Here is a 139,510-nt window from a genome sequence, read left to right on the forward strand (position 1 = left end):
GAGCGAAGGGGCTTTGCAGAGATGCCTCTCTTCCTGCGGTGTTAGACCAACAAAACAAATTCAATAGAAGTTCATTTTTCTGCTTAAATTGCCTGTTCAAGTGTGAGGACATGCCCCAGATCGTGAGTACTTGAGTACCTGCAAGTCTGCGCCTTCATGCATAACTGATGGCGGTGCTGAGGAACAAATTGATCTTTCAGTTTTGATGTGACCTTTTTTTAAGTGCCGGTTAAGAAACTTTCAGCATCCATTTCCTTCACCCCAGACAGCTGCGTGCTTGGGAGGGAGGAAGGGGCTCACCGCCCGAAAAGGCGGCTGTGCCGGGAAAAGGCGGCTGCCTGCTCCGGGGGCTGCAGCACCTACCGCGAGCTGGGGGGGCCGGTAGCTCTGCTCACCCCAGACCCACCTTTCCCCGGGGGGACGTGGAGCGACTTCGCTGCCCGTTTTCTTCCCTGCGAGCAGCCTCAGCAGCAGAAGCTGTGGCTCTGCTGTGAAATGCTGGTCTGTCACCCTGCGTTGGCACGGGGCGTATATAGGACGTAACGACTCCATCCATCGTACGGACGGTAGCCAGCGTGGGCGAGGAGGCTAGCTCAGAGCCCGTCTTCAATCTCCCTCCCCATAGCACCTGCTAAGGAAACACAACCTGCAGCTCGTGCAAACCATGTAGTTCAGAGCTAATTTCTTTTACTGCTGGTGCCGTGACTTGTCAAACTCCTTTAATGCACCCCCCAAAACTGCAACAGCAAACCCAGCCCGGTGCTGCCGACTTACAGGCTGGGTTTGCACGCAGACGTGCAGTTTATCAAGCATTGCCGTTTCTTCTCTAGTCAACGAGTGCTCTCGAGTGACGGGCAGTTGTTATGTGAGTCAAGGCCAAATCCAGCTCTGAGGTTACAAACCTGCTGACTCAGGGAAGCGCTGAGCTAAGGACGACGGCGGTCAGTGCGGCAGGTATTGAGCTCTGAACTTGTCTCCTCCCCTCGGAGGGCCAAGAGAGTTTGTAAATTCATGCCAAGCCTGAGCGAGACCTGTAGGGCTGTCGTTACTCAGATCATTCTTTTTTAAAGTACAAATAAAGAGAGCAACATTTCATCTGAACACCTGAATGCTGTATTACGTTTTTTATAGCCAGCCCCAGGTGCCAGGAGCTGTGGGCTGCTCTGCAAGGCTTTGTAGGCTCTCAGGCAAGAAGAAATAACCATCCTCGTGGAGAAGCACAAATGAGTTTTGGCTCAGGATGGAGCAGGGACTGGGAGGGAATGGAGGGGGGTGTTGGTTGAGCATTGCTTTCCTCCGCTCTAACATGTCAGCGCTGAATGACGGCTGTCTGCAACGGCAACAGCAAACTGCCAGACCCCGATGAGGTTCGACCCTGTCGAAGCCAAGGGGAACCGAACCAGAAAAAACGCCGGGCACAGGCGATGTTTGCCGAAAGCCTCGCCGCCAGCCTTGCTGGGACCCGGCTCGGGGGCTTGCTCAAGAGGAGCTCGCCACGGGTCAGCAAACAGCGCTGAACGGGTATTTTGCAAGCATGTCTCTGCCTCTGCTTTTGGACTTCTTCCAGGGTTTGCAGCACTTAATGGCAGGAGACGATATTGCAGCGGGAGACCGGAGCAGTGATGCAGCATTAGCAAATGGCTTTTGTCAAAGTTTCCATTGCAGGGAGCTGCGGAGCCACATGCCAACGTGGCCGCCCTCGGTCTGCACCAACAACGAGGGGCGCAGTGTTATTCTGCCAAATCCCTTCTGTGTGTGAAAGTATCTCCTCCTGAAAAAGCAGTGATTTCGGTGCCAAAAATCCATAAACTTGTCAAAAAGTTAACTTTTTTACACCCCCCCTTCAGAGGAAATCCTGCTGACCATCTGCTCCAGCTTTCCCTGCAACCTGGGGCCTCGATTCATCAAGTCGGTGGTAACTTGGGTTTGGCGGTGCCCGTGTTGTGCCTTTGCTCTGCTGCAAAATAAAATCTCCTGGAGCAGCTCCTTCTGCGGAGGCAGCACAAGCCCCGTCGGACACCTGGAGCCGAGCAAGATGCAACGTGGGCTTGGGAGGACCCAGAAGCTTTCCCCGTCCGCAGCACGGAGGGTACACAGGAGCACACACCAGCGGCCGCAGGGCCAGAAGCTGATGAAATTACCCGGTACAAATGAGACACGAGCGAACGTGGCCTCTGCTGCCAGCCCTCGGCTCGGAAGTCCTCTTAGCGGCAAGCCGGCATCTGACTGCGAGCAATTTATCAGGAACGAGTGGATACTGCTTATGACAGAGGGAGTCTTAATATTGCATTACTTCATTTATTTAGCACCTCTCTTCTAATGCCCAGGGGAAGGATAATGGGAAACAGTGCTGTGGGTTGCTGGGGGCTGGTTGTTATTTTTCTTCCCTGCTAAAAGCAAACATCTCCAGCTCATTCTTGGCTCAGAGAAAAAATATTGGCTTTACAAAAAGAAGGGATGTCAAGTCATTAAAAGCTGCAGGAAGAGGAAGTCTTCTGAGCTGGGGGTGGAAATGGGGCCAGAGAGCTGGAGCCAGAAAGCAGATGTAGGAAGCGCAGGAAGATCGGAGGCAATTGTGCAGTGAATGTGCAGGTAGAAGGTAATTAGTGACCAAGTACTGGCTAATTCACCGCCACCGGCCTCTCATGCTGGACACACACTTAGTCCCTTTTCCGCTGGGCTCTGATCTTCATCAGTAGCGACTGCTTCTCGCTCCCGGCTCTGGAGCAGCTCCCGGCGCAGCGAGGCGGCTCTCTGGGCCAGCAGAGCCAAAGGGACCCTCTGCTCTGCCCGGAAAGCAGATTAGCACTCTGCTATCGGGGCCACGTGCCCCCGTCAGCCGGCAGTGGCCCGCAGCCAGGCGCCTCGGAGCAGGGAGCCGGAGCCCGGGGCTCTCCATCCTGCCCAGCACCCGGCTGGCACCGCTCACCTTTGGCAGCGTCGAGCATCTCCCAGGGCATTAACCTGCCGGAAAGCTGTCGGCCTCGGCTGTCAGCAGAGATGTGCCTTTGCAATCGAGTGCTCGTTCCTTATTCCCCGCGGCGCGGTCGGGGGGGCTCTTTGGAAGCCGTCGGGAGTCACAGGAGCGGGGTCGTGCCAGCAAAGCCAGCGTGGGAGCGCTGAGGAAAGCGGTGCCGGCTGCGCTCGCAGGCAGGAACTGTGCCACCCTCCAGCCCCCCTCTTCGCCTTTCCTTCCAGGAGCCAGGCATGATTGTCACCAACGTCACTGCTCCCACGTCAGGGCTGCGGGGTCGCTCCTTTCCCTGCAAAAGAAAATATCGGGAGAGGCAGGTTGTGAAACACCAACCTCGTCAAGTTTTGGCTCTAAAATCCCTGCTGCCTCCTGTGATTTATCACTCACCCAGCTGCTACTTGCAGCTTGGAAAAGATAAGCGAGGGGGGGAAAACCCATGGATTTCAAAAGCTTGGCTTTAAAGCCCACAGACTCAGGCCAAGACTCCTGTCCTGGCCGAGGTAACGGGGTAGGAACAACGTTACCGGTTGTGGCTGAAATAAAACAGCCATCCACTTCAGGCTGCGGTACGAGAGGGTAATGCTGCTGCCTTCTCTTCCCTGACACCCATCTTCTGAATGATGGTGCGAGAAAACCAGTATTTAGATACCAAAACCCCTGCCGCCTTCCTTGTCTTTCAATTAATTCCCCAGGCACCTCGTTTGTCCCAAGCTTTTGCCATCGCACTTTCTGTTTCGGGCAAGCAGAAGCAAACGCGCCGGGACATCACCAAGCCGTCATCTCTCCAGGCAGATGGGGTGATGCCCAGGGGATTCTTCTTCCCCTCCTTTCAAACCAGTCGCTCTGCAAACTCGGGTCCAGATCACTCACTTTCTGCCTCCAAGAGTTGGGGGTTCTTTTTCACCTTTCCAGCCACGACCGTCAGCGATTTCGTCCCCAGCAAAAACCACCTCCAGCCTCCACGGAAGAGGAAAACAGTCCCAGGGCTGAGTTTTCCCAACGCTCTCGCTGCAAACCACAGCGGCAGTTTCTGTCTCGGCTCTTAATAATCCCATGGACGGTAACACCACTCCAGGCAAAGTTTTTGCTTAAAAGCCTCAATGATGATACTTTGCAGGGAGTTATTTGGCTTGTACCTTTGTGTTTCCATCTCCCTACTCCAATCTTGCCGTAACAGCCCCCAAACTTGCTTCTTGTCAGGTCTTGTTTTAGCTACAACCCTCCTCCCTTCCCTTGCTTGGTGGCATGAATTTTAATGTGACATCCCAGCACCAGGCCTGTCACTTGGCTATTGCCTGTATCACATGCTTGTACGGATGAGCCCCAGGTCTAATTAATGTAATAAAATGTGTAAAAGTACTAAATCTCCTCAGACGTGGCAATTTTATCACTTCTATATACTGTCACAGCACAAGTAAAACTGACAGTAAAGAATAAAACAGTTATGTCTCTGGCATTTTTTATTACTTTTAATATGCTACCTTTTCTTGTTACTGGAAATTTAAATTATAATGGTATGCTTCACTTAAAAAAAAGAAAGTATCCATAGCAACAGGAACATCTAAATTATTACAGGCTGATCACTTCTCTCCTAGAGTCACATCACACGCCTTTCAAAGACAGTCCCAGAGGTGCAGGATTTTAATAGAATTTTTTTTTTTTTTTACCTTTTTTGCAAATAAACAACTGTATACACAGCACTTTCTCCATCAATATGCTGCCTACGGAAAGATCTAAACCTAATAACTGCCAGCATGCTTCATTACCCAGGGAGGGAGGGTTTCAGGCTTGCTCTTGCAATCCTTACTTCACACGAGGCTTTCTCATCAGAGTCGGTGCCTCCTGGTTATCCCATGTGAAACTGGAGAATTTCCGTCGAGTTCAGCTGATGTAAATTCTGTCTTGAACCAGGGGAAAGTAGGAGGGGAAGGGGAAGGGGAAAGGGAAGACCACTGACCCTGCAGCATCAGGAACCTGCTTGTTAGATTACAAGCTGGAGTCAGTCTTATTTGTATTCCATTCCTTCCAAATTCCTAGTTGCCACCCCCAGAAAACAACTTCAGCAGCTGCTCGACATTTAAAAGGCGATTGGTGGGGAAATACCCAGCTATTTTTCAGCCCCCATCCCTACATCGGAGCCTCCTCGGTGACTTTTGGGCTGAAGCAGTTACAGCTTTCCACTCCTGAAAAATTCCTTCACCTTAATCATGAAAAAAGCCCTACCGATACACACGCAGAGCTGTCAAATGTAAGAAATAAACATGCTGGAAGAAATAGAAAGACATGTTTTTTCCTCCGATCTCAATTATAGGAATCACATGCGTCATCTGGATCAATAGTAGGTCGAAATTGCTCAGCCAGAAAGATTTTATATATAAAAAAAGCAGCAGCTGATAGCCTTCCTCTAAGCTTATGTATTATTATGTTATAACTGAAATTATGGTAGTAAACCATGTTTACAGGCTCTCTTGGAAAGCTCAGGTTAAGAACAAAGGCGTAATAGATGTACTTGTACATAGTAACACAATCTTAAACCAAGCCTGTATGTATCTGAGATCTTATCATGTTCAGTAATAGCAGAAATTTGCTTTTTATATGTCCTTTGTTTCCCACTGCTGTGTGGTACGTTCCTGGGTCATCATTTCCTGCCTTTTCCCCCAGAGGTGGCTGCAATTCACGGAGGATATATTTACAGAACAGCACATGCAAATTGCAGTGGAATGAGGCAGTCTTTAAAAATATAAAACATTACTTATCACTGAACCTTTGCAGTATAAGAGCTGATGTGCAGACAGGTGGTTGTGGTCCACCGAGGCCAGCCCAAAGCAAAAATGTTAAAAACCAGCAAAATGCGTCGGAGTTCTTTGGCCGGTTTGGTTTGTTTGTAAGGAAGGGTCGGGGAAGTTCCGCATCTGCAGAAAAAGAGGGGGCTCCAAGGAGCGAGCTTGCAGGTTTTGGATATGGTTGTCATCGGGGTGATGCCAGGCAAACGCTATTACAGGAACTGGGTGTATCGTCTGTCAGCAACTTTCAGATCAACTTGGTTTCATATGCGAGTTAAAAAAAAAGTCAGAGTGAGAGAAGGTGGGCGGTTAAAGAGGTCTGAGAATGATGCAAAAAAATCTGTCAGACCTGCAGATCCGGCTCACATTTGAAAATCACCCTCTTACGGCTCCCGTGAAATCACCTTTTAATAAAAGAGTCTATAACTGGAACCTATAATTTTGTGGTTGATGCATGAGCCAGAAGACAATCCTGTTCACTCTCGCATGACTTTATTAAAGCCACGGGTCCAGCTGGAGTCAGAAATATTTGCTTTATGTTTAGCACACAAGATCATGGAGAAATACTGGGCACTGACCTTTGATACCGGGCAGCAAGTTAAAGCTGTCATTCCCTGGCCTCGCCTCCCTCCCAGCTGTACGGCATCAGGTCTCGCAGGAAGGTTTCCCTAATCCACAGATGGAGCTCTTTGACTCACAGCTTCCCCGAACCCACCTTCTCGCCTCTCGGAGTCATTAAATAAATCCCAGAAGCCACAGCCCCAGGTACTTGGGAGTATTTGTCATCCAGTGGTATGTCTGTGGGCAGTGAGATGGGTTGGTGCTGCTCTACCTGGGATTTGCTTCTTAAATCGGGCCAGATTTGATCCTCAATGTTTATGTTTGAGGCTTTGATGCACTGATAAGCGTTTTGGGGCTGGGCAGCAGGTCAGAGCTAATCAGCAAAATGTGTGTGTGTCTGACAACAGTCGGTGCTGGGAGGGCGAGACCTTTGGTCTTAAGGGTGACGAGAGGGTGGACCTTGTTTTTTCATGTTGGTTAAAACACTGTGATCCAGCGGATGGCTGGTGTTGTATGAGTCAAGACTAAATTCTGGGGGAAGACTGTCAGAATCTGGGTTACTTGCTCCTTGGTGGCTTTCCATTTATATATCGAGCTGACCTGACTCAAGTCTGTGGAATGCAATGGGAGAATGGGAAAAGCTTCTGGTGAAGTTATTTAAGAACTTCAGACAGGTACGAGCATACACGTAATTTTACAACCACGACAGGAGAAACTTGGCTAGCTCCGGTTGTATTTCATAGGTGCTTCCCCCTGCCCTTGATGCTATGTGCCTTTCCAGTTCTGCTTTTTATGTCCTCAAAATGACAGCGCAGTCTCTCAAGGCTGGGGTAAGACAAAGCCAGCACAAGCTGGAGCAGATTTTTCCAGTTACAAGTGTTCCCTTGTCTCGTTAACCAGATTGCATAAGGAGGTGCAATACTGCTGAGCTCAAAATTACATCTCTTTATTTCCTACCTGACACAGCAGCAGCAGATGAGAGAGACAGCTGCAAACAAGTTTAAAAGTATTGCTTCCTCAGAGCAAAATTCAGGAGATGAGATGTTTGGGTTTCATCTGGCTAACCGAAAGCCCGTGGGGAGCTCCGGATGCTACTGCCTGATGCCCGTGACTGCCACGGCCACGTGACATTAGCTCCGGGCTGGCCCAGAGCGCCACAGAGCCTTTGAGAGCGCCCACCCGTGCGTTTTGCAACAAGCTGTGATTTACAGGATGCCTGTGGAGCGGCTGGTCTCTTTGTGATAACGAAGGAGAGTCTGTGCTGTGACTCCTCCGAGAGCAGGGAAGGGACTCTTCAACCCTGGAGGTCCTTTGTATGTCCCCAGGCCACCTCTGCATCCCAGCTGTCAACATGATCCCACTTGTCATCCCCTTTCTGGTCCGTGATCAGCAGATCTGTTCCAATGGCTGCAAGCTGATCTCCTCATTTTACTTGGAGGGAGCGCAGGTGTGGTCCTGCCCTTGTATTGTCAACACTTCTCCCCTTATGCCGCTCCTGCCAGCTTTAGTTAAATGTCATTGAATCAGTCTCTTCCGAGTGATTAACTCGCGCTCAAACCCTTGGTATGAACCACACGCTGAGCCAGGAGTGATGGAGCTGGGAGATGAGATTTGTGGGCAAAATCTGGGAAATGTTCAGTCTGGAGCAGGGTGAGCCTAATCCTAACCTGCCTCGCGTCTCTTGCTGTGGCTGCAAAGTTCAAAGCAGGGACTGATAAATCCTCCTCTAAACGCTGGCCACCCTGATGAGCTCGGGTTTTATCTGGTTTCGGACCTACTAAGGCCATTTCAGGAAAGTGCTGAAGTGATAACGTAATGTCACACCTGGAAAGGTGGTTTCTGGCTGTGTGGTGCAATAGATTGTAAAGCCAGGAAAAACCATTATCCGCATCTAGTCTGGTTTTATACAGAAACATGCGGTTCAAAGATGTCACTTGGTAACATCTGTGCTGAACTCCAAACTCCCAGCTGACTTACCAGATCTCTTTAAAACCACACACAGTCTTCAAACCTGTAAAATAAATAAATAGAGACAAGAATTTCCTGTATCTGAAAGACCTTTCCAGCCCTGATACAATACTGTATTCCCTCTCCTCAAAAGTTTGATCCACCAGGTGCAAAAGTGCTTTCAAAGAGCAAGAAGGTGGACAACTATCTCAAGAGGTGAGCCCCTTGCATGTAAAGCGGCATTCTGCAATCAACCATTCGATCATCTGTGCCTGGATTTTTCCTCTTGTCTCCAGGACGGCTCTCAGCAACAGCTATTTGAGGGCTGAAGTTCCTCCTCTTTTATCTCTCGGAGCTTCTGACGCCAGTGCCAGGAGGATTTTCTAGGCTGAAATGGAAAGAGCCCTGAGCAAGTTGGGGGAAAGGCTTTGGAAGCTGGCCATTAACAAAGCATTCAAGGCTGAGGTGAATTTGCCTTTGGCAAGTACACGCAGGCTTCCCTGGTTTCCGCAGGCTTCTTCCCGGCCCTGATTTGAGATGCTACTGGATGATGCTGCTCCTCCGATCCCGCAGGTACGGGCTGTCGGGAGCAAGGAGTCCCAGTCCACGTCCCAGTATACGTCTGCTCTCCTCCGCACTGCGCAGCCCCCGGGCTGCCCTTCAGGGCCATCATGGACTCTGTGGCTTGTGTCAGAACGATGGCTGGAAAAACCACCTGACAAATTGAAGCAGACACAAAGCAACAACCTTCCAAGATCAGCGTAGGTGACATTGCTTTTCCCCTACCAACCAGCTAGAAAATGAGCAATTACAACCTCCCTACAGTGCCAGCTAACTCCTACAAAGGTACTTGAAAGTACGTGGCCTCAGCACTGGCTATGCCGATTAACTCCATATCCCGTACGGCATTTACAGTCCGTGGGCTTGTGCTCCAAGGAAGCTCAGCCTGTCCTGAGTGTCTCTGGCTTCAAAGAGCCACAAAACCTGGGAGAATATCATCAGCAGGAAGACCGCTGGTATTGCAGCTCCCCACCAGAAACCCATCAGCCAGGCTAGAGGACACTCTGTCCCCACAGGTCATGCGTTTCACATCTCGACCGAGAAATCTTTGGGGTTTATTTCCTTTCTGAAGCTGGGACAGGAGGACGCTGCCCTGAAACATTAATTTCCTTACATTCCCTTCCCCCATAACTACTTGATTTCCCCCCTCCCCTGCACTTCTGATACCTGGCAGGTATTTTTATAACCCAGTATTTGTTATTTATTCCAGTTCTCATTTTCTATTTTACAGCCTGGCCACCTGGTCAGAGCCTTTTTAATCTGTATGCAGCGCACATGGCTGGTGCAGCCCATAGGAGACCTGTATTTAAAAATGCGTGCTAATATACAACAGCTTGAGGCACAGAAATACAAATGCTTTCTTCCCCCTCTTTTGGGCACCGCTGCCGGCTGCGGTGTGAGCACACTTGCTCACGCAGACATGTGTATTGGGAGAGGGAGAAAGCACCAACCTATACAAGGTCTGTTAGGGTCCTTGAAGAGGATCTGTTTAGCCTGGACGAGGATCCAAGGAAGATTTTTCTTGTTCTTTTGTGAGGATTAGGCATTGCCCTATGTGTAAGCTTAAGGTAGGAAAAGGAAAGACAAATGTCTCCTGAAATGTCTTTGGATCTATGGGTCCGAGTAGGAGATTTGTCATTCCGTGGGACCTCTTAGATAACAGATGGAGAATGATGGGACAGTGAGTCTGGGCTGGTGCCACCCAGAGACATTAGGTAAGGAAAAGCATTTTGCTGTTTCAAGGGGCTTCAGCACCATAAAACTGTTTTATTTTGTACTGACCCAGGAAAAATTGAAAGGCAACTGAGGAGGACATTTCTGAAGTCAGAACCACCCGGAGGATCAAACCCCACTCTCTCCCACCAGTACACAGCAGGGTCCTTCCTACGGCACAGGCTTTGCTGGCACACTTCCACCAGTACAGCCCTGTGGTCAGGAAGAGGCTGATACTGGAAAAGGGAGCTCCTCTGTCAGTGGAGTGCAATTGCCTCTCCACTGCCGATGCCGGGATGATGAGGCATCTACAAGCTGTGTCTGGGTCAGGGGATGTGTTTAGCCTGCATACGCCACGAGTTAGATGGGACAACTCTATTCCCCAGACTTATACTGGCAAAATGTCAACAGCTTAGTGTAGACCTCCCCAGGCTCCTGAATAAATATAGCGTAGACAGTGATTCATCTGAGCGATGTTAGGAGTGACCTGTTTCTCAGGTTGGGAGAGATGAACTTCACCCTGAAGGTGACTTAAAAGTTATGCCAGGCTACACTGAGCACTCTCCATATTTCAGCATTTACCAGGAAGCACGGTGCAGTGTACAGCAGAAAGGAGGCAACCACCTGAGGTGGATTTGGCCTTACAGGGGATATTGGCACTCAGGGGAAAAGTTAATTTTTAAAGAAGAGTGACAACCCTACTTTTCAGGGGGAAAAAAAAATAACCTGCAAAATAGGACTATGACACCAGCCTGTCTGCAAAGTGCAGATTCTTCTTCTTTTATGGCTTTAGCTTATGACTTCTCACGATCATTTAAAATCTTAACTCATATTTCTTGTCTGGATGCTAACAATCTGACACAGGAACTCCCACTCTGGAAACGTGAACTCCACTATGCCTCTATTTTCCTGTATTGGTTAATGTCTGGAGAGGGAAAAGGGTAATTCTATAATTTGGCAAAGCAATGCATAGCAAAGCACTTCAACAACTTTTACTCCTCTCTACAGGGAATAGAAATATATTTAGCTGCTGGAACATCTGCCCCATTAACCTTATCTTTTCATTTCTTTTTTCCTACGCGCTATTGACCTCTTTGAAAGAGGTTTAAATTCTGCTTACCTTGAAAGGCCCTGGGGAGGGACTTCACCTGCCAGGCACCAGGATCCACGCAAAACATGCGAGGCATTTATCCCAATCAATACCCTGGCACCTTCCGATCACTACAGAAAGAGGCTGGTAACATCTGAGTAGTGCCAATAAAATACTCTGGAACCTGTGTATTAATCTTAATATAATTGCCCAAAGGGCATCTGCTGACCTACTTTACCCTCCAGTGTAAGTTACTGTACAGTTGACAAATGATTTTAACAGAGCCTTAGTGATCACCTGAGGATGGCCAATATATAGTGCTATAAGCTGGAATTTTCATTGCAGCACATAGATTAAATGACTTTTAACTCTTTGGAAGTGCTTCTTTTTCCCTATAATGGAAATATTTATGTTATCCCATTCAAATGCTCTAAGGTGTCTTTATTTCTCTTGGCCTGGCTCATAACGGCCTGGTTCAAAAGCATTAAAGTTTAATGGAAATGAGCTTGGCACCAAGGGAAGTAGGAAAACATTTTTTCCTCTGTAAGATGGATCTGTTTGCCTTAGGAAGGTGCTTGTTCTGTAATGGCGCAGGCCCCTCATTTACCGTGTGCAGGGGAGTGTCTCTGCAGCAGATTCAGGGTCTCCCTACATCACTTTAGTAGCACAGGAAAATAATCGAGAGGGGTTGAAGGTTTGATTCAATGAGTTTATCAAGGATTTCCTAAACAGTGTCAGACAGAATCCAATCTAAAGACAGCAATGTTGGACAGTAACTTATCCTATCTGTAGACAAATGGCCAGAGGACCTCCGTGGCTCACGGAGTTATCACTTACCATTAAGTCTAATAACTCTAGTTAATAACCTGACCCAAAGGTTTCTTATACTGTTATCGCTTGCTGAAAAAAACAAGACTGCTTGTCCTGTAACAGCTATCTTGACAAGTTTCTTTGCAACCTCCATAAACCGGTGGGTTTTAGTCTTCGACTTGTGGTGTCCTAAAAACAAATGTCCTCTGTGGAGATTTTCATATGGTTTATATGAACTTGGGTTTTTTCAGTATTTTTTTATAGATTGCTACAGAACAGTGTATTAACCCCAAAGGTCTGCTAACCACAAGTTGGGGATCACTGTCGTAAATTATTGGAGCGCTTATTTATTAGCCCAGAAGAATTCACATGCTAATCCTCATCTAAAACTATCCCCTTTGGGCATGATCCTCTTCAGACTCAGCACCAGAGTCGAAAACTGCTGAAGCCCTGCTGAAATCACTAACCCCATGGCATAATTATTAACAGAAGTGACAGTTCAGGCAGCGGGTCCGAAGCAGACTGTTCCTCATGGGGCCGACATAAACCATAAGAGCTCTGAGGCAGGTAATGAAAATGTATGACTGTGTTTCATCTTTGGCCAAAACACGGAGCAAAACGAAAAGAATTTTTTTTTTTCATTCTAGTCTGTGGACAATGAATAGCATGAACAGAAAGGCTTTTCCTCCCTTGCTCCCACATGATGATTAATCTTCCCAGCATTTGAAGATGTTGGTCGTTATTTCCTGGCTTGCCTTGAAATCCACTCTTAAAAAGCAGCAGCAGCAGGATATATTTATATGATGAAAGAAGATCTTTGTGAAATATGCATTTGTTTCAACATTCTCAGACCAAACCTAGGCCAACCCTTCAAGGAGAGAAGAGATTATCACATCTGGGGGAAAGCAGAGACCGCTGCTGCAGACATATGAGGATGTCTCTGGATTCGAGACTGAGAATGGGCTACACAGATGGTTGTCAAATGAATGGCAATTCACCCTTTGGGAGGTTATTTTCCTTTAACGACTAAACCAGTCTTTAGTGACTACCCAGAAGCCTGGCAGTTTCCGAAGGCGTCACTCTGGCTGGCTCCTCCTATGGCTGCAAAATTCCCGTGTTTTGTCAAATAGGGGCCCTTGTCACACTTTTGAGCTGTGCTCGGTCCCCACCAAGGCAAGATGAGACCGTCACCTCCTGGCTTCTTTCCAAATAAGTCAGATGACTGCAGACTTGTCAGGAAACGGAATAGCCAGATTTTACCTGAAAAGCAGGGAGACCTTCCTGCTCCAAACAGCTTAAGATGAAAAACTGCTATAGACAGAGGATAATTCATTCCCCAGGATGCTGTCGGGACCACCGCATCTTATACAAACTGCTTTTTGGATTGACTCCAGATACTTTTTTGACCCAAACCAAATATTTAAGTTTGGTTTAAGACTGTTGGGTTTTCTTAATGCTTCTGTTTGTTTGTCAAAAACTGGTTTTGTTTCAGTTTTCTTAGACAAAACTACTCACCAAGTTCATCACCGATTTGTTTGCAGTTCTGGTTAGCCTGAACTGCATTTTCTGACAAGTCAACTCTTTTTCTGAAAATTATTCTTAGACATTTTCCACTTGGGATCTTATTTCTGAAGCCATCTAAAATAGGATGTTGCTCCACATTCACAACAGCAAATTCATGCATTCTTGTGGCCCTTATCTCACTTAAGTAGGGGAAAATGGAATACAGTCATCCTGATGATGCCGATTTTAATGAAAAAAAGCTTGTGCAGCCTCCTACATTAGTCACCTGGTGTTACAAGAAAGTAATAAACTAGAACTGTTTCCGCTCTTTCCTCCAGGCGCCTTATGCTATGTTTATGCTTTTGCACTATTTTTCATCTTGTTTTAGATTTTCCCTGGCACAGAAGATGTAAGATTGTTGAGACATAGACCTCTACCATAATTAAGCAAGATTCCTCCTCTTGTGAAAGCTCATTCCTACTCAATTCTGGTTTAAGAGACATAGAACAGATTGTTATCTCAGATGTGAATGGCTTTTTCCCTTTTTCTTAGAAAACTGGTAAGTCTGGCTGAAGTGGTGGTGGGTTTTATATTGCGCAAATGTGTCTCTCTCCTGCTAGCAGAGAACTGCCATTTGGATTCTCAGCGAGACTTCCGTGCATCTCTGAATGTGAGTCTTAATTCAGATAATTAATATTTTGTATGTATGAATGTGGAGTTGAAAGAAAAGCAGCCAAACCTGCAGATCAGTGCATGATGATACTTCTCAATTCAGAGGTTTGGGGGCTAAATATGCTATTTTCTGTGGTTTGAATTTGGCTGTAGCTGCTACTAGCGTTTCAATAGCTTCATAGGCAGGGTGAGGTAGCTGCCTTCTCCGCATCAGCCATTCACTCTTGATTGGTAAAGAAACGAGGGTGCTTAATAGACCCTCACTTTGCAGGTTTAGCACATGAAAATTATCACATGAGAAGTGTATGCCTGCACAGCATAAACTAAATGAAATCAGGGCAAAATCTACCACTAGTTTATCCATCCGTTCTTGTTACTTACAGCCTGCAAACCTCCTTGGCAGCACAAGATGGTCAATAGATGCTGACAGGATCATCTGGAGGAGGAGGAAGGCTGCTCCAAAGAGCCATGCCTTAAGCATGTCTTTCTACACCTTTATCACCTACTTAATATACTAATTTTCTCGCACCGTAGGTAGGTTGGTACTCCAGGCTGTGGCTGGAGGGAACTTACTCTGTTAGCTGAAGTCATCTGGGCTATATATCCACCCCGTCTAGGTGACATTGCCATGGTTACATTATTATTACAATTTAGCCTTTCAGGTGTCTTATTAGAATACCTCCTACCAAAACGATCCCAGCAATCCATCAGCACATGGTCTAATCTAACAAGCAGTCATGCTTTTCACTCTTTGTTCCTTAAGTAACGCAAGGCAACAGCACGCTCTCCTAGGTTAAAAGCAAGCCACTACACACACTGGGAAACTGCAATCCACGTTCATATAGCAGATAACGAAGTTCCTAATTATCTAGGCTTCTCAGGAGCCTCGTGTCCTCTGCTTGTATTTCTAAAACCTTAAAATAATCAATATCAAACAGATTCCTTCTGTCCTGAGTCATTACAGGCCATCAGGGATTGTTTCGCTCTTTCTCAGTGTGTGTAGATGAGCCCTGCCTCGATAAAGTTTAGGGCTGTTTGCATAATGTATCAGTCAGTTTAAACGTATAGATTTCCCCTTATCTGATCACAACCAGATAAAATGAGGGTAGCTGCAGTGGGCCTGACAGCCTACACACATCTAAGCCTTTAAATAGACCTTGCTGCTTGCAGGTGAGGAAAAGCAGCCTTGGGGCTGCACGGAGAGGGAAGATGCCTTAGAAGCTTTGTCCTCCCCAAAACGTTCCTCGCTGGGCCACGCGTGAGTAAGAGCCCGGGGTGGGAAGAGCCCGCAGCCATCCCATGCAGCGTCAGCCCTCCACTCCCAGCGGGGGACTTGGCAGCTCCTAAGATCAGGCTTCAGAAAGCTGAGCAACAAATTAGGCTCCACACCACGGTAAAGTGTCAGAAATCTTTTAACTACGCGCCAAAAGATGGCACCTTGTTCTGTCAACTACCGTGCTTGTTCTTTTAGAGGTAAAGGATTCCTTCCTTTTTAAAGCTGGCAATTTCACCAGGTTTTGTTGTCACTACCTATACTTTGTAGTAGCTATCAACAAAGTTTAGGCGTCTGGTTTACATGCTAAGGCTGCCCTGTTTTAAGGTTGCATTTAAATGTGCTACCCCCTTCCGCTTCAATGAAACAAGGCTGGGTTGTTAGGTTGGTTTTCTTTTCTTTTCTTTTTTCTTTTTCCCCAAACTAACTATGTTAACTCTGGAACTGTCTGGCAGTAATACAGACCCTTTCTTCCATCTGCCTGCCCTAGCCTTTCATTGCTGTGATGCCTAAGAATCACAGGTTTGAGTGGTTCTGAGAATCAGAGAGGGCTTTCTGGCTAAGAACTGGAGTGCTATTCCAGCACAAGTGAGACATCCCGGCCACTCCTGCAGCCAGAATGGGAGCATTTTCTACAGTGAGAGGGGAAAAAACATCAAGCCTACTTTAAAAGATAGGCTGGAGGCTTGAGCATAATTATCTTGCCAAACTCTTTTGCCTCGAGTATTATCTATCACTCTGTAGTTTTCTTCCTCATAGAAAGGTAGATATTAAATTCTGTTTTTCTTATGGCCATAAAAAAGTAATTTTCTCAAAATTATTTCTTCCAGTCCTGCTAAAAACAAGAATCATAATGCAGCAGGACCCCCATCTTTCCAGCAATTATACTCTGCCTCCTAACTCCTTCAACACCAATTTCTCAGTTTATTTGGCTTATGTCTGGAACTGCAGTCATATGCAGAGACTGGGCTCTCTGTCTTATTATTACACAGACTAAATTGTTTTAAAAATGTAATTAAACATTTACCTTGAAGACAACGCTTTGTCTTCTTTAAGAAGAATGATATCTTAATTTAACCTAATTTAGAAAACCTTTAATTTCTAAGCATTTACCTTCAAGACAGTGTTATGCTAAACACAAAGCAAACCAAAAAGATTTCTTAATTTAACCTAATTAAAAGATAAGCCTTCAACTTTTCTATCACTGGTGTATAAAATGAAGAGCTAGGCATAGCCTTTCGCTTTGTTCAGAACTGTCTATTTTATTATCCCTCTGGCTTCTTCTCAGCTGTTGATTTTATTATCTTCCTTGATGCCCCCAAATCCTCTTAGAAAGCAGAGCTATCTAACCTTTTCGGTCCTGGGGCCATCTATAAGAAGATCAAGGGACCACCACTACAATAGCGGAGGTTTTTGGTTTGGTGGGGGTTTTTTTGTTTGGTTTGGGGTTTTGGTGTGGTTTTTTTATAAGGCTGAAACAAAAAGCAGCCTGCTGCTTGAGGTCTCCACAGGGAAGAGGAGAACTGAGGGGGGTGACGGATTTTTTTCCCTTCAGTGTGAGGCTGAGGGAGGGTGTTAGGTGTTGGGAGAAGGGATGATGGGGTGATGGTCTGGTGCTGGTGCTGGTCCCTGGGGGACCACTGATAAATGCACGAGGCAGGGCAGCAGTAAAAGCCCTCCCAGGTGCATCGATGCTCCAAATAATGAAGCCAGCAGCTGGCTTTTAGGTTTCTCCCCCTTCTGAGCTGCCCTGCGAAGGCGTGCAAAGAAGCAAACCCAAATCCTTTGCAAGGAGCTCCCCTGGGCTCCAAGGAGCCTGTGGAGCATCTGCCGCGCTCAGCGAGGCTCCGGTGCGACCTGCCAAAACAGAGCAGCCAAATCCACTCCCTTCTCCCTTGTGGTGCAGCTGCAGGGCAGGGAAGGGGGAGCAGCTGTGCAGAGCGCTCCTCGAGCAGCTGCGCCGGGGGAAACCGTATGTGGAGGCTGAGAGATGGTGCCCGCATCTCGCTCTTGCTCAGGCTGAACTGGTCCTGCCTGCAAACCACAGGGGATGGTTCAAAGGACGTGTTTCAAAACCAAATAATCAAGATGCAAATTTGCCTCTGAGGGTGGTTGCGTTCAAGGTCCACCGGGCAGCCACCAGACAGCTAAAAGCATAAGGCTTACTTTTTAGTTTTATTTTGACTAGATGAAAACCTGCAGCAGTTGTGGAGGTGTAAGGAAGGGTAAGGCAGGATGATCACTGGCCTTGGGCATAGCTGGGTCGATAGCGGCTCCTGAGTCCTGCTCTGAGAGCCGCTCTGCCGCCTGCTTTATATCGCTTATTGCACTTTTCGTAGGAAAATGACAGCACAACCGGTTCTCAGCTGAACAGCTCCAAATGTGGGGCCCTGCAATGTGCTCCCGCTAGACCCAGCAATCAGATCAGGTATTTCGTTCCTGTGGTGTTAGTTATTTATGAAGAAGGAGCACACTGAGCTGCAAACAGCAGATGATTTCTTTCCTCGCAGCGCCAGCTCCTTTCCAGCCTACAAAATGTTCTCTTTTAGCTCTTCCAAGTTTAGTCACATCAATACTTGGGTGGCTGCAGTTTACCCTTTCCTGTAAGCCTCCTCCTGCTGCAGCTCCTCTGTCTGATGCTCACAGCACCTGAAAAACACCTCTGGTGACCTCCACCCAGCCAGCTCCATTCCTGAGTGGTTTCAGGTGCCTCCGGTTTTGGGTGGTGGCCTTCTTTTTCTCTTTCGTTGATAATTCTGCAAAAGATTTTTGGGGTTTTTTTTAACAATTATGAGCAGAAACAGTTCGTTTCACCATCTGCACTTCCACTGTAGCATTACCTCACAGGGTGACGGAGCTTTGGTTAGTTCTCGTATGGTACCTCTTGAAGGTTAAGGCGTGTGATGAGGATTTCAGTATTTGGGATTCAGATGTGCTTCACAGCGGTTGACTCTGAGCTCATAAAAACCAGGAAGGGCAGTTTTATGTGCAGAAAAGTGGTTCCCAAACCAACCCAAGCCCCTCTCTGAAGCCCCTGCTCCCAGTCAGGGATGAGCTGCCGTGCCAGGCCCTTGGGACAAGGGCCCTCCTGGGGGCCCTGACCCTCTAGCACACGCCAGACCTAAGGCAACAGGCTACGGGGGCTGCGCGGGTAAATCCGCCCCTCAAGAGCCCTCACAAAGGCCGAGGGGAGGGGAAGCCGCCACCGGCCCCAGCCCACACCGACCGAGCCCTCACAGCTCCCTCAGCCCGCCCCGCGCCCTCAGCCCCTATTTAAAGTAGCTGCCCCCCTCCGCCAATCGCAGCGGGGATGGGGCATTCCTCGCAGCCAATGGAAGACCGGCTGGAGGAAAGGGGCGGGGTGAGGAGCTCCCCCAGCTCGAGCCGGGCAGCTGTGGTAAACAAGCGGGCGGGTCTCCTGGCTTTCCTGGCGTTTGGAAGAGCCAACGGGCGAGGCAAGGCTCCACCATCCAGCCAATAGCGAGCGAGGGCGGAGCGCGGCCCGGGGGGCGAGCATTACGGCGGGCAGGAGCTGGTCTGCTGATTGGCTCGCGACGCCCCCGCCTCCTCCCCCGAGTGACCGTTGGCAGGAGGAGGGGCGGGGCGAGGGGCGGGGCGAGGGGCGGGGTTGCCGGCGCTGTCGCAGTGAGCGGCGGTGGAGGCGGGAGGTGCAGGCGTGCTGCGTGTGCGGGCACCGGGCAGCGCAGCCCGGCGGGTCCCCTTCGGCGGGGAGGAAGGCGGGGCGGGGAGGAGGTGGTGAAAAACAGAGGCCTTTAAGTAGCTTGATGCAGTTAGGTACTTCCCTCCTGGATGCTTGGATGGGCAGGAGAGAGGAGCTGCCCCCGGAGAGCGCGGCAGGCAGCCAGCCTCTTCCTCCTCTTAATTGAACGGGCACTTGTGAGCGCTGACAGCAGCGAGAGGTTCTCGCTTTTGAGATGCGCAGGTAGGACTGAGAAGATTTTGCTCACTGTAGGACCCAGAGTGGCTTGGATTTGTCAGAGGGGTGAGTAAACAGGGCTGGGGGTAGGAGAGCGTTTGCCAAGCGGGTTTGACGGCGTGCTTGGGGTGCAGCGCCCGTAGGAGGAAGGGTGATGTGGGGCTTGTAGGTAGGTCTTTAAAACGTGCCCTGCTTTTTGAAAGTGGTCCTGCTTGCTTTCGTGGTCTGAAAGTTGAGCTCTGTCTCTTCCAGCGCACATAAGGAGGGAATTGATGGGGGGGATGAATAACGCTAACAGCGAGGCAGAGATTTGGGAGAAAGGGGGAATTCGCCGGGATCCATTTAGCAAAAGCAGAATCCGTAGATTTTTTTTTTTTTCCCCTCGAGAAACTCAGCCCGAGCCGAGCTTTCCGCATGGCTTGTTTGCAGCCCCATCGTCTCCACAGCTCTGCGGGCGAAGGCAGCTCCTGGCAGCCTGGTGAGGAGCCGAGCAGCCTCGTCCCTCTCCGTCTTCTCTCTGTGCCTGGGCACCCTGCCCCTCCCGGGCTTTTCCTCGCCCCTGGTCTGGGCGCGGATCCTCCTCTTGGCCCCGGGGCTGCCCCGCCAGAAGAGCCCGGCAGCCCGGAGCTGTAGGGGATGGTGCGGAGCTGGGAGCTGCTCGCAGACTAGAGAGTTGATGGCAAGTCCGGAGAGAGCGAAAACGAACTAGTGTGGCTGGAGGGTGGGGGGAACGGCTGGGGAGGCGGCAGACCCTCCGGGACAAAGGCTTATAACGCCGGCTGCATCCTTCTTGGTGTTGACTGAACGCGCTCTTATCTCCCCCCCTCGCAGAAATGCTGCAGCATGAACCCACCGCCTAGAGAGAAGGGATCGCAGCTCCTCGGCAGCGCTCCCTGAGCCAGCCCGACAGCGGCCGTCCGGCGGGGAGCCTGCACGGGGGACTGACGCCGTTTGCAGCCCAGCCTCGCCGCTCCGCCGCCCGGCTCCGGCGGGATGCGCTCGCCGCCGCCTTCATGCCGGAAGGGGGGACTCTGAATCGCCGCTCTGCGAGCCTCTCGGGCAAGGACCGCGGGCAGCGGCGGGGCCCCGCGGCTTAGCCCGGTCCGCAGCCATCCACGTGTCACCCGCCGGCGGTCCCCGGTGAAGGCGCCCGCTCCCGCCGCTGGTGCGGGGGGGCACCCCTGAGCCTTCCGCCGCAGAAGCCGGCGGCGCCCCCCGGGGTGGCGGCGGAGCCCGCCCGGCGGCCGCGATCCGGTGCCCCATGGTGCTGCTGCGGAAGCTGCCGGGCATGCCGGGCTGGCCGGCGGCGCTGGGGCTGCGGCTGCCGCAGAAGTTCCTGTTCCTGCTCTTCCTCTCGGGCCTGCTCACGCTGTGCTTCGGGGCCCTCTTCCTCCTGCCCGATTCCTCCCGCTTCAAGCGCCTCTTCCTGCCCCGCCGGGCCACCGCCTCCGCCTCCTCCTCCTCCTCCTCTTCTTCCTCCGCCTCCGCCGCCGCCTCCTCCTCCACCCGCGACACCGACCTGCCCCGCAGCCCCCCCGCCGCCGCCGAGCCCCGCCACGCCAGCCCCGCCGCCCCCCGCCGCCTCCGGGAGAAGCTCCGCACCGCCGCCCGCATGGCCGGCCCGCCGGCCCACACCGCGCCGGGCTCCCGGCAGCAGGTGCAGGGCGGCGAGCGGCGAGCCGAGCCCGCCACCGGGGCTCCCCCCGCCCGGGAGACGCGAGCTCCGTTCCGCTTCGACTACGAGCGGTTCCGCCGGAGCCTCCGCCACCCGGTGCGGGGCAGGCGGCCCGGCGAGGACTCCGAGACCCGCGCCCGCAGGATGAAGATTAAAGAGGTGAGGAGCTCCCGCGCCGCCCTCGCCCGCCCTCAGGGCCGTGTCCCCCCCTCAGTCAGCCCTCGCCCGCCCTCAGGGCCGTGTCCCCCCCTCAGTCAGCCCTCGCCCGCCCTCAGGGCCATGTTCCCCCCTCAGTCAGCCCTCGCCCGCCCTCAGGGCCATGTTCCCCCCTCAGTCAGCCCTCTCCCGCCCTCAGGGCCATGTTCCCCCCCCTCAGTCAGCCCTCGCCCTCCCTCAGGGCCGTGTCCCCCCCCCCCTCAGTCAGCCCTCGCCCGCCCTCAGGGCCATGCCCCCCCCCCTCAGTCAGCCCTCTCCCGCCCTCAGGGCCATGTTCCCCCCCCTCAGTCAGCCCTCGCCCGCCCTCAGGGCCATGTCCCCCCCCCTCAGTCAGCCCTCTCCCGCCCTCAGGGCCATGTCCCCCCCCCTCAGTCAGCCCTCGCCCGCCCTCAGGGCCATGTTCCCCCCTCAGTCAGCCCTCGCCCGCCCTCAGGGCCATGTTCCCCCCTCAGTCAGCCCTCGCCCTCCCTCAGGGCCATGTCCCCCCCCCCTCAGTCAGCCCTCACCTCCCCTCAGGGCCATGTTCCCCCCTCAGTCAGCCCTCGCCCTCCCTCAGGGCCATGTCCCCCCCCCTCAGTCAGCCCTCACCTCCCCTCACTCACCCCTCACTTCCCCAGCCTCGCCCCCATTTCCCACACAGGCCCTTCGTGCCCCTTTCCCTTTTTCCCGAGGAAGGTGACAGGAATTGGGGGGGGTCTCTTGCCGCGGGGGGTGTCCTGCAGCATGGCCCGGTGTCTGCGAAGTCTCAGCGGGCGCACATGCCTGTCAGTGTCCGCACACAGCTCCTCTCACCAGAGAGGAGGCGTTAGGGCAGCCTGCTGGGGTGTGACTGGAAATGAAAGAGCTGAAATTAGGCAAAGGGAAATTTCAGCTCAGTTATTAGGAAAAAAACCTTGCATGGCGGGAGGTGTCAGCGGTTGTGCCAGAGGCTCCCTCCCCAGGGTATCGGCGTAAACCTGTCGGCTTTTACGCAAAAGCTGGTAGATGACAAAACTCGCGCCGGTCCGTGGGGATGGACGGCCGGACGAGACGTGCCCTCGACGAAGTCGGGGAGGAGGCGCGAGGCTGGCTGTCCCTGTAAATCGTTTTGTCACTTACTCTGGGCGGAACTGGCTCAGGACTTGTCACCCGCTAACAACGAGCTGAAGGCTGCCCTCGCTTAGACCCCGATGAGCCTGTGTAACCTCATCGGTGGGGTTACAGGGGTGTAACGGAGGGGGGAATTTGGCCTGGTGCCTCCAGTTTGTGCATAAAAGCCTGGCAGCCTCACCAATGTCGCAGAGCACTCTGTGACCTAGTTAACCAGGAGCTATAGATTCTGTGTACTATTCAGTTGTGTTTGTCGTAGCTTTTGCTGTGATGGATAACCAACTTGGAGTGAATTTTGGTCTAGTAAGAGGTGCCAGTAAGTAAAATGCACAGATTTAATCAAGCGGAGTATAAATTTCCTGGGTTTGCTCTCTCATAGAGGTGGAGGCATTCAGCAAAGATGCTGCCCCAGGTTGAACAGAGAAGGAAGTTGAAGAATAACCCACCGGGGGCTTTCATCTGCTGTAACCTGTGTTTTAAAAACAGTTTTTTAAAGCTCCCCTCCTGATATCTCTGTCAGTTATTAAAATAAAGGCTGCACCGCTGGTGAAATTCCAACTTCTCTGCCAGGCAAGCAGACAGAACACACTCAGGGGTGCTGGGTTTCTTTACGATCCCAGGCGTGATTGAGCCATCCTTTCGTTCGCATCTCAGCTGCAGGGTATTCAGAATATTCCGGTACCCGGCCCTCTCCTGTGCCTGGAGTGGCGGAGCGCGTGCTTGAATACACTGCAGGCTCCTGCTTTCAAGGTATGCTAGGGTAGCATGACATACCCATGAATAACCCAGCTTCTACTCTACAAACAAATGAAACTGGCAATCAAATTTATGAAAGCTAGTGGAACTCAGTCCTTTCTTTGTAGTTAATTATTTTTTAAAAATAGGATTATTGCAAGTTGCATGGATCAGTCCCATCTGTTTATAACAGCCATAATCAGTGCCGGGTAGCAGAGTTAGATTTTTCAAGGATGAGGATCCATAAATACTAGTTTTATGCTGACAGCTAATTACTCTTCAAACAGAGCCCTTATTCCTTAAAAGTGCCTGCACTTCTATTTATTCAGAGAGAGGGAAACAAATCTGGTGCTGATATACGAGACTGAATGTGCAAAACAAGGGGTGGTGGTGCAGCTTGTGGAAGAGAGAAGGTGTGTCCTCCTTTTGCGAATCAAAAAAGCAGGAGAAAAACAAACCAAGAGAGGTTGGAAGACAAATGCTGTATAAAAAGAAACAGATGGGTAAAAAAAAAAAACAATTGCAAGGAAGAAATAAGTCAAGTCACGATACAGCATTCGGGTTAGCAGATACTCACATGATGTGAGAGACGCCAGCGGGCGCAGGTAGCAGGTTTGCTGGACGTTTTAAAGTGTTGTGTGCAGTAGCAGCAAGTAGCTTTTCTCTCCTTCTTCCAGAGCTTTAAGCCTTGTAATTTGCTAAAATATGTTCCAAACTGCCCTGGTAATTAAAGTTTTGTTAGGTTTTTTTTTTCCCCTTCTTTAGGCCGTTCTTACAGGTCAGCACCGGTATAACAGGGAGGATGGATATGGATAGGATTTGTTGGTATTTTGTTTCCCCCATCTGTCTGCCAGAGCCTAGATGAAAGCCAGGAGAAAGAACTGGTGCGTGATCAAAGACTAGGGCTGATGCCCAGCCTAGAGACTTGGAACTTCCTATTTTCTCATAGGACCCTTCAATCTGAGCAGGAGTCTGAGCAGGCATCTGCTCTTTCCCACCCAACCTCTAAGCTGCTTGATGCTTCAGCCAAAGAAGAGGGTGTGTCATTAGTTTCTCGGCTGTTATGTGTGGAAAGTGTCAAGTAAAGTACTCCTGCTAGACTTCTTCCGCTTAAAAGATAGCGTTGTCCAGAGTGTGAAACCCACCACTGTGGTATCTCCCACTTTACTGCTGTTTGGGAAAGCTCTGAGCAGCGCAAGATGCACCAGAGCTGTTTGCAGATTAAGGAGTCTGGCCAGCGGTATATCTGCCTCGCGCACTTGTGTGCTTTGAACGCTGTGTTTCCTCGTAGTGCAGAAAAGAGAAGAGGGGGATTAGCACGTTGAAATGGCACGTAGAAGTCTGTTAAAAGAAGTGCGTGCTGCAGTGAGCTGAGCTGATGCGCATATGCAGGTATGCTGCTTTGCACTGGTGGGTAACTTAGCAGAGTGCAGACTTTTTAGGTTCGACTTACCTTTTTAAAGAGAAGCCCAGAGTCAATAAGCAGTTGTTTTCCTGAGAAGGAAAAAAAGAGACCACCTGTATTGCACAGACTGCTTACTGCAAAAGGTCATCGGTCACCTGGAGAATTGCCTAGGATATACTGCTGTGTGTTACTGTGGGCAGCTGAGTACTGTGGGCACTCTGACCTTTTGAAGAGAACTGCAATAAAACCAAGTAACAATCTCCCTATGCTACAGGTTGGGAAATTTAAAAGGGCCTGGGATTATTCATCTCTTAAACTGACCTCTGAAAAACGTATTAGTTCTGTAATTGATCAGTCATGCATGGCTTCAGGGAATAGCTAATTTTTTTACATGTGCCAAATACTAATCACTGGTGTTTTTTAAAAAAAAAAAAAAGAAGTGATTGTAGTCGGAAAGTGACTGCAGAAATGCCACAGTGGGATTCCATATTTATTCACTCTCAACAATTTCCAGATCAAATTGGCTCAGTGAAAAGTCAAAATGATTTCCCCTCCGACTGCCGCTACTGCAAACTCAGCCTCAGATCTGGGAAAATCAGACCGTGTGGTTTCTGCCTTTTGCATCATAACCAGTAATAAAGATTTTGCTGTTGGAGCTGAGCTGACAGTTTTGCTGATGATGGATGAAGCAAAACAGACTGCTTCTTGCTGTGCTGTTGCTATGTTGGCTTCATGGGTCTCATAGGTAGGGAAGCAGTGGGGAGAGAGAACAGCATTTCTCTAAAGTATTTTTATACTGACTCTACTAATGCCGTCTAGTGCCTAAGGACAACCACTGTAACCAGCTAGACCAGAAAGTGTCCATCAATGGAATTAAACTAGCTAGCTTACCTCCAGTAATGAGAGGTGAGGAAAAATGTGAACAGTGAAAGATTTACTGTTTTTTCTTTTCCTCTTTGGGTACAAAAGGCAAAGTTTCCTTGCCTGATGTTTTAGAATACCTAATACCTTAACCTGACAGTGTCCTTTGTCCCTTTCAAATAAGGGAATTTGTCAAATTCAGGCAGGTTTTTAGTCCTCTGCTGGGATTGTACCCTTGGGTTTGACACATGCATTCATTTCCTCCGGATTAGTAAGACTGAAGCCTATTTATTTTACAGTGCAGTTCTCTTCATCCTGGCTTTTCTTCCTGTCTCCACCTTCATTTGCCTCACCTTGCTGTCTGCTGTCCTCTTTTAACACAGCTCTAAAGATGTATTTGCTTTTGAAAATCAGACCCCAGGGGGAAGAAGGCCATCAGAGCCCATGTACACAATTATCCTGCATCACTCTGCGGATTAGCAGGCAACTATTAAGGTAGATCAGTCTTTTAAACACAAATATCTTGACAGTTTATCACTAAAAGATAATTGGCAAGAAACAGGAATGCTATCAGGAGCTCAACTTCTGTCGAAAGTTACTTGGTGTCGGTTGCTGAGTTCCCTTTGTGTGATTTTGACAGTCCTCACTGGTGATCCCTTCCGTGAAGAAAAAGCGGGTGTTGTTGGGGCAGAGCTGGGGAAGTGCTGCTTGTTCTCCTTCTAAATTTGTGCCTCAGCCCTGGCCCCTGGTGGGAGCAGTGTCTGGTCAGACCCTCGTTCCATCTTGCACACCTTCGTGGAGGCAAACTGTGGGTGTTCTCGGGGGATTTTACATGGGTGCATAAGCACCGGGAACTGGATTGTGATCACCAATTTATTGAAAGCAGGGCTGAAACCAGTTCTCGATTTGAGTTACAGTTGGCCTGTTCGTACAATGTCGTGAATCGCATTATCGGTCGTCCTGAGCCATCTCATTTCTGAAGCCAGCAGTAAAAAAGGTTTTAGACGTCTCCCTTTCCCTACACTGTGCAACTTCTATTCTTCCATTTGGAGAAAATGCCTTTTCTTTCTGTAATCGGGGGATGAACAGTACTACAAGCAAATAACGTAATCCGTCAGCAGCTTCAGTATGTGAGTTGCACCATGCACAGTTCTGGATGGAAGTGCATCTCCCCATGCACATCTTTCTCAGAGACCCGTGGAAAATGTCTAATCCTTTGTGCTGGTCAGATATAAATCCAGTGAATTCCAACAGACTTACTTTGGATGCTGGGGGTAATGAAAACTGTTCTCAGTAAAATACTTATTAAAATGAACTAGAATGATGATCGATCAGTCAGGTATATACCAGTCAGGTATACCACCATCAGATCATAAATCTTTCTCTGGGGTAGAAATACTGTTGCAGTGAGAGTATTTCTCTCTAGTTCGAAGCACTGACTGGCTCCAGGCTTGCTGGAATTTTCCTTTGCTCTATGCTCCTTCTCATGCATTTATTTACGGAACCTGTGAAAAGGATACTATACTGTAAATCCCACAAATGGTGCACACAGTGTATTTTTGCTTCACTAGCCTCCGGTGGATTCATGCAAACAAAATTTAACCTGTCTCAGCCTCTTTTGGCTGTAGGGTATACCGTTAATTGACTAAAAATATATTTGTTCTGTTGGCATAATGCATGAGTATAGAAAATACTTCACATGCTGTGATCCGTGTTACAGTGTTGCTTGCCTTAGAGATGCCAGTGATACCTTAGTGCACACCATTACTGATATTACTCGAGCTGAGGGCATTTTGGAATTTGGGAGCAGTGTGCAATTTGAAGACGTTTGTTCTTATCTACAAAATCTAGCACTGAAAGCACTTGTTCCACAACAACTAAATTTGGTGCGAGACTAGTTTATAAACTGCCACTTAAAGACAATGCACTATTAGCACAACAGCAGAATTGTTGGAGTCTGTACCTCTCCAGGCAGATTACAGATAATGACTGATTGCAAGTGCTGGACTTGGTGAAATGAGTTTCCAGGACACACACAAGCGTGTTGTGCAGAAGGACCTACACCATGCTGAATTACTTCGGTAAGTACACATAAGCCCTTTGAAAGGTCTCAAATATAAAGACAAGGGGTTTAGGGCAGCAGGGCTGGAGCCTGGCTACGGCCTGTCAGTAACATCCTGCCGTAACCGCATACCCTTGGGGAGCAGGACCGAATGTGGCCGTGGTCTAAGCGGGGCGTCGCATAGCTGGGGGGGGCTGCACTGGGTGGGGTGGCCTACTGTGCCTCACTACGTGCTACCAGTGGTGGGCCAAGCTCCTGTCACCCCCCCATTCTGCCATCAAGCTGGGGACTGTGCGTATGCAGTTGTGCAAAGATTTACTAAAAAGCAGTCACCTGGGTTAAGATTCCATCTTTCCAGCCAAAATATTTATAGACTCCTGATTAACTTTTTAATCAATGATTAAATCTGCCCCTTAATGGGAGAAAGATTTTTGTGTCTAGTGTTCTTTCCTTTGGATCTGTATGCAGGGCTTTACCAGATGATGTTAATCAATCGTGTTTGTTTTACTCTATTAGTCTATTATTGTTTAGATTATTTATGATTTTGTTTTGATGTTTTTCAATATGTTTTTCAATATTTAAAACAATTCAGGTTTTAGATGGGAGACTGAGGGGGGAAAGGAGACTCCATCTTAGATCAGTCTGTCATTTAGTTCTGAATATAAAAGTGACATGAAGCTGTCAAAAGCAGAAAGCAGGAAAGAGTATTCACTTCATTGGTGGGAAGAGGAAATCTTGTGCTTGGAGCATTTTAATTTTTGTACTTGGGAAAGAGACTAAATTTACATTCCCCAAAAAAGTGCTTTTCACTGAACGCCGTGAATGGATTTAGCATGAGGAGCGAACACACTCCCATGATTGCTGTCTTTACTGCGAATCCCCTTGGCGCTTCGGTTCATCATATGACACAATATTTTGGATGGGCTCCAGAGAAGCTGTCATGGACAGTGGTGTCAGTGATCCGTGCATAATGCGAGTGTATTGTGCATGATGGACCCAAACCATTGTAGGAAAGAGAGCACAGTGGGAACGCTGAAGGACTGGATAATAAACATCCTCTATTTATGGGACGGGGATGTTACTCATTTGTACTCTTACTAAAGGGGGCAGAGCATCTACTGTTAATTAGAACAGGACACTTGGTCCTGGGTTCTGTTCCTGACGGCAGATTCATCATGTCATTGGATGGATCCAGTATGCACCTCTGTAAAATGGGCATAATTTTTTTTTTTATCCCTAATCCAGCAAGCTAATATGAGACAAAACTGTTTCCTCTTGGGCACTTCAGCGTTCCCTGGGAGGAGACTGGAGTGTGAGTAATGGCTAGAGGTTGTGCTAAACCGAAGTGACTTTAGTGCTTCCCTTTTGCATCCGCTTATCTTGACAGCGGAGATGCAGAGTCCCTTGTGTGTCTATCTGCTGCGTACTAGAATCAAAGGAGAGACCTCGGCGGTGTTTAAAAAGGGAAAGTGTGCTCTTAATGCTTCCTTCTTCCCTTAGCAGAAAGGTAATGGAGCCTGGCTTTCTAGGAATAGGAGTCCTGTGTGCTGAAACCCCTTCATGTCCCTAGAACCCCTCATGCAGTTTGTGACTTTCATCATCCCTCTGTTTGTGGTTCCTTCTGTGTCACCCACCCCTGTCTGGCGGTGCCTGTTGCTTGTCCCAGTGTCCCCCCTCGTCTGTCTCCCCCAGAGGCAATGATCCAGCTCCAGGTGCTTGGTACCCATAGCTGCCCGCTGCTCAGCGGGCTGTGGCTGAACAGAGCAGGAGCTTGTTCTGGTCTCCTGCCTTTAGTGGGGCATTCTGTGGGTCTCTCCTCCAGTCTGCTGGGAGTTTGCACTGGACATCAATTTCTTTGTGACCTTTACCCTCTGTCAAACCCGATTGAAGTTTTCCAGCTCAGAAGTTACCAGGGAGGATGGGCAGATGACAGCTGAGCAGAAAACAGTTCTCGGGCTTATTTGAGCTAATTGTTCTGATGGCTGTGATTGAGGGGGAGCCAGGAACTCATTAGTTCTAATCTGGCCTCCAACACTTTTCTTGCATGGCCACAGAGCTGCTGTTATATTTCTCTCTCTCTTAGTTTATTAGTGGGTAGAACGATATCCTGAGAGTAAGGCTGCAAAGAATAATAAATGCAAGAGATTTAGAAATTCTACAGCATCTCATCGTGCCAACAGCACTTGCACAGGATGATGATAAACAGTGAAGCTATATGTTCAGTGCATCCTAGAGAATGTCTCTTCTCTAAGAGCTGGTACTTGCTTCAGAGGAAGTCAGTGACAGAACTCCCACTGATTTATGGAGCAAGATGGCTGTGAAGACTGTCTGTACTGAGAATTGGAACCATGTTAGTAACGTCCAAGCAAACCGTGTTTAAAACAGGGTTCTTGCTCTAATTGTGTTAACATGATTTCCCCGGGCAGTAAAGAAAGTGCATAACCATGTACTTTGCAAAGTAACAAAAGATAATTATCATGTAATCACATTTCATCCATCCTGAAACCCTCCTGCTGTCTGGGTTAGCCAGCCCAGCTCACAAGTAAAATGCTTCCAGTGGAAATGTGGATGTTTCTGGCTTTTCTTCTGTCTGAGCTTCTATTTTCCTCTGGAGTTATCTAGGAAGGACACATATTAATGTTGGTAGTTCAGCATTGTGCTAGATGAACCCAAACAAATCTTTGGCTGATTTCTGGTGCTGTTTTGGCTTTTTTGAAGGCCTTCCTCCAATACTGATACTGTGTTAGGATTCCTCAGGCCTGAAACATGATAGTTGTGTTTGATTATCTTATCCATCAGACATTTGTTCTGTGTGTTAGCGAGCACTCCAACAACCAGAACATTGTCGCTGCTGGGTGTGGATCTGCCCACTCTCATCAGTGGCTGCACAGCAGAATAATTCAAAAGACTGATTTCTGAAAGGCAACTCCTTGACTGGTGTAGGATAAAGCAGTAGACAGCTGTCATCTCTTCCGGTTCCTTCGTTTCTGGATTTCAAAGACTTAAATAAAATTTTCAGTTGAATATTAGGGTGAAATTTGGTAAGTGGAACAGAGCCGCACCTCAAATCCTGTGTTCAGTGTTGGGCCCCTCACTACAAGAAGGACATTGAGGTGCTGGAGCGTGTCCAGAGAAGGGCGATGAAGCTCGTAAGGGGTCTGGAGCACAAGTCTGATGAGGAGCGGCTGAGGGAACTGGGGTTGTTTAGTCTGGAGAAGAGGAGGCTGAGGGGAGACCTTATCACTCTTTACAACTACCTGAAAGGGGGTTGTGGTGAGGTGGATGTTGGTCTCTTCTCCCAGGTGACAAGTGACAGGACAAGAGGAAAGGGCCTCAAGTTGCTCCAGGGGAGGTTTAGGCTGGATATTAGGAAAAATTTCTTTCCTGAGAGAGTGGTGAAGCATTGGAAGAGGCTGCCCAGGGAAGTGGTGGAGTCACCATCACTGGAGGTGTTAAAGGAACGTGTGGACGTGGCACTGCGGGACATGGTGTAGTTGGCATGGTGGGGTTGGGTTAATGGTTGGACTTGATGATCTTACAGGTCTTTGCCAACCTTAATGATTCTGTGATTCTGAGTGGAAGCTTGTTGCTTAGGTCTTGAAAGGAAGCACGGCCAGAGCAGTACTGTGGGAGCCACTTCTACACTGGCAGGGACATGGAGTCTGTGACCTAGGAGGTGCCTTCTGTCTCTTAATTTTGATGGATCTTTATGGTTCTTTTCTTTAGTTTATTACTCGGATCCCCTAACTTGCCATTTCTTGCTTTATTCTTTCAGCAGTTCATTAATCATTGTCGTATGATGACTGTCTAGTGCAGTGCTGGAATGATGCCAGGGCCAAACCCTGGTCCCTCTCGTGATGGGAGGTCAGGCTAAATGAAAGCGAATCCCCTTCATCCTGCCAGCTGAATTCTAACGTTGTTCTAACATCCACTCCACCAACTTCATTTTTTTTAAAGATCCAGTATTTGCAACCTGATTTGTATGATTTATTGTTGACTGAGGGACTCTTGGAAGAGTTTATCAGCCTCTGGCTAATAAATTTGCTACTGTGGTCCAAGAATTTCTTATAACACTTTCATAAGGTGACAACTCTGACATGAGGCTCTAGGAAGGCTGTGAGCAAGTTTCTTGTGTCTGTTATTAGCTATTACCTTTGATAAATTATTGGACTAATCTCTGCTGACTACATAATGCTTGAGACTTGCTCTGTTCCTCTCTTCAGAAGTTCAAATCACAACTCCTGAAAGGGAAGAGGAGGGAGAGGACAGCAATGCTCCAATCTGTCCCTCCGAGCAAGGACTACAAAGACAGATGGGCAGCAGGTGAACCAGCAAGAAATCATTAAACTAAACTCATCCTCCCAGATCTCTCCTGTTAAGCCATCCAAGTCTTGAGATAAAGCACGAGGTGTGCTGGCAGTTCTCGACTTCCCTCTTTTCTTCTGCTCCTGTATTTGGACGAAGACAATTTCCAAACATGTTTCTTCTGCTCCCTAAGTCCATTCTCACTGTGCAAAACAGGAGCAATGCAAGGTAACTCTTGGCCTGTATTTACTTTTTTTTCTTTCTTTTTCTTTCTTTCTTTCTTTCTTCCCTTCAGTTATCCCATCTGCTTATGACTGCATTTTGGGCCCTTGAGCCATCCATGTGTCAAAAACAATTCACGCTTTGCCGGTGCTGGGAGGAAAGAAGCAGAGCAGATGTGTGGTCCTGAAATGGAAAGAGTGAGACGTGTATATTCAGCTGCTGAGTGAACCTGTGACCATGCTAAGTTTTTCTTCCAATGTGAAGGGACTCCTTTCGTATCTTACAGTGTGGGTCGTATTCAGAGCTGTGATTCCCTTTTCCATATTTAAGGGTCTAACGGAGGCCTGTTCAATCTGTTTAAGTTGTCATTAGCCAAGATTGTACCTCGAGCCATGATGGGAATCAGTTCAGTTTTTCCACCTGGCTCCCTACATTGACTTAGCAGCTCTCTCCGAGTCACTCATGTTCCAAAGCATCTTGCTGTGTCCCAGGCTGAGAAATCCCTTCTTCCCAAAAGAGGATGTGGCTGATTCTGAGGTGGTCTTCACTTTATATATCTGAAAATGCTTTGGAAATGTTTCTTTGGCTGAACTAGAGCTCTTCAGCTGTCCAACTTGGGCTGCTGGATTCAGAGCCTTACACAGAACCCCGGCCTTCTGGTGCATCGTAATTTCCATAACCATGCTTCATGGTGACTGTCAGGATATTTCTGCTCTGGGCGAGGAAGGCTTTATTTACTTGCCTCAGGACGGCTCCGTGGCAGATTTACGCACAGAGACTCTGATCCCTGTTTAGTCTTCCACTTTCATACCCGCAGAGTATTCCTGCCATGGTCCCACATCCAAGGCTCAGTACTACAAAGCCTCATATCTTCTCTGTTTTGTTTCTTTTCATAACCGATCTGTTTGACGTCTGTCCCACAGGCTTTCAAACAGGTAGGCCTAATAGGTTCTAGAGACATTTTTTGCTTTTCCTTTTATTATTTTCCTTGAAAAAGAAAATAAAAATGTCCCCACACTTTTTTTTTTTCTTTTCTTTCCTTGCCCATTTTTGGTTAGTTATTGCTACAGCTTCTTTCAGAGCATCCCCTTGGGCTCCGGCTCTCCAGAAATGAGAATCCTGTGCAGATGGTATCTTTAGGGAAAGAGAAAATGACTTACCTTGTCATAATGCAGGTCTGGAAAAACAATCTTGCTCAGTGTTTGTGTTTCCATCCACCTTCCCTTATAGCATGGGGGTATTATGGTGAGGAGCTGATGGATTCTGGTCTGGGTGTTTAACTGGTCGTTGTACATCATTCACTTGGAATGTTGGTCACTTTTAAGGAGAATTTGTAGTCTGTGTGTAATTAGGGATTTATGAAGACCGTGTGCTGTACATGTTTGAAGGGACATAGTTGAAATGTAAGAGCCTTCAAGGCAGCCTATGGGTACATCGCAGTGCCCAAAATCTTAAGAGCGAGGGGAATTTCCTGCATGATTTATGCTGCAGGCACAAAACTCGGGAGGGGGACTCTGAGGTGACATTTGAAGAAGCACAGTTACTAGGTAAGTATTTTTTTCCACTTTCTTTCCTCAAAGCATGCTGGAATGAAAGAGTAGTCACTAAGTAAAGCCATTACTACCAGACTATCCAACCTAGAGTTAAAAGGACTTGAAAAATCCAAATAATAGTGTCACACAAAGTGTATCGCTTGCTTTCTGGGTCTGCCTGCCGTCCTTTGTGCATGCAACCCCTGGCAGTAGCTGTAGAAAGAGTTGTTGCGTGTTTGACAGACATCTCCTAATATGCAACTTTGTTAGCAAAAGTGTTCTTGTGAAGTGAACCGTTACATTAGAATGTAAAGGTAATGATTTGTGACATCGCAGTAGTGTTGGGGAAAATATTTGCTTGATATGCCTCTTTGTGCGTGAAAGTCTATATATATATATATGTATTTGGATATATGGTACCTTTTCACTTCCAAAGTGCAGCACATATAATAATTCCTGAAACTAGCATCATGGTAAATTATAGCACAGTGTGATGTAGTTTGTAGGTATATCTTAATACTTTAAGTATCTAATATTAGAATATTTATTATCTAGTATTGTAATATTTTACAAAGAGATTTATTTCCTATCTTCCATTGTTACTTGAACACATCCTGATACCTTCTACTTTGAAAGCACTTTTAAGTGCTACAGATATGTACTCACAACTTAAATTTCCATTTAAGAAATCTGTTTTGGGTGGGAGATCTGAATGCATGGAAGCAGTAAACCAGAGCTAAGGTCAAATTCTGCACACTGTCAAAAAACCCCCCGATGTTTTATAAGGACCTTAAATTTCTTTTCTGATTTCCTCATGCTTACAGATGTTGCTCAAAGAGCTACATCTGCCTTCATTCTGTGGTAATAACAAGGGAGATCATAATTATTCCTGTGGTTTTAAGCTCATCCTTCTTGAAGTGTCCTCTCTTCAATTTCTCATCTTTCCTGTATCTTGCTATTTGCTTTCTGTATGTTTGCTGGCATAACATCTTCACTGTCATCTGCATCACACAAGCTATAGCTAGATTTGCTCTTTGACACTGACCCCTGGTTTTTTGCAGCATACCAAATTACCTTTTGAGTATCCATCTGTGGAAGAAATCGTCCCTCAAATTTAATAGGACCAGTTCCTCTGGCTGAGACTGCCGGGTACAAACTGGACATCATGGATTGCCTTTTTGTGCAAGTTCTGTAAACCTCATGACAGCAAGTGCTTGAATAGCAGTTAGAGGTAACAAGCTTAGGACCAGAAGAATCTTCATCGTTTTTATTGCTGGCCTTGTTGTACAGCGGCAGCTTCAGTTGTGCTCTGCAATATCGTATGTTTGATCAGTTATAGAGGCTCAGAGGAAATAACGAAGCTGACAGCATTAGGGTGGCTGAGAACACAAATACCTTTTATTTCTATTAGAATGTTCTGTGAGCTTTCATTCTGGGAAGTGAAGGAGATGAGACTACAGCTTTTTTCGTCTCTCTACTAAATCACCCTGTGCTTTGGTCTAGACTTGTAAATTTGTTCTCAAAACCATTGTCGTCCTATTACAGTCTAGCATCTCATTAAGAAACTAACTGCAAAATCAACTGCTCTCACTGACATGTTTCCTGATTTAGATGCAGCTGGATCCAGCTGGGTCTTAATGCCTGAGATAGTCCTATCGAAGGATTTTTTTTTTTCCCCTCTTGACACGGTTAAATCTAGTTGCATTAGAATTTAATTAGGAGTTAGTTTAATTGTGTTTTGAGCTGTTCTTTCTCCCATTCAGCTTTCCTAGCAGGGGCTGTGAGTCAGGAAGACTCTTGAGTTCTATTTCTGTCCTTGTCACTAACACTAATGACCTTGGACTACTCTGTGCTGCTTTTTTTTTTCTTTTCCCCCAGTGCAAGTCAGGCTTCTAGTCCTGCTTTGTTCCTGATTGTGGTGGGGAGAGAGTGCTTACCTCTGCAAATCTGAGCTGAATAGCTCTCCTTTACTCAGCTGGACCGTCTGTCTGAAAACACCAAGCAGAAGTTGAAACTTTTTTTTTATTGCAACTTGCTGGAAGGTGCCTTGTGGCTGTGTGATGGAAGGTGATTTCTTCTGACTTCATAAAGAATTCCTCCATTGCTTCCAGTGATGGAGATCAGTTTTCTGAGCAATAGTCTGCTGTGTCTTTGGCTATTGTGCAAGACAGAGTGAGCTGTAACAGTAACTGATGTCATAAAAAACATCCATGCAAGTTTGATAACAAGCTGCCAAAACTTTGCCAGAAAAATCAGAAGCAAAGCCCCACTCCCCCCTTGCTTGAATTACTGTTATGTTCACTTCTAGATGAAGCGACATGAAGCAAGTAATTCACAGTATCTATCTACCATCTAATGCTAAACAACCAGCTGATGTATTTACAGTCTGTAGGCTGACGAGGTTTCAGATTTTGTTTTAGAATCCGTTATAAAGAGCTGAAGCACATGGGAGGAGCTGTATATTCGGGCTGGTGCTTTGAGCATGGAAACATGAGCCTTTATCTTGTGTTTAAGGAAAAATTGAGTAGAACAGTGGCAAAGGCAGCTGTCAAAGAGCTGAGGCTTTCCTGAGATTTGGACGTTGTTCCAAAGGGTGTATTTACAGAAATTTGCTTTTGAGGAAGTGGGTTTGCGACAGGAATCAGTCTTGCGTTATCTGGGAGGCTAATCAACCTCCTGCCCCGTTACGGTTGTGCGTATAATCCCAGTGTTCGCTCCCACAGATCACCTCTTTGACTAAGAGGTATGTTACTGTGTTGATGCAGCTGCGGCATAATAATTTATACTCTACTGAGTCGGGGTCCTTGCCCAGGTACACGCACTTCTTGCTGCCATATTAAGTCATCACTGACGTCAGGTGCATGTGGACAGGCTTTGAGTTTTGACCCTGAATCTGCCACTGCCATCTCCTGCAAAATGATTCTGGGTCTGCAAGACCATTGGGTGAAAGAATATTGAGCACGAATTCACCAAGTGAACTCAGTCCCACACTGTTTAATACACTTTGGTTATTTCTCTTTATTATGCCTAGTGCTCTTAGAAGCAAAGGATGAGGTCCGTGTTGTAGATGGATAAGCTGAGGCACGCAGTAGTGGAAGCTGCCCAGTGGGTGTGTGAGAAGGGTCAGGAATGGAAAGCGGAGAGGAAATGGCTGTTCTGTTGGAGTCGATGAGATTGTGTTCACTTGGCTTTGCCAGGGCTTTCCTTTGGTGGTAACAGACTTGGGTTTTACGTGCAGTCACCCCTTTACTATCAGCTAAAAGAAGAATGATACTTTATTTAAAGTTAGAGAAATGAGGTGACGTTAGGTTAACACTTACCAAGGTGAGACTCTGCAATGGTTGTCAGTTGTTTGAAGGCCTATTAAATGAAAATCTCTGCAATTCACGTAATGTTTTATTCACAGACAGAAGCTAACGTGGATGCTATAAACCAGGCAGGTTAGCTAGCGTGTCTCTAAATTGCTGAAGTTCCTGTTGGGATCTATTGGATTTACTGTAATCTTTAATTATAAAACGTAATTACTTTAGAATGGATTATCAATGTTGGTGTCCATTTCTGTGGGTTGCTTGGTAACGTCTTTCATGTGCTGAAGCCCTGTCTGTTTTAGAGTTACAGGCTTTTAAACCCATGAAGTAAAAGCCTGTGGATATTAGCGTCTGCCTAAACGGAACCTTTCAATCAACTGGAGTTAAACACGCAGCTTTTTTGTAATTATTTTGCTATTTTGTAAAAACATTTCTAAGGACAATGTCCCAGAGAAGTAGCCTGAGAAGTTGCTCAGCTTTATAGTAAAGATTTTCAAATAAATTCTAGCCTTTTTATAACATTCTGCCATGGTGTTTGTATGGATATTTATATCTCTGTGCAATAATATTAAAAATGGCAACAGATAATAAACATGGTACTGTTTCATTACCTTTCCCGCAGTCAATCCTGAATTACACAAGTGTATGCAAGTCTGATTAGAAAAAAATACCATCCGTTATTCCAAATATAAATGGCTTATCCTGATGTGTTCAGGCAGACTTTTTCTTCTGTCTGCAAGACTGACAGTCGGTTCTTTTTCTCTGCCTCTTGTCATCTGGCAAATTATTTTTTACACAACTGGGAGAAAATATATGACACTATATTGCAGATTAAAAATCCAAACTAGAACAGGGCTATTTTGAGGTAGCAGGAAGGTTAGACACGGGAACAGGTCTTAGTTTTGAAACTGATAGGACAACTAATCTTCTTCCAACTGCAGAGAAAGGAAGAGAAACCTATCTGGTAATTTGAGGTGGGAAAAACCAAGTAAGAAATACAATAGGGAAAGAAATATTTAAAATTACCTCCACCACCCCGCTTTTTTTGGTTTTGTTTGGTTGGTTTTTTTGAAAACCCAAACTGGGAGTTTCTTAGCTTAATAGTTAAATATTTGAAGGGAAGTTGAAGAAAGGAGGCTAAAGAGCCACAAAAGTGGTTATCTTGTGAAGATAATGGCTTTGTGTAATGTTCCTTGGAAGTTCTTGAAAGGGGCTGATTGGTTGGTATATTTAGATTTCATCTTTTAAGCATTTACTAATTATCCCAGCCTAGATGGATAAAACTAATCAAATAGCTGTTTGGGAATGCTCTGCATTTTGAAATTTTCCCTGGTAACAAAAGGAGGGCAAGTGATAGTGTGGAGGATTTTTTTTTCTTTTTTTTTCTCTCATCTCTCTGCTTTTTGCAAGTACGTAAACCCAGGGATTTTCAGTGGTTTAGTTATTACATATATTAAAGAACATTAGATTTGCACATCTCTTCAGAGTAAAAACATTTCCTTGGTCAAGTTTTTATCCTGAGCCCTGTTCCTTCATTATTTGGATCACGGAACTTGCTAAATGCCTTTTTGTTCTGAATTCTTCCTGACTGCCTTTCCACCGGAGTCTGATTTTTCCATAACCTCAGGTTCCCTGAAGGTCATTAAAATGGTGGCACCCTGAAAATCAAGACCGTAGCACACATGGGCAGAAATTGTAAATCCCAAGTGTTCAACATCTCCCATGTTACAGCCTGGGTGGCATCGTAAGAGCACTTCCGGACCGAGGAGCAGCGGTGCCCTCCTGTAGCATGTCATGTAACGTGTGCGGAGAGGGTTTGTTATCAGCTCTGTTGATGCTTTTATTTACTGAGTATGGAGGGGTGATTTTTTGGTGTATTTGATCTCGGAAAAACATAAGAATTCTTGCTGAGTTAAGACGTGTCAAGAGCAAACAGAAATGAGAGAATGGGCAAAAAACTGTGGTAGCGGTGTAGGTGCTGTGGTGTGCTTGTTAGGCTTAGATGGAGAATTTTGGGGTATTAGTGAAAAGATTAAATACTTGTATGATTTCCTGCTGCAGTATTTGAAGGGACACAAGCGCTAAGTGTTTGGCCCATTGCTTTAAACGGGAGTATTTATAAAGCTGACTTCTAAATAAAAATAAGTCCATACATTAAAAAAAAGGCGCTGAAAGCAATTTTAACCCAGCTTTCTTCTGGGTTTCTGTGCGATCCAAATACTGCAGTGTTGTGAACCTGCAAAGTTGTAGACAAAGACCCTGAACCAGCAAACAGCTTGGTGCAGAACTTTGCGCCCTGCTCTGGGCAAGGCTTGAGAGCAAGATCTTTTTTGGGTTTGGATGGAGCAAAGCACAAGAAAAGGTAATGGCCTAAATGATGAAAGTGATAGTGCGAGTTTTCAGAATTCAGTTTAGTTACTTGTACTTGATTTTAATGTATAATTGTCTAACTGGGGAGCTGAAACTCTTGAAAGTAAAAAGTAACTTACAGATTATAGAAAAGAAAGAGCAATCTGACAAACTCGATTATAAATTTGGAAGTCTCTGCTATAAATCAGCTGAAAGCCAGGCTGATTAGAATTTCAGGGCCAAATAGATAATTGTCTGTTAGATGGCAAATGGCATACTGGTGAGAACAAAATCTAAAATTATGGATCTATTTCCATAATTTTTATGGTTCTGGTGCCATTTTTCAAATCTAAAATGGCATAATGTTAATGCTGATGTATTGTGAATTGTCATGACTAGAATGGCATAAAATATTCACTTCTAACCTTGGCGTCTCATCAGAAAGCAGACTTAAACACCTCACTGTGCAAATTTCGATTTTGCACCTCTCGGCTCCATCCCCTTCCGTTTCAGCCTGGCATTTGGAACCTCTGTCAGAGCAAGCTTTTGAAAGCTCCATTGCAGTCCTCCGTACAGTATATAAATGTGGAGTCCCCACTTTTAGAAACTTGATGAATGTCTTTAGTGGTTTGGAAGTTTACTGCTAAATTTGGGTTGGAAAAACAGCTGCAGAAAGCCGGAATGGGCAGAATGGCACAGATGCTTTTGGCTTTTAAACTTTTCCAGTTGCTGCTTTTGGACCCATCGTTAGAGAGGGGAAAGCTTGATCTTGGAAAATGAAAGGGTACCACATTATGCATCTTGCCTCTCAAATATACAGGGTTTAAAAGCAGTGAGCACAATTTTGTTCATGTAAAGGAAAACTGATAACCCTTTAGTATGACGAGGCAGCATATCCAATCTCATCCATCCTCTGTCTGCCTGATTATCAGCTCAGGACAGAACAGAGAACGAGAGTTTAAGACACTGCAGCCAGTACAGCCCAAGAAATCATTTTGTAGTGGAACTTTTTGCAACACCGTGACAAATGCAGCTTAAATGGTTGAATAGGCAAATTACGAATAAATGTATTTATTCAAATAGCACTTGGGAGTCCTGTATGAAGCGAGTTACTTCAGGGTGTCTGAGCAGGCCTCATGCAGTCCCTTCTTGTGTGAGAAGACAGAAGGAGAGGAAGAGATTTCTCTTGCTAGGATATAAGCCGCTGTTGAAGGGAAACCCGAGATAGTTTTCTTGCCTGTGATGGAGGCATTAGTGAACTCTGGATCCCAGGGAGCCATCTGCACCAGCATGGCAGAGATGCCTAGGTTTCTTGCATGCTTTGAAAAACAAACTTCTCACCTTCTGGAACGGAGAGGTTAAAAAAGTTGAGGGAAGCAAATTACTTTAAATTTCACACTCAGCTTAAAACGAGGCTGATTCAGAATTACAACGTTAGGAGTTTTATGCAACGTCCTCTCCGTGTCCAGGCTCTCTGTGTGCCAGAAGGGTGGGTCCTCCTTCCTCAGCTCTGATTTAGAAGAGAAATGAACGGAATAGATTGCCTGGCTGTTTCCTTTCTGGTGCACGAGCACTATCGCTCACTGGGGGAAAGCTGTCTTTGTGGAAACACCATCTTCCCTGCAGTAAACTTCAGGATCAAGCTCTGAGACATAAAAGCATTCGCTTAGTACTGTCAGCGAGAGGCCAGAGTTCCTCAAAGGTTTTCCCTGTTACGTTAATGAAGAATGAGAACTTCCCACTCAGAATAATGCTGCCACTGAAAAAAATACCAGATACCTAGCGAAAATAAAATGAACACCCCAAGTCATATGATAGAGGCATGTTTGAGTAAATTCTGTGGAGGGTTTCTTTCCCCCCCTTGCCAGTCATTTAATTTCCTCGGAGCAGAGCACTCCAGTGACTAATTCATCCCACACTGAGTTTTTAAAACCCAAGTTGACTTTATTTGTTTGTCCAACATTCCTTCTCCTGGTGGTGTTGGAGTCTGAATGTTATCAATCAGTTCAGCAAATGTTTATCCTCGTCCATATGACCAACTCTGTGAAACTTTACTTTGGAAGCTTGACGTTTAAAAAGTAGAGGGGGGAAATCTGGTGATGTGGCTTTTTGTGTGTGTGTGTATGTGCTAATTAAGGAGGATACTGCCAGAAGCTTGCAATGTTGGGTTTGTGAAACACACAGCTGGAAGGTAGGACAAAAGTAAGAACTGAAATGACAGTAGAAATTTCAGACCAAAGTAACCTGCATATTCTGATCCTGAAATAGAACAGCAAATGCTGTTGCAGACGCTAAACAGGGGCACTCTGTGGAGGAATGACTTGTTTTAAACTGTCATTTTCTCTCAAATGTCTTGTTTGAGTGAATCATTTTAGAAGACTCTTATCTTCATTGAGCGGCGGTGGAGAATATTGTTGATTCTCTGAAGCCGCCTTCTTCCCTTTTGTTATCTGACTTTTTTCCAAGGATTGAATCAAAGAATGTACAGGTCACCGCGATGCTGGGGCTGAAACTGCTCAGAGCCAGGCTGTGTGGATTATAAAAGGGAGCTTTATTTAAGGCACTCCTTAGAAGCTGACAAGTCCTAGTCTGTCCTAGCTGAAGAGAGGATACTCGTAGGTTTAATTTTTCCTACCAGCTGGAGCCAAAGGGGCAGGAGGACAGAAAAAGCTGTGCTGGGTGTGCGTGTGTGTGTTGGAACTCATGCAAACCTGCTGCCTTGCAGTCCTCAGGGAAAGGTTAGTGTGCTGAGCCCGGGCAGGACAGTTCAAATGTCCCAAAAGGAATTGTTTTAGTTGGAAGGGGTTTCTCCAAAATCACCCAGCTCATCTGCAGGACTCTTTTAAGAAAGCACTTTCAAGTTTTGATAGGAAGATATCAAAATGTCATGGATCTCCCCTTTCTCGCTTATGAAAGGTATTCTGTTAATTAATAGAAGGACAACTTCTGTGCAGCCCTTAAACAAAGACCAATTTATTCCTTTGCTCACCACAGTACTAAGTACATTGTGTACCTCAGTGGTGCTGCCTTGCCAAAGTTGTACGTGTTACTGCTGCGAGGTGGGCAGATGCTGGGTGGTTTTGCAGTTTGATCAAGTTTCATTATCGCTATCATAAAGAAATGTGAAAACTCAGAAGGTAACATCCCTATACTTAGGGATATATCAGCTTTGGCCTTACATTTTTAGCCCATTTTAGTTACCATTCTGAAATACTGATACTCCTCAAAAAGAGTGAGGAATTCAGAGATGAAGGCATCTTTCTAAAATTCCCACTTGGTTTGCACAGCCCAGGAGAAAAGTGGACTCTCAGTGTGTTGGGTGCTGTGGTACTTCTGAAATGTCCCAGTCCCAAGTTCTGCACCAGGAGCAATGAGTTTGAGACTTCAGCGAAGTGCTGAATGCAGTCCCATTCATCAGTGTTCAGTGTGAATTAAGATTTTATAATTAATGGCCCATTGGTTGCCAGGTTTAGCAGTGAATGGGAAACTCCCATTCGTTCCCAGACCTGAAGTTCAGAAAACTTTCAGTTCTATTAAGCGCCTTCATTCAATTTTTCTTTTTACAGATGATGAAATTTGCTTGGGATAACTACAAACAATATGCACTTGGAAAAAATGAACTGCGACCGGTGACTAAGAACGGCCACATCGGTAACATGTTTGGTGAGTTCTGAATCAATTTTAGTGCAATTTCTTGGAATTTTTTAAAGGTCACATGTCCATGTCAGTTCCTTTCTCTGCAGTGCCGTGAGGTATCTGTAACAGCTTTGATCTCTTTCCTCTTTCCATTTTTATGAAGCGAAACTTTCAGCACAGCTCCTAGGGGTTACCTACTCATATTCCATTGCTGGGAATCTCATTCCTACAGGCATCTCTCAGTGCCCAGCCTGTATCACCTCTGTGTACAGACCTAGCACCAAACGTGTCTGAGAACAGTGCTAAAACCAACCAGTGTTTTTATTAAAACATGAAATCAGCCCAAACCTGACAATGCTGCTATTTGTCTAAGCTTGTAGACGTCAGAACCTGACCAAACTGAGCATTTTCTCTCTCGTTTCTCCACTGTTAAGCAAGATGCGAATTCCATGAAATATTGAGTGAGCGAATCAATATTAAAGGCTTTTTATACTATGTGCTTACTGGCTTGTATAATTTTACTCTTTAGCAGATTACCTTTTTTTATGTGAGCCACTTACATAATTTCAGTGCTATTCCCCTGCTTGTTCTGGTGGGATACTTGTTGACTTTTTGGGATATAAACTGTCTTCTTCCTCATTTGCACTCAAAGTATTTCCCTGCTCTGCTCGCTCTGCTCTAGCTTGGCCTTGCCTGCACAGGTTATGCCATGGTGAGAAGGTGCAGAAGATGGAGAAAAGCCAGCAGAATCTGCTTTAGCAGCCCTTTCCCACCCCTCCTCAGGGAAGACTCACTGTACAGAGGTCTCTCGGCTTCTTTCCACAGGACTCTGCTTTGCAGAGATTATCTCCCAGAGTCCCTCTTCCAGATTAGGGTGGAATAGAGTTCTTTAGTGGGCAAATTATCTATGATCTTTATTTCCTCAGCACAAAGGGATTGGACTAATACAGTATGAAGAAACACTCCCATTCTTGGTTTTGCACTCTCTAGGTGTCCCAGTCCTTCTCTACATCAGGTACAAGACGTGGGTGTGATCTTTCAGACAGTAGATGTGGAGATCTATTGCTTTGTGTGGAGACTGAGTACAGCCTCCTACGGAGGTGTCATTAGCTTTGGGAAGCTGCGAGATGTGTGTGAAAGTGAAGATTTGAAGGTGGAAATAGCATCACCTATCTTCTAGGATGGCCAAAACCTTGAAGAGCAGCAGCCTTCTTTGGCCTCTGGACTGCAAGAGCAGATGGCCCTGATGGAGATCACAGAGGAAGGGCTGGCTTTTAGTTTAGCCTCAGCATGAGGAGAAACCTTCGTGTTCTGCTTGTGGTGCTGCCATGAAGTCATTTTATTGCCCCGGATGAGGTACTTATCTCTTTAGTTCCTGCAAAAGTACAAGCAGAGTTAACTCGCATCTGGTTGTGCTATACTGTAAGTTGCATGGAAGCTGTGTTAGCAATTGCTGGGGTATCTGGAGGAAGCAATTTTGGAAGTGTGCCTTGTGCTAGCACAGGCTGTGTATGACCAGCTGCTGCTCTTGCCCAGTCTCACTTTGTCAGGAGCAGTGATTTGGGTTTGTTCATCCTTTGCCTTCCTCTTTCACCGCCCCAAGAATACCCAGGTTTCTTACTTGAGAATTTGCATCAACTTCAGCACTAAGTTAAGCATTTTGCAACTTTTCCATTCTGGCAAGCTTGTCAAAATTCCTCAAGGAGCATGCCTGTAAACAGACAAAAATATTGAAAGCTTTTAAATGCATTTATCGTGCTGAAACAATTGGCAGTGCTTATGCTTGTTTGTGGCGTGCCTGTGAGCACTCTCAAGGAAAATGCTTTGGAGCACAAGGATTTGCAGACAATTGCAGAAAAGAAGCTACATGGTACATTTCAGTCTCTTAATAGGCTTTTCCTACTTTTAACTGTGGCTGGTAAAGAACAGAAGCATTAGGCAATCCCTTGCTGCAGCCCTCTATCCCTCTTGTCTTCAGAGACTTTTAGAAATTAGGACAGGGCACTGTTCGCCTTCTTCATTGTTGCCCATTCCCCCTCCTGTCGCATCATGCATCTTTTTATTCCAAACTACAGATGCAATGGAGGCAAATCGGGTACTCTCCAGGCTGGAGGTGTCAATATTAAGCTGAGATTTCTCTGCAGCTGCTTCCATGTGGGAGGGAAGGAACCTCTTTGGGGCTATTTTCAAGCATGATTGTGTGCATGAGAAGCAATCAAGTTCTTGAAGGGTGATACATTTTCCTGTTGTGGATGTGATGCTCACTTGTAGCCTAGCATTCAGTTTAGCAGCCTCACCCTGGGGGAAGCAGGGGAGAGCTGTTCTTTATCAAATATTCTCTCTAATCAAAGTAGAAATACAAAATAAACATTCACCTTCTGCTCCTACATTCTGCTTCTCTTAACAGCCATGGGCTAGCATCCCTCCCCAACGTCTGCCCTGATGGCAGGAAAATTAGAGGCAGAAAAACCCTTGTATCTCCACGCTAGTTAATCTCCATTCTTCTCTGCCTTGGAAGGTGGCAGCTCGCATCTGGGAGAGTATCTGTATGGTTTCCATACTTCTTCATACCCAGAGATCAGACTTGCCCGCTACCCAAGTAAGTGCTAGGCTACTATATAAACTGGAAGGCAGCGTTCCCACTCCCTTGGACTTTGATCTGGTGACTTGGTCTTACGTTCCTGCTTGTGATTGATGCTCTCCAGATCCTATTCCTAGAGCATCAATTTCATCAAGATTCTCACGTGTTCTGGATGTAGCTTATTTGTACAGAAGTCTTCTGATTGCTGTAATTTATAACCATTGCAACTTGAAAGCCCTTTCCTTAAGCCCACTAGCTGTGGTTCTTTCATAAGCATTATTTATTCATCTGTGATGCTTGTGATAAGATGTGCCATGCTAACCAACCCATGCCATGCCCTCCAGTGGGGTAAATATGTTTTAGACTTGCAGCCATTTCGGATGTCTGAAGATTTCCCTGGAAACTATGCCATGGAAATGGGCAAAGCACACTACTAGGGTGGAAGGATGATCTCTGTTAGAATAAAACCTGCACCACAAGGTTCCAATGTGAATGACAGCATAACTGCGGGGGTTTCAGAATTATCTGCAAAATTTCTCTCTGCACTTAAGCTAACTCAAGAAGACCTGCAGAGTATCTGGCCACTATTAGAATCAGGCCCAAAACACGCTTGTTTAGGAGAAGTATTTAAGAAAAATGGCACAGCTGGGCTTGTGGCTAAGGGTGAAGGCTAGAGATCCACAGGTATGTATTCTGTTCCCAGTGCTGATCTAGTTATTTTAACCCTTCTTACCCCAGCATCTCAGCATTCCTGTCTTTGGTGTTGTGAGCATTAAATTAATTGATGTTTGCAAAGCATGTTGAATTCCTTGGAGTGAGGCTACTGGAGAGGCCAACCGTATTATGTAGCGCAGCATCTGAAATGCACCTGTCACTGTGATATCCAGCATTAGATAGCTGAATTATTATTCTGCCCGCTCCCTGGATCTGTCATAGCCACTTATTTTTCTGACAAAATGTTTTTAAAATCCTGTTAGCTTTACAGAGTTTCTCTAGCTATGGGAGAGTGCGCTGGCATCTATTTCTGCTCATGCATCAGCTGAATTGTCAGTTACATTTTGATTGCACAGTCTTTTAACAATGATAAGGTAAGAAGCCTGATTTTCAGATATCTCTTGAAGTGTGCAGTACTGGCAGCAGAAGAACCCTTCTTTGACTTATAACCTGAGCCAATTTGCTGTGAAATCAGTGACAGCAAGTAAATACGGAACCTTGCTGTGCTGTTAGACATTTTTCACCACCTAACTGCACGTTAGCATATTAATTTTAGTATAAAAATAGCAATCCTTAACTAGGTTTCCCTCCCTTTTTCCTCTCTCCCCACTTGAAATCACGCCTAAAATTATGAATTGCCTTGTCACAGCCGTCGCTTCTCTCAGCATATGCTGAATTTGTGCATCATTGTGAGGCTCTGTAGCTTTATCTGACGTGAATCCATGTGACAACTGTCACATCTAGGACACAGACAGGTCACGGGATCTGGACAGCAAAGATCTGACAGCAGCTGGATCTGAAAGATATAAGGCATTTAGAGTTCATCCTCGTGTAGGGCCCTCCGTGTTGTTCCACATTTGATTGCTTAGTGACAGAGTACGCAGGGCGATCTGCGCAGGCTGGATAACAGTTCTTGGAAAATCAGTGGCTGCTCAGGCTGTGTTTGTGTACTCAGCTCAGACTTTGGCCTGAACTGTCCCGACAGTTTGTTTTGAAGACAGGAGGTCATTGGTCTCAGTTGCCTGGAAATAGTGCTGTTTTGGCTCTCCAGGATAAAAAGGGATTGAAGTGGCTGGGGAAGAAAAATAGTGGCCACATGAATATATACAGAGAGGCCTCTAGAAAGTACCAAGTTGATTGTCCTGAGATTCAGAAACCTTCAGGTTTTCTTCTCCCTGGCAAATACAGTGCAATCCTACTGGACTTTCTCACTGCACTGTGACCTGCCCAGTCTCTGATCTGGATGGAGATTCCAGTAATGTCTCTTCACTGAACTTTACACCACCAAGCTCCTTTCACAGGAACTTTTAACAGCAGCTAGAGTGCTCTTTGACCACCAGCTCAGGTGCTGGCCCAATTGAGCACAAAAGGCTCCACGTTCCAGAGTTAGTCCCTTCAACCATCCAGTCTTGCCTCTTGAGCCAAACATTTCTCAAATAGCTGCTTCCTTCATCAGTGATTTAGCTAGGAAACCATGAAGCAGGCAGGAAATGTGCCCACCTCAATTAGAAGCAACAGGAGTTGATGCATGAATATTTAACATGGGAAAGGTAATTGGATGAAAATATTAATTTAGCAACATTCTAACTGCCAGAAGAGAAATGGTAACCTCCAATTGTGCAATCACTTGGTGCAGCTTTTCTGTTCTGCCTGAATGTGATCACAAAATTACAAAACCCTGGAGTGTCCTTTTATGCGATTAAAATAATAATAATAATAATAATAATAATAATAATAATAATAATAATAATAATTGCTCTCTGAATTTGTGTGCTGGATTATTCCTGCTGCACATGACATTACATGGTTGGCTCCATGGGCTCTTTAAAGAGAAAAATACATTGTAACGAATATGTTGCTCGAACACTGTTGCTCCCTGGCATCATCATCATCTTTTTTTATATGTAATGTTACCCAACTGACTATTATTTTCAGGAAGGGCATTCTGAGTTGACGTTGGCTTTTGCTGTCACTGAAATCTGTAGCAACAAACTTGTTTCCTGTCAGCAGGAAGCAGTGAATCAGGATATCCTCCAAATATCAAACTCGTCGGAGATTGGTTGCATGATTCATGTTAGAGCTGACATTTATCCCTGTTATGTTTTTTTTTTTTTCCCCCCTGCTTTCCACCTGCCAAAGATCACTCCTTGCAGACACCAAGGTTGTCATCAATGCTGCAGGAGATCCGTTCCCGCTCTTGGGTCATGCTGAGAATGGTGGCTTCCTTCAAATGTGCTGTTTCAAGCATTAGCTCAAACATCAGGGCTCCACTGAACCCTAAACCTCACACAGAGAGATTTAAGCTTATTACAGTGGCTCAGCTGACAGGTAGTAACTTGTCAGCTTGAAATACTCATTTAAAAAGTTTAAACAGAAAAAGACGTAGTAAAGTCACATATAGTGGCCTAGGGCCTTCTTCAAACACCTTTGCTATCAAAGCCCTTATTCTGGGGCTGAGCTAGACCTGACCAGCTCCATTGCAGCCCCAGTTCTTGAAAAAAATGTTATTTAAACCAAATAGATTCATCTCCCCTCAGCTGAGATTTACATCTTTGAAAATAAAAGTCAAACTCAGAAAACTCAGTGGAGAACAGCCTTGGCCTAAGATGCAAAGCACAGATGCAAGTTCCAGTATCTCTCTGTTTGTGTTCAGCCCTTTAGATACGAGGACAGCTGCAAAGATTGGACAGCAAGGGTTTGGACTGGGCCTGTCTTTAGCAGGAAACCGGGCAAACTTCACATTATCTCAGTGTAAAACCATTAATCATCCCAGGCTTCCTCATGAGTTTCATGAACTTTCCATTGACCCTGAACAGAGTTGTGAGTTTAATGAGGCTTAAAAGTAGGAGAGTGTCTTGGGATTTGTCAGAACTGCTTTGCACAGCAAAATGGAAGAGAAGGAAACAAAAATAAAATTAGAAAAACAGCCATTAAAGTAGCAAATGAAAGCAGAAAAAGGAAAAAAATTGCGTTGAGATGTTGTGACTAGAGAGCATTCTTTGGGACCTCTTTTCAAGATGCTGAGGAGTAGAACATACACCGGTGGGGAGGAAGCAAGCCACTCATGAGCAGCCCCGTTACCATGTAGACAGGGGAACAATCCAGGCTGCAACTATTTTTTTTTTTTCTTTTTTAGTCTCTGGGGTCTGTATTTCAAAATGCAGTGAGCTTGTCTTTAAGCTTTTTTCTTCTTCTTTATATTTTTTTTTCAGTCACCCCGTTATGGATGTTGTTTGTGCCTCATTCCGGACACTAATTATGCGGAAATAATTGTCTAATCTTCAGAGATATTGAGCGTGTGATTAAAAGGCAGCCAACTGAGAGTGGGTGTAGTTGGACTGCTCACCGATTCTTCTCTGGATTACAGAGGCGTTGGTGGCAACTCCACAGCAAAAGCTGAGTTGGAGGTTTGGCACTTCCAACTGGCTTGAACTAACGTCCAGCATCCACTCCAAGGATCTTAATGGCACCCCTCTGTGTTGACTTGATAATAACACAGAGTATACAGAGTTGAATACCAGACTTGAAGCTCCTGACTACACAGATGCCTCTGCTTTGGTCAGAATGTATCTTTCAGAAATGCTGAGGGCCATTTGTCTTCTAGCCACCATTTGCAATCAGATGCTTTACGTAATTGCTGCTGCAGACACAAACCCACCTGCTGACATGCACTACCAGAAACTATGTAAAAAAGCAAAGCAAGTTAAGAGTACTTAAAAGATGTACTTTAGCCATGCCTTTTTATGTTGGAAATATCTTGAGACTTCTGGTTTTCTTATCTTTATCCCTCTGTATTTAGCTTTTCCTTGTTTATTCAGAGGAGATGGGTAGCTATAAACTGTGTAGCAAAAAACCCACTTATCTTCCTTGTTTTTAATTCACTCCTTTTCCACTCTTGAAACTTCTGAAGAGATTAGGCAGGTTCAGAACTGGCTTTGCTGTGTTAGATTTCACATTTAGAAGTTAACTGCTTTATCATATCTTCTTTTGTGCTACTGCTGAAGTTTCTTGCCACCTTCATTATGTATCTCATTGGATATTCATCTGGATTAGTGTTAAATTTTGACATTTTTCTATTCACCTTCAGGAGATTGCATTTCAAATGGTACTTGTTTCCGATATTTTTTTTTTTCATCTCTGCTGCCTTTTGGGACGATAGAAGTCTCTTATCTCACTTAATCAGTAGGTTTAACGTCATCCCATAGGACGTCAACTTTCAGATTTGTCACCGGTTTCAAGGTTGGAGCTGTATGTTCAGAATATTGTGGTAGGCATTTGTCATTTGAAAACCTTTATACTTTTAAAAAATACTCTCTTTTAGCCTCTCAGGATTGTTCTTGTCTCTAGAGAGAATTTTTTGGAAGTTCAAGAAAATCCCTTAGCCTTTGCTTGAGGCATCAGTGTGAAAAATGGGGAGGATTTTTTTGGACTTACTAAAATTGTTCATCCTCTTCTGATGTTTTATTCTCAAAAAACCTACTGCACCCTAACACACTTCATATGCAGCTCCCAAAAGAAAAAAGGAGAAAAAACTTAGTGCAGGAAAATGACAGTGTTTCAAGAGAAAGTTCTAAAGGCAGAGGTTGTTTCCATACCAATTTCAATATACCCATAATATCCTTGCTCTGATACAAACATGCAATTAAGAACACCTGAGTTACGCCTATTTCTTGCCACAGTGCTTTTATCTGAACACTTGATTACATAGGGATATCATTTCTTAACAGAGCTGGAAGATGGGAAAGCACAAATTATGTGAATACTGAAGTGTAATGTGGTCCAAGATCACAGTATTCCCAGTGATGGTCTTCGCAGCAGCCTTGATTTGTCTGTCTCGCATCTTAATTTCCTATCTAAAATCTGTGCTGTCTTCTGCAAGCAAGAGCAGATAATTCAGGTATGGAGAAACTGAGGATCAAGTTTTTCCCGTACATGAGAGCAGAGAGCTGTCATTGACTTCATCGAGGCCTTCTTCAGGCATCTGGAAGTGGAAGTCACCTTCAGGCATTAAAATTAACACCTTTTGACTAGGCTAGAACATTCCTTCTCTCTTGGCAGGCTGTGCATCCTGGTTGCTGTGGGAACCAGCATTTTTAATTTCCTGACTTCTGTGTACATCCAAAATTGTAACTGTGATGTACTCTGTCACTAAGGTAGCTTTGGGGGTTTGCAGGGAATCGAGCCATCAGAAAGCATTTTGTGTAGCACTTCCATCCCTCAGAATCACTTTGGTGCATCTCCAAGGGGCATCTTCATAAGACTTGTTGGAGACCTGCAATTCTCATTCATCTTAGTGAGTAATCACAGAATAAAAAAGGAACAGTGAGAGGTCATTTAGTCCTTCCCTTCTTAAGCCTTCCCTAAGCTACCCCATGTTGTAAAGCCACCACAGGCATTCTGCTTCAGTGCTTTACAGTTTTAAAGCTTGTATTGGTACCTGACCTTGCTCTCCTGCAATGTGGAGAATTCTTTGCAGCATCTCTCTGTGTCTTTGCAAAACATCATTGCCAAGTTCCCTTCGATCTTCTCCCCTCGAGGCTGAGCAACCCCAGACATTTCCAGCTTTAATTGTAGGTCATGTTCTGTGGCCTTCTCCTCAGTGCTGTTGCTCCCCTCTGAAGTCTCCAGATAAGCCCAATGTTTCTTGAAGTGGACTCTGTGTGCTGGCTGAGGCTTTGCCAGTGCATAGTGGAGTATAAGAGCCCTTTCATGTCTTGCATGTGATACAACGCTCTTTACCCGTCCTGGCGTGGGTTTTGCTCCTTTTTGCAACATCACAACATTGTTGATTGCAGCTGAATTTGTGATCTGCTGTAGCCTTGGTATCATTTTCTGCAGAGTGCTGTCTAGCCGTTTATTCCTTATGCTTCGTGGTTCGTTGTTCTTCCCTCAGGGTGAAATAGTTGTGTGTCCTTATTGAATTGCATCTTGCTTATTTCAGACTATTTTCCCAATTTGCTAAGATTATTTTGATATCTAATCCTGTCAAGCAACATACTGGAGAGCATTTGGAGTCTTTCAGCTGGGGTCTTGTTCGTGTAACTTTAACAATATAGGAGAGAAAAGGAAGAATATGGACAGATGGTTCCAAGTGATGGAGTTACCATGGCTTAAAGTGTTCCTGCTCATCAGCTGAGACATGGTAATGGACTACTTGGATTCTCCTGACCCATTGCATTCGCAAATAAAATGTATTTAAGATTCTTTCATCGTTGATTATTAGGGACCTTAGCTCAGCTCATGAGCAGTAGCAACTTGAGTGCTTAGTGGTACCTGGATTGATAGCAGGTGTCCAGGCCCAGCACCTCCCATTCTGTTTCATACTGAACAGCATAATTAATGTTACTAGCTTTATTTTGAGGCAAAGGGCAGTTTCATTCCTGTATCTCTGAATTCTGCTCTCACACCTAGGCTTATGTTAAGGACCGGATCATTTCTGTGAACACACTATGGGAGGTGACGTTTGCTTGTCCGGACTGTAGATAAAACCACGTCAGGGATGAGCAGTTTTGTAACCCAAACTAGAATGCACTGTCTGTTCTGCAAAGCCCCTCCAGAGCGTATCTTGTCTGCTGAGGGAAAAATGCTGCCTAGACTTACAAGCTGCATCTCTCTCCTGTGCTGTCACAACATATCTGCCACAGACACTTTTTGGGAAGTGTGTTTGGAAGATAGAAGGGCACCTTCTTCCTGATTATTATAACAAAGCGTCTCTCCTTTGAATTTTAAGATGAATTAGCAGTCTCTGCTCATTAACTGCTACCTATATCTCTCGGAGTCCATGCATAATAGTTGCAGGTAGGATGTGTGTGTTTGTTTTAATAGGCCTGGTGGGACCCCTCACATTAAATGATGCAAGTCCTCGTGGAGGTGTGTGAAGGAGCAATAAATAGTATATAATCAGATTACCTTTAACCAGTCTAAAATTAATTTCAAACATCCAGAAGAGGAGCGAGAGACCAGCAGTATTTTGCCCCACCAGTGTTGCTGCTGTTGTCTTCTGCTTAACCTTCTTGAACTGTTCCTCCCAGAATTACTCCTTGCTTGTGAAATTACCTATCTTTGCCAGAAGTAATCACCTCTACTTCACTGACATCTGAGCCCTGTTGCCCAAACAAAGGAGAAAACCTCTTTCCCGAAGGAGCATTTGGATGATTATTGCTTTCAATTTTCCGCTGAGCTCTCCATAGCTGACATAGTCTGCCTGCAATAGAATCCGTGTGTCATGGGAAATGGATTGGATACACGTGGAGAGTGGATTTGCAGTATCTCTCCTGTATCGAGGATTGTGTTCCTGAGGCTCAGTCAAAGTGCTTCCTCCTCTATGACACTTTCAAATAGAAAGAGTTTGATCTGAGCTCCCGGAGGTTTGGAGTCATGCAGTGATGGGACAGTGCCTGTTGTTGGATGATCGCTAAATGATGAAAGATGGTTGGAGAAACTGGGGAAAAGAGGATTAAACTGGGGAGCTGCTGCCAAGTAGTAAATACTTAAGAGTCGGTTGGCAATAGGTGCTTATCATCTATCTTCTCTTCCCTTCCACTGAAGGAAGTAACTATCTGAAGGGCTGTTACTGTGACAAGCAATTCATTTTTATGCTGAACACCTTTCTTTTCTTTTTTTTCCCAGTGCATAATAAGAATATTGCTAACCTGTTCCCACCAGCCTGATCTCCTCCAAACACAGTCTATTTTGCCACATTCCTAAATGAGCATGAGCTCTCTTTTTCTCCCTCTCACCCATCACTTGTTCAGGGGAGAGCTGCCACCGCTAGTTCAGTTTGAATGATAGACTTAATTCTTCAGGGGAAATTGATATTTGAAAAACATGAGTGGTTTGTAATCCAAAAAAGCTATTTCTCCCCCAGCTGGAACATATTCTGTATTAAATTTGATCATAGCAACCTAAAAGCCAACACTTCAAGATGCTTCTCTGTGATGCCAGATTTACCTAGGAACTGTGCAGCACATATGCTAACACCCATTGCGTAGTGCAGGTGGAATTGTGATTCGCGATCACTTCCCGTAAACTCAGAAGATCGCTCCTGTTGACAAGGAAAACCAGACGGAGCTGTCTTGTGGGCTAGATGTTTGGGTGATCTTTCTAATGCCGGTCTTCAAAATTCCTTGCCTTTAGGTGGGAGGTGGGTCATCCTTGTTTGGTAGATGGCTCTTTCAAGGTGGTGTTACGTTTTAGTCTCTTTGCATGGTCTGATGTACCATAGGCTCTGCTTCTTCCAAACCATGTGCTCCAGGATGAGTTGCTCTCCTGTTTCTAAGCATCTTTTCAGGGAATGATCAGCACTTTGACCTTTCCTTAATTGGGGCAAGTGTGACATCCACCCTACAGTGTACAGGACTAGGTTTGGTGTTGATTTAGGTATGAAGCTTATAGAGCGGTAGTAACCTCTGCATTGTCTTGAGTGATGCCCTGTGTCTTGAAAAATGCGTGTGTTTCTGATGGATCCACTAAGCATTTCTTCCAGAACTGCAAAAAAATTAGCATCTCTGGGATCAGATAATTGATAGATTAAGAGATTAGTAGCCAGTTGGTAGCCTACAAAGCAGGATCATCACTCTGTGAGCAACTAGAGCTAAATATATCGGGAATCACGAAGTGGAAGAGATCAGGCATGGCACGTCAACGTAAACTGAGATCAAGGGTGGTTTGTGTCTTGGAGTGATGGAGGCTGGTTTGTTGGGATCTGTGGAGGCTTGGCACAGTCCCCCCCGTGTCTGTTGCCCCTGCTGAAGTACTGACCTGCTGCAGGGCAGGACAAGTGCCATGGAGAGGCAGAATCTGAAGCCAGCCAGAATTAGTGCGATTAGTGAGCTGGGAGCCACGGCAGTGCCCAGCGTGCTGCCCCAAGACTCTCCATCGATGGCTGCTCACAGCTGAGGGTGGCAGAGGACAGAGCTGCCCATGGCATGTTGAGCTGCCTGTGAGCCGCTGGAGGCCAAGGGCTCTGTAAGGTGGGTTCTGCCCTTCTGTGTAGTCACCCTCTGCTCTGTACATCACGGGAGCATGCGTGGGGTGGAGAGTATTTGGGGTGTGACCTTTTGACCAATATCTGGAGAGTGAGGAAGATTAATAGGAAGAAGATGGGAAAATAACCTTGGATATGAAGTGTTTTCTGATGAAGTTCCTGAAGTGTAGGTGCAGTGGTTTATTTGGAAAGCGAAGAAAAATGAGGTTGCTCAAAAGCTAATGGACTTTTTTATTTTTTTTTTTAGTCTGCAGGAGAATGTGCTGATAAGAAAAGAAATAGATCTTTTCCAATTCTTGGACTACTTTTTTGTCACCTTTATCTCTCTTTACTGCTACCTTGTTGCTCAGATGTAATTTGTTTAGTTTACCTTAAATAAAGGGAATAAAGTTACTCTGTGTTATAACTATCAGGTTCACAGACAAAAACCTCAATAAATAAGACATGGTGGCAAGGCTGTAACTCACTCTGGTGGTGTTGGCTTTGCAGGCTTCATCTGCGGGATGTAGGTACTGTTCACAGGCAGCTGAAGGACCGGGTTGTAATGAGACAGTTGTGGAGACTTAACTGAGAAATTTTCTTTCTTCCTGAAAGAGCTTGTAGCCTGTTTGCTAGTTTCATTTGGATTTTCTGTTTAATTTATGTCAGCTGAACAAATAGTACCAGCCCTGTCCTAGAGATCCCTGATAACTAGCTTGATCCTACTTGTAATGTGAGCAGATTGTCTTTCTACTTGAGAACATCTTCTGGAACTGGATTGTATCTTCCAGTACTGATACTTAGTGCAAGGTTTCCATGCTAGAGAACGATTATGAAAGGAAAAGTTAAAAAATAAACTGGTGGGAGTATTTTTGCATGGCCAGCAATGCCATTCCAGAGGGAAGATGAATGGCTAGTGCAAGGCGCTTAGGATGAACAGAGACAGAAACGCTGGGTCAGATGATGGTGGATAAACTAATGTGATCAACAGAGATGGCGAGACAGCAGCTGACTAGGGACCAGGCCGGTACACAGGAGGCTGTTTGCTTAGTGTCAGAGGGGGGTAGCGTGTGCCTTGCTGTCTGTTGACTCTTGTTTCTCATCTTGCTGTAACTCGTACTGAGTAGAACAGGCTAAAACTTTGGTCAGCATGCTGCATCACTTTCCCTGAATGTGGATTTTTAAACCTTTTTATTTCTCTAACCAGCATGTTATCTTTAAACTCTTTCTCTTTTTAAGCTTGAAGGAAAATGCCTCCTGCTTTTTTGCTGGCAGAAGAAACCAAGGCCCAGAGCGGGCAAGGAGTTCTGGCCTAAACCCAGATCCTATCTCTCGAGTTCCAGGCTCCCAAGCACTTGTTCTGCCTGACCCAGAGCACTCCGCAGAGACGACTGGCAAATCTTGGCTGCAGAGCAGATTTTTCAAGAAACTGTGCCGTGATTTTCACAGTTTACTTTGTTGCCAAGATAATACTGAGCTGTGTAAAAGTCTGTGTGTAGATTTCCCCCAGAATTCGATAGTGTGCCACCACCCAGAAGCTGTCTGGTGACGTGGTCTCAGCCAGCTCCCAGGCTTCTCACACAAATCTCTGGATAAATGTCAAAAGTTCAGTCTGGTCTCCAAGCACTATCAATGAGAAAAAGAACAGGAAAAGCAGCACTTGGAGATGGTCACTTTTCAAACTCCTGTTTTAACAAGGCACTGATTTTAATCAAAGCCAGTTCAATCTTTTGAAGCCTTCAATACCAGCATAACCAGAAGAAGGGATCTCAGTGTTCTCAGTTCTTGTTTTGCCCTGAGTCCCCTGCACCCCAAGAGGTGAAGATAAATAACCAGTAACAACTGGAGTCTTTTGTGCCTCAACAGTTAACAAGTTCATCATGTTTCATAGAACTGCATCCTAATTTTTATTCCAAACAAGATTTCAGCACTAATTTTTGTTTTGACAAATATGATTTGACATAAGAACAGTGGGAGTCAAGACCTTTCATTTTTGATCTGGGTTTACATTGCACTGATCTAAATTCCTCCCCCTTTCGCTCTTGCCTTTCAATTGTAAACTTGGTTATTAAAGTTAGCAAAAAGCTATTTGAAACTCTCTGTTCTGTAGCATTTAAACAGTCCTGCTATATGCAAGATTAAGTATGATAGCTTCCTAATGACTTGCACTGTTCATTTTAAGCATTGGCACAATGCATTACTGTACAGATTTTTTAAATGGCTTTGTTGAAAATGAAGGATTTTGTTTCTGTTCACTGAGAAACTTCATAAAGGAGTGTTAGCCACATGGCAGGACCAGGTCCCCCGAGTCTTGTCTCGGTGACATTAGAGACAATATTCCTTAACCTCTTTGCTTGCTCTAGTGCTTTGGCACTGCTTGCTGAATACGTGTGTTGGTGAGGTTAGTTTGGGCTTCCATCCGTCTCTGTGGCAGACAATTCATAACAGCAGCATAATAGCAACAGCAGGGGTATGTGGCTCTCTAAACGCAGGTCATATGGCACAGAGAAGAATTTTGTTCAAGCTAAACTCTGACATCAGGGAGACAGTGTTGAAAAGCTGGTGAAGATACTTCGTCTCCTGCTGCTTGGGAATCCTTGCATCTTTTCCAGTGTTGCAAAGGCAGTGCATCTAGTCACACACTAAATTCATCATTATTCCTTGCACCTAGATAGCAAAGCTGGTGAGAGCTGAGACAGGGAGACTGCCTCGTTGCATGTGATGTATGTGCCATTTTGGCTTTGCGGCAGGGCAGCCGCGATTTAGATCACACACCTGCAAGCCATCGTGCTTAGTGGCTCCCCAGACACAGAGTGGCTATGAGAGTAAGGCAAAGCCATTGGTAAAAGACATTTCTCCTTCCTGAGGACGAGGGCTATTAAAGACCCCACTCTTAGCTACTCATTTGCTGAAGCATCACTTTTACAGCTTTTCTAAAGACTCTCAAGGGACAGATTTGCAGCTGGGAGCCTTTCAAGTCTCGTATCTGGCCTGTGATACTCCAAGTTGGCTATTTTGGGAAGAGGGGAGTGAGGGAAGGCAACTCTCTCTGTCCCTCCCATCACAGCTGCTCTACTTTGTCTAGAAAATCAAACATTTGCTGAGCTATGGAGGCTGAATATGTCCTGGGGTTAGGCCACTTGTTTAGCCATTGGGAGAAGCTGGTGGGGGTCTGTGTGCTAAGTCTGGTAGCAGAAGGACTTGAACAGGTAAATCCCCAGCCTGTAAATACCTCAGTCCATGGAGGTATTTCATTTTGGCCAAAATTGCTTCCTAGAGCCTGAGTAACTTCCCACCAAAAAAAAACCAAAACAAAGCAAAAAAACCCAAACAAACAAACAAAAAAAACCACCAAACCAACACAGAACTGATTTTGACAAAGGGGCGCTCTTTGATCTCAAAAAGTGATACCCATCAGGTAGGAGAGGTGGTTGGACTTTGTAGGAATGGAGCTGGAAAAGCCAAAGGAAGAGCGAGGGCTTGGTTCACCTGTGTGAGCTGGTATAGAGAGCGTGCAGGGGTGTTTTATGACATTCTGGAGAATGCAAGCTGCTGTACCAGCTGTCCCTTCTCTTTGGGCCTGCTATTCTGCATCCTACTTAATATAAACCCTCTGAGGTAGGATGAAGGTAAATGAATCATGCTTTGTTACCAGTGAGTCACTCTGTTGCCTAACTATTGTCTCTTCTCTTGTCAGTGAGTCAACTGACACCTTATTAGAGCAGCTGACAGACCCTAGGCCCTGTTCCCACTGGAAGGAGTGTGATGGGGCTTTGTTCTGACAGCAGTTGGATAGGCTGAAAAGATGGCATGAGGCTCAGGCTCCACGGCCCAGAAGGCTGATAGATTTCCTCGGTTATGGGCAACACTTTAGCAGTTTGAACTGATAGAGCAGGAGCAGAGCAGGGGAAGACAAACCATTTTCTGAGCACAGCAAAAACCACAATCTATTTTCTGGTGCCAAGGGAACACACTGAAAATATCCTGGATGCTCTTGCAAGTGCTCTGCAGTCTCTTTGTTTTTCATTTTTCTTTCTTCATAGCCTGGTTCTGTCTCTTTTCCCTTTCCGTTCCTGATTTTTGGCCTTTTCTTCAGTCCCTGCTCACTCCTCAGTCATGTAGTTGCTGTTGAGAGAAATCTACCCAATGCCGCGCATCTCAGTTTGCTATTGTCTGCCTGCAGGGTGCAGAGAGTGGAGGCAGAGGTTCCTTCAAGCTGAAGGTTTTGACCTTGGCTGCAAGAAGCCATATGAAAAGTTGTGGCTTTCTCTGATGTGACTGTCTTCTGTTCTGGGCAGCTCCCACAGAGACTGAAGGAGAGCTAAACCCAGGATGTCACGGTCTCCTGATAAAAGACAATTCTTCGGTGTGAAGACTATGTCTTTTGCTCAGTAGATCATGTAACTTCCTAAAAAATGTAATCCTGTCCTCTGGGCCCTTTCTAATGGGGGAGCTCAACTGTGCTGTGTGAGCAATGCCTGGATCAATGTTCTAGCCCGATACAACCTGTGGCCATCCCTTGTTTTTCCCAGGCAAACTTGGGTTGTAAATGGGAGCAAGTGCAAAGCGTTCACATCAGTTGAATTTCACATGTGGAATTGGTGGCTCATTAAAGCTTCAGCAAGTCAGATGTAAACTTTTATTGCGCTACTAATGATCAAACATGGAGTTTCTGTTGTGTACCTGATGCTGGTATGTTTGATTGGCCTGTTTTTGCCTAAATTGGTGGGTTTGATTTGCAGATAATGGGTAGCTAAAAGAAAGTTCACAGATGCAGCAGCAGTTGTGATTGTTACCACAGTTATACTTAGTCTCTGCTTGGTGCTTTGCAGTGCTTTTCAAGCCTTAATTAGCCCTTACATGTTTGGCAGGTGGTAGGGTAGATACTCTCCACCTTTGATCAGCCCTCATGGCCTCCCTTTAAAGTATACGTTGAGAAGAAAGCTGTTCTCTTTTCTCCTCTACACCCTGGCTTGCCGGGATGCTGAAGGAGAGTAGGACTGTGGGACATGTGCAAATGGGTGAATCTTGTGCATGTGCCAGGGGCTCCATCTGTTACTCGTAGATCCCCCACTCGCCTGACTTGGAGCTTTTCACCCTTTACAGTCCTCATTCAGCTTGTGATTGGGACCACACATCTGTCACTTCTTGGCTGTAGTCTGTGGGCTTATAGTCAATACAGATCTTTGTGTTGGGGTCAGAGGAGCCCCAGGCTGCGGTGGGAGCTCTTCTCTTCTGCCCTGTGCTCTGCAGCAGGTTCAGAGAGAGCTGCCCCTCGCCTGGCTGGCAGTTCCCCAGGTTGGGTCGGTGCTGCGGTAGCCTGGCAGGCTTTTGTACCTGTTAGTTTCTTTGATTGTTGAGATTGGCATATATCTTCCGAAGTGTTCCCTCTCTAGCCTGGTGAACACACGTTAAACCTCCTAATGAGCCTTTGGAATTGTGTTTTGTCTTAAACTCTTGCTGCGAGTGGCTTTAACAAACCCCTAAGCTAGCAGGCAGCGGGGACGAGTCAGGGATAGGAGAAGAGCATGAGCCCTTCTACTCAGATTAGCTACCTCAGACTAGAACAAGCTGCTGTGGGCTTTATCTGTGGTTTTTAGAGATAGCACTACTATTAATGCCCATGAAGGCCCTTCTGAGACTGTATCGCTTGAATGGTCTTGTTCCTCCAGACTGGCATTAATGCATGTTCCCACTGAGGCCGTGGGGGTACGGTGTGCGTACAATGCCATCTCCTCTCCGTGGAGTGCTCCGTTCAGCACCTTTCACAAGCATTATATTAATTAATGTAACATTTGTTAGTGATTTCTGTGGCAGTCTTCACAAGCAAGCGGGTGGACGCTTGTTCCTGTGGGTGGGTAGAAGTAGGAACAGAGCAGCCTTGTTGCCTACATGGATGTCTCCATTCTTCTCACGCACAAAAGAGCAAATACACTTGTGGCTTGGGACGGGGTGGTACAGACCCTCCTTCAGCTCAAGAAGAGCTGAACCTTTGTATTGCTACCATGAGCTGCTTCTTCTGGTGTGCTGCTGTTCTCTCACAGATGAGACTCCAGGCAGAGACCCTGCCACTTGCTGTCACAAGAGCTGCCATGAAGTCCTTCAGTTAGAAATACCCCTAGACAAGCATCAAGCATCCCTGCATTCTTCCTGAGGTCCCAGTTCTTCCTGCTGGTCCCAGTGGAGGGTTCGTCTTTCCCATTCAGAATGGGCAGTGTAGGAGCTGGTGTGGATCCCAGAGCTGTGTCCAGTAGACATATCTTCCCTTTTGGCCATCAGCGAAGTGACCTTGCCTCTCCCGAGCGAGGTGTATCTCCACTGCAAGCCAGTTTTGCAGCAGGCTCGGGAGCGGGGGCAGTGCTTTTCATAGCACACAGGTAGAATCTCAGACATGGAGTCCTGCTTAGAAGTCATTGCTACCGTTTCGGGATACTTTCAGACGGGTTTCTTTTGAGGGTTTCTTGGTTTCTACTTTAAAACTCCCTCAGAGAGAGTACAATGAGGCTGAAACCAGTAATTTAGAGAGGGGAGTGTCAGCAAGAGTCAAAAGTGACAGAGTGCGTTTTGATTCCTTTTCCTTTTGAAGCTGCTTCCCCTTTGATTATATCCCGCACATTATAATGTGTAGATCTGGAAAGGTGATTATTTTTTAACGTCTCTCGAAATAAGCAGCATGTCAAGCAAATATCACCACCTTTATAAGGGGTGCATATATATTGCAATAAACATGCTAGGATATGTATAGCACCACCTTTTGACAGCTGACTATAATCCGAGCCATTGGACATTTTATCACCAGCTCTGTCATGGTCTGATGAAGCAAAGTCTGAGCAGGAAGGTATGAAGATGCCTCTGTAGCCAAGAAATAACATGCCAGTGTGCGCAGGGGTGTCAGGGTCCTTCTTGGATGTTCTCTCTGTCCTGGCACGTGACAGAGGCACAGCAGTGAAGTCCTGGTTTGCTCTCTGCATGGTTGTGGAGGCGAAGGAGGTTCTTTTTTACCACTCTCATGAGATGGCTGAAGCTGACACAGTAGCTCTAGGTATTGCAATAGACTTCGTTAGCTGCAGGAAAAAAAGTCAGCCATGCATTTTGCAATTGCTTCAAAGCCGGTGCAGAAGAAAGGAGACATCAACAAGACCCTTGTACAAAAACACACAGCCTGCAGTTCTTCAGATACAGAGTGTTTAGGGGAATATTTAAAACAAATGTTTAAAATGACACAAAGACAAACCAGCAGGGAAGCACGGTTTGCCCTCCACTTTGTCAAATACAGGGGAGGAAAGCTAAGCAACTTTGAGCTATGCTGTAGCAACGATCCGACCATGTTCCTAATCCCTGATGCATTTCATGTATTTAAAGGCCTTACTTGCTAAAAACATAAAAGGCTCTGTAAATTCAAGCAGTATTTTTCACTTCAATTAATCATCCCAGAAAATTGTAACTTTATTCTCTCTTTGCCTCTGTTTAGTTTGAGCAAATCCAACTTTTTGTCTCTCTGCAGATTATGAAAGGCTTTGTGGATTATATCATCAAATTAAATCGAGCCTGTTAGTATTAGTCTCAGAATATCGCAGTAATGGGCTGTGCCTCCGGCAGCATTGCCCTTCCTTCTCTTCTTAACATGTTTTGCCTGCGTCCCTGTTGCTCTGAGCTGGTGTGTTTCTCCTTGCTAATAGAAAAGTGTATAAAAATCACATAATCATTAATATTGAAGAATCATTAAGGTTGATAAAAGCAGCTCTGACTGCGATGATGTGGTTTTTCATGGTCACTGCTTTTGGAAAACATGCCATACAAACATCAGCTCACTTGTTTTTTAGAACCCACCAGTTGATCTAGTGGCTGTTTGACTCCATCTATTGCACTCTCGGAGATGGCTCCAGTTAGATGATGATTTTGCAAGCCTGCAGGAATAAATGGATTTCTAGAGGCTGTCTCTACTGCTTTCACCCCTTTTCCACAGCCTCTGTTTTTGATGCAGACAGCATCCGAAAGCCAGCAATCTGTAGTTGAGCAGTAAAGTCTTGGTTGGGTTTTTATTAAAGCAATGATGTGCTGACTGGCTGAAAAGTGTCAAAACTGCAATCTTGTAACATCAACAAAATAAGGCAGGATGCCTTTCTTACGGGAGAGGAATGCTGAAAGCATAAATGAGCCCTACATGAAATTGGTGGATCTGAGCACTTCTCCTCTGGGGAAAGGGTATGATGTACATCAGACACAGTCGCTTTTTTTCCTTAATAAGAAAAGACCAAAGTCTTAAGGTTCATGACACATGACTCACCTTTGCCTTCGTCTCCCCTCCACAGTAGTTCCTCGACAGTGCATCCAGCTGTGTTTTCCTCTCTTAAGCAGAACTAGAATTGAAGTAACACTGAAGGTATTACAAAAGTGCCAGCCAATCTGAGCATGCAATAAAAGGCTGGGAAAGCCGGGGAAATTTGGGGTAGTATTTTAAAGTCCGTTAGTGAGAAGATGGAACTGACCTGAGCCAAACCAAAATATGCCTTAGGGAAAACCCCTGGGCATAAGCAGTGCGTGTGAGTCTTTGTGGTTATGCTGGAAATGGAGATGATAGGGACAGAGCCGGTACAAGCAGTTTCTCCTGCAGAAACGAAACCTGAACCTCATCCAAGTGTCTTTGCTGCCAGAGATGCCGAGAGGTCTGACTGTCAGGGGGTGGGTAGGAATGTGGCTGCAACTGAGCAGTGGGGGGGGGCCCGCACGTGCAGCTTGCTGACGGCAATGTAGAGGCAGCTTCACGCCTATGTCCCTGGCGTGTTACATCCGCAAAGGGATGACTGATGATGATTCCAAACTGGATTCCTCCACATGAGGATTTGTATTTGCTGAGTTACCCAGGAAAGTGATGGCCTTTGTAGTTAAAGCACAAAGGGGTTTGAGTCACAATGTGCTTCATACCCTTTGCTTTCCCATGCCATGAATAATTTTAGGGAACTCTAACATAAATAAAACTCCAGCACCCAGATGTTCCAAACCCAGGGTTGTTAACGTCTCTAGTTTCATTTAATCTCAACTGCTGCAAGATTGTCTACACACCATGTATAGTTTTCTTGGCATGGCATTCCATGTCGTTCTGTGTCACTGGAAGTTCTGCTGTAGTCCATTTGCGTACGACAGCGCTTGGCATGCAGTTTTTTTACAAGGATGACATGGTTGGTCCAAGTAGTTGGTTGGCATTTGCTTCATCTTTGTGTGTCCCATTGCCATCAGCTGGAGAGTGGTGAGCACGCTCACAGGGACTGTTCTGTTAGCCAAAGGAGGGGAGCTGTCCCCAGCGTCACCCACTCTCTGCTCAAGATTCATTGAGATTAGTTTCTGGTCTCTCTGCTGCCAGATGAGGCTGTGTTTGGTATATACGCTGTTATTGGGAAACCCTGGGTCATGGCATGGTGCAGAAGTACTTTGTGCCCCAGATAAGAAACACTGCATCAGGACAGAATGATCAGAGTCCTGTCTTGGATGCTCTTGCACAATAAAAATAAAATTCTCTTCCCTCACTTAGAAGAGGGTTATGTTTGTAACTGAGTCAGAAGAGGCTGAATTTAGGTTTACAGCTGAACAAAGATTAGGGATGGAATTGCCTAACCACTTTGGCCAAGACGAGAACTGGAAAACAAGGTCAAGGCTTGCAGTCATGACTGGGGGCTTCAAGTGTGGACCTTGAGCTGTTCCTCGTGGGTATTTTTTTCAGAAGTGTCAGGCCTTTGAAAATTGGGCCTCCCCAAAGCAACCCATTTTGGGTAGCAGAGCTCACTAGTCCTGTTAGAAGATCTCAGCCTAGACCGTGGCCAGTCTGGATCCCATCCAGACATCCCCAGTATTGGGACTGGAAGCTGCTGCCTGTCCCAGCTCCTGCAGATTGATTTAGAGCTAAAGAAGACTGCATGAATGGGGCTTCATCATGCTGTTCTGTTTGCAATGCAGGAGGCCTTCGAGGAGCTACGGTGGTAGACGCCTTAGATACTCTGTACATCATGGAACTCGAGGAGGAATTCCAAGAAGCAAAGAAGTGGGTGGAGAAGAGCTTTGACTTGAATGTGGTGAGTCAGTTACTGGGAATGCCTGTCTGTGTCACTGGAACGCTGCGTGTTTGGCCGGTTCTGACCACAATCTTCTCTAAGAATCATTTGGGGAGGGGAACTATGAAGTCTGTGGGGGAAGAAACCACTCAACACTGATTTATTTTTTTTAAGGTCAAAGGGAATACTGTGATGATTCACCTCATCTTCTGTCTATACATGGCACAGGGTTCCAGCCAGGGACCACCAGATCAGACTCACAGTGTCTGGCTGAAAATGAGATTCAGTGTTTAATGTTTTTTGTGTTTTGGTCTGGGTTATAAAACCAGCTGTAATTATTAGAAACTCCAAGGAAGTTTTATTCATCAAAGAACAAGTTCTGGTTCATCTCAGTTAAATGTCTGCCTGTGATAAGACAAATTTTCTTTTTACATGCTATAGATTAAAACTGAAAACGCTAATCTCCTTGACTTGGCCCTTTGTTGGTATGTCAATGCTGGGACTGTGCAGTGGGAGCGTGACACCTTGGCAGCAAAGTGGGAGCACGTAGTGAGCCTAGATTTGGAAGGAAGGGCATCATCTCTAAAAATGGCCAGAGATGCTCTCCCTCTGTGGCCCCTGAAGATTTCCTAGCCACTTCTTCTTAAAGCTAGTGTTAGACTTGCTGGGACTCTGGGTGCAACACATGCCTTGCAGTGCTATCAAATGAAGGATGCTGTCCTTTATCTCACTTTGTGGCCAGGGCCCCTTGCCATAGCTCTGACTGTTGGTCTCCAAGCTAGCTCTTGTATTTCTCGTGGGAGAGCTGATGGGATCTCATCAGTGGCATACGGAGAATGTTAAAACCGAAGTGCAGTTCGAACTTTTATTTTTTTAATGCCAGCCTAGTTGTCTGTTGTGAAAAATTGTTCTCCCCATGGGAACAATGCATGCAGCTGCCTTTATAGAAAAGCATCATTTGGGAGGGCACGACTGGCATTCATATATTCATAAAAGGAAGACCACATCTGATAAATTTGGTGAATGCTCTCAGTACGTTACTGAATCGATAAACAAGGGACAAAATCAACTGGGAGATAATTTATCTGGATTTCGTAAAAGCTTTTAATCTTGGCCTGCAGAACAGATTGATCTGCAAAGACAAGAATGAATGCTATGGATTGATCGGTGGAGTCAGAAAGCACAGCAGAGGGAGAGAAGGAGGGAAATTAATTAAAAATTGGCTCTGTACAAGGAACTCTAATAGTCCAGAAAAGTGAGGTAGGGACTCCAAGGGCCACAAGCTCTGTTTGAAACTGGGTGCCATGATCTGTCTCATGCAATTTTAGTCGTCAAGAAAGCACTTGCTCTGATTTGTAACCTGCAGGTATTTGGAAAGGGCAGGCTAGTGCAGAGGTTCAAGTGCCCCTTTGCTCACTGAAAGTGCTGTGTTGGTGGAAGATCTTTCTGGTTTCTGGCTTCATGCATTTGCGTGAGGGTAGGAATCATTTATCATGCAGATTCAATGGCCAGGAGCATGTATTTTTCAAAGGCACATTTTGAATGCAATCATTTTGACGTTTGCTGATCATCAGCTGAGTAGGTAGAGCAAAACTTGTTCCAGGTGAGTGGGTTCTTGAGCGATTCAGTGAACCATATCCGTCTGTGCCTGCTGTCTGTGGTGATGGGGCACATGGCCATCACACAGTTTGCCTCTCCGTAAGCATGCCCTTGACAGGCACCCTATAGGCTGTGGTCCTCTCTGATCCTGCAGACTGGGGTGAGTCCTTGAGTGACAGAAAATATTTACCTAATGCAGGAAGTGCATTACATATATCTAATGCAGTGCCCTCTTCACATGAAAATGGAGAAAGTAATTTTTCCATGTGGCTGTACAATTTTCTCTTTAAATAAAACATTTCAAGGGGCAAATTTTTCCCCTAAACTAACTCACAGCTTTTTGCAAGGCATATAACCCAAGACAGGGTTGGATGGATGGACAATACATCTGCCCTAACTGATTTACATATTGTCAGCTGGTGATAAATGGGCAGTTTGGGTGTTTCTCTTCCCTTCAGGCTCCACCTGTCACTGTAGAGCAAATAAAGTGCTGTGAAATCTTAGACGAAAAGCTGTGTTACACTGTGGGTGAGGACTGGGAGACTTAAGTATCTGCGTACAATCTGTTCCCCTTAGCTGCCATTTGTGCGTGCAGACTTTGCAGTCAAGTATATCATTATGTATTTTCAGAACGGAGAAGCATCCTTGTTTGAGGTGAACATCCGCTATATTGGAGGACTGTTGGCCGCATACTACTTAACTGGAGAAGAGGTTTGTTTCAGCAGCTCTGCATGTCTCACACAGTCACCAGTAATGAACTGAAAGGGTTCTCCAGCAGCTTTTCTCTGAGCATCAGATAATCCCTCCATAACAACAGGCTAAACCTATCGTTTTTATGAATATCGAAATGCCACTAATGTTCTTTTAATTAAGTCTCGCATAATTACCTTGCACACACCGTGCATGGCTCATTTGCAAAGATCTTTTCTCCTGTGGGCAATTCTAGCAAGACATGTTTTCAGTTGGACACATTGCTCCCCAGCGAAATGCCATTTGCAGTGATCTTTGTCTTTGTACTTGTTCCTTTGTATTCTAAACATGGGCAATATTTCATCAAACATCATTCCAGATTCTGCCTCAGACTAAGGAGGGCAACTGATTAGTGGCAGGTGCTCCAAACTCTACCTGGACAGTCTCTCTGTAGCAGGAGTTTCTAAGATAAAGTGCCCTGGGGCACAGGGAAGGAGGGTGGCAAACTGCCAGGGCAGGGTACCTCTGTCCTGCCAACTCATGTGACAAAGTGATATAGCTCCACAAAATGTCCCCTTGCCCAGTAGGTGTGAGCTGGCGTCACAGCCTCTCCTGTAGCATGGTGGAGCAGCCATTTGGTGGATGCTCCCATCCACCAAGAAGGCCAACGGCATCCTGGCCTGTATCAGAAACAGTGTGGCCAGCAGTAGAGAGGTGATCGAGCCCCTGTACTCGGCGCTGGTGAGGCCGCACCTCGAATCCTGGGCCCCTCACTACAAGGCACCTTGGGCCCCTCACTACAAGGACATTGAGGTGCTGGAGCGTGTCCAGAGAAGGGCAATGGAGCTGGTGAGGGGTCTGGAGCACAAGTCTGATGAGGAGCGGCTGAGGGAGCTGGGGTTGTTCAGCCTGGAGAAGAGGAGGCTGAGGGGAGACCTCATCGCTCTCTACAACTGCCTGAAAGGGGGTTGTGGTGAGGTGGGTGTTGGTCTCTTCTCCCAAGTGACAAGCGACAGGACAAGAGGAAATGGCCTCAAGTTGCGCCAGGGGAGGTTTAGGCTGGATATTAGGAAAAATTTCTTTCCTGAGAGAGTGGTGAAACACTGGAATAAGCTGCCCAGGGAAGTGGTGGAGTCACCATCACTGGAGGTGTTCAAGGAACATGTGGACGAGGCATTGTGGGACATGGTTTAATGGGCATGGTGGGGTTAGTTGATGGTTGGACTTGATGATCTTACAGGTCTTTTCCAACCTTAGTGATTCTGTGAACCCCCAGGAGTTCTGGCTAAAGCAGGAGGCTCTCGCTTCCACTTTCCTTCTTTCTCTCCAGCCTGGCAGAGGCCAGGGCTTAATGCCATAATCTGTTTTGTAATGTGACTGGACTGGAATTTTACAGCTGGCTGTAGAGAGATGAAGAGATTATTCCTTTGCCCTGAAAGTCTTAGGCGAGCAGAAACTCTGATTCAAGGGCGAGTTTTGTGAGTAACAGAACTGGAAGACTGGCTCTTAAATGAGAGCTTAGCTCTCATGCCATACACTGACTGTGGCTGGGTGCTGTCCACCATAATAGGATAGAATGGCTCATCACTGCATAGTGGCATCATTGATCTGTGGAGTCACAGGAGCAGCTCTGTTACTTTAGTTGCATTTTAAATGAGTTCCAGGAATGACTTCTGTCTGTGATTTCCCTCCATGGAAAACTCTCAAAGACTCAGTGCCCCAACTCACGGCCTGTCTCAGTCACAACTTCAACAGGCTTCAGATCAACAGAGGAAAAAGAAACCACATTAAACCACAGAACTCCAGCAGTGACCTCTTGAAGTGCAGTCAGCAGCGATGCTCATCAGCCAGGGCAGTGCCTGTCATATACCCAGTCAGTGTCACCAGGCTGAAAGGCAAAAATCAAGTGCCTGTCTCTTGCTTTCCCTTCTGAATCAAACCCCTATCTCCTTGTGAGTGTATCAAAGATCTGCAAGCCCACAGGAGAGCTCAGGTTTCCTCAGTGCTGTATTTTTAGAGCAATAAATTCCTGCTCTTTGAGAACTACTATGACAGCTTGGGCTGGTATAGGGGGGCTAGATGTAAAAGGCTTGTGCTTTATCTCCTAAGTCACTTACAGGCTTCCCTTGATCAGGACTAATCTCTGGAGCAAAGATTAGTGCTTGTATCAGTTTGTCCCAAAATAATTGTGTATGGTGGCTTTGTGCCGCAAGCCACCATAAGCTATAATTTGATCTGAAAGTCCAAAACTCAGGCATTAAAAATGGAAAAGGAGCAGCTTAGCCATGAAACCATGAATCCTTCCTGGAAAAGAATTGCAAGTAAAAGATTGTTCATTGGAAATCATGGGGTTTTGCAACAGGAAATGACATAAGCTAGACAAACGCACATTGTAAGTCTAACAAGGCTTCACCCTAGAAAGACTTCTTTTGATTATAATTCAGTCATTTCATCTCCTTATGTCCTCTGCCACCTTGGGAAAAGGGAAGAATTTGTCCCCAAAGAGCACTCTTTGGATCAGTTCAGATCACTGAAATTTGCTGCTGAGTTATTTGGGGTGTTCTGCGCTCTGCAGGCTGAGGGTTTTGCAGGGGACTTGGCACTGGTTTAGCATAGATTTTTAGAGGACATTCAAATAGATACCAAAGTTCAGCATGACTTCTGGTTCAGATCTGTCATGCAGTGGAACTAGGGCAGCAGCATACCTGAAACGGTAGATTCTTATAGTGCAGCACTTTTAGTTTTTTATAATGGTGTGTTTGAAAAAGGGGATTTGAAAGAATCCAGTGTGACTAGTATTTCACAAGCAGTCCATCAAATATTTATCCTCTCTTCTTCTTTTAACAGGTGTTCAAGAGTAAAGCTCTGGAACTTGGAGAGAAACTTTTGCCAGCTTTTAACACCCCCACTGGTATTCCACGTGGCGTCATAAATCTGGGCAGGCAAGACACACGTCCTTACAAGCATGTCATTTTATTACTGAATGTTTGTAAAAGACCAGGACTCAAGCAGGAACAGCAGCAGTTCCTCAGAGGTGCCCCCCTCTAGTGCAGATTCTTCGAGGTCATTTGTTTTGCCAGCTCAAAACCAAGAGGTGCCTTGGCAGAGATTGCAGGTGACTCAAGTTAAACCCAGCTGTGTTTTATTAATTTTGGGCTATCCGCAGTTTCTTCCTCTACCTCTTGGCAGGGCTCCCTGCTGCGATAGCATTTTCCTCACTCTCATTTTCTTTGAAAGGTTATTTGTAGTCTGCACGTAGCATGCGGTGCTCTCTGTATTTTTGCAGTGTGCCCAACTATGTGCATGTGAATTTATCCAGGCTCCATGTTTGGAAAAATTGGGAAAGGAACTGGATGGGACTGGCTGACAGTTCTGCTGCTAGAAAGGGGGGATTATACAGATCCTCTAGTTTTCTCCCTGCCGGCAGCACTCAGCCAGGTGTGTATCCTTCGCTTAAAGCCACAACATTTCATGTCGGGTAGATGGTGTTCTCATGCTGAAAGGGAGCTTCGAGGCAGCTGGGTTAAATAGCTTGCTGACGGTCTGTCAGCAAACAGAGGCAAACCTGGAGGCTGGACTCCCAGTCTCTGATTCTTGCTAGTAGACGGTGTTCTCTGCCAATAAGGGCTCATTGGCTCATTTTGATGCCTACAAACAAATCCCCCAGTGTAAAAGCTGCACGCCGGCTGAAACAGAGACAGCAGGAAATGTGGATTAACAAAAGCCTTTCATCCTCACCTCTTGCAAAACTCAGAGCAGCAGCCATGAAAATCATTATTCATCTCCTAGGCCAAATCTCCTGTTTGGCGCGCGTCTCTGTGAAGTGCAAGACTTTCGAATGTGTGGCTCACGTGGATCCATTGCTTAAATATCACTGTCACCCTTCAATTGTCTTATCTGCACGTGATCCCAGTGAAAATTTGAGCCACTACCACGACTTTAATTGTTTCTTTTTACCGAAGAGACATTCTGCTTCCTCTGTGGCTGATAAAGACTCGGCATAGACTAACCTTTCACAGAAATGCCAAACCCTCCCCTGCCCTTTGTGAAGACAATTGAAACAGACTGTGTCTGCCTAGACATTCCCAAAATGTTTTGCTGATGACCTTGACTAAGAGCAAAGAAAATCAAAATAACGCTGAGCCTGCAGTCCAGAACCCGTATTACTGGCTTGAGCTCTGGCATCAGGGCCATGAAACTGCTGTGAGGGCTCAGAGTATCAATTGATTTAGGAGCAAGGATGAAGCGAGCTAAATCTGTAGTCTGACTACCGCAGGAACACAATGAACAGCCAAAGGCTGTAAACCCAAAGGGGAAGGGAGTTACTCCGTGTGAGATAGCATGTGGAAGTGGAAGCAGGGGAGAGTGAGGTGATGCTGTGAGAGCACGCTGACCCAAATGTCAGGGCCAAACCAAAGCCCAGAAGAGTTTTGCAAGAAGGAATTCTCTCTCGAATTGTACTTTTGCAAGGATGTGCTAATTCCAGAGAGACCTGATCATCTCAAAAGGAGGAGAGTCTTGCAGCATGTGTAGGCTTTTGTTGGTGGTAGCTTTGGGGGGGTGGGTTAAGAATGACATTCAGAAATTTGAAACAAACAAAAGCTGGCGTTAAGTCAATTCTGCGTATACATTTTTGAGGACCCAAGTACAAAGCCACGCACCCCCCCAGCTCTTCCCATAGCCAACTGGCTTTATCTCTTCCTATCACCTCACACCACCTTTTCCTCTTGTGTCCCTTCTCTGCCGATGTGCTTCCCTGTGGCCTTCTGTTTTCACACAGGCACTATATCATATCTCACACAGGCTTGTTTTCCATCCTGCTGGTCCAACTGCCACGTTGTCTGCCAGGTCCTAGAGTACATTGTCTTCTCAGGCTGCTGCTCTGTGCTCTCTGCCTGTGTGTTGCAATGCGATTACTCTCCTGCTGCCTCCTCTTCCAGGTCCCTGGCCCCTGCTTTCCTTCACATCTCCCCTAAACCCTCTGCACCTCCAGATTGTTCCTCATCATCCTCTCCTGATCTTTCTCTTGACTTGGCTCTGTTTTGCTGCTTTAGATCTCTGTGAGGGAAGGAGATGATACAGCCATTTTCAGTCCATGCTTGCACTGGACAGTGTTTAAGGATAAAGAGAGCTCTGGGCATTTCCTTTTGTCTTGAAGACCAAGGTCCTTTAAACGGTAGTTTCCTCTAAGATGTTATAAAACAGGACAGCTGTGAAGACCCAGTTTGTCCAGTCTGTAATGCTGCAAAAATGTTTTCCTGCAGGGGGTCATTTCAGGCTGCTCTTTAACCCAGGGACACATTGCAGCCATCCGCTGTTTCCTCCAGACCACCTCTCCCGCAGTTTTACTGTTATTTGTAACCCAGGGCTTGGGTTCCTGGCAGCACGGTCCTTGCCTGGCTGCATGTTTGGGACTGAAGGTCCCAGGGGAGGGTTGTGTCTGCCGCTGTGACCCCGCATAGCCGCTGTCACAACAGACATGGCCCCATTTGGCTGCTTCTAAGCACTCCTCATTTGAACTAGCTCAGAAGGCAGTTTCTGTTTGTGAGATCGTATTTGTTACAACGTCCCTTCAGTGCAGTAAATAAAGAAAAAGTAATTGACTCTTTATAGATATGAGAACACCGTGGGATTGTTTAGCACACCCATCCCAGGGCCAGCTGCTGCCAGGTTCAGCAGATATCTTCAATGGGATATTAATACCGACATTAACCTGGTCAGACTGGAGGACCTTTCTGCCTGCACAGGGAGATTTCTGCCATAAACACTCCATGTTATTGGGGTACCCATTTTAGCTGCACAGAGTGTTTTCAAATGAAAAGCTGGTGATACAGCCTCCTGACAGTTTGCAGGGAAAGCTGACGTTTGGCAGTGACTGAGCAATTTGAAACGGCGTGAACATATTGCTTATCTAATGGCTCTTTTTGTCTGGAGGCGAAACAAACAGCTCTGGACCTGAAATGGTTTTCCGTATATCACATGGAGGGGAAACTTCCCCCCCCCCCCCGCCCCGAAAGATCATTAGTTTTAGCCTCCTGTAAAGAACAGAAACCCTTTTTCTTCTAATAGCCAAGCTTTCAGGCGCCATCTAGTGTTACCCCCACCCCCCCATCACTGGAAACCTGTTACCTCAGCAGTATCAACCACAAACCCTGCTCGCAAAGAGACGTGAACATCAAAGCTATGTCACTTCTGAGATGGATCGGCCAAGCTTCCCTGGGCCAGCACCTGAAGAGGCTGTTTTGGGACCAAGGCTTAAGAATATAGGACATTTTCCTGTCTGTGTGGATTTCAGAGAGGTGCGGAGCTGTGATCTGTAGCAGCGGGATACAAGAAGGAAGTGGTTGAATGTAAAAGCAAATCCAAGGGTGAGGCTGTTAGTGCGTGAAGACCTTCTGCCCTTCCATGTCCTTTGGTTAGTTTTTTCCGAGATTTAAGGGAGAAGTGATGCCATCCTCATCCCCAGAATTGACTCCTTGCTTTGCTTCAGTGCTGATTTCTCTCTTTGCGTGGATTTGGCAGGGTGAGGGGAGACAAACAGAAACTGAGAAAGGATCCCAGTATGTCAAAAGTAGGTGCAGAGGCACTTTGTGTAACTGGCTTCCTCAGGCAGAGTTTGCCACCTTCTGTAGTTTTATGCTGGCCCTTCTGCTCTTGCTGAGCATGAGATGAGCACCAGTGGGGTGCTTTCAGAGTCAGATTTGTCCTGTGCAGATGTTGAGTCCCGTTTTGGTTTTTTTTTTTTCATTATGGTCAGGTTTGCCCAATGATATCTGTCCCCTAGTGCTGATGTTGCTGTACCCCCTTGCAAGCAAGCATATGTTGGCAATGTCAGTGTCAAGTATATACAAAAAGTGTGAGATCTTGTTGAAACAAGGTGCTTAGGGACAGTCTCCATAAAATAGCAGACTTGTTGGACTTGTGGGACATTTGAGGTGGTGCGAGGGTTCAGCATAGGCTACTTACAGACACATTTTATCCCAAAGTGTCTTGTGTAGGGCAAGTTGTCAGTGTTCTTCCAGAGTTTGCTTTAAGCTGATCTGTTTGGGAGGGATTACTCTCCCACAAAAACTGCAGTTTCCCAGCATGTGCACTCTGTGTGTTTGCCCTATCCTAAACAATCCTTTGTAAAACTATTCCTCCATCCCACTAGAACTGCTCCTGTAGGAGTCCTAAAAATCTATGTATGTATGTCCTTTACATGGCCCCTGTTGAGACCTGATGTGCACTGCATGCACATAGCAAAGGCAGGGGGGGGAGAACTCAGGCTTTGGCTGTGTTTTCCTGGCAATGAAGGCTCCCTTTTCTCTCCTTGCAGTGGCATGAGTTGGAGTTGGGGTTGGGCATCTGCCGGAAGCAGCATCTTAGCAGAATTCGGTACCTTGCACTTAGAATTCCTGCACCTCTCGGAACTCTCTGGCAACCCAGTGTTTGCAGAAAAGGCAAGTACTTCCCAACTTGGTCTTCAGTGAATTGGTCTCTTCATTCTCCTGGGGTCCGTGCTGGAGCAGAGCAGCACTTTGGTCTGCCTGCAGCAGACAACATGGCAGCTAAGTGCTCCTTCTCCCCAACACCAGTACAACTCACCAGAGGAGAAACCTTCCAGAGTGGGACACTGGTTCAGAAACCTGTGCCTTGCAGGCCTCAGAGCATCCTATGCACCAGCTCACTGAAAAGGTCACAGCAAGCTCTTGTTAGAGATCCCGTCACACCAATAGGCCTTGGAAGGCGGCTACCCTCATGTTTTCTTTGGCCATTTACATTTGCTGTAGCCCCTTCACCTGCCTCTCCATCACTTGCACCCACTGGGGAGATGGGGCTGTTTTTCCTAATGTCTCAGTTGTGCAAAATTGTAGCAAAAACTTACTCAGACAAAGACACAGCCAAAATTAAACCATCTGTTGGATGCAGACTGCAAAGATAATTGTTAATTCTGATATCCAAATAGTAGTGCCTTGTACTTGCAGACCTTTTTACTCTAAACAGGCATTAAATGTTATGCTCCAGCCAGCAAGATTTCTGCTGAGATTTCTTGTGTAGGAAAGGCCTGACAGTTGACATATTGGATTCCTTTTGTGTGACTTGTAACTGAAAATCTATTAATATTATACATTACCTGGAGCTTTTTTTTCCACAAGTGATCTTGTAGTGCATGTGAGAGTAACTTAATAAATATGCTGTTGGATACCAGCAAGTCATTAGCTTTCGCTGCACGTCCCTGAGGAACCAGCTTTGAGGGAGACAAATTGTTTCAGTTAGAATCCAAACTGCCCTCATGAGCCCAAAGGAAATGGGGCCTGTGCAGAGTCCCACAGTGGGGTGAAAACAGACAGTGGTTCTAGGATTGCCAATAAAAAGCTCAAAATGGTACTTTTCCAGGATATTTCCAGTGCAGGTCTGACAGTTTTGAAACAAGAAGAGAATTTGAAGAAGAGACAGAAAGAAAGAGAAGGAAAAAGCTAGAAGAGCAAAATGGAGAATAGGATGGAGTGTATGGAAAGCAATAAGGGTAGGGTGAGCAAGAGGAATGTTGCAGAGGGGTGAGCAGGAGAGAAAAGCAGAGGGTGAAGGAAAACTAGAAACCCAGGAAACTCTATAGGGAAGATAAAGAAAGACTAGTGATTTGAAATAAAGGAGACAAGCTAAAGATTCCTGAGGACAGTGATAATGACAAATTGCTCAGAGGAAGCGGGGAGCTGAGAAAAGACTGGTAAAGGGAACAGTGGTATGGAAAGAAAATGTGTGCGAAGGAGATGAAGGTGGGGGGAGAGAGATGAGCACTGAAAACACAAGGGCAAGAAGATGCACCATTAAAAACTAGAATTGCATCCATATTCCAGGTTCAAACTGTGGCATTTTGAGCCAGAGTCAAGCCTCTGTCCCCAGCCTAACATGTTTTCCTCTTTGCCTCCTAAGCCCATAGAGGAGTAAGGACAGAACCTTTCTAAGGGACACTCCTGAGCTGAATGTGCCTGGTGTGTGCCACAGAAAATGTATCGTATTCATCCTAACACCCTCTGAGAGAAAAAATGTAGGATGATGTGGGCTCAAACAGCCCATCCTGTGGGAAATTACTTCAGAGGAACAGATCAACTCATTAACTTGCAGCTTGGGACTTGTGTGATTTTAGCAAGAATAAAGTCCATCTGTGTCTTTTATTCAAACATGTCATTAATATGCCATGCTACTAAACTTCAGTAAATATTATGCAGCCTGACGACTTACTTGGAAGCACCGACTTAAGTCTGTAGCCAGCTTTTGGCGTACAAATTGTCTAATTTTATAAAAGGTTTAGAGTGTATTAGCTGCTCTGTAGATTATAATAGAATATTTATGCTGCATACCATTTAACTTTGTCCCTTATGGGTAAGGCCTATTGGATTTAATGGGGGTGAAATCAAGGGAGGTTTTAGATAATAAGTACAGCTGTTCTGGCATATTAAAGGAGCTGTCTGTTGTTGAAATTAAAGGCCCCAATTCATCATGTTAAGTGACCACATGGTGAATTTAAGTACTGTGTGAGTCACTCATCCCTGTCACTCCTTTCCCTTTGGATCATGGAAAAAATCACCCTCCACATATCATACATTTCCACCCAGATCCCAAATCCTCAAGATTGCTTCTGGACCACTGTTAGCAAACTGCTTCCACTGCTTGCTGAACTGGGGCCTTCCAGGGTTTTTAGAATCATTTCTAAAATCACACAGAGCTGGATGAAGATTGTGCTGAGGAGTCCAGCAGAAAAGTTTCTCCATAATAGCCCTCTCAACAGAGAGCCATGTTGTTGGGTTCTGCTTGCATGATGATTCACGTTACAGGCTGCGGTGCTTGTTCAGCCAGGGATCAGCACTGATGCATTACTGAGTTCTCAGTGACAGTGCAAAACCGTCAGCTTTTTCAGCAGAGAAGTAACACAGTTCTTGTCTCTCATCTCTCCTAGGTGATGAACATCCGCAAAGTCCTGAACAGAATTGAGAAGCCACAGGGCCTTTATCCCAACTTTCTTAGCCCGGTGACAGGGAACTGGGTGCAGCGTAGGTATCACTCTGCCTTTAGAGTCCTGCCTGGAGCATTTCAGTCTTTCTGTTATTCTTTAGGAAGCAATAGCAAGTGTCAGAGCAGCAAGCCAAGGAAATGTCTTGTTAGGCAGCCTGTTATACATGTGATTAGATAATGCAACCCAATTTGTAAGATGCAATATAGTAATTGTACACTTATTCCATCAGCCTTGTTTCCAGCCGAGTGTCTCACCTCCAGAGAGAATTAGGGCCTCTCTTGCACAGGGGAGGATAATGGTACATGGTTCATCACACAGATATTAGAAGTCAGCACATCTCTTTAAGACCTCATCCTGCAGTCATCACATAGCCCACAGACCTCCTTGGGGGTTGCACATGAAGGCTGTGAGCAGAAGCGCTATGAGATATACTTCCTGAGTGGGCTGGAGCAAGTAAGGAACCACCTGGAGAGGCAGAGGGCTTACAGACTCTCAGATCCCCCTGGGATCTAGGGATGCGTTTTCTTGTGTCCATTTGTGTACCTGTCACCGTGGTACCTCTGCATAGTGCAATTTTGTGCAAGAAGGGTGGGACAAGTACATGTTCTTTTCCGTTGTTGGGAACCCAGCACTGGCCAGCACTGAAGGCATGGGCATTAAATAGATACTGCTCTGATACAAAAGAGGAGCAATAACCAAGAAAGGGCTTGAAAAGAGCAAGGAAATATTAGAAGCAGTATACCCAGGGAAAGGTTATTTACTTTCCTGCTTTACCCACACAGTCCCTTCCTTACCCAGAGAAGAGACTGTACCCCTCTTTTTGTGCCACCAAAGGGCAGGAGCTTGCCCTCTGGTAGGAAAATGAGAGGCTACTTCTGCTGCTGTGCCCCAGATCTCTGACCTCAACTTCCCGCTCTGTTATGGATTTGTTTGTTTTGGCAAGGGAGAATTTCTGGATTTTGTGTTTCTCCGTCAAAGGAAAGAAAAGTGTCTTTTTGCAGAAGCTGTTTTTAACCTGTCAGTGGATTACATTTATATTGTTTAGGCAGTTTTCTTTGAGTCATTGCATTACCTGGTGTCCCTGTGTCTCGTTGCACTGTTTGCTCTTCTAGATAGCTCCAGACCTTCTAACTACTGTATTAATAGCTCTGATTGTAACTGACAGGCAGTTGCATGGCTGCCATTATCTGAGACACTGAGAGAGCACTAGCAGTGAGCAATCCCTGACCTTTAACTGCCACATCAGCACCTCTAATGGTAATTGACAGGGCTTGGCTTGAAAGGTGTCCCAACAAAGCATCTTGGATGGTTGCAGTTGTCCCATTAAACCGGAGCTGTCCTTTGGTGCCATGAGGAAAGAAAATAGGCTCTGTGTTTGTCCCATTAATTGATCTTCAGAGTTATCCAATCCCTTTGTAAGCAGTTCATCTTCCCCTCCACATTTGTCTCTGTGGAGTTGTTGCAGTATGTTCCACTTGAAAAGCTAATCTCCCGTCCCCTACCGCACCCCTGAGATGCCATTTTCTTTAGGTTATTCCCAACTGGCAGCCCCACGGCACATTTTCCCAGACGCAAGCATTAATTCTGCCTATTCATTGGTGCTGAGAGGAGAAGTGCCTGTCTGTTGCCCTAACTGATCGTTACAGAATCTCTGGGAAACTGAAGAGCTGTGCTCTTAATTCAGATGGTTAAAATACTCAGCTTCATACTCAGTATTCATCTCTTCTGCCACTGATTAAATTTCTATTTATGTCTGCAAATTTTACTTCATTGTACTGACCTGCTCCCACCCCTTGCTGACATATAGAGAGGCCTGTTGCTGGCACTTGGAGCTTATTAAAAGTCGCCTCTGATTACTTGTTCTGAGATAGGCTGATTTATGCAAAAGGACTAGAGATAACCTCTCTCCTAGACTTTCACGTCATGAGGGCAACTCATGGCACAGGCTGTTTGTGGCAGTTGCTCATAATATGACCTTGTGGTCTGAATCCGTATTCCAGTGAGGGAAAAGGCTGATCAGCCTCTTCTGCATCTCCAATACTGCTGGTGAGAAATAGATTAGGACCAAAGTAAGGAGGCAGCTGCAGCCTGCCACAGAGATGTTCCCTGTAGGTGCCAGGCTCTCATTTTCTCTCTTGTCATTAAAGCTCTTTGCGGGAAGCTGTTTTTCGTGGAATTGCTGTGATTTTCTTAAAAGGTGTATCTTTGACCTGGCTGAATGAGCAGATCTTCTAAATGAAGAGGCAGTGCTGTACCTCTTCTGAGTGCAGTTGTTACCTTTAGAAAATTAAAGCACGGTCCCCTGCTGAAATAAGAGATTTGTTTATGCAAAGTGCCTAGGAGGCAAATGCTGGCAAAGCTGATGCCATATGGAAAGCAATTACATACCAGAGCTCCTGCTTTGGTGATTTTATGAATGACACACTTAGGCTCACAGAGCTTCTCTTTAAAGACAGGCTGTGCAGCCGCTGTTTGCAAATAGTCTGTCCTCTTTTTTTCTGAATTCGTGCGTCTGATCTCATTGTTTTGCTATGGATTATTCTGTGGATCATTGGACACACTCTATCAGGGATATTTGCTCTTCAGGTCAGGAAAATGCATGGCTGTTGATCTCTTCTGTTGGTAGGATTTAGCATTTAGAATAAGCCTCAGGACTTTATATATGTACAGTGAACGGGAAAATAAAAATCTGAACAGCTAACTCCGAAAACCCTGCTGCATCTGCTTACATTTAAAATGGGGATGCGTGCAGACGCAGAGGTGGACACTGTTAACTAACCGGGATGGTTCAGTCCATGGTGGGTAATTTGTCTTGCTCTTCTAAAAAGGGGAGTACTTGGCTGCTTGAAAGAATGAATGCTGCTTTTCCCCCTGTGACATAGTTTAAAGATATAAATCCATCCAGCAGTTCCCCCCAGGCAGAAACCTGCAGCTGTCATGCCCATTTCATGGTGCAATTCTTCAGCATCCTCCTCTCCAGTAAGGTCATAGCATTGTGTACTCTGAACAGATAGCCTTGAAAATCCGATTTCTGCAGGAGAAAATATTCAGTGCACATCCTTGTACCTGACTTTATCATTTTAATACGCCAACAACCCCAGCTTTCCCCAGGGCACAGAGTCCCCCCATGAGCCAGGAATACAAATGGCACGATGGAGAGGTCCCTATAGCAGCCCCTTGCTGGCAGCTCTGTGTGATCCAACATGCGTTCTCCCTTTCCTGAGGCAGGGAGGCAGCACCCAGTGGCTTCATGTAGGTAGAGATCTATCAATACCTGCCATTGCTTTTGGTTTATGAGGCTGGGATTTATGATGATTGCTTCATAAACAGGAAGCATCTTCAAGTTGCAGTATAAATAACTGTTGCAAAATAAGACCTCTGAACAGTTTTGGTAAGGGATACTAATGCTTTGTAAAATGACAGAACATTTTTCTTCTGATTGCACTTTCCACCTTTCTTCCTTTTTGAAAAAGAAATGCAGCAAGCTCTCCCCAGGAAGCTGGAAAGAGGAAGGAGAGAACAAGGGCATTAAATAGGACATGGTTGTTTGCTCTTTGTAAAGCAGCTGCTCATTGTATATCATGAACCTGAAGTTCTTTTCTGGCTTTCCCACTACAGACCATGTCTCCATTGGGGGGCTTGGGGACAGCTTTTATGAATATCTCATCAAATCTTGGCTGATGTCAGACAAGAAAGACTCTGAAGCTAAAAAGATGTATGATGATGCACTAGAGGTAAGGAGCAGGTTGCTGCTCGTTTATTTTTTGTGGGGGACATTGTTCATCAGAATGTTTCAGGCAAAAATGTCTCAGATCTTTGGGTTTCCTTGGTATTCGCCCCTTACCCTGTCCACTAAGTGTCCTGAAATCCTGATATTCATCCCTTTAGGCAATAGAAAAACATTTGGTCAAAAAGTCTGCTGGAGGATTGACCTACATTGCTGAATGGAGGGGTGGCATTTTGGATCACAAAATGGGCCACTTGGCTTGCTTCTCTGGGGGCATGATAGCGCTTGGAGCTGAACACGCCGGAGAAGAGAGGAAGCAACATTACGTGGATCTCGCTGCAGAAATAACAAACACGTGTCACGAGTCTTACGCACGCTCAGGTAAACCTGTGGGCTGCCTAGGAAATGTTAGTTAGGGATAGCTTACAGCCTTAGGAGACTCAGGTTTTGCGTGGCAGAGGTTTGCAGTAGGGTATTTTGTGCTTCAGCAGCATCTGCATCCCTGTGTATGATTTTCACTTGTCTTTTCTGGGATATGTAGAAGAGAGAGCGGTATGTTTTACATAGCGGACAGCTGGAGCAGAGGGACTGGCAGATGTGAGCTCCTGTGGCAGAGTTGGGAAATGAACACAGAGCTGAATCCTAGTCCTGCCTCCCAGTCACAGAACTAGCCTTCTCCCAACACGACTATAGTTTGAGTCTGTCCTTTTACATACCTTTGCAGTCAAGAAGGGGAGATGAACAGAGATTAATTGCAGGGTGTCCCACTATATGGAGCAGAGCAGCTGAGAAGCCCAACAGGAGAGTGTTGGATACCTGTAGCTGCTGGTAGGAACCAAAAAAATGAAGTTACTCAGCCTCTCCCTAAGGCTCCTGTTGTCTAAGCAGAGGCTGGCTAAGTCTTTCTATTTCACAAGTCCAGTAAAATTTATTTCACCACCCAGTGGGCTTATCAGTCAGTGCTTTGGGAGAGCAGTGACTGGTGATGAATGAGAGAATGGGTTAGTTCTCTGCCTGCAGGGCTTTCAGCAAGATAGGCTTGCTTTGGACACTGCTCCTTTCTTTGTAGGCATCTCTGTAGCTCTTCTGAGGCTGCAGGCAGCGAAGCAGCAGTCTGCTTTCCGGGACCTTGTCAAGCACAGGTCTGTCTGCACTAACTGTTCCCAAAGGTGGTTTCACACCTTCACCACATCAGCCAGCCCATATTGGCAGCCAGTGTCCAGCATGTTTGCCCAATAAACTTCAAGCTAACCTGAAATGATGTTTGCAAATAACTCTTTTTTCCCTCCAGCACTTACAGAACTAAAACAAGCCACCTGAACTAATAACCCTCTGGTTGCAAGTGCCTGGAGTCAATTTTCACCTTCAGCAATATCCATCAGCATAGAAAGGACAGTAGCAAGCCTGCCCACACTGGTTACGATGCTGTCATATCAGCAAGCTCATTGTTCTGCAGAGAATGTCTGTGCATGTCACCCTGGCTCTCAGCAAATAGTCCAACTACCGATCGCTGTTAGAGCCCCACGCAGACAGGAGGGCCCAGGGAAGGTGTGCAAAATATTTAGAGAAATAAAATTGCTCCCTGAAACACAGCCTTGTGGTAGACACATGGGTGCAGCAAGAGAAACCATTTGGCATGATCATAAGCAACCTCTGTGCTCAGTTTCCCTGTTTTTCAAATAGGGAGAGAGTTGGTGTTTAAAGTAGGGATCTGAGTGCTGGCTAATGCTTGCAAGAGATTGAGATTCTCATGTAAGGGACACTGGAAAAGATCAAGGTACTCTTAATGTTTTATTTATAAAATACCAGTGAAATTGATTAAACCTTCCCCATCATCCTGATGTCTTCTTGTCAAAGAGGCTGCTAGCGGAAAGGCAGAAGTGATTGCAGGTCCCAGATACCACTTCTTACAGCCTCTCTGCTGCAGTGCAGGTGAAATGGCTCAGTCTGGTGGACTGATAATTGTGAAACAAACGCCCTGCCTGGGAGTGGTGTATCAATATCTCTGTGATGGCAGGGTCAGCTGCATGGCTAGATTTTCCTTTGAATGTGTTTTCTCTTTGAGGCTTTAGGACAGGATCTGCCTCTCTGTTCTTTCTCATCTGGGTTCTGAGCCTGTCTTCAGTGACGAACTCTGCTCTCAGGGTCAGGGGCAGTGCAATTCCTCAGAGCAAATACCAGCCCAGCGAAAGTGCTAGGACATGAGGGAGATTTGTACCTGCCCCCTCCGCACTCAAATCTGGTCCAAGTCTGTGTTTTGTCAGTTGTATCCACGCTCAGAAACGCTTCATCCTCACCTAGATTGTACCCAGACATACCACAGGATGAGCAGCACCTGGAGGGGCAGCAGGCACAGCTCATGCACTCTGTGGAGTTGTCCCTGTTTTGACATCAGCTGTGAGGTTGATCTGATACACAAGCATGACTGATCTGCTCATCTGACCTCAAGCAAGCCTTAGTTAAATGTTGGCAGCCTGAGCAGCATAAAAGCACCTGGACAGTCTGTTTACTTGCTTTCTCCTCAAACTGATCATTGCATGCGTGTGATTTTGTCTAGATACCAAACTCGGCCCTGAAGCCTTTCGCTTTGATGCTGGAACTGAAGCCATGGCAACCAGACTCAGCGAGCGCTACTACATCCTACGTCCAGAAGTGGTAGAAAGCTACATGTACATGTGGCGGCTGACGCACGATCCCAAGTACAGGCAGTGGGGCTGGGAGGTTGTGAAGGTATGGTTGGAAAATTCGCAGTAATAAGTCTTACAGGCTGCTGGATTCTTAAAAATTTTTTCCTTCGGTCAATGAAAAGAGCAGAAATTATTTGAATTGTGTCAGACACTAAGACAAGTTAGCAATGGAGCAGGAACACACAAAATAGCTCAATTTAGTGTGGCATCTCTGTTGATCATTGTGAATGTTTTCTTCTCCCTTTTGGGCTATGCTAAAATCAGTCAGTCAATCAAAACAGTGGAGGTTTATGGAGAGGAGTGCTGCAGCCAGCAAAACCTGCTGTTAATGTAACAGCCCTCTGCAGAAAGGAGTCAACCTTCTATGCAAAATATCTGGGCTGCTCAGAAGCACTGGTTCGTAGTTGGCCAGGGAAAATCAGCCAACCTGCCTTTGCCCTTTGTCTTGTCTTCTTCCCACAAAGACCTCCCAGCCAGAAAGTCCCTCACCTCCTTCTAGCTCATGCAGTAGCCCATTGGCTGCTGCCCCACGTCCCAGGAGGAGCTGCGTTTCAGGGGCAGAACTGTCATTTGTCTACTGCCCTGGAAAAGAGCTCTGCAAGCAGCTAGAGTTGCCACTTGAGATCTGGTTTTGCTGTGTCATGTCACGGTCAATCAATCAACTAACTTAGGCGGTTTATGTTTCTCTTGCTATTTCATTACAACTAGCTTTATTCCTGGAGTCTGGAGTAATCACCATGCTCTTCAGTGAGAGGCAGAGGCTACTGTAAACCTGGAACTTGATTTGTAAAGCTGACTTGTAATGCAACTGATGATGATTAATGAGTTACTCCATGCTATTGTGTGTTACTGAGATTTCTCTTCCTTTCTCAGGCCCTGGAAAAACATTGTAGAGTAGAAGCTGGTTTTTCTGGCATCCGAGATGTTTACACCACAACCCCAACCCATGACAACATGCAACAGAGTTTTTTCCTCGCAGAGACTCTGAAGTAAGTCTAATATCACAGAGGCCTTTCAGAGTAGCACAATTCCTGCAGCATCAACACTCTTGTCTGCTTAATAAGTCTCTAATAATAAGGGGGAAGTCTTATCCTCTTTAGGAAAACTGGGCAAGGCTACAGATGCTGCAAAGCTGTGGTAGTTTCCTCCTGTAGAACCAGTGCTGTCATTGGCACTCTCGAGCTTTCTGCTCATGTGCTGGATTTAAAGGATTCTTCCTGTGATTTAGAGCTGCTCTAAGTGGGAGGCTCCGACTGCTGAGCTCCCTTGAATCTAGCTCTGATGATTTAAAGACAGCTGTCTCCTCTGCCAGGTTTGTGTCCTGCACACAGAGGAGGCATGACTATAGCCTGAATTTGCTGCTCCTTGGTGCAGATCTGCCTTTGCTGGTAGCACCAGCTAATGTTTGTGCGGTGGCTGAGCGCAGATGCCCATCCTGTTTTGCCACCTTTGCACCAGGGGTGGTAGTTTCCAGCAGGAGAGTGAGGCAGGCAATTGGGAAACATGTCACCATAACTTGTGGCAGCTTGAGGCCAATGGCAGCACCCACCACAGTCTTGCTGACAGTGCTTGCTTGCGCGTGCTTGGAGTCCCCCTTAAGTTTCCTTTAATCTCCCTTTGTGACCATCTTCTTCCTGCCCTTTGCCTTATGGCTCCAGGTACCTCTATCTTCTGTTCTGTGAAGATGATGTGCTGTCCCTGGACGACTGGGTGTTCAACACGGAGGCTCACCCCCTGCCAGTCAACCACACGAACTTTAAAGCAAGTGTGCAGTAGTGAGGCCATTGCCTAGCGCCCCGCTTCTGCAGCGTCGGCGGGTTGCTGCATTTCCTTTCCATTAAAGGAATTTGTGTTGTTCCTAAAATGGTATTTTGGGGCACTAGTCCAATTCCGGACAGTATTATACTGAGGAGATGAAACCGTGACATAAGCACCTTCTTTTCCTCTGTGAGGAGCTCTGTTAGCCTGATAATGAGATGTTTATTCTGGGCCATATTGTACACAGTTCATAGACATTCCTTTATACAGAGAATTTATATGAAATCCACTGACTTTGCTTTATAGTGGCCAAAGGACTGGAAGTTTGCCATAAAATAGACTTCACACACACACACATCTTCCTTTCATTTTTCTGTTTCATTTTTGCCTTTTATATACTCTTGGATTTATCACCTTTCTAATTAACAGTTTTCAATATACTGTGCTTTCCAGATGGTAGGCTTTCTAGACTCTTTTGGAAGGACAGGATAGGAGAACAAGGAAGGGGAGTTGCCCTTTAGATGAGAGAGCAGCTGGAGTGCATGGAGCTCTGCCTGGGGATGGATGAGGAGCTGACGGAGAGCTTATGGGTTAGGATTAAAGAGAGGACAGGTAAAGGTGACATTATAGTGAGCGTCTGCTATAGGTCACCTGACCAGAAAGAACAAGAGGATCGGACCCTCTACGGACAGATGGGAGCAGCCTTGGGTTTGAGTTCGCAGGCCCTGGTCTGCACGGGCGACTTCAACCACCCTCGTGTCTGCTGGAGGGACAACACAGCAAGAATATAAGCAATCCAGGAGGTTCCTTGAGTGGATTGATGATAAATTCCTCCTGCAGGTGACAGAGGAGCCAACAAAGAGAGGTGCTCTGCTAGACCTTATACTCATGAACAAGCTGGGGCTTGTTCATGATCAAAGGCAGCTTTGGCTGCAGCGACCATGAGGTGGTGGAGTTCAGGATCCTGAGGGCAGGAAGGAGGGTAAAAAGCAAGCTCACAACCCTGGACTTCAGGAGAGCAGACTTTGGCCTCTTCGAAGATCTGCTTGGAAGAGTCCTGTGGGATAAGACCCTGGAGGGAAGAGGGGCCTGAGGAAGACAGTTAATATTCAAGAATCGTCCTCCAAGCTCAAGAGAGTTCCATTCCAATGAGCAGGAAGTCAGGCAAAAATGCCAGGAGGCTTGTGTGGATGAACAGAGAACTCCTAGCCAAACTCAAACACAAAAAGGAAGCATACAGAGGGTGGAAGCAAGGATGGGTAACCTGGGAGGACTACAGAAATATTGTCTGAGGATCCAGGGCTGACGTTAGGAAAGTTAAAGCCCAAATGGAATTGAATTCAGCCAGGAATGTCAAAGACAACAAGAAGGGCTTCTATAAGAACATAGGCAACAAAAGGAAGACTGGGAAAATGTGGGCCCACTGTTCAACAAGACAGGGGACCTGGTTACACAGGACATGGAAAAGGTTGAAATACCAAATGTCGTCTTTGCCTCCGTCTTTACTAGCAAGACCGGCCTTCAGGAATCCCAGGTTCCACAGACCAGGGGGAAAGGCTGGAGCAAGGAAGATGTACCCTTGGTGGAAGAGGATCAGGTCAGGGAATACTTAAGCAAACTGGACATATGTAAGTCCATGGGCCTTGAAGGGATGCACCCACAAGTACTGAGGGAGCTGGCAGATGTCATTGCAAGGCCACTCTCAATAATCTTTGATCAATTATGGCAACTGGGAGAAGTGCCCCAAGACTGGAGTAAAGCAAATGTCACTCCTGTCTTCAAGAAGGGCAAGAAGGAGGACTCAGGAAACTATAGGCTCATCAGCCTCACCTCAACCCCTGGGAAGGTGATGGAGCAGCTCATCCTGGAAGCCATTTCCAAGCACACAAACGACAAAAAATTCATCAGGAGTAGCCAGCACGGCTTCACCAAGGGAAAGTCATGCTTGAGCAACGTGATAAACTTCTACGATGAAGTGACTGGCCTGGTAGATTGAGGGGAGAGCAGCAGATACTGTCTACCTGGACTTCAGGAAGGCCTTTGAGACTGTCGAAGGAGATCGTCATAGACAAGCTGTTGATGTATGGGGTGGATGAGCAGACAGTGAGGTAGGTTGAAGACTGGCTGAATGGTTGGGCATAGAGGTGGTGATCAGTGGCACGAACTCTAGTTAGAGGCCAGTAACTAGCGGAGTACCCCAGGGGTCAATACTGGGTCCAGTCCTGTTTAACATCTTCATTAATGATCTGGATGATGGGGCAGAGTGTACCCTCAGCACGTTTGCTGATGACACAAAACCAGGAGGGGTGGCTGGTACGCTAGAGGGTCATGCTGCCATCCTGAGGGACCTCGACAGGCTGGAGAAGTGGGCTGATAAGAACTTAATGCAGTTCAACAAGCAGAAGTGCGAAGTCCTGCACCTGGGAAGGAACAACCCCATGCACCAATGTATGCTGGGGCACCTAGCTGGAAAGCAGTGTGGCAGAAAAGGACCTGGGGGTCCTGTGGACACCAAATTGACCATAAGCCAGCAATGTGTCCTTGCTGCAGAGGAGGCTAGTGGTATCCTGGGCAGCATTAGACAAAGTATTGCCAGCAGGGCAAGGGAGGTGATGCTTCTCCTCTACTCAGCACCGCTGAGGCCACATCTGGAGTACTGTGTCCAGTTCTGGGCTCCTCAGTACAAGAGAGACATGGACATACTGGAGAGTCCAACGAAGGGCCGCAAAGATCATTAAGGGACTGGAACATCTCTCCTATGAGGAAAGGCTGAGAGAGCTGGGACTGTTTAGCCTGGAGAAGAGAAGGCTCTGGGGGGGATCTTATTAATGTATATAAATACCTGAAGGGAGGGTGCAAAGAGGACGGAGCCAGACTCTTTCCCGTGGTGCCCAATGACAGGACCAGAGGCAATGGGCACAAACTGAAACACAGGAGGGTCCCTCTGAACATGAGGAAACACTTGTTCACTCTGAGGGTGACCAAGATTGGGCACAGGTTGCCCAGGAAGGCTGTGGCATCTCCATCCTTGGAGAGATTCAAAAGCCGCTTGGACACCGTCCTGGGCAACGGGCTCTGGGTGGCCCTGCTTGAGCAGGGGGTTGGACCAGATGTCCTCCAGCGGTCCCTGCCAGCCTCAACCATTCTGTGATTCTGTGATTGTGGTGTCAAAATAGTAACTAAATCAAAACCTGTCTGCAAAATTCTTGATCCTAATGTATTTTTATATACTTTTTCTGTGCTCTTAAAACACATTTACCACACATCTCATCTAACTTTCCTTTATCGTTTCTGTGTTTTTCTACTTTTATTTGGAACTAAATGTTATGAGTCACTTGTAATAATTTCACTGCTGTAATAGTCAAATCTGTGAAACAGAATAAAAGTCTTGTAAAATAAAAAGCATGTTTGGGTTGGTCCTCTTTAAAGCCATCTGTCAAAGACCTGTTACATCATTCTTGGAATAACTAGGTGACAATACTGGTTGATTTCAAGAATGTTTCACAATAGATGTTGATTTCCAGAGTAATCTAGCCAGTGTATGGACAGCAATTCCCATCTGCACCAGCTCCCTTAAATTGCTTCTTCGCCATCTGATATGGGTTAGCAGGAGTTCTACTACATGTCTTATTTTTCTAGCAAAAAAGAAATAATCCCCAGCCAAGTTTGCTCTTCGATATACATTGTTTCTGGAATTAAGTAATGGAAGAAAAAGAAAGGAAAAAAATTGAAGCCAGATTCTTCCATGCGTCCAGCCACTGAACCAGCAGTTTAGCCGCTGTGTCCTCTGTGACTCTAAGCAGGATGACTGTGCAGAGATGTCCCCACACCACTCCTGTTCTCACCCCGGCAGTCGTGAGTACCTGCTTCACAGTTCTTGCAACAAGGGCTGGAGCTGGGATCCGCATCCTTTCTCCCAGCAGCCTGTCCTCTGGTCACTGCAAAGCTGCGTGGCCCTTGGTGACAAAACGTTCTTGTTCATTCTTGTGACATTCTCTTGATAATTGGTTCATTCAGCAACTTGGGAAGAGAAAGTTGGTTTAAGCAAGTTGTGAAAACAAAAACCATGTTTCTAAATTCATGCCTTTGTAATTCCCCAAGAGAAATAAGGTTGTCAGATGGGGACTTAGCATTATCCCAGGGATAAAGATACAGGCTGGTAAGCTTGGCCTAGAGGAATGGTTATTGGTAAATAAACATCTTTGGAGTGAGTTGTGTTATCCGCGAGATTTGGATACCGGGAAGCTGATTTAGCTCAGAGGATTTTTATAATGGATTAAGGGAATTCCATAAATAAAAATGTCCTGCTCTGGAGTAACTCAAAACACTTTGCCTGGCAAAATTTAAACCCCCAGAATAAATAGCACGGTTCTGGTTTCCTTTAGAAATAGATCCTTGGTGTTACATTAAAACTCTGCTCTTGTTTTCTCTTCCGCACAGGTGAGCAAGAACAGTATTAGTAAAGCCACATACACTTCTAGAGGAGAGCTGCTGCTTTCCTGCAGTTCAGTGGCTGCATCACAAATAGGGAGGTTTTTAGTTGCCCAGCATGCCTGACGATGTAAATAAAGCTTATTGGTAAGTTTGCTTACCAAGACGCTTGTATAGAGCTCAGCACCAGTCGCGATGAAAGTTTTGTGTTGCAAACAGCCATGCTTGAAAATTTCCACTCTCACAGACCACAATTCTGCAAATGCCTGTGCTCACAGTTAAATGCTTGAGGCCAGTGGATTAATCACAGGCATCAAGTTAAGCATGCATGTGTTTAGCAGGTGTAAAGATTTGTTCCAAGGATCAGATTTGTTCCAAGGATCAGCTTTGTTCAAAGGCCTGGCCCTGATCCACGACTGGGATTCTTCTGTCCTACAGCAATGCAGGTAACAGAAGTGTTTGCCCTGCTGGTCTCTTGAAATGCTTCTGCTCTTTCCTCACTCCTCTGCACACCTCAAGCCTTGGCTGGATGCTCTTGCTTGAGCGGAGCCCTCAACTCCGGGAGCCCTGTGTGTGGAAGCAGGCTCTGGGATTTCACCTCTCCTATCTTGCACCCACCCTCTAGACTTCTTCCTGCTGGGTGGGGGTGGCGGGACTTCTTCTGTTCGTCCAAATGGGAACCCCTTTGTTTTCAGACTTTGAGTAGATTAATAAATGGGATGTTAAGTTGAACCAGAGGTTTGGTTTTAAATGTCTAATGGAAAGGATCTGGCAAGATGTGTGTCTTCAAGCTGCTTTCCTGCCTTTCAGTCTCGGGCATGTGGGAATTCTGTTGTTGATTTATGATGGGTTTTTTCCTACTTTTGAGTCACCTTACCAGGAAATGTGATCGGCCTAGGTTATTTCCCACTTCCGCTGTTACATTCAAATTCAGAAGCTGTGATTATCATGTTAATTTTCACCATCAGAACATGTGGCCCTCTTTTATGTCAGAAGGAATTTCCTGTAAATGAAGTTCTGATAAAAGAAGGTTGCATTAGTGGTAGAGATGAAAACTAGTAACTATCGCTTGTAGAATGGCCAGCTGTTGTCGCCTGGCCATACAAGGAGATCAGAAAAAAATATCTAGAAAACAAATGCATCTTTTTGTAACCCATGCTTCATTTTTACAGCATTATTAAATTGCCTTGGAAGGCTTTCAGCAGAATTGGTTATTGAATTCAAAAGCCTGGCAGTCGTAGTATTTTTCCACATACATTTTGATCTGATCTATTTATCTGATTGTTTCAGATGTGATGCATCGAGCGCTGGCTCCCAGAGCTAGCACTTTCAAAGTTTCAGCAGTTAGTTCTGATCACGTTTGGCTCTTTGGCTTCATTCCCTGTGGAGCCTGAAACAGGTACCGTGCTGTAATTAGGAATCCTCTCAATAAAACACCCCTGTATTGTAAATACTTTTGTTTAGTGAGAGCCAGCGAGTGTCAGAACTGTGAGTGACCCATCAGATTGGATTGCTTCCTGCTGAATAGGAAAAGCCCAGGGGGATTTAGGAAAGCAAGCCCATGGGAATTCAGTAGGCGTCCGCTCTTGCTCTTCAACTAGATGGTCTAATTTAAAATCTCTCAGTCAAACTTCATTTAATTCCACAGCCTTTGCTGGCCGTTCTTTTTCTGGGATGAACTGTATGTTTTCCAAGGCTGTGAAGCTTTGTCACAGTGCACCCCCAGAGCAGGATGCAAGCCCCTCTTCTGCAGTAAACACACCTCTGGTTTTCTTGTCCCCTTTGAAAAGCCCCATGTGAAACCAGGCTTGGATACTCCGTGTTCCTTATTGTTTTCCAGAGGATTAATGGTTTTGGGCCTCAGTCTGGTCGGGACTTGCTTCCTGAGGGGGGTTTCTGTTTCCAGGTGCTTTCTCCATTTGTGCACAGCTCAGATTTTAATGCCGTCTTCCGTTACACCATGATCTCTTTGACTTTAAAACAGGCCAGGGTTTCAGGCTATGGGAATGGGGCCATCAGTTTAAACGAGGACAGGGTTTCTCTGCTCTCGCAACGTGCCACGCTGGAACGTGGAGTTACTGTGTGTACTCCGACATATGGAAAACCCATCCCTCTACTGCAAAAAAGGTCGCGCCCAAGCTTTTCATCCCTGCCACAAATTTCTCACTATTTTTCTTATTTTCAGGTGGACTTTCTCCCTGCCGGCAAAGGGGAAATCTGTGGTAGTTTTTCCTGCTGGGTGAGTTTTCTTGGTGGAAATCTTCCTTGTTATTTCTCTATCACGAGGATTTCCTTTGATGCAAGTGTGCCCGGGTGGGCCACACAGCAGATGTCTGGATATTTAAAATTCTTCCTGAGTGCTGTAATCTGTAATCTCAAGAACCAGCAGTGTAGAGCCAGGAGTTGTTGGTTTTGTTCTCCTTTGAGGAGGATTAGTTCCCAGCAGATGCCCTGAATTATTTCACCTTTTGTCTTTCATTCTTTTTCCTATCAAATAATTCATCCATTTGTCATCTTTATATGGTCGCTGGTGACACTGGAAATGGTTCAGATGTAAAATGAGCCCCTCTGCTTCTCGTCTAAATGGTATAATTTTGGCTCTGCCAGCCACCCTGTCAGTTCTCCTTCTCCATCTAGGTGTCTGCAGGCTTTGTCATCTCATATCACCTCTTGCTCTTGCTTGTTTCCCAGATACCCAACTACATTTATCCTGTTTCAAAGCTATCTCCTGTTACATTTGTGCTCTAAAGGTACTTGCTAGGTTGTTTGAGGTAAGCAAAAGCTCTCCACACATCACTGCCCAACCTAATGAGTCCGGAAAGTTTTAAAGCACATCTGCTTAAACTGCTTGAGTGCTTAACTCATTCACACCTGTCTCTGCTCCCAGACATTATTTCAATGCTCTGTTAATTCAGTTCCTCCCATCTCCTCCCCGTGGCCCAAGCACTGATTCTTTGATGGATGGGGAGGTGGAGAGCAAACAGCATTGGCGGAGTTTCATGAACGTTTTCTTCTATGGTGGAGCTGGCAGAAGGAACCTTCTCCTTACTCCCTTGGCCATGCAGATGTAACGCCACTGATCCGAGTTACAAATAACACAGTGTTTATTCTGTTGCTGGGCTCCCCAGACTGGTCCGCTGTGTTGCCCAAGCTTGCACCGTCATGGCAAGAGAAACATCAAGGGCTATGTGGAGATCTACGGCAGAGAGAGGAACAGTGCCCACGTCCCAGAGAGAAGGCTGTACCTCGCCTTCACCGCCTGACTCCTGCTCCCTCCAATCTTGCTGTGGTCTGCAAGAAAATTCACGGTGTGATTTTTTTTCTCTTGTCTCGGGAATTGCTCAAAACTCCACACGCTCCTGGCCTGCTCTGCCCAGGATTACCAGCCTCTTCCTCCTTCCTTGATGCAGCTGCCACTGCTCTCTGAATGGCTTGGTCACGCTCTCCTCATCTCCAACCAAAACGCTCTTTAAACCGAAAACAAAAATGATTAGGCAGGCTTAGGAAACAGCAAAAGCTTCAAAGGATTAAATGCTAACGCTTCCTGCTACCGTTAGAGAGATCAAACATTCTGCGCTGTTAGCCCTGCAGCAGCAGAAAATGGTACTAAATCTTCCCCAGCAATCAGGGGATTTCAGTGACGGTGCAGGATTGCATGTAAGGAGGAGCAGGAGACTGATTTATGAGGAAAGATTAAAATGACTAAATATCTATCTCTTGGCCAAGCCACTGCTAAGAAGCAGCGTGACAACCGTGCAGAAGAACCTGAAGGGCACGAAGAACTCAGGGAAGGTGGAAAAGTTTGGGGTGTCGTAAAGGATCGTAGAAACCACTCAAAATGTGGGGTGATGGTAGCAATGACTCAAAATTTGGGGATTGTGATGCGGTGGCAGGAGGCTGAGGCTCGGTGATGGCTGCTGACGAGCACCATCACCTCACGGCTGCAAAGTCATTCCCATCCCCTCAATCCTGGGGCTTAGCAAGGGAAACCGCTAATATCTGGGTTGTTTTTTTTTTTAAATACCCATTTTGGTGAGCTGAAAATAAATAGAAGGATTTCTCTTTTGGGGATACGGCTCTTTTTTGGGAAATGCTGGATTAAGGATCACTTTGGGAATTCATGGGGGGGGAGGACGCGCCGCTCCCCCATCGATAATTAAAAGCAAAAACCACGGAAAGCAATGAGATTGCTGAAGAGGAGGGTGATTAATCTCCTCCAAGAGTCCCTGCAGCGGATAAATTTAAGGCCAAAAAGGGGGTTTTCCTCTGGACTGCATGAAGGTCTCTGCGGGGCCCGGGGAAGGGGAGAGGGGCCGGACGGGGGCCTCCGGCCCCCGTCCGGCCCCTCTCCCCTTCCCCGGGCCCCTCTCCCCTTCTCCGGGCCCCGCGGGGAGGACGCAGGCCCCCGCCCGACGCCGGCCCCTCCTCGCCGGGCGCTGCCCGCCTGACGCCTCCCCCGGCCGGCGCGGCCATGGCGGCGAAGCGGCGGCGCTGAGAGACGCTGGTATGGCGGGTCCCGGCGCGGCCCCTCCGCGCCTGGCTCTGGCCCTCGCCGCTTTGGCAGCGTTGGTCGCCGTCAAGTATTACCGGGACGCTGAGGCAGCCCGGCAGCAGGTAACGGGGAAGGGCGAGAGGTGGCGGGGGAAGGAGGAAGGGGGGGGGGCCCGTCCTGAGGCCGCGCTGCCCCTCACGGAGGGGTGAAATGGCGGGCGGACCCATCGCGCCGCCGTGAGGGTCGGGGCGGGGGCGGCCGCGGGGCTGAGGGGACCGCGGGCGTTGAGGTGGGCACCGGCTGTTGGCGGGCTGAGGGGACGGCCAAACGGGGGTGGCCGCTGGGGTTGAGGTGGCCATCGGGGCTGAGGTGGCCGCCACTGGGCTAAGGGGACGACCAGGCATCGGGAGCCATCGGGGTTGAGGTGGCCACTGGGGTTGAGGTGGCCGTGGCCAAGCTGAGGTGGCTGCGGGGGTTGAGGTAACCGCCAGGCAGCGGTGGCCACAGGGGTTGAGGTGGCCACCGCCGGGCTAAGGGGACCACCCGGCATCAGTGGCCATGGGGGTTGAGGTGGCCGCTGGGGATGTTGTGGCCGTGGCCTGGCTGAGGTGACTGCCAGGCAGTGGTGGCCATGGGGGTTGCAGTGGCCACTGCGGTTGAGGTGACTGCCTGGCATTGGTGGCTACCAGGGTTGAGGTGGCCACCAGGCATCGGTGGCCACTGGGGGTGAGGTGGCCGCTGCTGGGCCGAGGTGACCACCGGGCAGCGGTGGCCACCGGCCTTGAGTGGACCACCAGGCATCGGTGGCCACTGGGGTTGAGGTGGCCACTGGGGATGTTGTGGCCGTGGCCCGGCTGAGGTGACTGCCAGGCAGCGGTGGCCACAGGGTTTGCAGTGGCCACTGCGGTTGAGGTGACTGCCTGGCATCGGTGGCCCCCAGGGTTGAGGTGGCCACCAGGCATCGGTGGCCACTGGGGGTGAGGTGGCTGCTGCTGGGCCGAGGTGACCACCGGGCAGCGGTGGCCACCGGCCTTGAGTGGACCACCAGGCATCGGTGGCCACTGGGGTTGAGGTGGCCACTGGGGATGTTGTGGCCGTGGCCCGGCTGAGGTGACTGCCAGGCAGCGGTGGCCACGGGGTTTGCAGTGGCCACTGCGGTTGAGGTGACTGCCTGGCATCGGTGGCCCCCAGGGTTGAGGTGGCCACCAGGCATCAGTGGCCACTGGGGGTGAGGTGGCTGCTGCTGGGCTGAGGTGACCACCAGGTGTTGGTGGCCACCGGGATTGAGATGGCCACCAGGGTTGAAGTGACCGCCAGGTATCGGTGGCCACTGGGGTTGAGGTGGCCGCTGCTGGGCTGAGGTGACCACCGGGCAGCGGTGGCCACTGGCCTTGAGTGGACCACCAGGCATTGGTGGCCACGGGGGTTGAGGTGGCCACTGCTGGGCCGAGTGGACCACTACACATAGGTGGCCACTGGGGTTGAAGCGTCTGTGGCCAGGCTGAGGTGGCCACTGGGATTGAGGTGGCCATGGGAGCTGAGGCAGCTGCCACCAGGCTGAGGTGACCACAACACATTGGTGGCCACTGGGTTGAGGTGGCCACCAGGGTTGAGGGGCCGTTACCAGGCTGAGGGGACCACAGAGCAGTGGTGGCTGCCACTGAGTTGTGGTGGCCACGGGGCATTGGTGGCTTCAGTCTTGAGGTGGCTGCTGGGGTTGAGGTGGCCACCGCCAGGCTGTGGTGACCACAAAATCGTGGCAGCCACCACCACAAAGCTCTGTCAGCCACTGGCCAGACAGTAGGGACCACCAGACCTCAGTGGCCGTGGGGCCTGAGGTGGCCACTGCCAGACTGCGGTGACCACCACCAGGCTGAGGTGACCATGGAGCTGTGATACTCACCACATACCAGTGGCTATGGGCTTGAAGTAGCCACTGCCAGGCTGAGGTTTTGTAGAGCTGTGGTGGCCACAGGGATTGTGGTGGCCACAACCAGGCTGAAACAACCACCGAGCTGTGGTGACCACCAGGCACCAGCAGTGACCGTGCCTTCGAGGCCAGCTGCTCCCGCCAGAAGACGGAGGGAGAGCGGCAGCGCCAGACCCCGGCCCTGCTCTTGGCACGACGCTTTGCAGCTCCTCTCGACATGGCCGCTGAAGGTGTCTCTCCTTCCTGCTTCATTCCCTGGAAAAAAGACCCAAAACTTGTTTTTTGATTTGTTGATTTTTTTCACACTAGAAACGCAGATCTTGTGTGCCCTGGGCGACTCTGGCTGTAGAAGCAGCAAAAGAATGGAGGACGTCAGCTGAAAAAGGGGAGGGGTTTTTTTTAGGGGCTTTGTTGTGATTTTTTTGTTTAAATTAGGCTGATTGACATTGGTTTTGATTGTAATCTGTATAATTCAAATGGCTGCTGCGTGCTTTGGAAAAAGCGTACCTTTGTTAAAGATGGTGCTCCCCTGGCTCTTCGCTTCGGCGTGCATCCTTGAACACCCTTTTTAGGTGTGCGTGGAAAAGAGCAGACTTCCTGTTCTTGGTATAAGTGTTTTTAAAGGATGCCTCTTTTCTTTGTCTCTTCTTGCATTGCAAAAAGGGGAAAATGGCTCAAACCAGTTAATTAGAAGAATCCCTCTGACAGTGACCCAAGGGTCAGGACAGTCCTTCCCAGGCTGGCTGAGAGGACCTCAGCCCTGCCTGACAAAAAGCCAGGTCTTCTGGAAGTTTTGTTTTTCCTAGAGGACAGGCTGTGACTGGGCACTGCTGGAGAGGAGAACAAAATGTGAACAGCCCGAGGTTTTTATTTTTCCTTCATGTTGCTTAAAACATATGTCTTGTCTCTTTCTATGGAAATGTTTATTTAGATAAACAACCCACAAGCAGGTGGGAGAGGAAAACTCTTTGTGAAAACCACAACTCTCCTCCTCTACAGAACGACTGAAAAAGCTCAGTCTTACTCCTCTGGCACAAACAGGGAAACTTTATTTCTTATAATCCCAGATTAGAAAGAAAAAAGAAAAAAACCACAAGCTCTGGAGAGCTTTCTTTAACGTGAATGTTCTCAGAAAGCCAAAGGCCGAACCCTGACACCTCTCTCCCCTTTTAAACGTAGTTTTTGTCATCCCTTTTGACTGAGTGCAGCGGGACAGGTGCGTGCTCTGCGGCAGTCTTTGTTCCTCCGTGGTTGGGGTCTTATCTCTGGCCGGGTGGGGGTCCCTGCGGCCCCGGTGCAGGTGACGCTGTGCAGAGGGGCTCGCGCACTGCTGCCGCTGAGCTGCCGTGTTTTGTGAGTGTAGAAATGAATGTTTCTGAAGGGAGCGATCTGTCCTGCGAGGTTGTGCAGAACTGGTGTGCCGTGCCAGTACTGCCTGGAGCGTGCCTTGGCTGGAGAAATGGCTGATTTAACTAGCTCTGGGGAGGGCAGCGTCGTCTGGAGCAGGCAGGAGCACAGTACCAATCCTATTAGCAGGGAGGCTGCATTCAGCCGGCCACTGGCATGCGTGTGAGGTGTGTGCACACACGTAAGTCGCCTGACAGCAAAGCTACCATATCTCTGGCCAGTTGTGGCTGTAGGAATAATCATCTGATGGTTCTACAGCTGAGAGTTTTTCATTGCTTGACCTATGTGAAAGTGCAGGCTGAGGGGATGGGAGCGTGCTCTCAATTTAGATTGATTTTTGGATGGTTAAGTCCAATACCGTATTCCCCCCTGCACGTTCTGCTGTCTTAGACTCAGTCAGAGATGTTCTTCTGTACGTGTGCGGTATAACTGGTTCTCTTTCTGCCTTCAGCCCTGTTAAGCAAATGATCATGAGTTTTTCCTAATACTACAGCAGCAGGCGGTCTAACCAACTAAAAACTTTGTCGCTCATTTGCCTCTCATCCCTTGAGGTCCATGTCTGTGAAGTGCCAAAAGAAGAGAGACTCTAAAAGATTCATCAGCAGGGACCTGCTGATGCGCTGTGGAGAGGACTAGGAAATGGACCATCTCTTCAGAGCTCAGTACGCATCCAGGACAGCCGCTTCTGCAGAGGAGGAAGCCGTTGTGTGCGCTCCCTGCACGCTTCCCTGCGCTGTGAGCCGGCTCCCAGACAGTGAGCGATCACACAGGCCCTTAAGAGGTTAATGCAATACATGCAGTGCATAAGCAAGACCTGGAGCCGAGAGGGGTACTAAAGCTTGGCCCAAGGCTTCATGGCATGACCCTGGCACCTGGCTGTCAGGGAACAGGGCAAGTTGCTCAGGAAAATTATCTATTTACAGGGCCAAGGATGTGCATCCCCATTCATCTGGGGAACAAAGGCACAGTTTTGGACCCAGGAACTTGGACAGTCCAGAGTGGATGGTTCCTGTGCATAGATAAATAACCATGTTGTTCCTTCATTCCTTTTTTCAGCTGTGTTGTTCGTGTGCGCTCCCCTCCTTGTCTTTCCTCAGCCATGTCTGCGTCCAGATCTCCGGTTTGTATTCCAGGGTCTTTATTTCCATCTGTCTCAGTCCTGAAGCTGCCCTGGAAGGCTCTTAAGTGCTTTTGTTGCTGCAGTTGACAGGAGCAAAGCCTTCCAGGCTGCATTAGTGCTGCTTCAGGCTGGCAGGCAACAGATGGAAAATAAACTAGTTCAGGAGCTCTGGGGATGGTAATGGTGCTGCAGGCAATAGAGAATAAACACGGTTAAACAACAGAATACAGAGTATTTATCCTTGCAGCTTTAGGCTTTTATGGGGGTGGCAGGGGAAGCTGCTCCAAATGATGGGTCGCAGGGGATGTGCTGCAGGCTGGCTGGCAGTGATGTGGCTTGTCTGACTTGCTGTATGTCTCTCTCTTCCTCTCACACCAATGTGGAGCTCTCTTGTTCTGCCTGCAAGTTGTCCCTTTCCCTTCAGTGCCGAGTGCTGCGGAGTGGAAATGACTAGAAGCATCTGGAGCTTTTCTGGGGCTGCTCCAAGGGAGACACTGTGTTTCAGTGGTGTTTTCCACTGGATGATCTCTGTGTGGGCTTTGCAGAAGCAGAAACTGAGGCATGGGGTGGCTGGGATCTTGCAGAAGTTTCTGGAGAAGAGCATGGGATTTGTGGCTCCCTGATGTATGGCCGAATGACTAGGTAGCGTTCCCTGCGGAGCAAGGGACCAAAATGCTCCATCCAGTCCTGAGGCTGGAGGGGAACCTGACTGGAGCAGGGCAGTTGTGCACGGTAATGCTGGCATGGATCTCAGCAAGTTAAGTTGCATTCTGCAGAGTTACAAGGGCTCAGTTCATTTCCTTTGTGTTTTTGTAATGTGGATAGTCATGTATTTGACTGCCTTTGTTTTACTGCGCATAAGTTAATTGCAGAAATCACGATCTCCAGGTGCTCTGAATATCCACAGGTTGAGGACTAACTATCTGGAAAAAGTTGGAAATTTTTGTGACAAAAGACTTTGAGGTCGACTCCAAGCAAATGATTCAGTTTGAATTACGCAGCCAGATGTAGTTTTAATATGCTCATGCCAACAGTTCCTGGACACTGATCCCTATTGTAAATAGCACTAAATCCTGCCAAGGGGCGTTAATCTTTCGTTTTGATGGCTGTGTTTGTGTGCTGGAAAGAACGCAAATTAACTCTCAAGCAGAGAGGTGCCAGAGTGAATTTCTGCAAGAGGTTGGAATGAAATCTCACTTGCCTCTTCCTCCCGAACTAGGAGCTGGCACTGAAGTCTTTGGGAAGTGAAGGGCTGTTTCTCTTTTCTTCTCTGGACACAAACAACGATCTGTACCTCAGTCCAGAAGAGTTCAAGCCGATAGCTGAGAAACTGACGGGTGGGTATCTGTCTACCTTGCAGAGCTCTCTCTGCACGGACCGAGCAAAAGCCAAAGATAATGCACTCAACAGTTTTTATTCGTGTCTTTAGCTTTTTCTGGATGCTGTTTTGGTCTTACTTACACAAAGAGAGGCTGCTAAGCTTTACAGCCTTTTGAAAAGGCTTAAGCACGAGACATCACTTTCACAAAGTAGAGTTTTTATAAGACTGAAGATCCCGTTGCTGGACTAGCAAAGTACAGAAGTTACTTTGTCTAGAGCTTAAAGGGAATTTGGGATGGGTGAATGCAACAAATACACCCCCGCCCAGGCTAGGCCAAAACTATTAGTGAGTCGCAACGCTTCATTCATACTCTCCTCCGTCTGTAGCGGTCTCTCTCAGATAGCAATTGTGAGAGATCATGTTTGGAGACTGCATCAGCATGTAGCAAATGTCTCTTGGTGGTGCCAAGCAGGAAGAAGCGTGGTGATGATAATGTACAGGAGAGCTTACGCTACAGTTGAAATACAGATAGTTGTTTGCTTGTGCTGGCGTGAGTTGGCTAAAGCATGTGTTCTGATCCCTCCTAGGTGAAATGAGACTGCTAAAGGAGGGCTCCCCTTTAATTCATGCAGCCGAAGCTGGTCTCTGGGGTGGGTCTGAGTTCTGCTGCTGTAGGGGCAGCTGGGAAGCTCCCACTGCTCCTGGATTTGCCAAGATAAACGTGTAATCACTTCACAATTGCTTAAAAGGGGAGGGAGGGGAAACAGCTGCTTAAATTCCTGTCCCTTTGTCTAGGGGTTGCTCCCATCTCAGAATTTGAAGAGGAGGAGACGCCTGATCCAAGCGGGGAGACGTTGTCCGTTGTGGCTAAATTCCAGCCTTTGGTCATGGAAACGATGACGAAGAGCAAAGACGGTTTCTTGGGAGTAGGTATCATGCAGATATAATCATGTCCTATGGGCTGGTAATATCAGCTGGAATAAGTGCTAGCATGTTGGGAGGGGAGTTGGTCTGGCTTGAGCCCGTGGGATTTGCTGTGACGAGCAAGCTCACTGCTTTCTGCAGCGTTCCATTGTTTTGAGTGCACTCAGCAGCACTGTGCCCCAATTAATATGCCCTTCCTGGGAAGCTTGGAGCAGACATTAAGAGATGGCTCTCCTGGAGCTAAGTCCAAAGCAGTGATGTTATGTGGCATGTTCCCCCTCTCTCCCGTTTCCTGTGACTCTCATAATTGAAAGTTGACAGAATGATTTGGTGGTGTTTGGGGTGGTAGGAAGAATTTTTAAACGTGTTTGGTTTTTTTTTTTTTTCCCCCTTCTCCAAAGCCTACTTACATCCATCAGCATTACTGCACATTTGAAGAGTCTGGTCTAGACTCTGATAGTGTTTTTTGTTCACAGATTTCTCACGTCGCTTTGTCTGGGCTGAGGAATTGGACTGCCCCAGCAGCCCCTATGAGCGTGATGCTTGCCAGGCAGTTTAAAGCCTTTCTTCCTCCAAAGAATAAACTGGATCTTGGGGATCCGTGGTGGATAATTCCTAGTGAATTGAACATCTTCACTGGGTACCTTTCCAACAACAGATTTTACCCTCCGCCTCCCAAGGGCAAAGAGGTGAGATACGAAACTCCATTTCTATATACCTGAGAGGTAGTTTGTATAAATGTTCTGCCTTACAGCCCAGATGAATCGCAGGAATCCCTAGAGGGAAAAGGCTATTGCATTATGTCTCCCTGGACTTTCTAAGGGAGCAAAAAGGCTGCAGCGTACAGGCCAGGAGCACCGTCTCCCAAATTGGAGGTAAAACTGAAAGCAGGCAAAAGCTCTAGGTGTCTGTCACAGACAGATGAGGCTGACTTGAGTAACTTCATCTCGCTTCATTTAAGTGTTTGGGTTTTTAGGCTAGTCTTTCCCGGACAGGGAGCGGAGAGGGTTATTCAGAAGGCACTTGTATGAGGTGATCGTGCCTTGCGGAACAGTTGCCAAGTGCTGCCCCAGGCGTGAGCGTTTCACTGGCGAGTGAAACGACATGTATACATAGTTTGTAAAGCCAGGCGTGTATATCGCTCTCCCCCGGGGTGCCAGGGTAGGTGTTAGTGATCACATAGTTGATACACCTTTGCAGCCTGGTGTGTTTATTGATTGCATACCCACTCTTTCAAAGTCTTAAGTAGTATTGATGGAGGCAGCCTCATAGATCAGTTTACCATACTCAGACATTCAACCGACTGGGATGATGGAAACTTGCGAACAATGGGAATGGCATAAAAGGCGTGGAAGATGGATTTATTTTTAAAAGCAGTCTCTTGCTTTATCTCCTTTTTTTGTGATTAGGTAGGTCTCTGAGCTAATTTTTAAGTCATAGCAGTTCTCTTGTCTTCCTGATCTGGTGGAGAGTTACTTTGGAGCTACAGGCTGACCTGCAGTGGAGGAACTGTTCTCATTTTTCTCTCTTACAATTCTTTAGATCATAATCCACAGACTTTTGAGCATGTTCCACCCACGCCCCTTCGTAAAAACCCGCTTTGCTCCCCAAGGAGCTGTGGCCTGCATCCAAGCCATCAGCACCTTCTACTACACCATAGCATTCAGGTAAGGCCATGTGTCCGGGGTGTTAGAGGAGGGTTTGGGGGCACTTCTGAATTTGTTCCATATCTCAGAGGAGTGGAGAAGGCTTGCTGTGAGCGTGTGGCAGAGAGTTTGTGTGATTCATTGCATGCGCAGTCATGTTCCCAAGCAAGACCAGATGTGTCCTGGCTGGGAGGAAGGCGAAGCAGTTTGAGGAAGAGGGTGGTTCACAGCCAGCTTTTGCCCGTGTGTGATGCTTTGCTGATGCCCGAAGAGGGCACCCGTGCTCCCAGTGTCACTGAGGCCCTGGTGAGGCAGGGACTGTTGCCCAGGTCCAGGACAGCAGCCTTCCTCCATCACCCTCGGTTTGGAACTATCCCTGGCTGAAAGGGGAGAGTCTGATTAGCAAGGAATTTGTTAGATTTTGTTTACTCAGGGAGTGGAGTGCCTCTCCAAGGGGGAGAGTCTGGGGAACTGTTCTCTTGTTTTACTGGGAGTGTTACACACAGCTTTTATTTGCCTGATCAAGCTGGGAGGGGTCTTAGTCTGTTCCTGTGTTTCAAGGAATGATAATGTAATTCATTCTTCCTGGATGGACACTTACTGCCCAGTTCTAAAAGGCATCGATAATGGAGATGATCCTGACCCAGGGGATCTGCTCCAGTCTTTTACTCTCGTCATTGTGTGACATGAAAAGCTTTTTGAACTGAACCTCTCTGCCCCAATTTAGCTTCATAATTTCTGGTGCCTGGAGGTAACTTTTCCCTGCTGTCATCTGCAGTGCATGATCCATTCTCTCCTCCTGGCACTGCAGCTGATGGCTCCTTTCTCTTTTCAGGATCCACGCTGAGTTCCAGCTGAACGAGCCACCAGACTTCCCCTTCTGGTTTTCCCCAGGCCAGTTCACAGGTCACATCATCCTCTCCAAGGATTCTTCCCATGTCCGAGAGTTTAAGCTCTTTGTCCCTAACAACAGGTACAGCTGTTTCTCTCTCTTCCTGCGTGCTGAACAGACTTGAGGGTTGTTGTGAATGAGGCCCAGTGGAATCCAGGGGCTCTGGGATCCTGTCCTGTGCAGGAGTGGGGGCCATGCGTGGGGGGAGGCTGGTGCGCTCTCTTTTTATGAAGATATGAGTGCAGTGACAGCTCTGTCCTTTGCGGTATGTGGGCATCCTGGCCTGTGGAGGGAAGGCACATCTGCAGTCTGAGCTTTGGGCAGGCTAGTTCTGCTGTTTGCTTATCTGTTTTCCCCACACGTCCTTCTCTGCCAGCGGTCATCACAGTCATTATGTCCTCAATTCTCTAGATACAGTTGCTCCCTAAACTGGTTCTGATGCAATTTTTCAGGAATAGCTCTGTTTATCAACAGGTCTGGGGGGCGTCGGGCTTGGAAGAGGCAGGGAAGGACAAGGGCAGAGGAGGGACAGGGGAGAAGTAGGGCAGAGGTTGGTGGGGACATGGGGCATGGGGTTGAGGATGGATGTCCTTGCACAACCTGCCTGCAGCTGGCACATGCTTCAACTGAGCGTCCAAGCCTGAGCTGTCCTGTGCCAAACCACTTCAGAGGGAGGTACCTGCAGGCTCATGGGAAGACACACAGGGATGGGGAATTTAAGTTGTCCTGATACTGCCCTAGAGACAGGCATCAGCTTCTTCGTTAGTAGCACTGCTGCAAGCACTGCTCCCCTTGACCTGTCCCAGCAGTCCCTGGCTGTGGCAGGGACTCTTGCAGATGTCAGATACCTGTTGCAAGCTGCAGAAGGCTCCTTGCATGTCTGTGATGGATGAGCTCATGCTTTTCAGCCAAGTCCCTGGAAAATCTGAGTGAATTGAGCTCTGCAGTTGTCTGTAAAACTGGCAAATGCATCTCCACTAGTCGCTGAGGATTGCTGACCCATTTCAGGGTCTGATTCACTCACCAGTAGCTGTCCCTTGGTACTTGGAGGATGGGGAGAGATGGTCAGGGTGTGGAGAGCAGCCCCTGGCAATCCCAGTGCCTGGCTTAAAGCAGTGAAGTTCAGCAAAGCCTGATGATCTTGCTTCAACATATTTTTTGCTTGGTGTTTCACAGGTTAAGATTTTGCGTGCATAGCTTCGCACTAGCTCATTCCTGCTCTCTGGCAAGCAGCTGGAAGCGTTTCAGGGGAAAGAAGCTTCAAATCTCTTTGCCCATGACGGCTGGAGTGAAAATTCTATTATAACATTACCCTGGCGACTCAATCCCTATGGCTCTGTCAGCACATTTGTTACAGCAAGCAGACATTTATGGCTCTGCCAGCAACTCCTTACAAAAGCCTTTTGCTTCCAAAAAACACTTTTAAAAGTTCAGCAGGATCAGAATGTGCAAGTGCTGGAAAGGAAGGGGGAGCAAAGACACCTCTCTCTTCCTTACTTTGACAGTACTCAAAGGTGTGAGCGCACTTGCCCAGAGTGTTGGGTGGGTGCCTGGGCCCTGATCCAGCAGGGACCTAGTGTGGCTGGTCTTGTGCAGGGAACACGGTGATCTCCAAGGAGCCATAGGCTCTGGGCTTCAGTGCTGGCCCTGCAAGAGGAGCACTGGGTGTTCTCATTTGTTTGGGGTTTCCCACACACAGCTCTAGCCTTGGATGACTCTGAACATACCGGGTTCACCTTGCAGGTCTCTGAACGTTGATATGGAGTGGCTGTATGGGGCGAGTGAAAGCAGCAACATGGAAGTGGATATTGGTTACTTGCCTCAGGTCTGTAGTCACTCGCAGTCCTCCGTGTGCATGCAGCATCTCGGCAGGGATTTATGCTGCCGTGCCCCTAAGCTGTATAACCTCAGTTATCCCCGTTCTTTAGAGCTTTCTCTTGAGCATTTCAACATAACAATATAATCTGTTGATCTGTGTATGTCCTCTGTAGCTGTGTGGGTCCCTGTTGCCAGTTCTTGTGATGGTTTTTTTTTCCCCTCTGTGTAGGTTGAATCCTAAGCTCCTGGAGTCATGTGACTTTTTCCATTTTTAAAAAGTTGTCTGACAGGTGGGAGGGAAGATAAGGAGCTGAACCCAGGCCCTGAGCCCAGAGGGTGTATGATCAACAGTGTATCTGAATTTAGAAACTCCATGAGGTTATTCCTCTATTTTGTGGTAATCCCAGCTCTTGGGACGGGAAGCGTAAGTCAGGATTTTGAATGTCTGAATTTAACAGTCCCATTTTCTCCTAAACTAGATCCGTATTTCTTTTTGATTACCAAAAGTCAGTATGTACCGGAACACTGAACTACAGGGAAGCTCCTGAACAGCTTTCCCTGTTGCACCCTCTCGTGGCTAACCACAGGCTGTGTAAGGGCTGTGCTGGTGATATGAGCAAGACCTTCAAACTAGCCGTGTGGTCCCAAAGATTTTAAGGGTCTGGTGTCCTACAGTCAAAAATCTCCACTGGGAAGGTGGGAACATGGAGTGAACAGGTCTCGTGCATTTCCAATCCAGCGAGCACAATCAGACAATAACTGAAGGAAATGAAGTTGCTTTCCTGCTAGTCCCCAATAAAACACATCTGCAATTCCTGCTAGTCCCCAATAAAACACATCTGCAACTGGTAAAGCGCAGCTCCAGGAGACAATAGCTCAAGCTGTATCTTTATTAGAAGCTGCACAGTCTTATTTTGCATCTTTATCCTGTCCTGGAGTACAGAAAAAACAGGAATGGGATGTCTGCAATGTCCAACTCTGCCTGTTCTCCTGCAGATGGAGCTGGAATCGACAGGGCCTTCAATCCCCTCTGTGATCCATGACGAGAACGGAAATGTGATTGACAGCAGGGATCCCTCAGGGGAGCCCATTCAGTTTGTGTTCGAAGAGATAACCTGGCAGCAGGAAATCCCCTGGGAAGAGGCAGCCCAGAAGCTGGAAGTGGCCATGTATCCATTCAAGAAGGTGAGGAAGGGGCTGGGCTCTTCCTTGGCACATTTATTTGGGGCAGGTCATCTTCACTGAGATGTCCAGTCACCTCGAGGACCAGCAGAAACCAGAGGCCACAGCCTGATCAGCATTCAGAGTAGTGTGAGGGTCTCCCAATTCAGCATGTGCCTCCCAGGCACTGCGTGTGTGCCAGTTTCCAGATGAGGGAGTACAGCATCACTGAAAGGCCATTTGGGGTCACACAGCAGCACAGGCAGGAGCAAAGCCTAGATGTCATGTGTCCCAGGCTTGTATTGTAAATGTAGGCTCATCCTTCCTTCCTCTTATCAGTAGCTGTTGACGTGATTTCTGAGCGAGGCAGGTAATCGCGCTGCTTACAAATGGTTTTCCTCTGGCGTTACTTGTGCAACGTTCAGCTACCTTTGGACCAAGCTTTCCTTATCAGCAGAAAACACACAATCCGCCTGTGCCTCTGCATCCCGCAGTGAGACACAAATTTACGGCATTGGGTGACCCAAACTATTTAACATGCCAGTAGCCTGTGGAGCAGATGGCTACTGCCTGTCCCTGCTTCCTTGGCTGAAGGGATACGTTTCAATGGCTGCTTCCTCGTGCCTGAGCTTACAAATGTCCCTTTGAGCTGCCAAGATGTTAATAAAGTTCCCTTCATTTGAGCGATTGGAACAATCTCTGTGCAGGGTCCCCCACAGCCAGATTTTAAGCCGTTTCAGTGAGGTTTTGTAATAAATATCTCAAGGCCAGATTTCCCAGGCTGCTGAGGTGTGTTTGCAGACAGCCTGCCCGCAGTTGTGTAGATGCTCTCTGCAGTGTGTAAAGATGGGGTTCTGCAGGTGCCAGTAACAGCCCACATGCTGTGAGGGGCTCACTACAATCTCACCGGGAGATGAAATTGTCCTTGGGGAGAGCACCACAGTTGTCATTTGCTTTAATCTGCAGATTAAACTCTGTGTGTGTCACCTGTGGGATGTGGCAGGTTTAGACCCTGCTCGTATTTGAGATTGGCTGTTCTGTGTCTATTTCTCAAGCCGTCTTTCTGCCTCCAGGTATCCTATCTTCCCTTCACACAAGCTTTTGAGAGAGCAAAAGCAGAAAAGAAGCTGGTGCACTCGATCCTGTTGTGGGGTGCCCTGGACGACCAGTCCTGCTGAGGTGAGGACATTCCCCACGTGGCTGAAGGAATGATGTGCCTCATTCAGGCTCTGCGAAGAGCTGGGGGTCAGGGAGCTGGTCACGAGCCAGCGGTAGATGTTGTGTTACTCGTTTTGGCACTGCAGATGCTGAATAGAAAAGGGCTGGAAGTGGGGAATTGATCAGAGCTTAGGTCCTCAGTGGCAGGATCAGATTTATTTGACACAAGCCCCAGACCAGCTTGCTAATTCAAGTGCCTTTGTCAAGGTGGAGGCATGGGTCTGGTCTTTCTCTTTTCTCTTCCCCTCTCAGTCTGCTGAGGTAGAGGCAGCATCTGCAGGGTGAAAGGAACGCTGGTCTCTGCTTTGTCCCTGACACCTGCACAGGAGAATCCAGAGCCAGATGTGGGCTTGGAGTTGTCCTGATCTGTAGCTGTTTCCCTCCCCGCCTAAGAACTTGCATGCCACTTTGGGCAGGAGTAGTCATAGAATCATAGAATCATAGAATCATTTAGGTTGGAAAAGACCTTTAAGATCATCAAGTCCAACCGTAAACCTAACCCTGCTAAGTCGACCACTAACCATGTCCCTAAGCACCTCATCCACACGTCTGTTAAGCACCTCCGGGAATGGGGACTCAGCCACCTCCCTGGGCAGCCTGTTCCAATATCTGACAACTGTTTCAGTGAAAAAGTTTTTCCTAATATCCAATCTAAACCTTCCCTGGCGCAACTTGTAGCCATTTCCTGATGGGTGGGAGAGGGGCAGGTATCTTTAGTCCTATCTGCCCTTAAAAACTCTCCAGTGTGTATGGGCTCTGCTCGGCATGAACAGCAAGAGGCACTCAGGGTGGATCCGCAGGGCCTGATCCTTTCCTAAATGCACCACACCTGTCCATCTCCGTGGGAAGCTTGTCCTGGTCCTTCTGTGGCCTTGCAAGTGGCTGGGACCTGCTCTGGTGAGTCTTCTCTGCCAGCAGCACACACGGGAAACAATAAGCTGTGGAAAACTGCCAACAAAGGAGAAAAAAGACAGTGGGCCGGGCTGGGGGGAGCCTGAGCCAGCTGCCCCAGCAATGGGGGCAATGGCATCGTGCTGGCATCAAACATGGCAACAGTCAGCTCAGGCAACACAGCAAAACCACTGACTGCCTCTCTTCCTATGCCAGGTTCGGGGCGAACTCTCCGGGAGACCGTCCTGGAAAGTTCGCCCATCCTTGCCCTGCTGAACGAGAGCTTCATTAGCAGCTGGTCGCTGGTGAAGGAGCTGGAAGAGCTGCAGGTGAGTGTTGCAGCCACATCTGCCTTCTTTGCGTTCAGTGCTGGTGAACGCAGACAGTGCTTGGCACAGGGGTGCCAGCAGGAGGGGGGAGCTCACACCTGTGCCTGTGGGGGATTTCAGTTCCAAGCCCTCCGTGTCCTAGCGATCGCAGGGGCCAAGCAAACACCAGATGGAGGCAGGCTAAGAAAATGGCACAATGACCCCCTTTGCTCTGTCTTGGTGCCAATTTTAAAAGCTAAACCAGATGTGTCACTGTGAGATAGCCCTGCCCAAGGCCATTTGCGCTATCAACAAATTTGACTTCTAACCCAGGGAGCAACCAAATACTGTCTGAACCCTGAGTCTCCTGGTTGCACCTTTCCCCACTTACGAGCCTGTCACTGGGCCTGTGCTGTCAGCTGAGGTCAGTCACAGAGCTGGAGACTCTGGGAAAAGCTGGGATCAGACTGCTGGTGTGCCTGGAAACTGCCAGTGATGGGGTGATTTTATTGTTTGGGGAGAGGATCTACAGCTGAAATGTGAGAGGGAGACTGACTGAAAGGGAAGAGTAAAGCAGGTCGTGAGAATGGAACCAGTTACCACCATGCTGCAAAGCAGCTCTTCAGTCCTCCCCTTCCTCCTGTGTTCGGTGTACTCCTCCTGCGCCGTTCTGCTAGTTTTGGGTGTGCAAACATGTTTCTTTGGGGTCTCCTTACAGACCAACAGAGAGAATGAGTTCTACAGCAAGCTGGCTGACCTGCACCTGGAGAAATACAACTTCCCCGTGGAGATGATCATCTGCCTCCCCAACGGCACAGTGGTACGTTCATTGCCCCTTCAGCTGGGCTTGGCTCTTCCCATTAGAACGTGTTCTCTTTAGGGTCGTCTGCAGACCCTGAGGTGAGTGTCCGCTCTGCCAGCCATTCCCTGGCTCCTCGAGCCTTTGTGGGGCCATAGTCCCTCACGGTGCTGTGCTCTCAGGGATGCTGTGGCAGACGGACAGCAGCTCAACCAAGAAATCTGAAGCAAGTATCTTTTTATTCAGAGGCAGAACAGCAGCAGCTCTGGGCGGGGGGGAAACAATCAGACTTGAACCAGATGTCTGCCTGTGATTCCTCATTGTCCCTGGTTGGAGTTGGTGACCTTTGGGAAGCCATTGTAGCTTGTTTCCTGCATCCATTGTCCTTGTGCTTATGCTTTGTAGAAAATCTCTCCTTATCAGCACCTTCTAGAACATTTATCTTTCTCTGGATTCCCCAAGTTCATCACAACAGATCAGCCATCAGCAAGTCCTCACGCTTCGGCTCTGCTGTGCTCCCCAACAGCCCCCCCCCAGCCTTGGATTTGAACGACAAAGGTTCCTGACACTTGGCAGTGCGGCACTTTGTTGTGTGTCAGCGGCCAAGCTGTCTGTAGTGGAGAATCCTGCCTGGGCTAACGTGATGGTGCCCCACACTTGCCAGATACTCACTAGTAACGCGTGCAGTGACTCCTTGCTGTCTCTTTAGTGTCTCCGCTCCAGATGCGGCTGTGAGCTGGTGAGTGGCCTCAGCTCAGCCTGTCGAGGTTGCTGTGGTCAGTGGCCACATGTCCCCCTTTCCCATCTCCATGGGGGAGCGGAAAGCACAGAGGCATTTGAAGCTCAGGTGCTGGTTTTGCAGCTATGCTGGGCTGAGAGCCTGCACCCCAGCCGTCAGTGTGTTCGGGCTGCCATCCTCCCAGCCCTTGCTCAGAGCTAGGTTTTACGCCTCTGAGATTTTTCCCAAATAGCCTTCATCTTCTTCTTAACCTAAGTGAGGGGTCAGCACTCTTGGGGGAAGAAACAGACCCCATTGTCTTTCACACATCTTTCTCCGACTGTAAAATGCAAACCTGAATCGCGGATGCTGAATTAGCATTTGCGAAGTATTAGAGATTCTTTCAGAGTTGTTACAGTCTTGTCACCTGTGTCCTGGATAGAGGCCAAGGCAGTGGATGGGGAATTGTTCTGGCCCTTAAAGTCTCCTCTCCTGGTCTGTTTTCTTTCCCAGGTTCACCATATCAATGCCAACTACTTCCTGGACATTACTTCTATGAAGCCTGAAGATGTCGAAAGTAGCATCTTTAGTTTCTCAACCAATTTTGAAGACCCTTCTACTGCAACTTACCTCCAGTTCTTGAAAGAAGGACTGCAAAGAGCAAAACCATACCTGCAAACCTAGAAACAAAGGCACCTGAATGCCCCACAGACATGGCCAAAGATTTCAGAGATCTATTTTGATTACAGCAATTCTTCCTCATCTTCATGGCAGACGTTGATGTTAAGATGCAGACGGTCCCAGGACTGGGGCTTTGCTCTGGATGTTGGTTTGAGGCTAAGTTTCAGGTGATACCGGTTTACATAACCTGCCCTTTTGGGTTCTGGCAAATTTTTACAGGAGTGAAAATACTTGAATCTACAAACATTCTCGGTGCATACGCCTTGGTTTGCCGCTCACCCTCATGTTTTTCCACCACCTGTTCAGACTCTCTGGTGAAACTCGTATAACAGCTATACCAAGTGTCACCCAGAAACCCCTGATCTCAAGGACTGGACTGTGCATTGAATCACGGAGAACAGCATTGCCCTTATGACCAAACACTCGTGGTGAGCACCTTTGCCCTGTGGGCGAAGGCGCAGAATCCAGCGCGGGTGGGAAGCTCCTTCCTGGTAGCCGGTGTCCTCCACACCTCCTGGCCAGCGGCCGCTCTGAGCTGTAAGCTCCCTGTGGCTTGGATGCCAGCTCTTCACGACGGCGTTTAGTGACAACAAGGGCATAATGGGACTGTAGCTGGTAATGTGTAGACGTGGAAGTCGGACGTTCGAACTGGAGGCGTGAGCTCTGGAACGGCCGCCCTGTGTGACGTGGTGGGAGAGTGGTCTCACATATTCACGTTCTTTGCATCTGAGGGAGGTGCTGAGGTTGACACAGTGAAATTAGGAGTGGAGATGAGGGCATTAGAGGTATGGTGCAGCTCAGAGATGTCAGGCATGGATTAACTTGGGGGGATTAGGGGCCAGAGCCCCTCTTAGTTCCACCAGTGCAGTATGTGCGCTCCAGGCTACGGGACGCGGTACTGAGCAGTGCCCCCACCCCATTCAGCCCAGGGCCGCTCCCACCCCACCGGCTTTGAGAGCTTTATTCTCCCAGTGTCTCCTCCGACTTGGGGAAATGCTCCGTCCATGTTTGCTTTGAGCTTCCAAGTCAAACTGAACGATGAACCATGATGAAGTTCCCTTTGGGAACAGGAGGTTCAGCGTTGCCCTGAGAGCATTAACTGGTTGAGAACTGAGCAGTTTTAAAAGCCAGCAGTACTAAAGAAATTTTCAGGAGATTTTTCCAAAGAAATTGTTCGGATGGAATGCCGTTGTCCCTTATCTGCAAGCACCCTGAGCAGTTGCTCCTGCTCTGTACCAACGCCTGGCTACAGAGTGAGCGTAATTTGGAGAAGGAAAGGTTAAATTAACCGGGTTTTAAAGCATATTCCTGTAGATAGGTGAGGAGACAAAGCATCTTCAATAGATGGCTGCAAACAGCCATGGCTGTTGATGCTTTTTCTCCTCTCTGAAGCACAATTTTATCGGACCAAATCAAATGGGGGAAAAGCTGTTTTTTTTGAAGGAGTATTTTCATTCCTGCGCTCCAGGACCTGGGAGGAACCCGGGGGTCACGATTACCCTGTCCCCACCCTGCCCCAGCCCTCCCACCTGTGTCCGTGGCTGGAGACGGGGCTTAGATGGACTTCTGGGCTGAACCAGTGTAGCTTCACTAATTACTCTAGTGAGATTAATTACTCCTGGGATGTTTCTCAGTATCGGCTTTATAACTATGCATTAGCTCTGCACTTTTCTCGCACTCCGAGGGGCCTGCGGTAATGACAGGCTGGGATCCGGCAGCGCTTTCAGCTGTGGAAAGTGCCAAAGCCTCCAGGCAGCGTTTGAGACCGAGCTCCCGTTGGCAGCAGCGGTCTCATCCCTTCAGGGGACTTTGGTCTCGTCCCTTCTGGGGGACTTTGGCCCGAGTGGAGAGTGGCAGAGGAGACCGAGTGCCTGCCTCCCCCCGGCTCCTTGGGAGGTACAGCTGTAGTGCACATCTGCCCTTCTGGCTTTTACAAAGCTTCACGTGAGGTATTTTTGCTGCAGCTTTCCTGAGCCCCTCGGGCTTTGAACTTTGAAGCGGTGCCCGTCAGTTGTGCTCAGGTGGAGAGTTCATTCCATTTGTTTTCCTTCCCACTGGTTTTGCAGCAGAAGCAGCCGGAGAATGCAGTGGCTGAGCAGGCAGGGATTGCTTTTGTCTTTCAAGGCTTGGAAAAACAGGCAGGGCAATGGTTCTGCAGGGCCGGGGAGCCCCTCTTCCTCGCGCTGTGCTGAGGTCGGGGGTTGCAAGGGGCAGCATCACTCGTTTGATCCTGCAGATGCAGAGCAGCGACGGTGCCTGCAATAGTCCCAGGCACAGGTGGGGCCCGTGCCTGAACCTGCTGTGAGCCGGGGCTCGCACGAAGCCTTCGGGATCCCTGGGAGTACCTTGGGTTTTCTCCTGTCAACCGCTGGGCTCCTGCAGCCGGGCCCAGAGCCACCTCTGAGCGCTCCCCGGCTGTTTTGAGCTCGGGGTGAAGGGGGTCGGTCTGAACGGTGGCAGATGGAGCCCGAACAGCCGCCCCCGGGCTGGAGCAGTCGGGGGGACCCAGGGGGGACGCGACTGTGTCCCCCCATTAACTGCAGACCTGCCTAATTGACCTGTCACTGCTGTGGACAGAACCGGTTGCCTGAGGCTTTTATTAATAGGTGCCAAGCTTTTTGCCTCCTATTTGTAAACTTACTGAGTGTTTTTCGATAGGTTTGTGATACCTCGGGGGGGAGGAGGTGCTGCTTTCCCCCACCTCCTGTGCTTTGTGACGCTCTGGTCCGAAACCCGCAGCGGGTCAGAGCCGATGTTCGTCAGCGAGGGCCCGGGGGGAGGCAGCCCCGCGCGGTTCGGTGCCGGTTGGCGGGAGGGGCCGCTGGGCCCCGGCTGTAGCCGCACTCGTTAAACCCATCCCACCTCCCTCGGCCTCCTGCAGTCCTTGCCTCCTCCGAGACGGGGCGGGCGGGGGGCGGCCGGGCCGGGGGGCCCGGGGGTGGGCCGGGGGGACGGCAGGGCCGGGTTTGGGGGAGCGGGGAGGCGGGAGGGGGGCGGCGGGAACGGCTCGGTGTGAGCAGGGGGCGGCCGGTGCCTCACAGCGGGGCCGCCTGCGGCGCCGCCACCCGCACGCCATCACACCCCGCCTGCCGGCGGGGGGCGGCCCCGGCGCATGCGCGGGCGGCGCCGGAAGCGCGGAGGGGGCGGGTTCTGCTTCCGGGTGATGGCGGCGGAGGGGCCGGGAGCGGGGCCGCGCTGCGCCGCCGCCCCTCAGGTACCGGCGGGGCCCCGGGGCGGTGGCAGCGGGCGGGGGCGGGGCGGGCCGCGGCGCGGCGCCGGCCGAGGCACGGGGGTTCGCGGCTGGCCGCCGGCCGTGGGTGGGAGGCCGGGCTCGGCGCCTCCCCGGGGGCTCCGTGTGGGCCGGCTCCGCCGGCGGCCCCGGCAGCGGGCTCTGCCCGCAGCGAGTCACTTCTGCCTTCCAGTGAGAAGCGCCAGCGCGGCGGGGAGCGGGGTAAGATGAGTCCGGTCCGCGCCTGCGGGAGCCGCAGCACCCAGCGCTGAGCCCGCCCCGGCGGCACCGCCAGAGCCGGAGATGGCAGCGGAGTCCGTAAGTGTAACGCCGCCCCAAACGCCTCCCTCGGCCGCGGGCCCCTTCCCCCCGCCTCTCCCCTGGCCGGTAGCCAAAGGGCCGTCACAGCAGTCGGTGCACTCCCAGCTCGGAGGTTCAATTTAAAATACACATCAGGAAATTTAAATCTAGCTGCATAAGACCCATGTTCAGGCGTTGTGTGCGTAACGAGCTCCAGCAATAAATTAATGCATTTGTTGGTGGACTGAGCAAAATAACCTGTTTGGATTCCGGTTTGTCATTGTGGTGTTCACTGTCCACAGTCTTGTGCTGTCCAGAGTCTTGTGCTGCCTCCTGTCACGAGAGCCTGTGACAGCTGTAAAACTGGCAGAGGGGAAGACGGTCAAAGGACCGAGCGCTTCACCTTTTGAATCCGTTTCAGAACTATCCAGAGATCGCTAAAACATTTGCTCTTTCTGAAAACACCCTCCAAGGCTGTTCTCATCAGCCCTCGGTTGGGATGGGCGTTGAATACACTTGTCACTTTGCCGTCATCCAAGAAATGTTCACAGTCTTATCAGTGCTGCTGGTATTAAAGATCATGTGGAAGCGAGAGTGTTCCTTTAAATGACACTTTATTCTGATTTAATTTTTCTTCTGGGCCCCTCATGTGACAGTGTTTTCCTCCTTTTGGCATGTTTTCATTTGGAGCTCAGTGTCTGTTACTGACTGCTTTTAGTTTTCAGTCCTGAAAATACTATACCCGTGTTTAACATGCCCCTTAGTAACTGGCTGACTTTCACGTATATTCAGCTGAAACACAGTTTTATGGAATGAGGACCTTAGTTATTTGCAGGTTCCCAATTAAAAGTATCACTCAACGCATAAAAAGTCAGAGATCAGAGCTCCTGAGTAGATTGTATAGGTCAATTTCCAATTTAATAGATTTTAAGAAGGGCAACTGATTTGAAATATTAATTATATCCCATGGCTTCTTGTAGACGATCCCCATCTGGCAGAACAAACCTCATGGCTCAGCACGCAGCGTTGTCAGGAGGATCGGGTCAAACCTCCCTTTAAAACCCTGTCCCAGAGCAACCTTTGAGGTAAGCGAACTTGTAAGGGGTTCGGTGATCACGTGTAGGAAGCTGCCACTCTTGAGTGAGACAAGGCAGTCACGAGCTGCTGTTCTGTCAGCCACATGTGTCTGCAGAGTTGTATTCACAAAACTCGTGTAACAATATAGTTAAGATTTATTTTTTCTTTCTTTTTTTTTTACTCTGTTCTTGTGATCATTGGCAACTTGAGGAAAGTACCTCCTCAAATAGCATCTATGGACTGGGTTAGCAAGCTAGAGGAGACAGAAACATGCAGCTGCTGAACCAGTGCTTTGTCGTGTGACCTCCAGCAAGCCACATGCCCTCTGGGCTTGTGTTTCCTAAACAGTAAAACAAGGTTTATGGGAACACTTACGTCACTGTTTAAGTTCAAGGACAGCGCTGGGACTTGTCGCGGCGAAGTGTTGCACGTGGCCTTGGCAGCGTGCTAAGCTGTATCAAGTATCCCTTTGCTGCCTTGCTGTTCAGTCTCATGGTAACACACCCAAGAACACGTGCAGAAGCTGACACACAGAAGCGCTACGTTTCCATAAGCCAAATGGTGTTGCTGTCGCGCATCTGACAGATGCAGCTGCTGAGCTGGTGCAGAGGAGGAAGGCTCCCACAGCCGGTACAGCACATCTGGGGTGGCTTCAAGAAACAGGACCACCGTCTCCTTAATGTAACTTCCTTCTTTTTAGGTTCTACCAAATGTTTCGGAGCTTTATTTAAATGATGTCCCTCCAGTCCCCACCTTGGCAGACATTGTGTGGATAGCAGCAGATGATGAAGAAACATATGCCAGAGTCAGGTTGGTTTCCTCTTTGTGTCTTCTGATCCTTATTTTTATACACTGGTTTATTTCGCACACCATAGGCCAGACATTCATCAAATGCTCACAACTTCCAGTTCTCTCGAGGTCTGATGTGGCGCCTGTTGAAAGACATTTTTCCCAAGAGACAGGAAAAAAAAACAGGACAAAGGACCCTGGGAGGAATTTGTGTAGAAAGCGCTAAGAGCCCATGCAGAGTAAACCCCCAATCCGTGGTATTTTCTGGTTAGAAAGTTGAAGAGTTGAGTTCTCCCAGGATTGAAATGTTCTGCCTGCAGGAGTTTGGTTCTGGTCGGTTGGACTTTTGTCCTTACAGCAGGGCAATAGTAATAGGTATCTTGTGAAAGATAAAACGGACTTTGAAATCAGAGGCAAAAGTTAATGGGTAAGTGACATTTTCTACATGCACCCAGGGTACTGCCCAGCATGGAGACACAGTTACCAGAAGAGAAATGACTTGAAACCATGCGAGCACGCCCAAACTTTTGTCCCTGCCTCCTCTCATCACATCTTGTGCCATTGGGTCATGATTTCTGTGGCAGGCTTTCTGTTCCTTGTAATGCAGAGAGAGCTCATGCAGCGGCACAGCGCGTCTATACAGTGGTGCATACGGCGGTACATACAGCATAGTGGCGCAGAGGCTTAATTCATTGTGTTGAAGCCTTCTGCTGTCCTGAGGTGGAGGCAGAGCGTTGCCGAGCGTTGTCATGGGGGGGTCTGGACCTTGTAAGTGACCAACAGGTTTTTGTCTTGTAGAAGTGACACTCGCCCACTGAAGCACAAGTGGAAGCCGAGTCCCTTCACCGTTATACAGCGAAACGCTTCAGTCCCCAACCTGAGGAAGCAGGAGGAGAAGCTGCTCGCCTTGAAGAAACCCGGTTTACCAGCACTGAGCCGAACAACAGAGCTCCAGGATGAGCTGAGTCACCTTCGGAGTCAGATAGCTAAAATAGTCGCTGCAGAGTCAGGTAGGAACATAATGAGCTTTTTTTTTTTGTTGGACGAGAAGGGCTGAGTTAGTGAACCGTGTTACTTCCTCCATACAGAGCAGACTTGCATGTTGTTTTTCCAGCAGACCTGTGGCTCCCGTTGGTGGGATGCCTTCTTTAGTGTCAGCTCAGTACTGGTTCTGTGTTTAGATGTTTGCATCTGTTTTGTCAGAGGAGTCCGGCTTGGTTTTAAGAAATACCCAATGCTGTTTTGTGACTGCATTTGCTGCGTTTGATCTGGAGGCCGACTCTCATCTCGAGCACCTTGTTTCATGAAAACATTTGGTGTATTCTTGCCATTCCTGCTCCGAGTCAGCCGTGAGTGAGAAGGTTACATCTTGATTTGGCTAGGAATGAGATGTTAGCGTTTGTTTCTTCTGTGAAAATGACAGTGCCATTTCTGTAGCAAATAAGGTATTTGGGGAGAGCCTAGCTGAACTGATTTCTTTCTTTCTCTTAGTAAATTTGTATGCGGTTAAAAGCCATGTTTTAGCAACAAAGCTGAACGGTGAGGGAAGACTTTTTACTGCTCTTCCTTTTATGGCTTTTCCTGTATATTCAGCTCTGAAAATGTGAAGATATTTGGTAGGAGCCAAATCCCAGTGGTTCTACAAGACTTGCTGCAACAGTGGCTGGTTTAGAGTGTGGAAACTAGTAAGATAGAAATACTTTGGGATCTGTTTATGGAGTATTCAGAAGGCAGAGTTGTTGATCTCCCAACTCAAAAAACATTAAACAGACAGTTTTTCTTAAAAGCTGCATTTCTTGTACGTGGAATACTTTTGTCAATAACCAAGGCGACAGCTGTATTATGGGTGCTTTCCAGAGGAAAAGAAGGACCTATAATTCTTCCCGTTACTTTAAAAAAACAAAACAGAACAGGATTGTGCCACACTTGAAACGATATTATGCAGGTTAATTTACGATGGGTAGTAGCGGTTGATGAAACCTTCCTTATCCTACATCTGAAAGCAAGTATTTTCTATGCTGCACTGCGTAGTGTGTGCACGAGACCAAATCTCTCATGATCTGCGAAAGACGTGTTTCTCTGATTATTGTAGCCCCAAGGGACTTGCAGCTTTAATGACTGCGTATATTTAGTCCAGCTATCCACGAGCCATAAACACATTTGAACACAAAACAGAGTTGTGGTGTTTGATTTAGTTGAAATGCTGGTTTCTACATGAGAGATTTGGGTTCTTTTTCAGTTCTGTGTGATGGTCGGTGGACTCTAAGAATCTCCTTGATATCAATAATGTCAATATATATGCCACCACATGAAAATATACATGATGTTTTTAGCCTGTGAAGTTGTATTTAGATGAGGTATTTCTTCACTTCCATGGTAAAGGGCTGTTGTGAGATAATGCATGTGCTGGTGTTTCTTGTCATCTTTGGTCCTGTCACAGTACACGGGATCCTGTATGCCGCTTGCCTCGACTCTTAGAGCAGTGTGGTGAAATGAAGCCACTTTCAGCTCCGCAGGGAATAAGCTTAAAACAAGACGTCGCAGGTGTCCCCTTCACAGAGGCTGCATGTGTCCTCTTTCTTCTTCATGCAAGATCAGAGGAACAACTGAACTGGAATAAAGAATGGGGGGGAGTGCTGTGCTTTTTTCCTTCTAAGTTCTGTCTCAGCTCTACAGTTGCTCAAGCTGTGTGCTAGAAAAGTCCATTTTAATTCAAGGAGAGTAATAACAAGGAAAATGAGAGATCCAGATGGGAGAAAAATGATTTAATCATTTAATACCTTTTTCTCTCCCTCTCTACTCAGCAGTGGGCCTGGTTGTGATCAGCTGGCATTTGAGAACAGTTTGTATTGACTTGGCGTCCTCCAAGTCAATAATGGGGAGCTGTGATTCAGGGCCTAGCTGTAGCTCGGTAATCTGATGATGGAGATAACTATTTAGCAGGCTTATTTTGGAAAGATTGGTGTCAAAAAAGAAATATTGTGCAGTCTGCTTTATTATATACTGTTAGAGAAATCCCTTAATTGGAAATTGGTAACTATCTACAAGTTTACTCTTGAGGCCAAGGGCATTGGTGCTTTAAGGTGCAGTTTCTTTTCAGTACAGGGGGGTTCTTTCAAGGAGATGCGCAGTAAGCATTTTTCTGGGTTTTTGGTTGTTTTCCCTTAGTGTTTTACACTGGAAATATCTAACTCATTTTCACTTAATAACACTTGGCATTTATATAGCGGCTCTTATCCTCATTGCATTTTAAAGCGTGAGCAAATAAGTCCCATCTTCCCTGTGGAATAGGTGGATGCTAGTCTCATTTTACAGATGGTGATGGAAAGCAAAACAGGTCAAAACGCCGGCTGTCACAGAGCGAATTGCTGTGACCGTCTAGTGTAAAATGCTGGAGCTCCTGAGCCAGCTCTGCATTCTCACCAGGCGTAATGGTTATGGGGGAAGGAGCCTGAAAGGAAAAGAAAGGCAAGCAGTTCTCAAGGCGAAGAAGAAAACAAGAAAAGTTAAGGCAATTAAGACCTACATTCTGACACAGGCTCCCTCTGTCACCCTGAGCAGCAGCTGAATCTCCGTTCTTCTATTTCTCATTCTGCAAAACAGGAAAAAGTAAACATGACCTGACTTCTGGAGGGACGGGGCGCCGCGTTTGAACTGGAGGGGTGGTGCGGTGGTGGGCAGGGTAGGAATAGAGATACATAAGGGAGTCGGTGGGATAAAAGGTGCTGGAGAAGGTCTTGTGTTGCAGCGTGGTGTCATAGGAAACAGAGTGGACATGGAGGGTAGCAAAGGATACGATGAATTTGTTTTCTCATAGCAGGGGGGAGGCTGGATGATGATGCCTCTTGATTTATATTCTGTTGTTTTGGGGAAAAAAATACCTACATGGTTTGGTATGAGTTTATCTATCCACCTATATTGTTTTCTTTTTCAGCTTCTGCTTCATTAACACCAGATTTATTATCTCCAGGAAGTTCAAATGCATCTTCTCCTTTACCTTGTTTTGGACGCTCTTTCCAATCTACAACTTCCTTTGTCATTAGCGATATCACAGAGGAGGAGGCAGAACTCGAAAGCCCTGAGCTCCCGTCAGTCTCCATGCTTTGTTCTGCAACCTCCGAGTGTTGTAAACCAGAACCAAGGGATCCTGAGGAGGAAGATTCTGTGTCTCTTTCAAAGGCCAGCAGTTTTGCAGATATGATGGGCATTCTTAAAGACATTCATAGGATGAAGCAGAGCAAAGACTTGTAAGTGCCGCTCTCTTGATTTTATTTTATCTCTCTTTTTTTGTCTGTCAAATCATTGCAGACACTGGACATTGCATTCAGTGCTTGTTGGTGCTGCTTTACATTCCTGATTCACAGGAGGGGGGGGAATACCTGTTTATAGCAGAACTTGCTAACGCTTAATGTTTGGGCGGGGGTGTTTAGTGATGGCTTACCTGCCTGGAGAGAAAGCAATGGAGGGAAACTTAAACTGATCAGCCCAATGTTTGGCTGCTTCAGCTCGTTCACCTGAAAAAAAGCTTGCGTTTGCCCCGATGAAAACCAGAACCCGCCTGTATTGGCAACCGTCAGAGTGCGGGTCGCACTGCTCTCACTGCTTGCAGTGGTTCCAGGTACTGGAGCTTAGGCCATCTTGCAGACGCGAGCGGTTTGGAAGCTCAGCAGCTTTTTCAGCTTTTTCCTGCACATGCAGGAATTAACACGTGGAGCTTTTCAGCTTCTCAGCGTTTGCATCTGGCCCGGCTCTGAGCGTGGGCAGAGTGAGTTTTCACTTGTCTCATGATGAGTTTACACATGGATCATGAGAAGGCCTCAAGCTGCTGACATGCCAGCTGCTGCATGGCTGAGACGGGATTCTGCCCAGCTGATAAAGTAGCTGCTTTAATCTTGGCTCTGCTGCCTTCCTTTTACCTGTGAAATCACAGTGATAAAGTTCAGTTTCCACATTTTTCAGCCCAAAGAGCTATCCAGCGTTATGTTGTGTGAGTAAGATTCCTGGCCAAAAAATAACATGTTGTGTGATGGCTGTTCGCAATTCAGTTTAGAAGAAATTAAATTCTAGGCACTGAAAAAATTACATAGTCAAATGAGAGAAATATGTTCAGCTTGCATCCAGAATGTCAGTACGGTATTACACATCCATAATTCACACAGCATACCCTTTTGCTCCTGTTTTCTTAAGTGTTAAGTATTACTCAAAGCTTAAACACTCACTTGCTTTACATAAATGCCTGTCATCTTTCTTGGGGGCGAGTAGGGTTCATGGACCACAGATTAATTTCTCCTCTTCTTTCTTCCTGTCTGTTGCAAAGCAGTGCTTTGGGCATCCAAAAATAATTCTGAATTATTAGTCAAAGGGAGAGAGAATTCTCAAGAAAAATACCTGCTGTTGTGTGCGAGTCGGCCACATTGCCTCAAGAGAGGTTTGGGTTAGGCCTTGGGTAACTTACCTGTTAAGACTATAACTGCGCCATTCTAATGGTCATTCACTGGCTCTGTTAAATCCAGAAAAGTTTGCAGATGCTTCATGTTGTGACATGTTTTCACTTTATCAGAAACATGTGTGCCTCTAGGACTAAGCATTCACATGTAACAATGTAATTATCAATCTTCTAATGAGTGCAGACTGGTATGTCAGCCTTCTGTGGAAGCAGACTTTTCAGGGTAAGAAAACTGCCACGTCTGTGCCAGATGAAGATAGGGAAACATGCATTATTCAGGGGGGGAAAAAAAAAGCCTTGTACAAATACAGATTATGGTAGGGAAATCCGAGGTATTTCTTATCCGTGTCTGGCTGTGCCAATAAGGCTCCTGCCAGCGCTGGCCAAATCACGAGGAGCCGGGTGCTGGCCAGTGGGAAGGCTGTGGAAAGCAGCGTGTGGGTGACAGGGAACGCTGCAATATAACAGCTCACAATTTTACTTTCATTTCCTCAACAGAATGTATGAGAACAACTCGTAATGGATGAAGGTGCTCGATCTTGCTGTTAGCCTGGGAGAGAAGCTGTGTGAATGAGTGGGAGGGAGAGATGGCTTGTGCACAAAGAAAGGATTTACCAACAGCGTTGATTCTTTTTAACGTAACAGGAGATGGGGAAGAGCAAGGATTTTGTACCGTAGAATACTTGGGGAGAAAGGGATGGCTGCCAAAACCCTCCTCACTGGGGTACAGTGGGCAAAGGAACCGAATCACCGGGTCCCCTTTCTCCCCTTGCGAGGCTTGACCGATTAGCCGGGAGCTGGGGCAGATGTGCCGCTGCTGCTGCTTGCATCAAGGCTGGGAATGCTTTTATAGAAAAGCTCAAGACCATTTCTTGCTGGAGCTGAACCGTTTTCCTCTCATCTGTTTCTTTGTCTCAGCCTCTAACTTGCTTCCTACATGCAACAGTGATGTCTTAGGATACAATTACAGCTTAATTAAAGCTGTTTGAAGAATCACAAGTAGTTGAAAAATTACATTAAATGAATTACTGATGTTCATTACTTGATGAGTTTTAATTCCTAGACAAAATCCTCTAGTGACGACGCAGTTTTATGAGCAGCCCCATGGTTCTATGGCTGTGCTCACAGCACAGCAGATGTGCTGTTAGGTTACGCAGAGCAGTCGTGCTGGCGTAGGTGTGCAGCACTTGTAACACTTAAAAGGATCATGTACTCTTTAAGCGGCTGAAGGTACCTGTCGATGCTTAACAAGATAACTACATAGATGCTTCTCTGATGCTCCTGTTTAGGACTTGGTGCTTAAACACAACCTTGGAAGCTTCAGGAATGAGTGGAAACACTTGCAGAAATGTGCATGTTTCAACAAATGTGAAATAGAGCTGTTAACGTGTCTGTGATGCCCTCTGCGAGGGGAGTGGCTGAGTGGTGTGCTGCTGGGCTGTGCGCGCAGTGGGGGGTGAAAGACAGGTAGCGTGAGGAGCTGCTTGGACTGTGAGTACCCGTTCACTTGTAAGTACTACCGGTGTGGGACTGCACAACTTAATTTGCCCATGATTATTTATTTCCTTGGCCCTTCGAGTGGCTATAAAGGGCTGAGACAGTGAAGTTGACTGCTGGTGCTCCGTGGTCTGCTGCTGCTGGTTGTGCCTCGCTGTAGGACACTGTACCCTTTGGCAGATGTTCCTTTCCTCACCCTGGTGTGGGTTATCTGTCTCTTCACTCATCCTGGAAGAGCTTCTCCTTGTGACCGGCGCAGCACGAGGCTGCGTCAGTGCTGTCTCTCCTTGCCACTGTCAGTGTCGCCTCCTCCTCCTCCTCTGGCTGCCTCAGTTTCCCCCGTCCCTTGTCTGAGGCAGCTGACGGTCACTGGGGTAACTCTGAAGTCTCAGGTTTGCCCATGGGGCAGGAAGAGTTTGGGGAGGGCTTCAGCCCCCGTACTCTGGTCTTCCTCCACACACTTTTCAGAAGGAACAGTTCTGTCTGGATGAAGTCAAAGGCATGTTTCTCGCTACAAAATCCTCTTTTAAACAGTGGTGCATTTATGCAACTGTAAATTAAGAATTTGCATCAGACAGCTCTGACGTAGCATTGAGGGTTACCTGTGAGCAGTTTAGTGGCATCTGACACAAGAACAAGCCCCTCCCAAACACATATGGACATACTTTGGGGGGATTTTTCTTCTTTTAGGAATGTTTGAAACACCCATAATGTTTTCTGCCCAAGGGAGGACTTCAGCTATTAAAAAAAAAAAAAAGTTAAGCTCTGAAATTATTATTGCAGGTTCTAAACAAAACCTTAGTGAGTAATTCATGATACCTGAGGAAGAAGAGCTGAGTTTTGGCTTCCTGTAAAATAGGCTCACTAACACTTCTAACATGAACTGTTTGTCTGAACTTGTTGAACGAGGCAGATGCTTTGATAATAGAATGCTACAGAAAAACTCCGGTGCAGTAGCTAAGTGGAGGGAAGTGTATACCAGGCCTCCTTTAGAATACCTGTAATTACCCATGTTTAAACATGAAAGCATATATCCATTGTATAGCAAAATTAATGGAAAAAAATAGTTTCAGGACTTCAACTCAAATACCACTTGTAGATTTATATTGAGGGGAGGTAGGCTGTAAATAATTAATGAAATTCTACTTTACTTTCTTGTTATTAACACAGTTGAACAAAAATTCTAAAGGGCTTTGATGCTGAGATTTTCAGGATACGACTTGATCCACAAAATGAGCTCCGGGTTTTCTAAGCCAACAAGGAAAGGGCTGAATTTTTAGCTACTTTTTGTTGGTTTGTGTTGTTGTTCTTGCACCGCCTCCACTTGTGACAAAAGCTGATGATAAAGGCTGCGGAAAAATACTTAAAAGCCTCTAACCAGAGCTGTAAACCATCAGTTTTGGCACTTCTCTCTACTAATTCACTGTGCTTCTGTCTTCCATGTAGAACCCGAACTTCACTGAAGGAGGAAGACCCTGCCGTTCTTATAGCAGAAGTTCTGAGAAGAAAATTCGCCCTGAAGGATGAAGATCTGGCCCTGAAGGAGAAATGATGTTACTGTCGTTAAACTCTGTAAGCAAAAGTGTTATGCTCCCAAAATTTTCTCCACAGTAGCTGCCTTCCTAAGGATTGAGCCTTTTGCCTCTTTTATTAATTAGAATTGGTTTCTGCACTGGACACTTAGGAAAGACCCCACGGATTTGATGTGTTTTTCCATGTATTGTTGTATTTAAGAAAAAACTTTTTAAGAAGATGGAGATTCTTTTCCACCTGTATTTTGATGTTGATTATTGACAAGGATCTTCTAAGGAGTGCAACGAGTGCTGCTGGATGATGTTCTTTCTACCTACAGTTTTACTTAGGTTCAAAATAAGCATTAACTCCTAACAGCCTTCTTACAATATACCTAATTACCATTTCCAGTATAAACAGATGTCAGACATCCTGGTCCTTCTCTGTTCCGAGTATGGTGCAGAGCTACTGAGAATAAGCTAATTAATGCTTCCGCATCTTCAGTGTTTAGGAGGTTGTTGAATCGCCATGGTAAAAGGCAGGATGAGACTGCAGCCAAGGATCAAACCACTCAGGCACGGCTAAGGGCTGCTGCTGGTTTTAGTATGCCCTGGGTGTTTCTTAACTCACCCATTATCCCCACAGTTGCATGATAGAATGGCCTTTATTTCTTGCCCGTAACTTAATGTTTCATTAATAGTCCTTGTATTCAGATAATGTATTTTATTTAGCATTCAAAAGGTCTATTTATTGAACCACCAATGCTAAGAACCGAGCACCTGCCACCAGAGCTGTCATCTGAGAAAAGGGAAGAAGGAACTTGGCATTGTCTGTGGCGACAGTTCTCACTAACTGAAGGTTTCCTTCAGCTACACATTTTCTGCAGTGTTCCTGATGGCTGTATTTAAAGTATGATTTTTTCCTTTATATAAAATGGAGCCTTAATAAGACAATGGTTGTCCTTGATTCTATTAACGCGCAGATGTCCAAACATGGCGGCAGTGGCCCTAGTATCTTGTGGGGGGGCTGCAGCCGAAGCGGTGGCTGGTGATGCTGCAGATGAATGTACTCAGATGCCAAGGATTTTCTTAATTAAATTTTCTTAATTTTCAGGGGCCCTCAGCCCTTGAAAAATTAAACCATCATCCCCACCTTAAAAGCGAGAGAAGAGGCTTGCATTGCCTCTGGCCACCCAGTGAGCGAGAGCAGAAATAGCATTTATGACTTAATCAGTTTTACAGGGAATTGCTGCAGCTCTTCACCTCCCAGATGCAGCCCAGAGCCACTGGATGACGCTGGATCATTCTCCCTGTCCCAATAAGGCTCCTCTGCATACAGATTTGGTGGGAATACACCTGCCTGCGGAAAAGACGGAGCTGTAACCCGGCGTCCCTGTTCCTGGGAACATGCTCCACATGCAGGCTGGATTTAAGAGGCTATCAGAGCAATTAACTTTTGGACTATGACATAACTCCAGCTTGGTCAATCGTACCAACATTCTGGCCCAACAGGAAAGTAAAGCTAGCTTAAATGGCAACACAGTGCTAAAGGCATACTTAACATTAGAAAAAAAGTAAAGAACAGGGCAGTTGCTGCTGACAAAGCAGGCTGCTGTTCTGGAGCGTGATCATGGTCACAGATGAACGCTGCTGCTCGTGACCCCTAGGGTTTTTGAGCAGCTGGTCCCTGCACTTCAAAACAGATACAATCTAAAGCACGCCTATCCAAAACGCTGTGTATCCAAAAGCAGGGGATGATGTTGAACAAGCTGTAGCAGCAGCATACAGGAAGCACCACTGCTGTTAGTGAGAGGAGGCAGCTGCCACATGCAGCTAAACCAACACCAACCAGTTCTTGCCCCAGCCCGGAGTGCTCACTGCTCCGCATTTCACCTCACCAGGGCCAGACCGGCAATATCAATCTGTGACTGTAAGCCGTCGCAGGCACATCCAGCTCTGTCTAGGTGAAAAAGCTATGAGTCCGGCACTAGGATTGCTCTTCAGACTTACCCAGAACAGATGCACAGCCTTCCTCACTTCAAACCTCTGGTACGTCAGTCTGGCAACAGCAGTTAAGCAGTGTGATCCCACCTGCAGCTAGCAGAGGCGCATCTTTCACAGTTAGAGACACAAGCTGAAATGCATGAACCCCCGTTACTGCCACACACACCCCCCCAGCTGTCACATACAGGGGCTGGTACAACCGCAGTCCTGAGATAAGCCGAATGCGGCTGAGCCTGGTACTTCCGCGAGGCAGCTAACGTGAAGTAGACGGTGTGGTCCCTGAGCTGAGCCTAGAAAAGCTTTACACGTGGACTGCCAGGATCCTAAGAAATACAAACACGTTAGCAGCGGGCTTTCAGGCTGGATGGCAGCACGCTGCATAAACACCAGGCAGTGCTAAAGCCAGGCCTTAGCCACACAAGCTGTAATAGTGATTGAAACAGTCAAACCATTATAAACACACTCTTTTAAAATTTTATTTTTATTAAAGCAAAATTTCAGAGAACCAAGAGGCCCTGCCTGTTGCACGGGTCTATGCATACGCTGGTTAGACCATACAAACGGAAACAACGGGTACACTTACCAAATTCTGACCACTTTCTTACCGAAAAATGCTTTCCTGAGGCTTCACAAGGTCACTAGTCGACCCATTCAAGGTCACTTCTCCATGTTTAATCACTCTGTTCCCTTCCGAATCCTGCGTGAACAGTAACTCATAGCACATATCTAACTGCCGCTCCCCTGGTTTGCTCAAGCTCCCGTTCGTGGCATCGCTGGAACAGCCCTTGTATGGAGAGTCGGGCAGCTGCCGGTGAGAGCTGCTGTTGTCCTCGCGAGGAGATGGGAGGTTCTGGCAGCGGTGAGCGATTACTCTGTTCCCCTCTGAATCCTGGGTGAACAGCTGCCGGCAGGGACTGCTCCGTCCCTCCTCGGCTGAATCAGCACCAGCGTTCTGGCTGCGCTCTCTCAGAGGCTGCGCGCCAGTCGGTCGTTGCGGAGATGAATAAAAGCCAGCAGCCCAGGTACTGTCTCTCGTTACAGCAGGATTTATATTCTCAGTCTCAGAGAAATCAATTAAAGAATTAACACTACTCGATTGCTGTGGTTTCTTATTCTGGTTTGCACCAAGTCTTGGTTGGAAATGGAGTCGGGTCTTCGCCTCCTCTGGGAGCGGCTGGCCCGCCTGTTCGTTTATCCTGCAGGCTGGAGTTACGCTGCCGCTTGCTGAAACTGTTTCTCCAGCAAATACATCGGACTCATTTCTGTGAGCGATGATCCGGTTGCCCTCTGAATCCTGGGTGAAGCTGAAGCAGCAGCAATCCTCTCCCGCCCCGCAGGAGGCTTCACATTTGCTGCGGGGCTGCGTTTCTAACAACCAGGAGTCTGGGAAAGGAGCCAGCGAGGACGGTGCTTTCTGTGCACGACACAGGGGTGTAATCTGCACCGTCCTCGCCTCAGCTCTGAAGGATTGTTTCTGAGCTTCCTCCATCTGCGGCAAAGCCAAGATCTTCACGGGGCAGGCAGCCAACGGAATAGCTTTTTCTTTGCAGTCTCTACTCGGGATGAAGGGAGATGGCCTGGAGTTTTCTTTGTCTTTTTCATCTGAAAACAATGCGGAATTGGTTAAAGCCAGAGCTGGGACACACGTTTCTCAGGGTTAGTCACTCCCCACAGCACCATTCCTTGGTGCTTGACTCAGAACCGCCGCTTTACTGCTCCTTCAAGTAACGACATACGGACTGTTCCACACCAGACTAGCACTGCCACCGCCTCGTAAAAAATCTGTATTTGTGCTGCCGAGGCTGCGATGGAACGGCAGCCTAAAACGCCGGAGCAGTTCAAGAAAGTAAGCTTCCCTCAGGTGAGATGCAAGAGCTGCATCTCCAGCTGCTCCAGTCTTTGGCTTCTCTGCCTTCCTCCTCTTGGCTCTCCAAGCCGTTCACCTAAGACATTCCCTTTAAAAGCAGCAGCTCAAGCATTAACAAAAAAAAAAAAAAAACAAACCACAAAACCCCACAGTGAAACTTCTACAGCTTGCCTTCATCACCTGATGAAGGCATCAAGTCCCACGTTTGCTTCTGAAACCACTTAATATAAAATCTAATATAACTTCTCAATATAAGTGAGCTCAGCCTCAGTTCAGGATAAGCTAAAAGAAAAAAAAAAAAAAAAAAAAAGAAATACTCCAGCATTCTAAATCCTACAGACCTCTGATGAGCAGCATTCAAGGAATGCAAACACACACAGTGAGTAAGTGAATGCAATCAGTCGAGGGAATCAAACAAAAAAAAAAAAAGGAGAAAGCACACAACACACTCAAAAGGAGCAGGAATAACGAATCCAAAGCAAAAACCATCAATAGCCCTGTCACAACAAAAAATTCTGTCAAATAATTAAACTGTACAATTTATGTAATGCTTCCTCTCATCTGCTTATTGCTGAACTAGTTTAATGTTGATGAACTAGTCAACACAAAATATACAAACAACTACACAATCCTACACTGCTGGTTCCTGCATCCATTTCATTTCTCTCTCCGTATTTGTTAATTTCAGACCCACAGACAAATCTGTTTCTTGTATTCCAGAGCACAAAAGCCACCTCAAAAGCACAGAAGTTGTGAGCTGGCTTAATTAGCTTAAAATATTCCAGTACACTTGCGATGCCTTCATTGGTTCAGTGAGGATTAAACGTTGCATTCTTTAGGAAAGGCTTTGTCCAACCCTTCATAAAAAGCTTTCCTCGCTCACCTCCCACCGATTCCCCTTACAGGGAGGTGGTTTGAACCATGTAACGTTCATTTGCACTTCCAGCCATAATATTCTTCCAAGGGCATTTAAGCGACAATTTTGGGCCACTACCATTCAGAACCAACCTGGGATGTAACACCCCGGAGGCTGCCCCGTCCCCGGGCAGGGAGAGCTGCTTGCAGGACACCGCCAGGCCTGGTGCTCCTGCCCGGACTGCACCCTGCCCCAGCCGAAGTGGCGTTCCCGATGGGATTGTCCTTCATGCGATACCATTGGGCAACCCAGGGCTGGACGTTTTCCCACCTGGACGGTTTGTCTCAGCGCTTGGGCTGAGCCAGGCTTCCCAGCGTTCCACTGAAAAGTCTGGGTTTGTAGGGAATAAAGCCTGGTGCGTTATTTAGAGTGAAGACTGGCTGTGACTGCTCTTACTTAGGCTTTAATCTAACACTGTAAAAAGGACCTGCGTTTAGATTAACCATCACAATAAAATTATTTCTGGGAATTCAAACCTTTAACCTCTTCACTAGAAAATGTATTTTTCTGTCTAGTAAAGCTGCCAAGAAATAAAGTGAGATGGGTTTCCTATCATGGCCTGAAACTACGTTCCTACAGGGGCGCACGCTGGCCCACATTACCTGTCTGAGTGCCGAAGAAGGCGGAGATGGTGGTTTGCTTGGTGCGTGGCTGAGAGGCTCCTGTCTGCATGAGAGCGATCAAGGCGTGCTTCCTTTCCAGAAGTCGATTAGATGATACTTTTGGCTTGCCTATGAGAGACTGAGTAGGGAAAGAAACAAATGGGAAGTGAATATACATCATTAATACCAAACCCACCCTTCTTCCAGCGCTGTGGCATAGTTCCCACCTTTGTTAAATGCTTCAACTTTTCCTGTGATGCCGTCGCAGAACAGCTGAGGTTGGAAGGGGCCCATGGAGGTCACCTTGTCCGACCCCTGCTCAAGCAGGGCCACCCAGAGCAGGGTGCTCAGCACCGAGGCTGCGGGCTGTCCCTGCCACGCTGTGCTGTCCGAGCTTTGCTAACCCCATCCCATCCCTCTGGCACCTCTTGAAATACTTCCGCATCACACCTGACTTACAGCCTTGCTCTGCCAGCCTCTCCTAACTCGCGATACCAGGGCATCTTCACAGAATCACAGAGTGACAGGGGCTGGAAGGGGCCTCTGGAGATCATCTAGTCCAACCCCCGCCAGAGCAGGGTCACCCAGAGCAGGTTGCACAGGAACACGTCCAGGGGAGTTTTGAATGTCTCCAGAGGAGACTCCACAGCCTCTCTGGGCAGCCTGTTCCAGTGCTCTGCCACCCTCAAAGTGAAGAAGCTCCTCCTCACGTTTAGGTGGAAATTCCTATGACCAAGTTTGTGCCCGTTACCTCTTGTCCTGTCACCGGGCACCACTGAAAAAAGCCTGGTCCCACCCCCGGGGCACCCGCCCCTTCAGTAGTTAGAAGCATTGAGAAGATCCCCCCTCAGTCTTCTCTCCTCCAGACTAAAAAGACCCGAGTCCCTCAGCCTTCCCTCGTAACAAAGATGTTCCCGTCCCCTAATCACCTTCGCAGCCCTTTGCTGCACGATCTTCCCTCACAACCGCACCACCTCCCACCCCCAGGCCCTCCCTGGGGACGGGGATCCGGGAACGCGCTGCCCGCCCCCCCCGCCCCCCCCCCGCCGCGCCGAGCCCCACCTGCGCCGCGCTCTGCTTCAGCTCGGCCGTGTCCAGCCAGACACCGCACGCCCCGGCCCGCTGGGCCGCACCGCCTCTGCGGCTGCGCTTCATCCCCGGCGCCGGGCGACCTCCGTCCGGCCTCCCGCAGCGCCCAGCGGGGACCCTCCGCGGGCCCCGAGAAAGAGCGGGGACCGCCGCTGCCGCAGCGGCGCCCGGGGGGAGCCGGGCCGGGCCGGGCCGCTACCTCAGAGGCCGGACCCCGCTCCGCGCCCTCTTCCCGCCGCGCTCCCGCCCGCCTCTCGCTCGCGCCGCCCCCGCCTCACGGCCGCCAACCGTCACCGCGCGCGCTCGTGGTAGCGAGCGACCAATGCGAGCGGCGGAGCGGGATGAGCGGCAGGCGGAGCCCCGCCCACCTCGGGCCGTGCCCTATATAAGGCGGCGGTCCGCTGAGGGGAGAGGCTGGGCCGCGCACAGCCGCCGGGAGGCCGTGCACAGGCAGCATGGCGCAGGCCCCGAGGGCGGGAGCGGCGGGACCGGCTGCCTTGACCACCGTACCCTCGTGGGGGCCGGTACCGGAGGCTCCTCGACTGGCAGAGATGCCACTGGGGAGGGGGGAGCGGGGGCTGCCGTGCAGGGCAGAGGGGAGCAGCACAAGGCGCCTGGGCTTTCCCCCTCCCTCCGGCGCTCTCCGGGCCGCAGCCCCGCTGCTCGCTGAGCACAGCCCGAGCCTGACCTCCCCCGGCCCCTCTCACCTCGTCCTCACCAGCTGCAGGAGGTGGGGGGCAGCCGCAGGCCCAGCGGTTCCCTGCCTGGCTCAGCCCGGGGTTGTGTGCTTCAAACCCCTGCAGCCCACACACCAGGGCCTCGGCCAGGCCAGAGGGTGCCGGGAGCCCTGTCACTGCCCGGGGCTCAGCCTCCATCACATCAGCCCCGGGGATGCTCTCTGTCTCTCCGCTTACCCCTCTCAGGGAGAGGGTCCCCGTCCTCCTCACACTTTTACCCCTCTCAGGGAGGGGGTCCCCGTCCTCCTCACGCTTTTACCCCTCTCAGGGAGGGGGTCCCCGTCCTCCTCACGCTTTTACCCCTCTCAGGGAGAGGGTCCATGCCCTCCTCACACCCCCCCACACTCTCACGGGGTAAGGAGCAGGGCCCCCTCACCCTGGGGATAGCTCTGTACAACTCCCTAAGCCCTATAAAAGGGGCCTGAAAGGATATTACATCATTTTGCTATCCTTGCTTATGTTTTCTACAAGCTCCCCTTGGTCTGTTTCCAGGGGTTAGATTCCACCACCACTAACAGGGTCCAGATCCATCTCCTTACCTTTTGCTGTGAGACCGGGTAGCTTCCAAGAACCTTTCCCAGCCCACCGCTGTTAGGGTACAGGGCTGCAGTGCTAACAACATTTTGTTCCAACTGTTTATTCAGACATGTGAATTAAACCAAGCGTACCATTGTAAGAACAAGCTGGAACTAATTCTGAATTAAAAAAGAAAAGCATCAAAAGCAGCTCTTACTTTCCCTCCCTATAGAGAGGGCTACCGAGTAACAGTTCGCAGTGTTTCATTCCTCTTCTCCTCGAAGTTTGTGGCTGGATTCGTCGCCACAGCTCAACCGTTCGGGTGAGCTCACCTGCTTCTCCTTCAGGGCTCTCAGTCTTCTTTGAAGCTCAGCTTGTTTTTCACCTTCCGGGCCATGTAAGCAGCTGTGAGGACAGAGCAGCTCACAGTGAAGAGGCACAGGGCAGAGAAGTTGTGCGCCAAATCACCCTGAAGAGCAGAATAGATCTGTCGCCTGGACTCATAGTCCAACACCACCGCCTCGATCTGCGCCAGCGTGCAGAGTACGAGGCACACGTGAAAAATCTGATGGCTCTGCCCAAAGAAGTGACATTTCCCGGGGAACCACTTCTCAGGGTAAGGGTGTGAGAAAAAAAAGGCACCAATGAGGAAAAACAGCACCTGGCATTTGTGATACAGAAGGGCCGGGTCAGCTCGCTCGGAGGGCAGTGCGGTGTAGATGCGATGGACCACGGGGCTGATGTCCAGCATGTATGCCAGGCCGGAGGGCAGCTCCTGGCAGAGCCGGCTCAGAAGGTGAGCGGACTGGTGGTACCGGTACTTGGCATAGCAGGAACCGGCGCAGGACAGCCACGCTAACAGGACAGCCACCGGCATGTAAAACCCCTTGATCTTCTCGTGCCAGCTGGGCTCGATGGCGTAGTAGTAGTGCCCCAGAGCACTGCCGTACTGGTAAATGGCCACCCCCACGTAGTCCATGAAGAAGAAGCTGTAGTGCCAGAACTCGGATTTGGCCTGCAGAAGGTGAGCGAGGGTGCTGAACGTCAGGTAGGTGATGGACGCCACGATGATGATGAGGAGGGGTTGGGCGTGCAGGTCCTGTCCAAAATCCACCCGCTGCGAGAGCTGCTGGAACCGCAGCAGCAGGATCAGCGTGGCCACCAGATGGGTCCAGACGTTGATGGCTTCGTTGTGCTGCTGGAAGAGCGTCGAGAAGTAATAGCGCCAGGTCTGCTGCACCGGCCGGTAGCCGGTGTGGATGTAGGGCTTCCAGAAGACCTTCGGCACCTCCGAACTGCTGACGGTGGAGGGAGAGAGGGGGGCCAGCAGCTGAGGGACCTGCCGCACGTTAATGAAGAGGCGGCTAAGCTTTTCGGTGACCACCGTTGCCATGATGCAGCCGAACTCCAGTTCCCCACTGCACAAAACAACCTTTGGGACGGAAAGAACGTTTTGCTGCGGGTTTTAATAGTGACTTTACCAAAAAATCAACAAGCAGGGGCTGTTTGAATGCTTTGGCTTTTTTCCAAAGATACATAAAATCAGGCGTGACTGGAGAGTGGCCTCATTACAGCTGAAATAAAAGAATCACCAAAAATAGTAATATGAAGGAGGTTGAAGGGAGATTTAAGAACCCCTGCCGGGAGTGCCCCATGCTGCCCAGGCAACCTGTCTGGAGGAATACAGAGGCAGAGGACACGAGTATGGGGTTAATTGACACAATAATTAACACACCAGGATCTATCAGCACCTAGGCTCACCCCTTCCCAGCAGTTTGGGAACTCCTAAACAAACTAAACATCCTAAACAAACTTCCCAACTCCAGGAGCAGCCCACATTTTTTCCCCTTGTAAACTGTTTGCAATATCTGTCTTTACAAGTAACAAGGAGCCCCATTCCCACACGCAGCGAGACGACCCGCTCTGCCTCACAAGGGGTGCATTTGAAAACGTAAATAACTGTAACGCCACTAACAGAAGATGCAACTTCTGCGTTTAGAGTTTTTACCGTCTTTTTTTCAGCTCGTGATTTTCCATGCGGCTTTGCACAAAAACAACACAGCTCGAGTGAGTTTATCCTGTTGCATCACTGAGGTCCAGCAGCGTAATCTTTGCAAGCAAGCGTTTCCATATTTACATTTTTGAAGCTGCTGTCCTCACCAAGATAAAGGCAGCCTTGCTGCCTTGCTCTGCCTTTTCATGGCAGCCTTAAAAACATATTGGAAAGAACATGCTCAAAATGAGATTTCCCCCCCCCTTTACCTGCTCTTGCTCAGACAAGTTGTGAAGAAAAAAGCCCGACTCCCATCCAGCTCTGGTGCTGACTTACGCCGCAACTCCCAGCAAGTACAGTCATTTCAGGGACTGCTCAGACAGGAAAAAGCTCTTCAAAGTTTGGGAACAGGAGGAGGCGGAGATGGGACTGTTTGTTTTAAGAAAATCTCTGTAATATCCTCATCAAAATGGAGTGGATAGGTCTGTAACTCATGCCTGCCTGAAGCTGAGGAGCACAGATGCAGATAAACACAGGCTGTTTGCTGCTCAGCTTCCCTCTTGAACGTTCTTTTCCCACCTCACCTGGTTAAAGAGGCTCCACGTCAAAGCCAACCACCCTGGCTCGGGGCAGCACCTCGGGGAGGGCAATCCTAACCCTCGCCTGGCCTCCTAAACCCTCCTGTAACACTGCAACACGCGCAGGCTGCCAGTGAAAAATTAACTTCATAAACCTCTTCCGGACTTGCAGCCACTGCGCTGAACTAAAACAGCCTCGAGGTCTGCCGGGGTGATGGGGGCAAAAGCAGAACTTCCCAGGTTAAGCTATTTCGACCAAAATGCAATGCCCTTCCAATGCCCGGAGCGCTTGCCTCCGTGCCAGGGCTGCTGCTGCCCACGAGGACGCCGGGGCACACGGTGAGGGGGCTCAGCTCCAGACCGTGTCTGACCCCGTCACAGCTGCCAGAAGACAAATTCCAATGGGAAAGGCGTCCCTGGTTCTGTGCAGGGAGACGCTGCGGCAAAAGCAGCGGGAAAAGCCGCGCTGGGCACAGCCAGGCACGAGGCAGGAAAGGGAGCCGTGTTTACTTCAGGTCCTCCAAAACTTGTTGGAGCAGGACTTGATTTGCAAAGCTCTTTCCTAGCTATGAAGCCTCGAGCAATGCTCAGTTACAAGTGAAGCATATCCTGCGCAGCACTAGAAATCATTAATCGGGCTTGTACCCCGAATAACCACCTCCACATACCTACAAGATGTCTATAACATTGCTTCGAATGCCTATTATTTCCTACGGAGCAGTTCCTTTCTGAAGCAGCATCCACCCATCCTGCTGAATTTCTTTTTAATGACACGGGCTCAGCCCCCAGCTGTTTACGAGCCTCTTTGCTCCCGTGCGCACATCTGTATTTAGCCTTCGAAGCACAAATACGATTCTTTTAAGCTACGATCGTCTTCCTCTCAGCAAGCCCCCGGTGTGCTCTCGGTGGCCGGGCTCCAGGCCCCGCGCCGGGGCAGCCTCTCCCTCCCCCCGGCAGAGCGGCGGCTCTGCCAAAATCCCTTCTGGGGCAGTCACCCATCGATCCCCCTCCCGGGAATTATTTTTTTTTTCTCCCGGGATAGGCGTTTCAGACGCGGGTGCAGCTGGAGGTCAGGGTCGGCGGGGCCCCGGACCCTGCCCTCCCCTCCCGGTGCCCCGGCAGGACCCGCTGCTCCCGCCCGGCCCCCGGGGAGCCCCCCCCCCCCCCCCCCCGGCACCTGCTGCCCCCGCCGCAGCTCCGCTCCCCGCCGCAGGACGCCGGGCCGCGCTCAGCCTCCGCCGCCTCCGCCCCGCCCGGGGCTCGGCCCCGCGTCCACACCTTCCTTCCCCCCGCCCCCCGGGCCCTCCCTGCCCCCCCCGCGGCTCCGGGGGCCTGCCCGGCTCCGGGCTGTCAGCGCTCCCCTTTCCCCCCCCAGCCCCGGCCCGGCGGGCGGTTCCTTGCTCTCCAGCCCAGGAAGTAAAGCTGGGGAAGCTTTTGTCTTCCTTTTCTTTCATTTTAGAGCATCCTGCCCACAGTCCAGCTTCCCCCTCCGGAGAGACCATTATTGCTGCTTTCCTGCCTGCGCACCATCTCCTCCCTGCTCTTCCCCCGACTCCATTCCCAGATCATTAAGGGTTCACGCGGTATTTGCATCCCCCAGTCTCATTCCCACCCCTCAAACCTTCCATCCCCCCCAGCAGCTCCCAGAGGAACCAGACTAAGCTCAGGCCCTGGGCCTTAAGCTCCACTTAAGTGTAAGGCAGGCAGCCACGTAAAGCAGAACTAAGGGAAGAGGAGGCCCCCAGCTGAGATGCAACAGCTTCGGCAAGTCAAAACACTCACCTTTCATGTCTCCTTGTGCTCTCAACACCATTTGGGGTTTGACAGCACTGCCATCCTCCTCCCCTACCCCGCAAAAAGATGGGAGGGGAACCCACAGACAGTATTTGGGGTACTTGGTCTTATCTCAGCAGGTAAAAAATACATTAAAATGAAGAGCTGATATTTGATTGCTAATTAAGCCTGATCTTGCATATGGCAACTGATCCAATGATCACTTAAACCTCCATTACGTGGTACTAGAGATACTCAGTTCTTCCATAACCGCATTATCCAGGGGTTCAGGCCCACGTCTCAAAGTTCCGCTCTGTGCTCCCTGTCCTCCTCACCTCCGCGGCGGATCCTGACCCACATCCCCGTGCTCTCAGCTTACACAATGTTGACACATGCCATTAACAACCCCAAACCTGCACTACTCCTCCACTGCAGAGGGGTGGTTGCCCCCCAACAGGTAAAGTCCAGTCTCTCTTACCTTAAATTACAAAGTACCATAACACTTTTGAAAATCCTTCAGGCAAAGGATCCAATCCCAGCTCTCCAGTGCAGCAAGACTGACTTTATCTCACTGTTCTTCTTGCATTCAAACGGTGTAGTATCAGCTTTCGGTTAAGTACAACTCTGATGCAATCAGAAGTGGTAAGTGTGATACATGGAAGCTTTCTAAACTGAAGTGACTTCTTTAGCAAGCCCCAAAAGACAGGTCAAGTGGTCCAGGACTCAATTAGCCCCTTAAAAGAGAATCCCTACCAGCTTTTCCATCCTCAAAGTATGGAAGTCTGTCACCCGGCCAGTGCCAGATACGCCAGCTGCGGAGTTAACCTAAAAACAAACCTGGTGGCCAAGCCTCAAGATCAAGGACACAAAAGGGGGAAGAAAGGACTGAGCGTGCCTCACCGAGACCAGTGCCACCGAGCGCTTGACATTACCAGAAGCTGGGAAGCCTAAGGCTTCCCTGCTCCAAAGGAATGCACTTACAGAAGCAGAGTACTTCAGTATAAAGAGCACCATGTTCTGAGGAAATGAGGTGGCCGAGTGCTTGTAGATGTGCAGAAGGCTCTCTGGATTAGCCCTAGAGGCAGGGTTTTGGGTTTAAGGCACTTGTACAATACAGCAACTCTGTACCCAATCCACCTAGAAAGCATCTTTCCTCAAAGCACAAGTACAGTCATTATCTATTTCCCACATCCCAGAAAAAACGAAGATGATACACATCTCGTCGTGGGCAGGAGTTAATCTTCAGACTTGCCCTGCAGCATAGTATACTATCCCAACGCCATCTGCGGCAGACACTAAATCAAAAATAATTCTTATCCACAACAGCATTTTCAATCCCAGCACAGAACAGGTTTCCGACTTTCACGCTCTGACACTGCAGGAAGCTGTACACAACTCAATGGCACAAGTCATCTTCTAGAAACCCTTCCCAAAAAAAGGCTCAGATCAGAGTCATGTGGTAACAAGGACTTGTTTGTTGAAGTGTCAGCATCCAAAGGGAGGTGGTTCTGAACTCTTTTTAACAAAAACACACAACAGCTGACAACTGCTGAGGTGTCAAAACAAAGCTCCGATTGTAAAATCAAGACAATGAGTGCTCTAGGGAAGAGGCAGTCATGCAGCATGCCCATGGGTGTAAGGAGAAGTGCTGCTACAGACCTTTCCACCCAGCACTGGATAAGGATGCCTGTTGCAGACCTCAGCCAACTGATTTTGTTTCTGCTGTCATTTTTCAGAAGTAATTCTCATAACAGCACTGTGCAGCTTTATTTAGTCACTCAGTTACAGCAGTATTTTAGCAGACTGGGACAGAGTCAGATTTTTGAAGTGTAACAGATACTCAGCATGGAACAGTGTACTACATATTCCTTTCACAAACGTCTTACAGAGCTGATACAGTACTAGCCATCAACCCAGCAGCAAGCGCACTGGAGTAGAAAAGGATGCAACAAGATAGCTACACTGGAAAGACAACACTTTAGAAAAAGTGAAACATGTAAGGTCTCCCCTCTAGCCCCCAAAGAAAGTGTACAGTTTGGATCTAATTTTACAGTTCTACATCAGTTTCTAGAAACTTAAAAAAAAAAACAAAACCAAAGATAAAACCACTGGCCAGTACAGTCTTTGGATATTTAGAGGAGGGGGAGAGAGTCAGTTTCCAGAATGAAGTCAGTCGGTTTCAGCCTCACCGGGGTCTTTGCCTTCTTTGTTCTTTCGAACCTCTTCAATATGCTTGTCCTGGAAGACAACAGCAGGGAAGCCGTTAGCTGCCCAGGCGCAGAGAGGCAGGGCTCCGGGCCAGCGGAGCAAGCCCCGGCTTGCTTCCCACTGCCCCCCCCCCCCCCCC

General features: G+C 47.7%; 6 protein-coding genes across 6 annotated transcripts in view; 3 read left to right on the forward strand and 3 right to left on the reverse strand.

Annotated features, from left to right (window-relative positions):
* Positions 1-20,584: 20,584 nt before the first annotated feature.
* MAN1C1 (mannosidase alpha class 1C member 1) lies at positions 20,585-88,887 on the forward strand. Its single transcript, XM_059830630.1, has 12 exons — positions 20,585-21,157; positions 42,649-42,745; positions 64,930-65,045; positions 67,254-67,334; positions 70,161-70,255; positions 74,632-74,755; positions 77,254-77,347; positions 80,929-81,044; positions 81,199-81,418; positions 83,595-83,767; positions 84,598-84,713; positions 85,383-88,887. The coding sequence occupies exons 1-12, from the start codon at positions 20,585-20,587 to the stop codon at positions 85,498-85,500; spliced, it is 1,923 nt and encodes a 640-aa protein (XP_059686613.1). The 3' UTR covers positions 85,501-88,887.
* A 5,532-nt stretch (positions 88,888-94,419) lies between these two features.
* On the forward strand, positions 94,420-114,038 carry SELENON (selenoprotein N). The gene is made up of 12 exons (XM_059830721.1): positions 94,420-94,527; positions 100,082-100,199; positions 100,979-101,109; positions 101,584-101,796; positions 102,650-102,774; positions 103,589-103,726; positions 105,389-105,470; positions 106,460-106,648; positions 107,698-107,803; positions 108,950-109,062; positions 109,760-109,861; positions 111,072-114,038. Exons 1-12 carry the CDS (start codon positions 94,420-94,422, stop codon positions 111,240-111,242), a joined length of 1,596 nt encoding a protein of 531 aa, XP_059686704.1. The 3' UTR covers positions 111,243-114,038.
* Positions 114,039-114,720: 682 nt separating this feature from the next.
* On the forward strand, positions 114,721-126,042 carry MTFR1L (mitochondrial fission regulator 1 like). The gene is made up of 6 exons (XM_009814734.2): positions 114,721-114,786; positions 115,749-115,853; positions 116,546-116,655; positions 117,433-117,644; positions 120,569-120,881; positions 125,024-126,042. Exons 1-6 carry the CDS (start codon positions 114,772-114,774, stop codon positions 125,127-125,129), a joined length of 861 nt encoding a protein of 286 aa, XP_009813036.2. The 5' UTR covers positions 114,721-114,771; the 3' UTR covers positions 125,130-126,042.
* A 1,546-nt stretch (positions 126,043-127,588) lies between these two features.
* On the reverse strand, positions 127,589-130,578 carry AUNIP (aurora kinase A and ninein interacting protein). The gene is made up of 2 exons (XM_059830939.1): positions 130,478-130,578; positions 127,589-128,694 (listed from the first exon to the last, which is right to left on the reverse strand). The coding sequence occupies exons 1-2, from the start codon at positions 130,545-130,547 to the stop codon at positions 127,694-127,696; spliced, it is 1,071 nt and encodes a 356-aa protein (XP_059686922.1). The 5' UTR covers positions 130,548-130,578; the 3' UTR covers positions 127,589-127,693.
* A 2,414-nt stretch (positions 130,579-132,992) lies between these two features.
* On the reverse strand, positions 132,993-135,291 carry PAQR7 (progestin and adipoQ receptor family member 7). Its single transcript, XM_009811248.2, has 2 exons — positions 135,082-135,291; positions 132,993-134,251 (listed from the first exon to the last, which is right to left on the reverse strand). Exon 2 carries the CDS (start codon positions 134,210-134,212, stop codon positions 133,172-133,174), a length of 1,041 nt encoding a protein of 346 aa, XP_009809550.2. The 5' UTR covers positions 134,213-134,251; positions 135,082-135,291; the 3' UTR covers positions 132,993-133,171.
* A 3,620-nt stretch (positions 135,292-138,911) lies between these two features.
* Positions 138,912-139,510, reverse strand: part of STMN1 (stathmin 1) — a 2,918-nt gene continuing 2,319 nt past the window's right edge. Inside the window, exon 4 of the mRNA XM_009821903.2 lies at positions 138,912-139,401. Within this exon, the coding sequence (XP_009820205.1) occupies positions 139,333-139,401 (69 nt within the window). The 3' untranslated portion in view covers positions 138,912-139,332. The remainder of the gene's footprint in view (positions 139,402-139,510) is intronic.

This window comes from Gavia stellata, chromosome 29 (genome assembly GCF_030936135.1).
Source record: "Gavia stellata isolate bGavSte3 chromosome 29, bGavSte3.hap2, whole genome shotgun sequence".
Classification (NCBI taxonomy): Eukaryota; Metazoa; Chordata; class Aves; order Gaviiformes; family Gaviidae; genus Gavia; species Gavia stellata.

Bases quoted from the DNA above. Each gene is read 5' to 3' on its own strand.
- MAN1C1 (XM_059830630.1), top strand. From the start codon at position 20,585: ATGGTGCTGCTGCGGAAGCTGCCGGGCATGCCGGGCTGGCCGGCGGCG. The intron at 65,046-67,253 runs GTGAGTCAGTTA...ATGTATTTTCAG, and splicing joins AGAGCTTTGACTTGAATGTG to AACGGAGAAGCATCCTTGTT. The intron at 74,756-77,253 runs GCAAGTACTTCC...CATCTCTCCTAG, and splicing joins ACCCAGTGTTTGCAGAAAAG to GTGATGAACATCCGCAAAGT.
- MTFR1L (XM_009814734.2), top strand. The intron at 116,656-117,432 runs GTTGGTTTCCTC...TTTGTCTTGTAG, and splicing joins GAAACATATGCCAGAGTCAG to AAGTGACACTCGCCCACTGA. The intron at 120,882-125,023 runs GTAAGTGCCGCT...TCTTCCATGTAG, and splicing joins ATGAAGCAGAGCAAAGACTT to AACCCGAACTTCACTGAAGG.
- AUNIP (XM_059830939.1), bottom strand. From the start codon at position 130,547: ATGCAGACAGGAGCCTCTCAGCCACGCACCAAGCAAACCACCATCTCC. The intron at 128,695-130,477 runs GTAATGTGGGCC...CATTGTTTTCAG, and splicing joins CTTCTTCGGCACTCAGACAG to ATGAAAAAGACAAAGAAAAC.
- PAQR7 (XM_009811248.2), bottom strand. From the start codon at position 134,212: ATGGCAACGGTGGTCACCGAAAAGCTTAGCCGCCTCTTCATTAACGTG.